Below are 144179 nucleotides of genomic sequence, written 5' to 3'. Positions count from 1 at the left end.
TAGAAACACTGTTCAAGAGTTGAACCATAATGCCAGAAATCTGCACGCCTCGATGGCGTTTTGAATGAGTTCCTGTCTCGACGTCTCTATTTCACGCTCATGCCACATAAGCATACACGGAGGGACTGACCTTGTGGCGTCATGAATAGCTGAACTATTTCCTCTCCCATTTCGACTTTCCCACGTCCACGTCTCCCCCCTATACTCGCCACCAACCCTCCGCCTCTTGGTCCTGTGCCATTACAAAAAGGTACGAAAGTAACAAAGCTGCGGAAAAATAATCCGTCCTAGATTCGCACCTGAATTAGAGAGGCGGTCCAGACGTGTGTATCACGTTCTATTGTTTTCCGAAGTAATGGGAGTCTAATACTGGGCAATACAGTTTGTAGTGTAAATCTGTTTTTAGGGGTTCTAATATGTCCAACAATCACAACGTCTGTACAATATCTATGTGCGCCGGTGTAAAATAGTATCTGCACTTTGGGCAGTTATCTTTTTTCGTAAATGTTCAAAAGCATCTTACAAATTTCAGGAATGCAAATAAACTAGTTGTAACAGTGATTTTAGTCTGATGAGTCACCTTGGTCACGAACTAATGAAACAGAAGTCATAAAATGTGCATCACATAGAGAGATCTATGTAATAGATAAAAAAATTGTATTTTTTGTGTTAATGTGTATGTAATAAAAAAAATGGTTCAAACGGCTCTGAGCACTATGGGACTTAACTTCTGAGGTCATCAGTCCCCTAGAACTTGGAACTACCTAAACCTAACTAACCTAAGGACATCACACACATCCATGTCCGAGGCAGGATTCAAACCTGCGACCGTAGCGGTCGCGCGGTTCCAGACTGTAGCGCCTAGAACCGCTTGGCCACCACAATTTGTATGTTATACTCCACATAAATTTAGTATGTTGGAACCATTTTACGTTCTTCAATAGGGTGTTGTAGTGTAATGTATCATACATATGAGCGTAATCTTGACGAGTGACCAACAGTTTCGCAGTCGCGTAGTCTCTCGCTGGTTATAAAAGTTACACTGCAGTCTGGATCACGAACGTTGGTGGTTTACGAAGGCGACGCACGGATGAAGACTGTAGTGATGCTGGTTCCAAGAGACAAGTGCGCATACATGTACTTTCCGTTTCAAGAAAGCGTGTATCCTGCAAATTATATCTCTCGACCGCTTGTGTAGAATTTGTCGCTTACCACCACGGTTAACGATAACAACTCGCAACAAATCGAATAAAGATTCACTGCCCGCGAAAGGCAAAGGTCCCGAGTTCGAGTCTCGGTCGGGCACACAGTTTTAATCTGCCAGGAAGTTTCATTCACTAAATAGTTCGCTACGCTCACGTTTAATGCTCGCATTAGCTACGACATTCGCAACAGAGCCTCAGGAAACTACTGAACGCTCATTGGCTGTCTGAGAGTGCGTCACTTGGGCGCTCAGAGAAAACCCAAACTTGACTACCATCATTCGTGACTAGAGTCTGACGGTACCGCTTGGCTGCATACCTAGTAAGGGGTTAGTGTTACCGTCAAGTGGAACTCTCCAATGCGTTCCTCGAACCACTCCATCATACTCCTGGCCTTGTGATATGGCGCATTATCGTGTGGAAAAACGCCACTGCCATCGGGTAACACAGTCGCCATGAAGGGTTGTACGTGGTCTCAAACACATGGACCACGGATGCCCAGTGAATGTTCCCGCTGGCCGCTGTGGCCGAGCTGTTCTAGGCGCTTTAGTCGGGAACGGTGCCACCGCTACGGTCGCAGGTTCGAATCCTGCCTCGGGCGTGCATGTGTGTGATGTCCTTAGGTTAGTTAGGTTTAAGTAGTTCTAAGTTCTAGGGGACTGATGACCTCAGATGTTAAGTCCCATAGTGCTCAGAGCCAAGTTTCAAGGAGCTGTCCCCTGAAAGACGACGGATTAGCGCCCTCCCATCGGCATGTTGAAGAATGTATCGGGATTCATCAGACCTTACAACACTCAGTTACTGCGCCAACGCCCAGTGCCGATGGCGACGTGCCCATTTCAGTCGTCGCTGCCGATTGCGTGGTGTAAACATTGCCACATGCGTGGGTCATCGGCTGCGGAGGTCCATTGTTAGGAGTGTTCGGCGCACTGGTATTCAAAGACACTTGTACTCTTCGCAGCCTTGAAGTCTCATGTTAGTTCCGCCACGGTTCGCGTCTGTCTTGTTTTACCAGTCTGCCCAGTCTACGACGTCCGACATTTATAGTGAGGGATGGTCGCCCAACCCCACAACCTCTGGACGTGGTTCCATATTAGTTTCGCCACGTGCTAAAGACACTCACCACAGCACTCCCCGAGTACCAGACAAGTCGTGCAGTTTCCGAAATGCTCGTGCCGAGCCTCTGGGCCATCACAATCTGCTCTCGGCCAAATTCAGATAAATTGCGCGGTTCTCCCGTTCTACACACTCACTGGTACTACATTCAACTTGCGTGTGTCTGACTAGCGGTCATTCCTCGCCACGTGACGCTGCTATCTCCTGGACAGGATTATATCGATAGTAGGCCGGTCGTCATAATGTTCTGGCTGATCAATGTATACGCATATATGCAAAAAGCCCAGTGGTAGGTCTGAGGTGGTAATATGCTAAATAAATGAGAATTAAATATCAGGGAAATGTTCATAATTCGTATGAATAGATTGCAGAGAAATTCCGCGTTGCAAAAGACACCGTTTTATTGTTTTTGTTTACTCAAATACGTTCAGCTCTTTCTGTGGTATCTTCAGAATGTTTTTATTTCCTTTTTCACGTGACGCATTTTTCAGAGGGAGTGATTTTGGTTTCACGTGTTACAAATGAGGGAAGCAAGACCACTACATGAAGAAAACCTCGACAAGCTGAAGAATGCTTGATAGATATAAACTACTATCGTATTACATCATTGCTAGACTTACAAGAGGAACAAGATGAATAAAAGTCCGCTGAAAATGACACAATAACAAAATTAATCAGACTGTGTCCTCTTCAATTTTTCTTAGCAAGTACAGGAAATAACAAACGTTGCAGGCTCCAAAAAAGGTGATTATTTATGTAGATATTAATAGAAAAAATGATTGTTGTCAGTAATCTATTTCACAACTATTTTAGCTGTTACGAAATTAGCTGTAGATGGAACGCGTAGGTAGACAGACAGAGGAAGTGAGGCAGCAGGGAGCTGTGGACGTACAACTCCACGCGCTCGCTTCGCCCATTGCGCTCTGCTAGCGGCGGCTGGCCGCTAGCAACGCGGCGGCAGCAAACGTTATTAGTCGGCAGTGGCGCCGCGTGACAGGCGGGCCGCAGTGCACGGGCCAGAGCACATTTTTAAAATGCAGTTATAATTCTGAAAACACACGTACACGCACCCACACGAGCGCGGCGACACGAGGGGCATCGCGCGAGTGCAAACTTCATTTCGCGGTGATTTATAGCGGCCAGAGAGCGCAGGACGCGGTCGGATTCCGGGCGCCATAACTCACGCGGCCGGCTGACTGACGCCCCGATAGCAATATTTACGTTCGGCATCAGTTTTACGTCCTCAGCCGACAGCGCGAACGGCAGGCCAGTCTTGGCGCGGCAGGCGCCAGCTGGGGGGCCGCAGCCCTCAAACAGCCGGACCTTCGTGCGCTGCCGCCCAGTCGAGATCTAGCTGCCCTTGTTGGAAATGGGCTCGGGAAACGTAAACACAGCGTTAGTTAAGTGGAATGTGCTGGCCCTCAAACATTGTGACAGCAGATTCCGCTGATGGAGACTGAAGAGCTGACACACGATGTGGTTGCAGCTTATTGCGTCCCCAGTATTAAAAAAAGAAGGTTCCACTAGCAGTGCTACTTTCTGGTAGATTAAAACCGTTTGCTGTATCGGCACTCGACCTGGAACCTTTCATCTACATCTGCATCTACATACATACTCCGCAATCCACCATACGGTGCGTGGCGGAGGGTACCTCATACCACAACTAGCATCTTCTCTCTCTGTTCCACTCCCACTGACTGCCTATATGCCTCTGTACGAGCCCTAATCTCTCTTATCTTATCTTATCTTTGTGGTCTTTCCGCGAAATGTAAGTTGGCGGCAGTAAAATTGTACTGCAGTCAGCCTCAAATGCTGTTTCTCTAAATTTCCTCAGTAGCGATTCACGAAAAGAACGCCTCCTTTCCTCTAGAGACTGGTTCAAATGGCTCTGAGCACTATGGGACTTAACTTCTGAGGTCATCAGTCCCATAGAACTTAGAACTACTTAAACCTAACTAACATAAGGACAGCACTCACATCTATGCCCGAGGCAGGATTCGAACCTGCGACCGTAGCGGTCGCGCGGTTCCAGATTGAATCGCCTAGAATAGCTCGGCCACTCCGGCCGGCCTCTAGAGACTCCCACCCGAGTTCCTGAAGCATTTCCGTAACACTCGCGTGATGATCAAACCTACCAGTGACAAATCTAGCAGCCCGCCTCTGAATTGCTTCTATGTCCTCCCTCAATCCGACCGCAAGCCTTGCGAAGTGAGATGTCCGTCAGCGGCGATGCCATGCATCAGTGTCCAAGAAGTGTCCGCTCAGGCCCCGTGACTGACAGACCGGATGTCACGCTAATCCCTGATCAAAAGCACCCGAGAAGTTTCTGGCGAAACATGTGCTCTTCTCTCTCTCGTCCCATAGCATCCCAGTGCAGGGCCTGCACGCACCGTCGCTCACGGTCGAATCGAACTGCAAACAAAGCAGCGTTTATCCTGTAAACCTCTGCAGAATACAGAGGCATGCGAAAGCTCCTTCCAAGGCAAATACCTGTCTGAGAATGGATTCTGCGTGGGCTCTAAGCTGCCGTCTGCGCTGGAGAGCAAGGGTCTCATGCCAGGAAATTCTATTATGTATCATAAGTATACTGTTTATTTATAAAACGCAACTCGCAGGGGCTGGATCTCACTTTTATTTTTGTTGGAAAAACTCACAACCAGCAACTACATTTCCTAATTGTGTAATTACACTGCTGCAGATTGAAGGTGTCGTCTTACTGGAAAATTTTCATGTGTACACTCAACTTGATATGCAGGGATCGACTGAGTTAGTGCACAGTCCCACCACCAGAGGCTCTCCTATCCCCTCAACCCTTTCCTCTTCCTTTCCCATCCACCTCAGAAAAAATTGGTAGGAAAAACACTCACTCTGTGCTGTAGAGGAAGGATCTCAAAACACGAAATTCAAATCAAAGTCATTAATATATATACTCATATTCTTTATTTAATCAGCTTGCGGGTGACAGGGTTCTTCCAGTGGGGTTGACATCATGACTGCACCCCCCTCCTCCCCAACTTCGCTCCCCATGACGTAACAACTGTAGTCACAAGGGAGTGGAATGAAGTGCCGTATAGTAGCCACTGTTTGGCGTGTCCCACGTGTGTCTATCGACAGGGCGCTGCCATGAAACTCAAAACAGCACAGTGTCATAACTACATATCACGTTCCTAAATACCACCGACTACAGACCGGATGTCGGCCGCATTTGATGTCGGGCCCCAAACAAGCATCAAGTGGCGGCATTCTGTTGATCGACAAATTCCAGACTCGCTTCCTATCCCTCTCGCTCTAAAGAGGCCACTCCCTGCTTGTTTGTGTGAACCAACGTCTCCAGACACGAAGATGGAGGTTTTAATACCTCCTCAGAATACTGTATTCCTATTGGCTAACGCTGGAGACAAAGAGAAAGCGGACGCAATTTCGATATCAAAAATAGAGTGAAATAACCCATTTGCACTAACTTGTCAAATTAATTGTTTAACAATTTACGAGAATCAAATAGACCACTTAAAACGTTCACTTGCACCTTACAATGATCCATCTTCACAATCAAATATATTTTCGACGTTTGATTATCACGCACAAACATTATGCAAATCGTAATGAAATTTCCATCACAAATAGATTGTAGCGCTAAATATATCCGAGATCTTGTACATTCCAACTTCTGAGGTCATAAACACCCTTCTCCACTACAAAGTTCACTAAACATATCTGGTTAAAAAAAGTCCTGCGGATCACACAAACTCGCGATCACGAAGTACGCTGTCCGACTACTGCAGGGTAGCCCCATCTGCACTGGCTGGGAGAGAGAGACCCACACTGATGCCAGTCGTGCCTGCCCATACCGAACGGATGTGTGCATGCAATACAACTATCGGAAACAATAAATCGATCAACCTGGAGGAGGAGGAAAGTTCCATTGTGTGATAGGATAGAGACAATAGAAAGTACTACTGCAAGACAGAGCCCACTGCGATCTACTGAGAAGCACTAAACACGACACCCTCAAACCTCTATCCAGTCCATGGTAGTAGTGGTTGTCGTAGCTGGATGTCAGAGATAGCTCTCAGCCGGGAATTTGGCCTTGCAACTAGGTTTTTAAAGCGCTATAGAATTCCCAAATTAGTTCTCTGCACTACATTCGGAAGGAGGGAGAAAGGTGCGTGATACAATAGAGACAACAGCAAATACTACTGCAAGACGGAGCCCACTGCGATGTATTGAGAAGCAATAAACATGACACACTTAAAGCGCGATTCAGTCCGTAGCAGTAGTTGCTGGGTTAGATGTCGGAGAAAGCTGAAAACACCCGCACACACTGCGCGCTCACGTCCCAGAGCGCCCGTCCCTCTCGTACACCGCCAGCGCTGACGTAAAGAGGTCAGTGAAAATTACTGTCGCAGCGACAGTCGTGGACGCACGTGTATGCCAGAGTGCACCACCCCCAGCCGCGTAGGGCATGCGAGGACAATTGGAGTGGCAAGAATTCGGATTTTATCAATACGTCCAGCACAGACGTCCATCATTTTGGACCTTCTTTCATGCAACACACACACGTCTGCTCCTCCCGCGCTCACCCAGCGCGCTGGTCACTGCACCAGCTCTCGCTGCTGCGGGCAAGTCCAAACAGGCAGTCGCGTTCTTTGTACACGTCAAGGGCTGAACTAATCCGCTACTTCCGGTTGCCGACTCCTCGTGACCTTCTTGCAGGGAGCCGCAGTGCACTGTGAAAGAAGCAGATGCATCTTGAACAAATACAGTTGTTCTAAATAATTCCACACCGACATAGACTCACCGATTTAAAAAAAAATCTAGTTTACCCAATCCGAGGCAGCAATGTTGTTGACGATACATCTCGAATGTCTCACGCGAAATGTAGATTTCCTCCTTCTATATTTTCGAAGATAGAAGAAATCGGACAATAGAGGCCTTTTTACGTCACTAAAGTATCGTTACTTGTTGTGAAAATCCTGTGCAGCATATGGCATAGCCTATATTCCCTCTAAGTAATGTTTCATCAGGCAGGAAATTATCTTTTCTTACCTGTCATTCCCTGCATCACAGGACTAGAATATTAAACTCATTTATTACTCATGATGGAGTGCTAAGATCTACCACTGTCATAGGGTGCCTCCTCACTTTCGAACTCTCTTATAAGATAACCAAATGTCACGCCACATACAAATACTCTTAAGGTAACAGCACAGAGAAATTGTAAATATAAGTTTTATACTATGTATCACTTTATAAATTCGGTAATAGGCCTACATCTGATTTTATTACGATGGTTGTCTCTTCCAGTATAGGTACACGATTGAAATATCGTTAAAAGAAAAAAAAGTCAAGTGAAGAATATTATCTGTGGTGCCCCAGCCATCACCTACACCCGCTAGGCGGCATGTCACTGATATCAAATTGATAGGCTAATTAATTAAATTGATCATATTAGTGACTTTGCATGACGAGTAATTTTTCTTTTTCAGTAGTCGGATTATACTCACCAGTAGGAAATCGCTGGAGGGAAGACGATTTTTTTTTTTTTTTTTTTTTTTAGGGAACTCGACTGCTACGGTCGCAGGTTCGAATCCTGCCTCGGGTATACTCGACTGCTACGGTCGCAGGTTCGAATCCTGCCTCGGGCATGGATGTGTGTGATGTCCTCAGATTTAAGTAGTTCTAAGTTCTAGGGGACTGATGACCACAGCTGTTAAGTCCCATAGTGCTCAGAGCCATTTGAACCATTGTTTTCATTGCTTTGGTGCTAGCCATCCCCAGAAGATGTTGCGCTCCACAAAGACTCTTTCTTCATCTCAAAGAAGCGACATCAGTCAGTCATTATGTGGTAATCGACAGCATACCAGTGGATGGATGGGATGGAAAAGACAATGTCGATTTTCTGTAATAAGCATCACAGTTGACAGTGCGATCAATTTTAGCACTTTTAACATTTTTTTTTTACAACGCCGGCCAGTGACATGACAGCATGCTTCCCAATTTCTGTATCATTGCTAAACCGCCCCTCCTCTACTTTTCAAGTGCCGTTGCGAACGCAGATAGATGATTGCGCAGTATGTCCATTCATCATTGGTTCTCACACATTCAGTGAAGGGCCAAAGAAACTGGTATATGAGCCTAACTGGTGTAGGAGCCGTGCAAGCTCGCAGGAGTGCCGCAACACGACATGGCATGGACTCGACTAATGTCTGACGCAGCGCTGGAGGGTTCAAATGGTTCAACTGGCTCTGAGCACTATGCGACTTATCATCTGAAGTCATCAGTCCCCTAGATTTAAAGCTACTTAAACCTGACTTACCTAAGGACATCACACACACCCATGCCGAGGCAGGATTCGAACCTGCTACCGTAGCAGCAGTGCGGTTCCGGATTGAAGCGCCTAGAACCGCTCGGCCACAATGGCCGGCAGTGCTGGAATGTTCATGTCTTGGGAGTTTGGTGGCCAGCGGAAGTGCTTAAACTCAGCAGAGTGTTCCTGGAGCCGCTCTGTAGCAATTCTGGATGTGTGGGGTGTCACGTTGTTCTTCTGGAATTGCTGAAGTCCGTCGGAATGCACAACGGACGTCAGTGGATGCAGGCAATCAGACAGGACGCGTACATACGTATCTCCTGTCAGAGTCGCATCTAGATGTATGAAGGGTGCCATATCACTCCAACTGCACACACCCCACACCATTACAGAGCCTCTACCACTTGAATCGTCCCCTGCTGACATGTGGGGTCCATGCATTCATAAGGTTGTTTCCATACCCGTACTGATCTATCCGCTCAATACAATTTGAAACGATACTCGTCTGACCAGTCAACATGTTTCTAGTCATCAACAGCCTATTGTCAGTGTTGACGGGCCCAGGTGAGTCATGAAGCTTTGTGTCATACAGTCATCAAGGATACACGAGTGGGCCTTTGGCTCCGAAAGCCCATATCGATGAAGTTCGATAAGGTTTCGCGATTGCAGCTGTATCATGTTGACTTCTTGCCACGATATTTCGGCTGGCAATCGTTCAGCCATCTTCAGGTGAGTGTCCATCACTGTAGACTGCAATTTCCCGGCGTTGGCTTTACAGCAAAAATTGGCGCGGAATTGCTGAGCATTTTTCTGTCACGAAAATCTTGGCCATAGCGAGAACTTTTATGGAATCAGTAAATAAAGAATCTAGGAAAATGCGCCTAGCACAAAATCTTATAAATCGTGACGGCAATTTTCAACTGCGCAAGGCTTGGGACCCGGTGATATCTCTAATTTCTTCTGAGGGAAGACAGTTTGTTCCTAATGACACGTCTGGCGACATCTGACTTCTGATTTTTAGCGACGCAAGCGCACATTCCGACTGAGGGTGGACATGTGGTTTTCACCTTTACGCATGCGCCTGCACGCCACAGATAGAACTGTATATCCAGAGGGCGCGGATTTCGATAGAGGACGCTCGTGTGACGGCCGCCAATTCGCATGCGTTTCCGCGCCAATTTTTACTATAAAGACGACCCCAGGAACTTACAGTCTCCAGTGACAGATTCTCACCTAAAGATGGCCGAAATATCGTAGCAAGAAGTCGACATGATCCGGCTGCAATCCCGAAACCTCATCGAACATTCAGTACGCCGGGAAAACTTCAAGAATCATATCGATGATGTTCCGTTGAACGGTTAGCACACTGACACTTGTTGATGGCCCAGCATTGAAATCTGTAGCAATTAGCGGAAGGGTTGTTGTACTTCTGTCACGTTGAACGATTCTCTTCAGTCATCGTTTGTGCCATTCTTGCAGAATCTTTTTCCGACCGCAGCGATGTCAGAGGTCTGATGTTTTACCGGATTCCTGATATTCATGGTACACTCGTCAAATGGTGGTACGGGAAAATCCCCACTTCACCACTACTTTAGAGATGCTGTGCCCCAGTGTCTCATCGTTCGTGCGCCGATTATAGCAGCAGTAACCGATCTAATAACTGCGCCAGACACTTGTTGTCTTATATAGGCGTTGCCGATCAAATGGTCAAATGTGTGTGCAATCTTATGGCACTTAATTACTAAGGTCATCAGTCCCTAAGCTTACACACTACTTAACCTAAATTAGCCTAAGGACAAACACACCCACCCATGCCAGAGGGAGGACTCGAACCTCCGCCGGGAACAGCCGCACAGTCCACGACTGCAGCGCCTGAGACCGTTCGGCTAATCCCGCGCGGCGCGTTGCCGATCGGAGCGCCGTATTCTGCCTTTTTACATGTCTCTGTATTTGAATATTCGTGCCTATACCAGTTTTTCTGGGGCTTCAGTGTATGTATACCATAGTATATCAGACAATGTACTGCGTATTTTTAGCACTTCGATCATAATTCGTAATTTACGATTACGATTACCCATCTTTCCCTATGCAGATGAGAGTCACAGAGCATTTTCGCATTCTTGGGATACAGTTAGAGACTGGAAAATCTTCTCGCATTGTCTTTGACTGACGCTCCTTGTAATATTGTCACCGATTTCATCAGCAGCTGACCAGAAGTAGACTGCTACATTCTACGTTTCGCGAAGAAACAGAGTGAACCGAGTCCATAACTGCTGCCCTGCACCCATCTAGGAGCACAAGATTTCTCCAGATGCACGGATGTCGAGCAGGTTAGCACCGCTTATCGGTATATAGTAGATGATGATGATGATGTTTGGTTTGCGGGGCACTCACATCCGCAGTTATCAGTGCCCGTACAAATTTCCAACCTTTGCTCAGTGCACACTCGCCACTTTCATGAATGAGGATGAAATGATGAGGACAACACAAACACCCAGTCATTTCGAGGCAGGTGAAAATCCCTGACCCCACTGGGAATCGAACCCGAGACCCCATGCTCGTGGTGTATTGCAGATATGCAAGTGTTGTGATGATATAATAGACGGTTAAGAACAAGAAACGGGTGGTTTTTATGCATGATGGAGCTCCAGACGGGGAGTTTGAAGCATTTTACATAAATCAACTGCGCTATCAACTCCTGAGGCTGCATGGCTCTGCACTTAAAACACACTATAATGTTAGACCATTGCTGTTTCCAACCTACTAGTCATGTGGAATGCAACGCTCTTACTATCCCAAAGCAAGAAATATGTTTCCAGCGCATTACATACATTCTCTACGATAAACTATGGTGACAAACTGTAAAATGAAAAAAACTACTTCCTTAAAACATCGATTCTTTGTGATACATGCACAATATCATGGTTCAGGAGTTATACTATGCTGGCAACAGTCCTATATAAAATGATCGTTAATAACTGAGAATGCCTCTTACAAAAAAAGAGACAAATGCATAGCAGCGGTGTTTCACATGTGAAATTACATGTTATGCTGCCACTAACTCCATAAACAGGACATCTGTCAATCAGATGTATTCATGGCGATTGCATTACCTCAAAAACACCTGTCGCTGACTTGGAATCACCATATTTATGAAACCGAAGACTTGATTTTATGCCCAAGATGCGTCAGGGGAATTGAGTGCGTTGCATAAATCTTCGTTTGTCTAGAGGAATGTGTTGAAACAGGATTTACGTGTTTCATCACACATGAGATGGAAGTCTTCTGATGACAGAGGGTTGCTCTTAGTGATTGCAAGTCACACACAGAACATGCAGCTGTATACGAGTCGAACGCAGGTTATGTCATACAACAGTTGTATCCTGACATAGCAATGGAAAAAATAGTCAAATGACCTGCAGCAACATCTCCCTCTCTCTCTAGAATGCATCACCAATTTGCCATGAAATCATACCTCAATACAACTTCATCTTGACCAATCACTCCATCCACTCTCTGTCATCCTACTACGCAGATGCAAGTAAGTTTAGAGGCAGAGGGTTCTTTTTTCCCCATCAAAGTGTCAAAAACAGCAGTCAACTCGTTTGTATCGCTATTACCTCAATAGACATACAGTAGGTAGGAGGGGGGTTTAGGGATGGGGGAAAAATAGTTCAAGGACCTGTCAGTCAAAAAGGGAGGATTATTCCCAGAGGGTCTTCATCCACTTAGCAGAACAACAGGTTAATGATCTCTCAATCAAAAGAGAACAATATGTTTTCCACTGAATGTATACTTACCCCAGAATGTAGGCAACCTGCACTAGCAAAATGCACTTCCCTCAGTCTTGTCCCACTACGTACACAAACTCCTATTCTCTTCCGGTCTGAACTGCTTCTCATCCACATTCCATTACCTTACGAGGCTACACTCCAAAGAAATGTCTTCAGAAAAGATTTCCTAGCCGTTAAATTTACTTTTGATGTAACAAATTTATCTTCTTCAAAAATACTTTTTTTGCCGTTACCATTCTACATTTTATGTCCTCTCTACATCAGCCATCACAAGTTATTTTACTGACCAAATAACAAAACGCTTCTACTACTTTTATTGCGCCTTTCCCCCCTAATCTATATCTTTGAGTATCACATGATTTAATTCGACTTCATTCCATTTCCCATGTTTCGATTTTGTTAGCTTTCACCTTACATCCTCCTTTCAAGATACTGTAGAGTGCGTTCAACTTCTCTTCCCATGCCTTTACTATCTCTAACAGAATTACAAAGTCATCTGGAAACCTCAAAAGTTTTATTTCTTCTCTATGAACTTCAATTTCATGCCCAGATTTCTCCTTGCTTTCCTTCACAGCTTGCACACTGTACTGATTGATTGATATTAGGGATAGGCTACAAGTCTGTCTCTGTGATACCGAAGATTTGTACTAAACCTTGTATTTTTACCTATTTGATCCTCTGTTCCCTTCACTATTTCATCTCTCAAAGCTACCTATTCGCTAACATTGCACATCTTTCCCGTGTTGTAGCCAGTCGTTGCCTAATGCTCCCTTTGAAATTCTCAATCACATCTGGTTCTTTCAACTTATCCAGGCCCCATCCACCTTTTTGCAGTTTTTTTTCATTTTTAACCTACAATTGGTAAGTTATAAATTGTGGTCAGAGTCCACATATGTCCTTGATAATGTCTTACAGTTTAAAATCTGTTTCCGTAATCTCTGTCTTACCATTATGTTATCAATCTGAAACCTTACAGAGTCACCAGATCTCTTCCAAGTAGACAATCTTTCTTCATTATTCTTAAACGAAGTGTTAGTGGTGATTAAACATTGCTCTGATCATACATTCTTTCAATTTCTTCATCAACTATGGAGCTAGTTAGCATACAGTTTTGTACAACTACGTTTGGTGTTGGCTTTGTGTCCATCTCGGCTACGATAATGCGTTCATTATGCAGCCCATAGTAGCTTACCAGCATTCCTGCTTGCTTCCTCGTTATTAGATATGCTGCGGCATTACCTGTATTTAATTATGTATTTATAGTGCTGTCTCATGTGACGCCCTGTTTATCCCGCCACCGAACTCTACTAATTCCCACTATGTCTGATTTCAACCTGAGTAGTCACCTCCTGGAGATCCTAATAGAGGATTATTTTACCTGCGGAATATTTTATCCACGAGGACGCCGTCATCCTTTAACCGTATAGTAGAGCAGTAAGTCCTCGAGAAAAGTAACGGCCGTAATTTCACCATGCTTTCAGCTGTTCACAGTATCACTAGACATAGTTGGCTGATGTTTCAAGTCCGGATCAGTCAATCATCCAGACTATTGGCTCTGTAACTACCGAAAGTACTGCTGCTCCTCTTCAGGAAACAAATGTTTGGCGTCTACACAGATACTTCTCCGTTATGGTTGCACCTATCTATATCGTTGAGGCACACAAGCCACCCCACCTCTGCAATATCTTTGGTGGTACACAATTTCCTAACGGCAGAGTTCCTGATTCAAGACTCTTTACTCCTGTTCCCGTTAAACTGCTTGGAACTAGTGCAGTGTGCAGCAGTCATATTTCATCTGAAAGTGGAAATAAAGAGTGTGTATGGAGTAGAAGACATTATTCGGCTGGCAGAACATATTGCTTCACTGGACAGAAGCAGAATTTCTAGAAGTATCGGTGTGCCACAAACGAGAGTACGATGGACATTTAGTATTCACTGCCTGTATCCGTGTCATTTACAGCGGATTCAGCACCTTCTAGATGCAGGTAAAGGTAGAATAATGGAATTTTGGCGTTCGGTAATTGAAAATCGCTGACCAATCCCATTAATACGGTTTACTGATGAAGCCACTTTCGCGGTAGGAATAAGACTCGTAACTCACATTGATTGTCCGGCGAAAACGTAAATGTCCTTGTAGAGACACATTTTCAAGAAAGCTTCTTTGTAAATGTGAGGTATATACAAGATAGAAATTGATCGTTCTGTTATGAACAGTGCTCTCCCGTAAAAGAAAGCAAAGACGAGCTCAGAAGAGTTGCTCGTGACGCTGTCAAGAGAATTCGAAAGTGCAACTGTATGTCTTTAATGAACAACAATTGGACATGTGTTATATGGAATCTTTGGATAGAATTAAACTACATTACAACCTCGTACTATGTGTACTATTCCTCCTGAAACAACATGTGTGTACAGAACATAGAATAGTGACATTAACACTTCGCGTCAAGAGGTACGTACTTGTAGTAACCTGGACTTGGCAAGCGAATCATTTGTTTCTGTGTTCCGGGAACGCAGTTACACGCCGTACTGGCAGTGAGATCGTTCGATAACAGGAGCTGTAAATTAGCAATGAAATCTGACGATAATACGTTTCAGATCAATTTGTTCGCAAACACCGGTGATCAGTCACGAACACGACCGGTAATCAGATGACTGAATGCAGTTAGCCTATAAATTAACACTGCCTGGAAACGCTCTGATTGCCTTTTGTCGACACCCGGTGCAGGGCGCCAAATGAATGATGCTCAAATAATGAGGTCAATTTGCTCCTTCTGTTTGTGTCGTGTTGTACTGTCAAGTCAACACATTAATGGACCAATTGATGCTTGCTGTGGAAGGATGTACAATATCGCGTTACACATCAACAGTCGTAAATAAATTTGTTTAACCATCTGGATCCTCAAGTGAGTGGGGACGTTATTATGGAGAGACATTGCTTCTTATGTGAGTAATAGGGATTTTAATGATCTATCCGTGAAGTGCAAAAGGACATTATTGAGAAGAGAGCCACGGTGTTATACAAGATGTATGGAAATGATATGGTTTATGTCGAGCGTAATTAATTTTATTGACCCACCAAAGACCTCGGTAACAAAAGTAATTACTGGAACGCAGCGTTATTTGAGCGGAGAGAAACTCAGTGAACCTTGGAGGCGCATTCCTCCGTAATACGAACAACATGCAGACTTATGAGAGGGTGCATACTATAGCCACCTGAGGCAAGCTGTACATTCCATGAACTTGCCGTCTGAATGGTGTTGCAGTAGATATATCTGACTTTTAGGAAACTGTGGGTTAATAAGCCAGGGCATACGTGATGAGAACATGAGGAGCTACACAGAATAACTAGAGGACAGGAAAGTCGATTGATGGTCGGGCTTGTGCGAACGCAACCAACTATGCCGCTGTCCTTCATCCAACCAGTCTCCTCGCAGACTAGAGCTAGAATTCAGCAAGTAACATTGTTAGGATGACAGTATATCGTCCCCTTTTAAGAATCGAGATATGTGTATGTGTGGTCTCCGTTCTTTCGGAAATGTCCGAAAGAACAGACATCACATGTATATAATTAAGGCGATGACGTCCAGTGATCCTTTCAGTGTAGATGGACACCAAGCTCGAACCCTCATGGGTATTAGCGAGATGCTGTGCGTAATGAGGCTAATGAGCAGAGGCACTACATCAGTAGCGTGTGGTATAAGTTGAGAACTTGGGTCCGACGAGAGTATGGATGGAGTAGTTGTCAGCGCATCTGCATAGTCAGCAGGAGACGCGCTTTCGAATCCTGGTCTGGCACAAATTTTCAATTTGACCCACTGACATGAATCAATACAGTCAGGCAGCAGAAACTGGCCGAGACAGAAGCAACAATAGGGAAGAAATCGATTTTGTGACTTTTACGAGTTCCTAACCAGGAGCGAATTATGTAATTTCATCTCTGTCTGCATCTTAATTTAATATCTAATAGACACAGTTTTCGCGTTTTTGTTTGCGACGGAAAGTAAACCGATTTTATGATATATTACGGGTTACTAATCAGGAGAGAATTATTTAGTCTCCCGTGAGTGCTTTGGTAGTTAAGTTTTTGAATCTCTGCGTATTAATCTAACTTATTAGACATAGTTCTTGTGTTTTTTCCAGTTTCTGCAGTAGAGTCCCGAAGCACATGTCGATAGTCCGTTTGTCTGTGTAGTGTAGTTTTCACGGTCTTCAGATAGGGACTATGATGCCTGTGTGTGGATGCGAGGCGAGTTGCTGACACTTCCCTCTCAGCTCCAGCCTGCGATGGCTCCGGTTACACAGCTTGACGCTGCAGTGGATGGGCATCACTGTTGTGGACCGACCGTGGGGATACAACAGACGTCCAGCACGTCTGAGTCCGCTGATCGGTCCGCAGCAGTGGCCATCCCAGTGACTGCTCGCACTGAGGTTGGCCCTTCACAGCCGCCCGCTGTGGCCGAGCGGTTCTAGGCGCTACAGTCTGGAACCGCGCTACCGCCGCGGTCGCAGGTTCGAATCCTGCCTCGGGCATGGATGTGTGTGATGTTCTTAGGTTAGTTAGGTTTAAGTAGTTCTAAGTTCTAGGTGACTGATGACCTCAGATGTTAAGTCCCATAGTGCTCAGAGCCATTTGAACCATTTTGACCCTTCACCTGTGGTCTCTTCAGGGCGTGGCAGGGGGCCGCACGTGAGGCCTACCTTCCTAGTCTGACAAACAGGTTCCAAATGCTGTCTGTGGCTGACAATGTCCCTCAGCCAGATACAGTCGCTTATCCTGTTTCACAGGAAACCTCTCAGCCTGCAAGATCCGGGCAATAGGACGCGCTATGCGGCCTCTTAGGGACATAGCTACCAAGGAGGGGAAGAAAGCCAATGAGCACTCCGTGTGCATACCGGATGGAGTCGTTCCAGACTTGGAGAGGGTCCTTCCGGATGCCATGAAGAGTACAGCGTACACCAGCTGCAGGTGGTGGCTCACGACGGTACCAATGGTATCTGTCGCTTGGAATCGGAAGAGATGCTCTCTGGTTTCGAGCGCTAACACAAGTGCTAAAGGCTGCCAGTCTCACCCGCCAGAGGAAAGCAGAGCTCATCATTTGCAGCATAGTCGACAAGATCGATTGCGGACATCTGGTACAAAGCCGAGTGGAGGGACTGAATCAGATTCTCAGACGGTTCTGCGACCGTGTAAGCTGCAGGTTCCTCGACTTGCGCCATAGGGTAGTTGGGTATCGGGTTCCGCTGAATATATCAAGAGTCCATTACACGCAGGAGGCGGCTACACGGGCAGTAGGGGCTGTGTGGCGAGAACTGGGCGGCTTTTTAAGTTAGAGGGTCTCGGAGAAACACAAAAGGCTTCAGTCTCGAGGTGAGCAGGCCGAACACAGAAAGAACATAAATACAGGAACGATTGGTATAGCAGTTGTAAATTGTCGTAGCTGTGTTGGGAAAGTACCAGAGCTCCAAGCGCTAATAGAAAGCACTGATGCTCAAATCATTCAGCCAACATTTTTTCGAAGAATCTAGCGGTGTTCCGAAAGGCTACGCTTAGCAGAGTTGGCAGTGGCGTGTCTGTTGCTGTTAGAAGTAGTTTATCTTGTAGCGAAACTGAAGTAGACAGTTCCTGTGAGTTAGTATGGGCAGAGGTTATACTTGGCAACCAGAATAAAATAATAATTGGATCCTTTTACCGACCTCCCAACTCAGAAGATACGGTTGCTGAAATCTTCAAAGATAACTTGAGTTTAATTTCAAACACGTATCCAATTATAGTTCGTGGTGACTTAAATTTTACCCTAGATGTGTTGGCAACAATATATGTTTAAACCTAGAGGTATCCATAAAACATCATCCGAAATTGTACTAAATGCATTCTCAGAAAATTATTTCGAACACTTAGTTCATGAGCCCACACGGATAGTAAACGGTGACCTCTTAGCAACCAATAATCCTGAACTAATAATGAGCAGCAGAATGGATACAGGAGTTAGTGAAAACATGGTTGTCGTAGCGACAGTGAATATTGTAGCCCCCAAGCCCATCAAAAATAAACGAAAAATATACCTATTCAAAAAATCAGATAAAAATTCACATGACGTCTTCCTCATAGACAATCACCACTCCTCCCAAATTAACAATGTAAGCGTTGACCAGATGTGGATTCAATTTAAAGAGGTAGTATCGACAATAACTGAGCGATTTATACCAAATAAATTAAGAACGATGGAGCTGATCGCCCTTGGAACACAAAACGGGTCTGAATACTGTTGCAGAAACAACGAAAAAAGCATGCTAATTTTAAACGAACACAAAATCTCCAAGACCGAAGCTGCCCTTCATTGAACTTTTTCGATATCCTCCGCCAGTCCTGTGTGATGCGGATCCCGCACCGCTCAGCAGTGCTGCAGAAGAGGACGGACAAGCGTAGTGCAGGCAGTCTCTTTAGTAGACGTGTTACATTTTGTAAGCGTTCTGCCAATAAATCAGAGTCTTTTGTTTTGCTTTCCCCACAACTTTATCTGTGTGGTCGATTCAATTTAAGTTATTCGCAACTGTAATCCATAAGTATTTACTTGAATTCGCAGCCATTAGATTTGTGTGATTTATCGTGTAACCGAAATTTAGCGTTTACCTTTTAGCACTTTTCATTTTTTATTATTGCCATCTTTCGTACCATATAGATCTCCTCTGTGAATCATTTTGCAATTAGTTTTGCTCATTTGATGACAAAACGAGAAGGTAAATGACAACCATAGCAAACAGTTAGAAATCTGATCCGATGGTCTCCTAAATGGATACGGATGAGGAAGACCAGTGTGTCTGTAACAATTCCTTGCCGCGCGGGCTTAGCCGAGCGGTGTAAGGCGCTGCAGTCATGGACTGTGCGGCTGATCCCGGCGGAGGTTCGAGTCCTCCCTCGGGCAAGGGTGTGTGTGTTTGGCCTTAGGATAATTTAGGTTAAGTAGTGTGTAAGCTTAGGGACTGATGACCTTAGCAGTTAAGTCCATAAGATTTCACACACATTTGAACATTTTTTAACAATTTCTTGTGAAACGCCAGATCTCACCTGTGTCTTTCCGCCAGTTACTATGAACTGTGAACTTTCTGAAAGGAATTCATGAATTCAGTGGCACAAATGAAACAGTATCTGTAGGCACAGAATTTGATTAGAAACAGCTTGTGAGGAGCTGTGCCAAAAGACTTCTGTAAATCTAAAAATGTGGAATCAATTTGAGATCCTCGGTCGATAGCTCTCATTACTTTGTAAGAATAAAGAGTTAGTTGTGTTTCACAAGATGGATGTTTTCTGAATCCATTTTGGCTATTTGTCAATAAATAACTTTCAGCGAGGTAATTCATATTGTTTGAACACAGTTTATGTTCCAAAATCCTACCGAAAATCGACGGTAGAGATATGGGTCCATAATTCAGCTAATCATTCCTGCTTTCTTTCTTGGATGTTGGTGTGGCCTGCGCAACTTTCCAGTCTTTAGGTACGGATCTTCCGTCGAGCGAGCGTTGCATATGATCGCTGAGTATGGAGCTGTTGTTTCGGCATTTCGTGGAAGGAACCTAATTCATATTCCCTGAATTTATTCAACAGGTTTTCACGCCAACTACGTCATCTTTCTTTGAAGGACTCCCACTGAAGTTTCTTGAGCATTTCTCTTACTCTTTCGTGCAGAGTATATCGAACTGTTGCGATTTTAGCAGCGGCTCTTTGAATTTTTTCGATGCCCGCTGTCATACCAACTTCCAGATCTGCCTGCATTAGCGTTTTGTATGCGATATCCCTTACACAGGCAACGTACAGGCACGCACCACGAAGGAGTTACGTAAATTATTCACAAACTTACATTCATACAGGTATTGACAGAAAATGCAAAATGGTAAAGTTTGGCGGCAAATGGATGAATGTGTGACGCCTAAGCGAAATTTTAGCGCGCAACTGGCAAGGATAGTAAACAGGGGACATTTCGATACTAGGGCATAAATCTTCGCAAATTCCGTTCCGTGTAGCTTAGTTGGACAGAAAGGTGCGTTAACACTGTACGCAGATGACAGCATTTGAGAGAAGACATGTATTGGGGCTCAAAGAAGCCGGTTGGAGTAATCGTCAAATCGGCAGACATTTGAATAGGAGCGATGCCACTATTCGACGATACTGGCAGAAATGGGTGAGCAATGGTCGAACATAGCGTCAAGAAAGAAGTGGGCGACCTAGAGAGACGACCGAACATGAGAGCCCAGTAGTCGTCAGAGGCACTGAGAGACCCGGATTCATCATTATCATCGATCCGACGTGCAACAGGTGCTTCAGTGACCACAAAGACCATTAATAGACGGCTCACAGAAGGGGGACTGAGCTCATGCCGCCACTTGCGTCGACTGCCATTGACCTCTGTACACCAACAACCAACAACCGTTTGCAGCGGCGACGGGCACATTCGGCCTGGATTCTGGAGTAGAATTGTCTTCGGTGATGAGTCTCGCTTCGAACTGAGCACCGTTACACGAAGACGTGTCTGGAGACGCCTGGGATTGTCGCCTGCTATACGGCCCTACAACCAAGGGTGATAGTCTGGGGCGCCGTTTCATTTCATATCAGGACCTCTTTATTTGTCATCCGCCGCATACTTATAGCACAGTGGTTTATCGATGGTGCTCTACACCGCGTGTTGTTGCTCTTCGTGACAGCGGGTCGCGGCTCTCTCCCTAATTGAGAACGTTTGGAGCATTATGGGAAGCTCCCTTCAACCAGTTCGGGATTTTGACAACTGAATACGCCGATTGGACAGAATTTAGCACGTTATACCTCACGAGGGCATCCAACAAGTCTATCGATGAATGCCATGCCGAATAACTCTTTCGTAAGGGCCAGAGGTGAACCAACTTGTTATTGATTTGATCATTTTGTGAAGCTCTTTCGCCCGAATAAATCCTCCAATTCATTTGACACTGTAATCATTTGTTTATCTGTGTATTTAAATCATGTCTACCGATTTCCATTCCATTCGGATTATTTCTTCGTTGTGCGTATTCTTTCTCTTTGTCTTAGAGTGAATATACAGTTTGACGTGCTCAAGGTGTTTACCATTAATCCTGTTATCAGATGCTATTGGGTTCTTTATCTTCGTTATAGATATTATATTACATTAATCCACATGGATTGGAAATTTCACCCAGGTCTCTCCGCAATTCTTTATGATCATTCAACTTCGAAGATACCCTGTAGACAATAGCGTAGTCAGCGAACAACTTTATAGTGGTTTTGATACCGGTATACCACATGCGTTGAAAACACCAGAGGTCCTTTGATGCCTCCTTGGGGTGCAGCCGATGTTGTTTTCGCAGTGTCTTGTACTGACGTTTATTTCTCAAAAATATATCCTCGAGACAGTGAAATACCTGCGTAGTTAACTCCATATGTTCGTATCTTGATTAGTGGTCGGCAATGTGATACATTATCTCACGCCTTTCCGAAATCTGGGAAATCGGATCTATCCGTTCACTTGCATCTATTACTTGCAAGATGTCGTGTATGAATATAGCAAATTAAATTTAACACGCGTGGTTTTTCGTGAATCCTTGCTTAAATTCAGAGGGAACCTTGCTTTCCTCCATTCACTGCATACTATTTCCCCTTTCTCTCTTTCTTTTCGTGCTACTGTGGGTGTTTGTACCGGACGCATAGAGGCCAAACTGATCGCGTGGAGAGGGTCGCGTACTGTCTGGTCTACAGCGGAGTGCTGAAATATTGGTTAGGACTCGCCTACTGAAAGGCGGAGTTGGGGGCGAACCCACAGTGGCTGGACACCTTGGCTCTGCTCGTTCGCGTGGTCGTCCGATGTCGGCCGTTGTCAGGACACCCGGCGTGCCAGTAATCGAGCGTCAGCGGCCTTCGTCGTCGTCTCACCGCACCTCGCCGCGCTGCATGTTCGATCACACTTTCCACTCGCTTGCACGCTTGCAAGAGAACATTTATACTTCCTGCTGATCAGTAGTAGGTCGCTGACGCGGTCTGGGTTTGATTCGCTGCGGCAATGTGTTAATGACATTCCAGTTTTACTGAAGCACAGTTCACTGAATGCCGTTGTTGCTGGGACACGTATAATACGTCTTACCTCTACAGTCAGCGTATGTAGATCCTTTTCATGCCTGCTTCATCACTTTAAGAGAACATCATCTCCGGAGTGCATTAAAATGTAGAGATCTACTTCGTCTGCTGCGGAGGACCTGTTATTTTTCCAGTCTTTGAAACGATCTCTCTGAGTGACTATGACACTGCATTTGAATGTTCTGTGTAAATGAAGAAAGAGAGAAGTAATACAGAGGTGATGTGGACATCATAAAAATTACGCTGATAATCTGTGTTTTACTTTGAAGAAATATTATACGATAGAAAAACTCTTACGCTAACGATTGGATGTTATATATGCATAACTTGCACAAATTTGTCACACACAGCGAAGAATTTCCTGCTTTTCATTTATGCCAAGCATACAGGGAACACATAAATACGAACAAAAGAAAGTAGCAGTTTTACCTTTTTTACAACCCTCTCACATAGAAATGTCAGAGCCCGATTAAAATACTAATGTTTAAAAGTCTTGAATGTTTGGTGCTCCACAGCTTGTAAATATCTGTTAAATGACATCTTGTAAACGTCTAGAGTTCCTTGTAGAATGTTTAATAGTTAAATCGGTATTCCTGTATAGAACCCGTCGCTAGCCGTTTCTGATATAGAGGACAGCAAAAAACTGTAAGCATGTCGATATCTAGAAATAATAACTGTAAATGTGACAGTAGATACCTGCAAATTACGACTATATATGTAATAGTAGAAACACAAAGTATCTCTGTATGAGTGACATTTGTGTTAATTATATATTCTTTGTGAGGTTCAAATCTATGTTCTTCTAGAAAGCGTTCAACTATGTGGATATTTGAAATCCAATTATAACTATGACTATGTTAATATGATTGGATATGAAATCTGCTCCACCTCGGAGTACACCGGTTATTAAGTATACTGCTGCTGTCAGATCTTAAATGGTGTAATTTCTTGGTCACACTGTCATTTGGCGTAAACATGGAACTGACATATCGGCTAAAGAGTTTGTATTACGCGTCCCATTTCATACCTGAGATCATATTTATGTAAACCTGAGACATGCAGGCCTATAAGGGTGTAATATATAAAGTATTTAGTGATCGGGAATTGTTTTGATATCTTGCATAAATTGACATGCAGATTACTAATTATATTTCCCCACGCTGCGTGTCAGAAATGTAGTCAATCCTTCCAAACTCTTGTGAAGACAGTGATAACCAATATCGTGTTGCTTTGCATGCCCAAGACTGAGGACAAGGAAGACTTAATAGACTAAATACCAGATAAAAATAGCCTAGATTAGGTTAGATTTACTTTCATTCGAATTGATCCGTAGTGAGGAGGTCCTCCAGGATGTAGAACATGTCACAAAAACAACAATACATGACAGATATTTACAACTCAAACAAATAAGCTAATGTACCATTCCACAGATCCCAAGTGGAATGATCGTCATTTTTTTAATGAACACTATATGAAAGAATCATTTTACAAATACTGATGCACTGTATTTAAAATAAAAAAGTTTATTTATTTATTTATAAGGTAATAAACGTGTAATACAAGTACCATAATACTTATTTACAATGAACACGTTACTGCACTGAAATGGTGCAGAAGTTAGATTGTACTTACACACACACACACACACACACACACACACACACACACACACACACTTATTTACAATGAACACATAACTGCACTGAAATTGTGCAGAAGTTATATTGTACTTATATATATATATATATATATATATATATATATATATATATATATATATATATATACACACACACACAAAGCAGTTGGTTCTACTGAGAAATTCATCAATGGAGTAGAAGGAGTTGGCCACCAATAAATCCTTTAGGCTTCTCTTAAACTGAATTTCATTGATTTTTAAGCTTTTTATAGCCGCTGGCAAGTTATTGAAAATGTGTGTTCTTGAATAATGCACACCTTTTTGTACAAGACTAAGTGACTTTAAATCCTTGTGAAGATTATTCTTATTTCTAGTATTGATTCCATGAATTGAGCTGTTGGTTTGAAAAAATGATATATTTTTAATGACAAATTTCATTAAAGAATAAATATATTGGGAAGCAGTAGTTAGTATCCTAGTTCCCTAAACAGGCTTCTGCAGGATGTTCTTGAGTTCACACCACATATAACTCTTACTGCATGTTTCTGTGCCCGGAAAACTTTAGCTTGGCTTGATGAATTACCCCAAAAAATAATCCCATATGACATTATGGAATGAAAGTAAGCTTTATCATTTTTATATCACCTATATCTGACACAATTCGCATTGCAAATAGAGATTTGTTAAGACGCTTCAGCAGTTCTGTGGTGTGCTTTTCCCAGTTGAATTTATTATCAAGCTGTAATCCCAAGAATTTAACACTGCCCACTTCTTCTATCTGCTTGTCATCATATGTTAGGCATATACTCATGGGACACCCCTTACAAGTTCTGAACTGCATGTAGTGTGTTTTTTCAAAGTTTAGTGACAAGGAAACGGCTAGGAACCAGTGATTAATGTCCACAAATATTTTATTAGCTGATCTTTCTAAGACTACACTTGATTTGCTATTTATTGCAATGTTTGTATCATCGGCAAACAAAACGAACTTGGCATCTGGTAATGTTACTGATGAAAGGTCATTGATATACACAAGAAAAAGTAAGGGCCCTAAAATGGAACCTTGTACGACCCCACATGTAATTAGTTCCCAGTTGGATGATGCCTGATAGCTTGATACATGTCTCTTTCCTAATAACACCCTTTGTTTCCTGCCAGAGATATAAAATTTGAACCATTTTGCAGCATTTACTGTTACACTATAATATTCTAATTTACTTAAAAGGATATTGTGATTTACACAGTCAAATGTCAAATGTTCTTGACAGATCACAAAATATGACATTTGCCTGCAGTTTTTTATCTAATGAGTTAAGCACATTTTCACTGTAAGTATAGATAGCCTTCTCAATATGAGAATCCTTTATAAATCCGAACTGTGACTTTGACAGTATGTTATTTGAGATAAGAATGTTATAAAGCCTAGTGGCCACGAACGGTGCGCCGAGATATGTATTTACACTTAGCAAGCCAATGCAAGCTATTGGAAATTTAACAGTAATTCTCTCCATGATTCACAACGCCTCTCTTGAGTTGGATGAGCATTTCCGTGAATCTCTTACACGAACTACATAAACCCGTGCCGGGAATATGAGTATTAGTCTTCCTTGAATCTTATCTGTCTCCGTGTTAATACCGCCTCGTAAGGGTTCGAGCAGTATTAAGCTACCGCTTTTTTTGTAGCATTACTTTCCCTTAGAACTTTTCTAGTGAATCTCTGTTTGATACCTACATGTGTTACAAATAGTCTTTTGTGATCTTTACACCTCAAATTATTCCGTAAGCAGTTTACTATTGCGACCGTTTGGGTGATGATTGTCAACGGTGTAATCAATCGATAATGCAAGGGGGAAATTGCCACCCACTGCACCAAGCTCCAGTCTTTAGCGGGTCTTCACGAATTTCGTTACGATTGTTCAGTTTTCGACTTCCTTATACAGGGTGCCTCTGTGACGATGTAAAAAACCTTCAGGGATGGTGGAGAAGGGTAAAATGTATCAATATGAAGTAAGAAACAATGGTCCGGAAACAACCAAGGTGAAAGTTATACGCGGCAACCGCTCTAATACCACTGACAGTGGAATGCTTACACCGGTACTGTTGTTGCTAAGATTGTAGGGTAGGCAGTTTTCAGATATGATAGTATGGACCAAGACAAAAATAGCTTTCTAGTAAAAATGGGTTCTAAAGTGCATACCTAAGACACTGTAAAACATCTCTTTTACTGATCGGATATCCATAGCTCTTAACCCCCTGCTTACCAGAAAATCTGTAAAACGTTACTTTACCAGTTGGGCATCTCAGGCCTGTATTCCTTAAATTGATACTATTTTGACTACTTATGACGTGAACCACTTTTGAGGTATAAATACCTTTTTTCAATTTACTGGCTTTCAGTTTGTGCTGAAGCGTAACGCCTTGCATCGCCATGTGTAACGAAGAAAAAGAAACGAGCAAATACAGGGTGACCATTATTGAGCTATATGAAAAAAACTTCATTAGTTACAAACTACAGCGTGCACACACTTTATTCAACATGTAAACATCACTACAGAGATTCGTCTGGTCAAAAGTAAATGACGCAGGATTGCGCTGTCTAATACTAATATTGGATTGGTTACGATGTATATCGGCCACTCAGAAAACAGTACGTTCGAGAGTATTTTGTGGCTAAAAGTATTGTTTTGTGCAACCTGAGCTCTGATCATGCTCAGACGTGGACATAAAGAGCTCTGAATAGAGGTGAAAAGTTTATTGACTAACGGTTGAAATTTGATGGCGAAGTACCATAAAGTGGATGCGAACGTGTGAAGACGGAACAGATTAAATTTCGATTTTAATATGTAATGTTATTCGTTTGTAACAAAAAATGCGTGTGGACCGGAGTGTAGAAGGCTAAATCACCGCAAAATAAGTGGACATTATTTCTGTGGGACAAACCACAAATCACCGCGACGTTGCAGTGCCCGTCGAGTCATCTCAGTAAAGGAAAGACGATACATCAGTGCAATGGAGACGATTTTCTTGTAAGTTACTACGATACGAACGTAAGGAAAATACAATTATATGCTCGGGCGGAGAAAATCTCCTCTCCGAACGGGAATCGATCCCGTGCCCGTCCGGTTAGCAATCTGCCGCGCTGACACCGCAGTTACCGAGTCGGACCATAAATATTTTTGAAATAATTTTATTTATTTAAAGTTAACATTCTTGAAACACACTGAGGTGGCATAAGTCATCGGATTACTATATGTACAGTCGTGTTCAAAAGTATCCGAATGACCTGAATTGCATTTCGCCTAATTGGACTGTCATCGAAACACAATCAACTGTGACATATCGGATTTTCTCGGCAGTAGCTAGCTGTTTTAACTGACGTGACGAGACGAAACATTAATTTTTTCTTTCCCAGGACTCCAACCTGGCACCTATCGCTGTTATATTCTAGAGAAAACGAATATGGGCTTGAGAATGGGTTTGTTACACCAGCAGCGACATGTGAGCAAGTTTGAACTAAAAATAATATGACGAAGACTTCAGTGTTGACTGGGAATCGAGCCCCACACATATCGTTGTTGACTGCACACAAAGAGACGTCAGCTACCGAATTTTTCTCCACCAGCAGCTCGGAATAACATCCTTGAATTTACAATGATTTCGCAAACAGTTCTGTGTCTCACTGGGACTCAAAAACGTCAGATACCGTTAGTGTTGACAACGAATGAAAATACATTAAAAATCAAAATTGTTACCCACCAACAGATAGGTGTTCTCATGCTAGAGCTTGATAATACATAATGAAAGCTTTAGTATCGGGCCAGGATTCGAACCCTTTCACGCGCAATATGTGGAGATGTTGAGGAATCTGCAGTTTTGAACAAACAACAAATTGCAGTCGAGCTGCATTGTCACGAAGGGATCAAATTCAGCGTTAAGGGCGGTCTGAGTTGCATTCACAGATCAGAACCAATTTATCGACATACAGAAGCTCAAATAAAAGGTGGAATAAGTGTCCTGTGACCCTACATAGCGTTTGTTTCGTCACTAGAAATAAATAACTTGTATAAGAAAGGTTACTGTTGATAGAGTTTCTACGTGTCGCGACTCCTGACTTTATTATGGTTCAACCTACCGTCTACTTGGTAGAGAAGGAATATCATCTTTAATGTGAATTTTCAGACCACACTGCCATTATATCTTCTTCACTTGGCGTAGCCCGAAGAGAACCGAATCTGTCTCTCCTTAACAAAAATCATCAGCAGAAGTTGGAATCGACCCCAGACCACAAGTATATGAACCTAGCACTAATCCAAGAGCCCAACAAATTCTCTCCTCTATCACTAATTTTTCTATCATAGTAATGTTGCGCCACACTGGATGAGAATTCTGACACACAGGCTCCCTGTAGTGGTTTGCAGCATGTTCAGTACATTCATTTACTTGGTTGACCGAATCGCCATGAACTACCAGCCTCGGCTACCCAGTGCATACATTCGACTCTATTTTGTAATCACAGAAATAAAATCACGTAACTGACACCTACACAGAACTGCCAACAACGTAGGATGCAGAAATTTAAACAGGAAGTGTTCATTTCGACTTGAGCTACTCCATTGCGCTATCTGTTTGTTAAAAACGTCGTGCAGTGCAAAAGAAAATCTGTAACTGTCTGTCTCTCAAAAGTCTAGATCCGGCAATATGCATTATCTCACAGCACTGTGCAATGCGCAAGTTCTGGAGGAACTGTTGTTGAGTTCTGGAGGTGTTGTAGCTATGTGTCAGCTAGTAGCGTAACGGTAAGCGTCGCGCACTGTTGATAAGACGTCCCGAGTATGGGTGCATTCACTGCTACATTTTTTAAAACGCCATACTGCTGTCTGCTGAAGTTATCGATCTAATGGAACTTTGAACATAATTCCCTTCACTTCTCAACCCAAAATAGTCGTATATGGAAAAAGGGCTAACTTCTGCGACATTTTGTTCTTTTCAGGTTTAATAGATGGCCAGGCTGCAGATGCATCTCGAAACTTTTGTATTATGTATGGGGAGAGGGCATCGTGCCAAAATACGTCAGAAAAGTATTTTCTACACTAGCTGTCGTGTGGCAGTGGCATTTTATTCTCACAAAACCTTGTTTGAAGGCTTTAACTCAGAACAAGTTTTCTACATGCATGTAATCAATAAACTGCATGTGCATTGTCAGACTGTTATAGATAACATTAGAGAATTCGCATATATCGTTGATGATTAATTTCTCTTTCATGTTAACTAATGTTTTAACAACACTAAAAGAAACCGTATGAAAATTGTGCACTGTATTATAAGAAATGAAATAAAACTACCCACGATAACCTTACGACGAAAGTCTGTTTCAATAAAACTGAGTTTCTGTACACAAGCGTGCCTCTATCGGCACGAATTAGTAAAATACTAATCACTTAATTTCGATTGGGTCTGTGTTTGATTGCTATGCTGTGTCATACTCAAGTGCTATGCAAATGTGGCACTTCATAAATAAAGTTATGTGTTCCTAGAAACCCAAAACTTGTTTGTCAGCAGCGGAAAGAGGCGTTACCTGTTGTACAGCAGTGTAAGTTTTTCACCATTGCACTATGAGCCGAAAGTATTTTCTTGCGATTTCTTTATCGATGTGTGATCTGACTGCTTGTAGCTCTTTCACAGAAGGGATAAAAACGTTACAGTCAGCAAGACTGGAACCGAAAACCATAACAGACGTTTTCTCTCAGGTTAGTACATTTCCACAGAGCTAGGGAAGAGGCATGCGTCTAGGTCTCCTCTTACGAGACTAGTAGTGACTAGAACTCGTAAACCGCTATTTAAAGGACGAGATTAGATGCGATTTTCACGTGCAACGACTTTCCTGGGCTGAAAACCGTAAGTTTACAATCTTTTGTTACAGCTCAAGCGTTAATAATAACTCAGATTATTCAATGGAAATGACAGGAAAAATCAAGTGAACTTTGAGGCTTAATTCCGTGCATACCAGGAAGAAACTCGTCAATCACAGAGTTGCCAAATATACCTTGCCTTGTTGCCAAATCTCAGTTACATTACCAGCAGGAAGAAAACGAACCGATGTGATCCTACAGTGGGCTGGGAAGTGACCATAGCTGACGTCTCAAAGACGCGGCTGCTACGGCCTGGAATACGTAATCCGTCTGATTCACATTTCTGTAACTGGGTTTAGGGACTGGAGCGTAGTTACTAATAATACTCAGAACTGACTGGAAACTAAGCTTCATAAATCAGTAACTATCATAGTTGTTTTTATATATCTTTCGTAAGTGTACTCAAAACTAAGGAAATCATTGACGAACGTTTTCGTGCCTCGCCGATAGTCGAGCACAACAAACAAATAAAAATAAAAAAAGACTGTATGCGTGCGTGTGTGTGTGTGTGAGAGAGAGAGAGGGAGAGGGAGAGAGAGAGAGAGAGAGAGAGAGAGAGAGAGAGAGAGAGTGAGGGAGAGAGATAAAAATAAAAAAGAATGAGAGAGAGAGAGAGAGAGAGAGAGAGAGAGAGAGAGAGAGAGAGTAAAAAATTGTTGTAAAGAAACTGAATCATGATATGTAAAGAAATCTTTCATTAAAATGACACGTTCTACATCATTACGAAATGTCGTATTCATGATCTATGGAACAAGTATTAATCTAATCTAATCATATCATATTGCTGACTAGTAATGAAGAGGCACGAATTACAGAAATTTGCGCCAATATCAGTAACCAAATCTAAACTTGACAAAAAAGACGACAGTTTTTGTAATACACCGGGACTCCTTTAAAGACCCTTTCGTCCCTGTTAACTAACCACGAAAGATGTGTGATATACCTCCATTCAGGAGGAACAAAGTGTTCATGCATTTAAAGATGAAGCGCATGATGCGAAGATATGTGACGGAGATACGAACCCAGCACGCAATCGGATTGATAACTAGGTAAAAGTAAATGCCTGAACCCAGGCATTGCACCTGTGATAGTTCGTTTCACCAAACCATTGTGGCCACATTTCCCAGCCCCAGGAGTGTGCTGTAGCAGATGATGTGCTCAGCTTACAAAATTAGTCACGGTGGAAAACATGCGAGTCTATTAAATGGTTGAGTAAAAGCAATCTTCTGACATGGAGATTATGCTATTCTCATGTCAGCAGGTTGTAAAAACTCTTCTAGGCATCATAGCAGCCTCGATGTAAAGCCATTTTGAAATATTCACTAATTCAGTACATTTCTTAGTTCGAGAAAATCCATTGTGAAGTGTGAAGTTACCGGATAATTCGATTATTACCGTCATTGTTACTATCATTTTCTTCGTACCGTTGCTGGAACACATGTGCTTGAACATCATTTAATGCCTTTTGGTCATTATAGAAGTAGTTGCCCAAGAAGAGATCATTTCCTTGTCTGCGGAGTCCTTTTCATGTTAATATCAAACATCAGCAATTAGTCGCAGATTATATTAAAACTAAAGTAATTGATGAAGACGTTACTTGATAACAAAAACGTGCTGCCTTTCTTAATTTTTACTTGCGCCTAGAAATGGCTGTCGAATACTGCCAAACCAAAAGCCAAGGGATCTTATTGCCTTCCGTTATACGTCGCTGTCAGTTCTTCCACAAGATTTGGTCAACGTGACCTGTTTCAAGTTTTGTATGGCAGAGAATGTTTTAGAAAATCAATTGTTTTCCTTTGCAATAAACAGAAAGATTTTCATTGTAAGCTACCCAAGTTCACAATTTTCGCATTATTAGTTCCGATTTAATATTCACTTCTATAATGTAGGAAAGTGTTTCACATTTGCAAAATCCGCATCCCACTCATTGACCTTATACTTTGTCGCTGAGCATAAATTCTAGCTCAGAGTGACACCAGTTTAAGTAACCTAATGTAGCGAAGACTGTTTCCCAGTGCTCTTTTTCATCGGAAAATATGCAGTTCACTCATTGGGCTCCAATAGTACACTGTAACAGTAATTTCTGTGTGTATGCAATGCATGCGGATTGTGGAATTTACTTGTTAGTGGTGCTCTCTCTTCCACTTCTGTATACAATATGCCTGACCTAAATGGGCCCTTTATCATTACAGGCCCTGGGCAGTGAACCATTCTGACAACAGTAATGTTCTTATACTGACAGCCTCACTGTTCGTTTTAACAGATTTTGTAATCATTTAAATAGAACAACATGACCTTCCAGTGGGAGACATTTCGTCCCCCTTTTCCTTGTGTGAAATTTGTCAGTAAGCTTTTTGCCTTCCAACCAGCGAAATGCGGCAGAGTACAGCCAGTAAACGATTCACAAACCACGATTTAGTGCCGTTAAGACGATTTCTTTAAACATTGTAGTAGCTGAAAGAATTTAGTCTCTTCTTAAATCGTCTTATGCAGCAACGTTCACAGATATCTCAAATAGGAAAAGCTCTTTATCCAGGTACGAAAGTTGTAAAACAAACTTCCCACACTTTGAGTCAGGTCGATCTTTCGTCTCATAGCACTGCATAAGTATTTTGTCTAAGAGGTATCACAAGTAGTGTTCCTGTAGCTGTAGGAATCATTGGTTGAAAACGAGTTTAACGCCAATGGGTACAGTACTGCTAAATATTCAAAATGGTATCAACCTGTCTGAGTTCATCCACAAACTGAGGCGTATAATACGGTAGCTTGACTGTGTATCCTTGTCTTCCTTGAGTGGGCATTGTAAGACATTTACACACACGTATACAATACTATGAATACTTCGAACGCTGTAGTTATCGTTGCTCTCAAATCTAATTTTAGTAGATGGGAGGATACAAAGAAATAATCTGACTCATGGGTGTGGACACAAACTAACAGGCAGATGCGGGCATTGTGCAGATCTGCGCTTTTTCTTCTTCCGATCTATACAAATAATGTATACAAATCAGCGTATGCATTGCTTTCATAATGTTTCCCTCTTGTTTAGTCTTCTGATGATGGATCCACACCCATGTATCTGATTGTTTCTTTGTATTCTTCCATCTACTATCTTTGTGTGTCACTGCTCGGTGTTCAAAAAGCAATAAATTATGCCTGCTCCCACGAGGTATTAGAACGAGGTCGCAAGAAGGCTAATGAACTATAATCAAAATACACTGAGACGCCAATTTGTCCGTCGTCATGGTGTAAGTCGGTAGAAATAGTTGGGTATTATTGCCTGCATTACCGGCATCCCATTGCCGCCTTCTCTTTCGTTTGTGTGTTGCGCATGGTGCAAGAAATATTTGTGTTTTGCTTGCTTCTGTGACGGGTTTCAGCCCACTGAATGCGAGCAAGCTCGCGAATGGACTGTCAATAACTGGAATTACGCAATAATACACTTAAAATGTGTATTTTTGTATAATGTATCCCGGTGAAAATAACTGTAAATAGATTATATGCCTACTTCATTATTACTCGCGCTTCTCGATGCTTTCCTCAGAAAATAAAAAGAAAAATAAAGAGAGGAAGAGAGACAGAGAGAGAAAACAGAAATGTATTTCAAATATCAGCTCGGTGACGCCATGTTCGTCTCGTGATGTAAAGCAAGGATAGTTGATAGGTAGTATCTCGTTGTACTAGCGACATGTATGGCTACAGGGGTCTTTCTTTTCTCTCTGCAAACAGCCAGAACAGAATTCAGTAACAAAGAGGTAAGAAGACCTATGCAGTGCGACAGTTAAACACTCAGTCTTTCTTGGTTATTTTGTTAATCCTTAACAATCGTCTGTAATGCAGGAAACATCTTTGATTACTGATTTTTTATTACTACCATTGTCATTGTTATTCGTCACCTCACAACAGATTTCCTATCACTCTCTGCTGCCGATGCACGTTACGAATGGATCAGGATGAATGGAATGTGGGATGTTTCGTCACGGAGAATATACACATTTCTCTCGGCGTCTTATGTTTAGGGTAATATGAAAATCTCAGTAAGAGCAGACGACAACTGGATGCCGCTGATACAGGCAATAATATCCAACTATTTCTGTCGACTTAACACCATGACGACAGACAAATTGGCGTCTCAGTGTATTTTGATTATAATTCGTTAGCCTTCTTGCGACCTCGTTCTAATACCTCGTGGGAGCAGGCATAATTTATTGCTTTTTGAACACCGAGCAGTAACACACAAAGATAGTAGATGGAAGGATACAAAGAAACAATCAGACTCAGGGGTGTGGATCCAGTTCATCATTAGAAGACTAAACAAGAGGGAAACATTACGAAAGCAATACGCTGATTAGTATACGTTATTTGTATAGATCGGAAGATGAAAAAGCGCAGATCTGCACTTTACTTTCTGTCTTAATGGGCATGATTTTTAGTTTCTTCTCTTCTGAATTTTCAAATGAATTGATTATTACATGGCACAGAATAATTAGTTAACTGTTTTTCTTACAGCTTCCATTCGCACCAACATTTTTCTACATTCTCGTTCAATTCATGAAATTCTACCTGTATGATCACAAGACATACATAGATGCAATCGATTTTGAGGTGCATAGTGTTTGTTATCTTACTTTTGTGACAGGTGGGCAAAGTTTATTTCCAAAAACTTTCTATTGTACTGAAATAATCTTTTGTCACAAAGTAACAAGGTAAGTGTTTTATTTGTATATATTTTGTGGGAAACCGTAATCGTTATGGAAGATTATACGCCTGAATGTTTGTCAGAACTGGTAGAAGAAAACGCTGCGTATTAACCAAACCACACACCTCCTCTCCGTATCCTGCTATGACATGAGCATGGGATTCTCCTCACATACCGCTACAGAGCTGTTCCTAGCACATCTGAGAATTGGCAACACCGTCACAAACATTTGGCAACACTGTGACAGTGCAATCACTTCCACGTATAGTACTGAATTGACTCGCAAAATTCGTTGAATATTCCCTTTCCATTTGAATGACTCGTGCTATATAATCCTCATGTAAACTAAGACACTGAGACTGAAAATTCAATTTTTTGGCTAAAGAAATGCTGTTCTTCACATAAGTGACAACTTTTATTATCTTTCACGATGTGTTATGAGGCTGAGTGACCAACACCAAGATGAGAGTGGAGTGCTCGCAGCAACGTGTCCGTAGCCCTGTGGTACAGCCCGTGTCTCGTGTCGCAAAGGCTCAATGAATCGTCAGTTCTAGCCGTGGTAGAAGCCAGCGTGTGCGAGTTCTTTTTTCTGATTTATTTTATGGAGCGACGAATTTCCAGAAAAAATTCTGTAACCTAATCGGAAGAAAAACCTTTACACTTCAAGTCCTCTTTGTAGCTCGACCCAGTAAGTTGTGTTAATGGTCATAGATCTTCGCTTTCTGACTGTCAAGCTGCTTCACAATACAAGCGTCTCTGAAGAAATTCGAATCGACCGTCAACGATACATGTTTCAATCTTGTTCTTCACATAAGACTCGCATGCCAGGGTGATAAGTATGAAGGGAATGAACCTCTTGATTACTGTAGGGCCTCTATGCCAAATTTCCCCAGTAGCAGTTAGGAATTCTCCGCCGACATTTACTAACAGCGGCTCTAGCGACTTACTTTTTCTCTGGGTAGCTTCAAATATGGGCAACTTTGTCGCCTTAAATCCAATTGAATATTTTAAATATCACTTCTGAACAGCGTTCACTTCTCCATTAATTAATGTATACCTCAAAACAAGCAATATGCCTGAGTAGCTATGTAGCAGATTCTGAAAGGTATTGACACTATGTTTTGCATCCATTTACCAGAGGGAATCAAAGAAAGGAACCAAACACATTACACTGCATTTAATCTCTGTGCCTTGACTAACACATATGAATCCATGAAAAAAAAAATTATTTGAAGAATCTCTTGTGAAAGGAAAGAGAACAGGATATGACACTTTAATTATAGCGCACTGGATCACAATGAAATTAAATCTGTACCACATTGATGTATTGCATACTAGCGTAATAAAATACCAAATAAAAACAGTTTTGTGCCTCCGTTGCAATAGAGTGTGAAACACAAATTGTAGACAGATTTTATGGGTCACCACTCAGCAACAGCGCAGTAAGACCCCGCCGGTAGGCAGCAAACGGGTCCTAAAGAACTCAGACGCATGCGGTGTTCAGAGGCAGATGGTCGGCCAAGAAATCTCTCGCTAAAATATTGTTGAACCAAACTGTTATTACCAATGTGACAGAAAGCGAAATATTTTGTAGATTCGCTTGAAATACACTCACAGCTTCAGCACCGAGAGGAAAGGGGTGATAAAAATTATGTCGACGTGTGCTCTCGGCTGCCAGATGTCGTAGTAACTAGTCCTGCGTTTTACCTCAAGACTACAGTCGCAGTGCAAAATGATGCACTCAGACTGCACTCAAGATTTCCTCCAGGAAGTGACGCAGTCTACAATGTAGCCAGATCGAGCATATTGCCGGACATAGAATTATGATGGCAGCACGATTGTATTGTCCATCTTACGGACAATTTTTTTGTTTTAGACTGTATTTACAACACATATTTCACGCTGAAAACCCAGAAAAATTAACAAAACAAAATTATTTTACGAGAGCAACGTTAGCTACAGCGTTCGAAGTATCCATAGTATTGTATACATGTGTGTAATGCCCACTCAAGGAAGACAAGGATACACAGTCTAGCTACCGTATTATAAATACGCCTCAGTTTGTGGATGAACTCAGACTTAGGTTGATAATCATTCTGAATATTTAGCAGTATTGTACCCATTGGCGTTAAAATCGTTTTCAACCAATGATTCCTATCCGCATGGATTCTGGGTTCGAATCCCTGTCCAACACAAAGCTTTACCTCACGGCATTTCAAGCCAGTTACTTGTGAAGAAGCAATATTTAACATCTCTCGTAGTTCGTTAACAAGGACAATAGATGCTGGGTAGGAATTCGCGTCCGTTAACAATGTTTACGTTATGTATTTTGAAGTTGATATTTGCTAACTGATACTGTCTAAAATCGAGGTATATGACTCTCTGTACGCCTAGTCAAGAGTGACTGTTAGTTTCCGTCAGTCAGGAAGTCTTTGCTTAGTCTGCATGACCTGGGTTTGAATCCATATGCAGAACGATACGGTTCGTCGTGTCATTTGAAGTTCATACATATTCTCAACTAGCTGCTCGTGAGTAACTTAAATTTTTAATGTCATGTTGTGTTAAATAATAAGTACGGTATGTTATTTTGAAGAGGAAATCATGAATCCGACGAACTTACTACATGAATTACCTATCTAACGTAATAATGAGAGTGGTAACATTTCATGTATGTCATTTATTGTAGTAAATGTGAACTTAGAAGCCTGAATAATCGTCTTATCTGTGCTAAGACGTTCCCTGATATTTGTAGTATCTTAGTATTACTTTACATCTTGAGTTATTGCGATACAGAGCAGTTTTTTCTAGTGGTGACTTGTTGGAACCATTTTCAATAGTCAAACGACTGTACCGAGGGGCGATTAGAGGACCTGCTAGACAGCTGCGCTATGTGGGTTGTATTCGAATAAGGCGAAATGCAATTCAGGTCGTTCGGATACTTTTGAGCACGACTGTACATATACAGATGACGATAGTATCGCTTACACAACCAACACTACTGGCCAATAAAATCCCTACACCACCAACAAGAAATGCAGATTCATGTTGTCAATTCCCTCCAGCACTACTTCAGACATTAGTCGACTTTCGGCAATTATCAGAGTTTAATGGATATAAGTGCAGATATTTTTATACACTATTGGCCATTAAAATTGATACACCAAGAAGGAACGTAGGTGATAAACGGGTATTCATTGGACAAACATATTATACTAGAATTGACATGTCATTACATTTTCTCGCAATTTGGGTGCATAGATCCTGAGAAATCAGTACCCAGAACAACCACCTCTGGCCATAATAACGGCTTTGATACGCCTGGGCATTGAGTCAAACAGAGCTTGGATGGCGTGTACAGGTACAGCTGCCCATGCAGCTTCAACACGATACTACAGTCCATCAAGAGTAGTGACTGGCGTATTGTGACGAGCCAGTTGCTCGGCCACCATTGACCAGACGTTTTCAATTGGTGAGAGATCTGAAGAATGTGCTCGCCAGGGCAGCAGTCGAACATTTTCTGTATCCAGAAATTCAGAAAGGCCAGTACAGGACCTGCAACATGCGGTCGTGCATTTTCCTGCTGAAATGTAGGGTTTCGCAGGGATCGAATGAAGGGTAGAGCCACGGGTCGTAACACATCTGAAAAGTAACGTCCACTATTCAAAGTGCCGTCAATGCGAACAAGAGGTGACCGAGACGTGTAACCAATGGCACCCCATACCATCACGCCGTGTGATACGCCAGTATGGCGATGACGAATACACGTTTTCAAAGTGCGTTCACCGTGATGTTGCCAAACACGGATGCGACCATCATGATGCTGTAAACAGAGACTGGATTCATCCGAAAAATGACGTTTTGCCATTCGTGCACCCAGGTTCGTCGTTGAGTACATCATCGTAGGCGCTCCTGTCTGTGATGCAGCGTCTAGGGTAACTGCAGCCATGGTCTTCGAGCTGATAGTCCATGCTGCTGCAAACGTCGTCGAACTGTTCGTGCAGATGGTTGTGGTCTTGCAAACGTTCCCATCTGTTGATTCAGGGATCGAGACGTGGCTGCACGATCCGTTACAGCCATGCGGATAAGATGCCTGTCATCTCGACTGCTAGTGATACGAGGCCATTGGGATCAAGCACGGCGTTCCGTATTACCGTCCTGAACCCACCGATTCCATATTCTGCGAACAGTCATTGGACCTCGACCAACGCGAGCAGCAATGTCGCGATACGATAAACTGCAATCGCGATAGGCTACAATCCGACCTTTATCAAAGTCGGAAACGTGATGGTACGCATTTCTCCTCCATACACGAGGCATCACAACAACGTTTCACCAGGCAACGCCGGTCAACTGCTGGTTGTGTATGAGAAATCGGTTGGAAACTTTCCTCGTGTCAACACGTTGTAGGTGTCGCCAGCGGCGCCTGCGTTGTGTGAAGGCGCAGGCGGCCGAATTTTACGACGAAGGAATTTCCAAGCTCGTCCATCGCTACTATAAGTGCCTTAATTTAAATGGCAACTATGTAGAAAAGTAGTATTTAAGTGCGGCTTTCATCTGTATATAATAAAAAAAATTTCCAATACTATATTTATTTTTAATTCCAAAACGTAATGTACTTTGTGGATAGCTCTCGTATCATGGGACCACTTCTCAGATATTTCAGATGTCTCTCCTTGAATAAACATTTTTCACCATAACTCTCTGCTGTCTCCATCAAGTGCAGACGTTAGAAAAGAACTCTTTTTATTAAAATATATGTTTATCTTTTATTTCATATCAATCCGAGGTAAAGACGCAACTGATTTTCTCGTATGGACTGCTGTATGGAAGAGCAGCGACACTCAACAGTAAGTGTTAGGTACCGTCGCAATGTATGTACATATAACACCAAAGTACTTGATATACAAATAAAATTATGTATATTTAAGACCTTTTCATTCATTACACATAGCGGAGTGTATTTAGGTTTTTAAGAGGTTAGTAATACTTCGCTTATTGTTCAACTTTGTTGTCGTAACTCACGTTACTGTGCTATCACTTGGTTGGCAAACATGTCAACTGTTTTTTGCGGATCCTATTATTTCTTCATGGGGCAATATATTCTACGGATGTGCACTTTTTCCCACTCTTGTGGATAATGTTTATCATGTGTATTGTGTTTATTAAGCCTGACTGTGCTCTTATTGACTAAAGCCGTTCACTTTTCTGTACCACTTAGTTCCTAGTAATTTGCTTTATTTAGGAATGGTTTAGTGCCATTTAGCCTCTTCCAGCTTTTTTTTATTATTGCCCTCTTGCATTGCAACTTACGTGCACTTTGTACTGTAGCGAAGTTCATGTATACACTGTAGTCTGAGAGACTGATTTGTATAAAATTCACTTACGTATTCAATACTCAGTTGGTGTGGAATAAAGATACCTCTTCTTGTCTCAGATTTTCCTATCTATTGCCCTGTTATTTGTGGTCGTAAACTGCCAGTTGGATGAATCATTTCTTCTTATGTTTCGTTTTTTTATAAATATTGTATTATAAGTTGTCTGTAATTTTATCATATTTTTGTTCCTTCACTTCTTTCTCTTCCCTGTATCCTTTTTTTCTCTCCTTACGGGCCCTAATTGTACCTTCTACGGTTTGTCTACTATCGGTACGCTCTTGTTTTTATTGTGTATATTTGGGTTCAGAGTTAGGTCTCCGTTCATCAAATTTTTTACTTTGTAATGTGTGTACCAACTCAGTCTCTCCGTCTGGCGGAAATTTCTGTCAGCTAAATTCTGTCGGCTGCTAACGGAATCGTGTATGTTTGTGCACTCTTGTGTTGCTCTTGTTTTATGACGTTTTTAGGTTCATATTTAGGTCTTTATTCCTAACACGCACTTTTTGGTTTCAATATAAGGTTGTTCAGTTATTCCTGTGGGATACAATACAGAGCCACTATTCTTATACATTTGCGCCACCCATGGGAGGGCGCCAATACAGGTACTATAGTTTATTGGGGGGTGGGAGGAGTTAGACCTGGGGGTATGGAGAATATTTAGTATTTTGACAGACGAACGGCGACTTGTTAGAAACCATGCTGTTCCAGTTCGAGCGTGTTAAAGGCCTACCTAATGGCGACTTGTGAATCATTTTCTTGAAAGAAAAACACCTGAAAACACCATATTATTTCGTTTCCCTAAGAAGTGAGGAGGGGAGGGGATGCGCTGCCCGCCCTTCCTCAAACGTACGGGCATCTTTGACCTGGTGGCAAGTTCCGTTTGCTGAACTTTATGCCGGCCAGCGTAGGTTTGCGGTTATGGTGCTGAATTATGATGCTGACAGTTGATACACGTGGCACCATACTCTGCATCAAGACATTTCTTTCTGTTATGCCTTACTTTGCCGGCCGTCGTGGCCGAGCGGTTCTAGGCGCTTCAGTCCGGAACCGCGTTGCTGCTACGGTCGCAGGTTCGAATCCACCTCGGGCATGGATGTGTGTGATGTCCTTAGTTTAGTTAGGTTTATGTTGTTCTAAGTCTAGGGGACTGATGACCTCAGGTATTAAGTTCAAAATGGCTCTGAGCACTATGGGACTTAACATCTATGGTCATCAGTCCCCTAGAACTTAGAACTACTTAAACCTAACTAACCTATTGACATCACACACATCCATGCCCGAGGCAGGATTCGAATCTGCGACCGTAGCAGTCGCGCGGTTCCGGACTGCGCGCCTAGAACCGCTAGACCACCGCGGCCGGCAGGTATTAAGTCCCACAGTGCTTAGAGCCATTTGAACCATTTTTTGCCTTACTTCTGAGATTTCCTTGTAACTCCTTCCGTAAACTTACTCTAAGTAACCTTCGTCATTTGCACTTGTGTTTATAGCTTTGTATTTTTCCGTGGCAGATGTTCTGATTGTGGGTTGTGCCCAAAAATCGTTAATAAGTAAGAATGTTTTGAGCAGCAAGTGACTAGTTAGTCTAGCGACCTATTCAGCACAGACATAAGTTTCCTTATGTTTACGTTATGGTCACTGGCCTCCTGTGCGACTGTATGTCTCACCTTAAGTCACACACTGTTTCAGTATATTTTAAAAAAAGGGCAGTTTGGATCCAGAAAAAACTGTTGCAATGTACAGGGTGCCCGCGAAATGTTGCAACAAGCTTGGAGGGGTTACAGGCGATGTCTTGAGGAATAAATCAAGGGTAGATCCCGTGTTCGGAAACGTCATCCATCGACGCTTCAGAGCGTCAAAGTTATGGGCTCCGGCGCCTGCCGCTAGGCTGCCCCCTCGGCAGCAAGACTATGTACGCTTATGGACCTTAGGCGCAACGTCTCGGGATGTTGTTTGTTATTCAGTGATCGTCACCGATTGCCACGCTCGCCAGTGGAGAAGATGGAGCTAGCTGCTGCGCATACGGGCCTTGTCTACTATGAGTGTGGTGCTGTGTTGTTTCGGATATGGGTTTCCATCTGTAGTTTACTTTTCTCCCGTGTACAGAAAAACAATGAGATCTTTGAGGGTTCTGGGAGAAAAATAGACTGATGATGGAAACCCGTGTGGGAAACCGTCATCGTCAGAGGCTACAGAGCAGCGCATTTAAGGAGACAAGGCCTGTGTACGCAGCAGCTAGCTCCATCTTCTCCAGTGGCGATCGTGACAAACAGTAGCGATCACGGAATGACAAACAACGTTGCGAAATGTTCTGCCTGTGGTCCGTCAGCGTTCAGAGTCACGTCTGCTGCCGATGGTATGGCTTACTGGCAGGCGCCAGTGCCTGTAGCATTTACGCACTGTAGCGTCGTTGGATGACGATTCCAGACACGGGTTCCTATCCTCGAGTTGTCCCTTAAGAGACTCTCTGCAACCTCTCGAATTCTGTTGCAGCATCTCTGAGATACACTGTTTATTTATTCACAGACAACTGGTTTTGTCAGACGACCGTCTTTAAGTCAAGGACTAACGCGTGTCAAGTTTAGCGCAGGTTACTTGGCGTCAAACACATAATTTTTTTAGTTGAAGCAATTGTTACACGCTTTCTGTACACTATCTTAAACATATTCTTGTAAACGACCAAGTGCTAAAAGCGACAGTCTATTGAAGTGTAAGCCAACGGCCTTTCCGCAGTGGTAACACTGGTTCCCGTCAGATCACAGAAGTTAAGCGCTGTCGGGCTGGGCTAGCACTTGACTTGGATGGTTGACCATGCAGTCCGCCGAGCGCTGCTGGCAAGTCCTGCACTCGGCCCTTGTGAGGCAAACTGAGGAGCTAGTTGATTGAGAAGTAGCGGCTCTGGTCTCGTAACTGACATAAGGTCGGGAGAGCGGTGTGTTGACCTTATGGCCCTCCATATCCGCATCCAGTGACGTCTGTAGTCTGAGGATGACACGGCGGTCGGTCAATGCCGTTGGGCCCTCCTGGCTTGTTCGGACGGAATTAAGTATTACAGTGTAAGCCATACTGTCAGGCTGAAGCTAGTTTATGGCACGATTTTGAGCAGACTGTATGGCTTACACTACAATTTTTTCTATTTGCCACAAATGGCCCATCGAGACCATCCGACCGCCGTGTCATCCTCAGTTGAGGATGCGGATAGGAGGGGTGTGTGGACTGCACACCGCTCTCCCGGTCGTTATGATGGTTTTCTTTGACCAGAGCCACTACTATTCGGTCGAGTGCACCCCGAAAAATGGCAACAGCGAATGGCGGCCTGGATGGTCACCCATGAACGTGCCGTCCACGCCCGACAGTGCTGAACTTCGGTGATATCACGGGAACCGGTGTATCCACTACGGCAAGGCCGTTGCCCCTTACACTATAATGAATAAAAGATCATAGGCAAACGTGTGTGTAGCAGGTGGTGCAACTACAACCGTTATGAATTTGACGAGAAGGAATCTTCCTTAGACTTGATGTAGTGAATATTGTAGGTTTACAACTATCTATAGTTATAAAAGAATAAACATTGATTACAACAGATTTTGGTAGTTCTACACATAACTCGTAATTTTGGCAGTAACGGCTGTATTAAGTAAACAATATGCTGAATGTAGCATCAGTAACGCGAGATCGCTTTGCGAATTCTGCAGATTGCCACAGCAGGGGTCATGCCGCCGCAGACGCTGTCCCTACGCAGGTTATATGGTGGTATGCGGTCTGGCATATCACTGAATCCAGAGGCTAGTAGAGTTAATGCAGGAGGAAACTTGATTCCCCAGAAGAGACCTGCTTTATATGGAACTTGTTAGAATCATGTGACCAGTAGATAAGAGAGACGTGGAAAAGAGAGTGAAAGAGAGGGAGAGATTATGCAGCAGACAATCGCACTGATGTTTCTGACGGATTAAAGTCGTACGCCATTCTATGACTGGTGTCTGGCTCTTACCGCTTAGGTGGCTCGGTTCTGCTGACACACCTCACGGCTGCAATCTCTCAGATCTTCTGTCTTAAACTTTCTCGGGTCTCTAGCACTTCTTTCTTAGGCTGATTTCATTGTTGACTGAACGTTACGGGTAGTCTTGTGTCAAGCATGAAACAATGTAACACCTGGGATGTTTACTTACACGACACAACTTACACAAGACCCCTCGAAAGCTCAAAAGTATTTAGAGCGGTCGCGTGTACTAACGTAAATTCGTCAGTGCGTGGTTGTTCCTTTTCTCTTAATGTCAGTTAGTCTGTGTTCTCCTTCACGCAGCATACACAACCTACTACATTTGTATTGTACATGTTGGTCAAATACTCGTAAAAGCGGCCTGAAAAACTTTTATCAATCTGACGTGATATAATTTAACAAACAGGAGAACCGACCTTTACAGAACATGGCTGGAAATGGTCTCCTTCGATGTCGATACATTTTTCGAACCTGTTTTATTTTTGCATTCTGTGTGAAGACTGTTTAGAGTTTCACACATGGGAAATAACACGTGGCGAAGTGGCAATGTGGTTTCCTAAACTGCGACTCGTGGGACTTGTGTCGGATCTTCTGGTACTTCTTAAACCCTCACTTGGTGCACAAGCATTGCTCTGCCATCGCTGTACTGCGGTCTCACCCGATGTTGCTGAGAGAACTCAGCCAGTCTGTGCTGGGCATCAGTGCAGCGAGTTCCCACCAGCAGCGGGAAGCGCGGCACCAGGACGAGGGCGACAGTTGAGCATCTGAACAGGAAGCAACCGTTTGAAATACTTAAACTTGTGAGTTAATTCCGCTCGGTAAATACTTTTCCGGTGGTCATGCATCAGGCTTTTCTTAGGCAATGTCGTCATCTAGTCACGGATTGCAAAAGCGATTGCGGAGAACCTTTCACTGAGCATGAGGAAGTTAGAACAATATAATAAGCCTTTGTTCTTGAAGTTCTCTGCACAGTTGTTGCTCTGTTTGTGACATACACACTACTTATCTTTAGATCATTGTACCGTATTCCCGCCTTCATAAGCAATGACCGACAGCAGGAATACTGTTTTTATGAATAGTTTACAATATCTTTGTATGTGTGGGACAGGACTCTTGGTCTGAGTGCTTTTCGTAGTAATCTTTTTTGTACAAACTTGTAAACATTGGCTTGTTTGTTAAATTATTCAAGTTATTTATTTAAAAGCTTTTATTGTAAGTTCATAAATTTTCAGGATCAATAAACCACATTCATTTTTCTTGTAAATAATCACGACTGTGTTAACTCTGAAATTGGAGATATTAATAAATTACTAGCTGTGGTCTACATTTTATGTGTTTATCGCACCCAGCTATTGGCTTTCTCTTTACAAGAGACGACATGGATAACTGAGACTTACGGATCTGACTCTCTTTTCGTTTCCTTATTCTCACGGATTACTGGTTTGCATACAGATGTGTCGTTTCTCCAAATAATTTGTGGCGTGAGTTGAATGTTGTCAATTGATGACTGCTGAAGTGTTACCTTGGAATTATCGCTTATTTTTTAAATTTCTCCTTTGCGTCAGATGTGCCACAGGGTATAGGTGTAATATTCGAGTACCCATAAGACAGGCTGTAATGTGTTACCGTTTTATAAATGACCGACCCAGTCTGCTTTGTAGGAGGATTCAGAGTATAGAATTCAGTGCCCCATCGAAATAGAGACAAACTGAGACGTAGTAACAGTTCCTTTGTACAAAGAAAAATAACGTTCGGAAGAGATGTTTTTAAATGGACTATAGAGAATTTAGCCTCAGGTGTTTTCAGAGAAGCTACGAAAACAAATCTAGAAGAACTGACGGGGATCCGACCTCCTCTCCACCCGATCACTATATAGCGATATCGCCACAAACAAATGCTGCAACAAAATACATGCTTCATTATGTCGGGCTGATGGCAGACTACTTGGCGTCATAACGTAACATTCTTCATAAAAGGGTGTAATGTGAAACGTACCTTTCTTACATGTTATATGTACAATATATACCACATCAAGACCTTTAGTTCTTTATTTACTTTTGGCTTTGAGCAGTAAAGACCATACAGCCAATAGTAGTTACAAAAGTGCCACAGTAACATAATTCCATTTTCCTCAATAGAACAATAAGAAGTGTTCGGATGTAGAAACGTAAGTACTTAATATAAAACAAAAACACTAAAAGCCGAACACCAGACAGCCAGTAATAGTTACAACAGTGCTAAGTTAACATCACTGCAATTTTCCCAACAGAACAGTGATAAAAATGTGAAGTACAAAGATAAATCAAAAAGCACAAAATTATGACCCACGATGTGAACCGTACCAGTTCCAGAGGAAAATGACATCAACGGCAAATTATAAATGAGTCACCACGACGTCGTTTACAAAAATAAGTTCTTAATACAAGCGGAAAAAAAACAAACAGGCGTGCCAGTTTTCGGACCGGGCTGGTTCCATGGGAGGACGAGATCCACAGAACTTTTTGGCCAAAGCTGGATACTAGCACCTTTTAAATAGTTCGCGAGCAAATTATACCTTTGTATATAGTCGATCCGGTGAAGTAAGAGGGTTAGATTTGTAGGTGGGGGGGGGGGGGAGGTAGCACTCACAACAAATTATTTGTACAAGACCGCCTGTGCGGCCGAGTACTTGATACATGCCAATATGACGTGGTTCAGACCTGCCACCACCGTTGCGTCTTGATCATAGTGTCCAGAAGCGATGATTTTCAACCGGTATAATGGGGTATAATGGTATAAAGGGTACCTCCCGTGCCCTTGCCTCATGCGTGTGAGAGAGGTTACATGACGTCTACTAAGCTCCACCGAGATGAGCCATGGCCGAGAAGACGTGTTCGGTTCTATGGCCGCCAGGCGGCCTCCCTTATAGTGCTGCGATACGTGCGATTCAAAATTCCAGTCGTTATAAGCAGCTTTCTTTAAAGTTGAGTTGAAACCCGTATAGAGGATTAGTATTGGGCGGAACAGTCCGTCCGTAATGCTCCTCTTAGCGAGGCAGTCAATAGTCTCGTTATGGAGAATAGCTTGATTACCTTTTATCCATAGTGGGCGGACATCAATGCTCAACGTCCGCGCGTCAGATATGGCGCCCAAGACATCCAAGACGTGTCTGATAGTCTGTTTACCAAACGCCGGGTTGGTACTTCCTGCAACACAATTCTGGAATCCGTGAGGATAGAGCCGAAAAGTCGGCATGCCATAACAAATGGCCTCCCTGATGGTCAGTGACTCCGCAGTGTAGTTAGAAGATTCAGGCAGCAGTGTAAACATTAGGTACGGGTCGCTAGAGCGGCACATCCGCCTCATTTTTAGAGTCATCCTTACAGATGCAAGCATACTGTGGCCAGTGTAGGGTAAGGACTTGCCCCAGTTGTGATTAATGTTCGTCACCGCTCCAAAATCGGACGACAAATAAGGCACCGGGGCTGGGGTGAAGGAAGTTCCAGACGGAGAGCGAAAAAAAGGGACTTTCTAGTCTTGTAGGACTAGAGGTAAAAGATGTCGCCATTTTTTATGGCTGCGAATTACACTGAAGCGCCAAAGAAACTGGTATAGGCAGATGTAATCAAATACAGAGATATGTAAACAGGCAGAACACGGCGCTGTTGTCGGCAACGCCAATATAAGACAACAAATGCCTGGCGGTTACTGCTGCTATAGTGGCAGGTTATCAAGATTTAAGTGAGTTTGAACGTGGTGTTATAGTCGGCGCACGAGCCATTCGACACAGCATCTCCGATGTAGCAATGAAGTGGGGATTTTTCCGTACGACCATTTCACGTGTGTACCGTGAATATCAGGAATACGGTAAAACATCAAATCTCCTACATCGCTGAGGCCGGAAAATGATTCTGAAAGAACGGGACCAACGACGATTGAAGGGAATCTTTCAACGTGACAGTAGTGCAGCGCTTCCGCAAATATGGGCCTTCGGAGACGAAGGTCCACTCGTGTACCCTTGATGACTGCACGACACAAAGCTTTACGCCGACATTGGACTGTTGCTGACTGCAAACGTGTTGTCTGGTCGGACGAGTCTCGTTTCAAATTATATCGAGTGGATGGATATGTACGTGTATGAGACAACCTCATGAATCCTTGGTCGCTGCATGTCAGCAGTCGACTGTTGAAGCTGATGGAGACCCAGAAGGGTGTGAGGGGTGCGCAGTTGGAGTGAAATGGGACCCCTGATAGTTCTATATACGGCTGTGACATGTGACAAGTACCTGAACATCCTGTGTGAGCACCTGCATCCATTCATGTCCAATATGGATTCCGACGGAACTGGGGAATTCCAGGAGGACAACGCGACACCCCACACGTCCAGAATTGCTGCAGAGTGGCTCCAGGAACACTCTTCTGAGATTAAACACTTCCGCTAAATAATTGTCGTGTGACTGGGGCCTCCCATCGGGTAGAACGTTCGCCGGGTGCAAGTCTTTCGATTTGACACCACTGCGGTGACTTGCGCGTCGATGGGGACGAAATGATGATGATTAGGACAACACAACGCCCAGTCCCTGAGCGGAGAAAATCTCCGACCCAGGCGGGAATCGAATCCGGGCCCTTAGGATTGACACTGTGTCGCGCTGACCACTCAGTTACCGGGGGCGGACAACACTTCCGCTGGCCACCGAACTCCCAGACATGAACATTATTGAGCATATCTGCGATGACTTGCACCGCACGGTTCAGAAGATATTTCCTCCCCCTCGTACTCTGACGGATTTATGGACAGCGCTGCAGGATTCATGGTGTCAGTTCCCTCCAGCACTACTTGTGACGTTATTCGGGTCTATGTTACGTCGTTTCCGGCACTTCTGCGTTCTCGCTGGGGCCCTATACGATATTAGGCAGATGTATCAGTTTCTTTGGCTCTTCAGTGTAGTAAAGATATTCGGTTCGTCTTTCGTTTGCGACGATGACTGCGTGAGCCCCCAGAACTGTAGTACCGCCTTGACATCAGGACTTCATACTAGATTGGTGCCTTTCACGGGTGACATTTTGTATTTTCAAACACACGAGGGTGAGAAAAATATGACAGAAATACTGACAGATTGACTTCTTCAGGGATGTTTGCCCGAATAGGTGCCTGGGTAGAAACTTTCCCGCAAAAGGCAAAGATTCGTCACGAATTGCGGTGTGGTTCGTAGTTTCGAGTTAGCGTCGGTTGTAAGAAGTTTGCTTAACGCACGGCGCACTTCTCGCAACAGCAGCGGCAGCGGCAGTGTTGTAACTGTACGGCCGGAGCCTCCGGGCCGCGCGTGCGCCGCGCCGCTGCCAGCGCCGAGCCAGCGTGCCGACGTCGGCGTCGGCGTCTGCGTCCGCGGTGTGTGTGTGTGTGTGTCGCGTGCCGTGCGCGAGGCGGGCCTCAGTGCGCTAGTAGCCGGAGCGCCGGCCGCCGCCATGGGGCTGCCGCTGCCGCTGCCGCTGCTGCCGCGCCGCCGCTAGGCGACGCCGCGCCACTCAGCGCCCGCCACGCCGGCTGCGCCCTCCTCAGCCGTCTCGATGGCGGCCCGGCGGCCGCGCTCGCTGCCACCGCCGCCGCCGCCGCCGCTGCTGCTGGCCGTGCTGCTGCTGGCTACAGCGCCCGCGCCCGCTGCCTCTCAAGGTGAGCTCTCACCACGTGGTCGCACAGCGTCGCACCATCCTGTATCCGATAGAAATCTTTCGACAGAATAAATCGAACCCGGCCTCTTAATCACTCAAGGGACTACGAACGAAGTCTCGGGCGGGACTGTAAAAGATTCGTGCATCAAATTGATTTTTCAACGTACTCGCTACTTTGATCAAAATTCTTTGTCCAATGTTTTTACAGTGTGTACATTCCATCCCTGAAATTAATGCTGGGAGATCTGCTGAGTCCCATATAAGGTGGCAGTTACATCCTCACATGGGTCAACACGTTTCGCAAATTTCTTTGTGTGTCGCAACAGTAGGTAGTCAGCGAGGTGCCAAATGTGGCGAAGAAACTTTTTCAACCATTCGTACTTAAAGAAAATAAAGTAAAAGAAAATGAAAAAGTAACAAAAGTTTTCGTACTGCCAGTGCATCTATTCAGCTGCAGCGTATTTGTCATTTTACTTTGCAATCCAGACCTCTTCTCAAGTGTTTGTCACCTACTTACGCCAGGAGATTTATACATTATTCTATTGGTATCAGTGCGTCGGGACGAGGAATTTGCTCCTATTTTCGTAAAAAAGCTCCCAGTTAGCCCACGAGGTGACTAGCTAAATACGTATGACTCTTTTAAATAGACAATGCAATACTATAGTATTCCAAGCTAGCTAAATACGAATGACTTTTTTAAATAGACAATGCATACTATGGTATTCCATTGTCTATTTAAAAAAGTCATACGTCTTTAGCTAGTCACCTCGTGGGCTAACTGGGAGCTTTTTCTACGAAAATAGGGGCAAATACAGCGAAATACGAGTTTCAAGCCTTTGAGTATCAAATACGTATTTTATATCGCGTAATTCAGTGACCTTATGGTGCAACGCATTTTATTATTCAGAAGATTCCAAATGCCACATTTGTGTTACTTCAGCTACATATTTCGTTGTAAATAAGAAAGCAACATTCAGTCATTTTAATAAGTACACTGCCAAACATATCTGTCACTGATGTAATCCAGTATACAAAGCATCCATCATCTAATTAGATGTTGTGCACAGAGTAATTGAAGAAAATTAAAATTTAGCGAACGCAGGCTTAGCCTGTCTGGGACACAACGACAGTTGTAATTAGTGTAGAGATGAACCACCATGGCTCGTGTTTTATCTCATTTATTTCTTTCATCAGGGAACCTCGAATAGTTTTCCGGCTGGATGTCATCACTAATAAATATACACTTTGGTCACTTTACTTAAAACATCAAAAGATGCCTTACGTGGTGAATATGAAACCTATAAGCTTTGTTAAAAAAATTCTGATTCGACTGTATTTTGAAACAAGATACCTCTAAGCGTTTGGATAAATTGTTACTTTTTGACTGCAGGTTTCTTAGCGTCACTGCTTTGGAAGTTCCGATGCGATTTAAGAAAATAAGATATACATATTACAATAACAATTGACCTCACCGTAGAGGCGATAACGTATCTTTTACGTATTTTCCACCTGCTTCGAACGACTTTGTTGTAATATCATACCTTTTATTGTACATCCCGGACTAAGAACTTTCCACTTGTGATGGTAACGGTTTAATGCAGAAATATCCGAATAATTTCTAGATACTGAAACACAAGCGTCGTTGTTCTGAAATGTATGTCCAATCTTCTCACCGATTTCTAAACTACTTATCACGGTCGCTGACTTTACTTTCCAAGTAAACATTTTCGTGCTTTTATCTACAACCTGAACGCCACACCAGTCGTGCACACGACCAGGACACTAACTCTAAACCAGCCTTTCGTAAGCAGTACCCTAGCAATTAGCTAGTCCGAGCACACCTACGGGACTCACTCAAAGCTTCAAACCGAGCGACGTGGCGACCTGCTGAAGAATCTCTGCTTCACGTTGGGAAGAGCGGGGTTCACATTCCCGCCCAACCATCAAACTTCGGATTTTCCGTCTTTTACATAAGTCACTTCGTGTGGAATCCCAGATGGCTTTGAATAAACCAGGGTTGAATCACTTCCGCTTCTTTGTCCAACTGAGTACTCCAATGTTCTCGTTGTCTGCGAGACATTAAACCCTATCACTTGACTAACTCCAATGTTCTCGTTGTCTGCGAGACATTAAACCCTATCACTTGGCTCTTAAAGTTTTTTTTGCTCCGTAGACGCCATACGAAGATGCTACAGGACTTCCACCACCGGGAGGACGGACATAGCAGAGAATTCAGTTTCACTGTAGCTTCAGTATCAGCTCGACCTGTACTCCACCAAGAGCGAAGAACTCTCATCTTTCGTAATCCACTATGATTAACTACTCTTTCAGCACCTTTTATTTAATGGACAATATATTTCCAGCGTTCATGAAACAAACCTCTGTTTGAATCTTTCCGACACTTTTTTTTCCTGTTAATGCTTCTCGTCGCCCCGTGCACTAAGCACAATTAAGTGCCGATGGCGAATATCCCCAACAAATCAACACCGTTTGCGTTGAGCTCGCAGAAAATGAAAAACGCACCACAGTCCTGGAAGGTGTCACGAACGGTCCTTGGTTTTCAGGCGAGTAAAAATACCAGACCACTTCCGAAGTGATTAATAATGCAGTTAATCATAATATAATTTTTAAATAAAATCATTCACTTTATGACTTACACAGACCAGAAAACTTTATATTTTAGCTTCCTTAGGTTCGACGACAGCCGCGTTTCAACCAAAAATTCTTCTGGCTGGAGGCTAAAACTGCAATCTGATATTACAGAAGCAGGTTTATCGAATGACAGACAAAATATAAACCGTTTCGACAAAGAAAAACATGTATTTTCTGAATACTCACATTTTATAATTCACGGCATGGGATGAATACGCTCAGATGGTAGTAAGTGATTTTATAAATAACGTTCATAGTAAGTGAAAGTTTACTTTCACCACTTCCAGCTCAGTCGTGATGTTCCCCGTTTGTAGCCTTGTTGTTATGGATGGCACGCAAGGTACTTCGAAATGATGGTAAGTTATCCTTTGGGGAAGATACAAAGAATGGTGGTGTCCTCTGATATTATGGCGCTCTAAAGCCTTACTAGGCTGCTAGACAACTGTAAAGGATTTCGTTTCACCAACGTCACGTATGTTAATGTTGTGTTAAGTGTAAAATTCTTATGTCAGTTTTGATTATTAGTGTTTAGGTCATTGCGAAGTGACTGATAGCTTGTCGTTAATTATATTTAGTGAGTAACATCACTCAGAAGAGCTAAAACGGCCCCACTGAATTTTCACATGAGATATTTTTACAAAATTCGGCACAGTTGCTATCTGTACTGTGTCGTAAAATATGTATGTCATTCTGTATGTGTACTGCATACTGAATAATTCAAACCATACAAAGTTCATCACTATAAATGAGTTACGCATCCTTTAACGGATTGCTAAGGTTCTAAACGCTTAAGGTGAAGTACAGTTAAGTTGACGAAGTATTTTAGTCGCAACAATTTCGTTTTATTGTTATGAACCAGGTTTATGACGCTTGGCTGTGATGGTTCACCACTAGATACGAGTGTTTTGTGAAACATTTTTTTTCTTGTTATTACAGTGGCAAAGAAATTAAAAAATGGTTCAAATGGCTCTGAGCACTATGGGACTCAACTGCTGTGGTCATCAGTCCCCTAGATCTTAGAACTACTTAAACCTAACCAACCTAAGGACATAACACACATCCACGCCCGAGGCAGGATTCGAACCTGCGACCGGAGCGGTCACGCGGTTCCAGACTGAAGCGCCTAGACCGCACGGCCACACCGGCCGGCAAAGAAATTAAAAGTTGAAACTTTTAATGTATAATATTTACAAGTAATTTCTTGTATAAAAATTATTTATTATTGACACCTACAAAATGTTTGATTTGGTATATATCGTAAGCATATAATTATGTGAATTATTCCTGAAAGAAAAGCGGAGAAAGGTTATATCTACGGGGAATGAAGAAAGGAACAAAAAGAATGTTTGTTTCTGTTTTCCGATCAAGTTCCTCCCTCCCAAGATATCTGTCTAGTTTCAGTTGCAGATGATCTGCAACTCCTCACTGCTGAAATAAGGAATGTCCCGTGAGTCCTGTCAATGATTTCGGCTATGGATCAATTACATTTTGAGAGTGCATTCGCAGAAACTCCATTTCTTCAACTGATATTTCGGCCACACGCATTTCAGCCGTCATCGGACTGAGCCGACAAAAACAGCCGAAAGGTACATGGCTGAAATATCGGTTAAAGAAATGGAGTTTCTGCGATTAAACGCTCAAAATCTACTACATCAACCAATCCGTCGCGAAGCCAGGAGGATGAACATTTTACACTATTGTGCATACTTTCCTGTACTGGTATTTACAAGTGTTTGATCTACAAGAGCGTTTTCTAAACTGTGTCCCGTGAAATCCCGCGGTTTCGTACAAATCATTCAAGGGTTCAACGAAACTGACGTGCCTTTTTTCATAACATTCAAGAAAGTAACTTTATAAAAAGCAATAACAATTAACGCCTCTACGAAATTATAAAAAAATAGAGTTACAGTTAACTCTCGTTTCTGCTTACTAATTTGGATGCGATTTAGACAGTGGATAAGTCTGCACGTAGACAGTAACTTTACGGACGGTAAACTCCACAGTGATCAAATGACTGCACAAACCATGTTTGCAGCGACGTTCTAATCCATACCGTCGTTCTTCTCACAATATATATATTTGTTTGGTATAGAACTCTACAATTTTATTTCTAGCTTGATAAAATTCTGTGCACTAGACCCTCAACAAAAAAGAGGAAGGTCAGTCTCTACGTATCATTTCGACTCCACTCCACTTTTCTCACCGCTTTACGCAGATTATATATTATTATATAGAATAGAATGTTGGTTTGAATCAAGGAGATAGATTTATATTAATCCATTAGCCGGATTCTGGTACATTTCAGAAGATGAATATCCTCAAGTATCGCAAAAGATCATGTTGGTACTTTTACGATTTGCAAAGACATGTATATGCCAGAGTTCTCATATCATGCGTCGGCAAAAAATAAGTCCGGCAAGCAGACATGATGTCGAACCTGCCATGAAAACTCAAATTTGAGGCCACACTTCACTAAAATTTAGGAGGCCTGTTTGCATATGTTGTTTTAAATTTTAAGTTCAAGAACTTTTGGGTTAATTTTTTAATTCACTTTTAGAAGTTAACAGCTATTATACGAAATAACTGTCAACTTTGTTGCGAATGATCTATCTACAGATTGTTGCATTAAAAACATACTACAAAAGGAAACTACAAGATTAAAATTGCTTCTCTACAGCACTGATTCGCTTGTCAAAAGGAAATATGTTTGTGGGTTTATCATAAATTTCTCAGTGTTTGACGGTGTTTAAAAGTCATTTTATTAATGAGGAGTACTGTCCAATATATACCTGATTTCGGAACGTTTTTCCGATACTATCGTCTTGTGACGATCAGCACCGAATGAGTTGCTGTTGTTGTTAGGAAAGTGCGCCCATATTCCACGGAGCCAGAAGTACAATCTCTATCTGCCTTTTTTGATTAAGGCTATCCGTCGTTCTTCTAATTTCCTTCGGGAGAATTTTTACGCCTGTTCCTTCTACAAAGATGTTGCCTATGTCTTCTCGATTCCTTCCGTAATCCGAGCTTTCGATCAGTACTAGATGCTAAACTGTAACATCGATTAGAGATATAGCTAGAGTGACTTTAATGTCGAAGTTCCCTGTGACGCACTTATTAACTGATTTTGCGTACTAATACTCCCAGAGGACTTCATTAACTCCCGATGTCAGCTTCGTTCGTGAAAAATATTCCTCGAACGCGGCAGCTAACCGAAAAATAAACAGAAACGAGTGTTATTCGAATGAACTAACGTCATGCTACCTGACTTCACAATCAAAGTGTAATTTGCGGCGTCCATACTAACTCAATTTCATGACGTAATCGTATTCAGAAAACATGGAAGCTACGAGAGCTTTTTGATTTTGATGGGGAATTTGCTAGTCCCTACGTATAGACGAATGAAAACAATTATTATTATTGTGTGAATGTTTCCACAATTTTCAATATACTAGGTGACTATGCAGCGAAGCGACTACAACATCGTAACAAATTTGTGCTGTCAGTAGAGGAAATATGGCTCTCGCTATTTCTTTTCCAATCAGTCAGTGTTCCAATTAAGCTGATGAAAATCCATGAATGTTACAAGCGACGATTGTCTCCAGTTTTTAGAGCCACTTATAACCATCAGCATCGTTATGGCCTTGCCCAGTCAGATAACCTGTGTGTCATGCCATAAGTTTTACCTTCTGCTGTTTTTTTATTACCAGATCAATTAGCGTCGAATGATTAAGAAAACTGTCACTTTTTGTAGAAAGATTTATTATTTCCATTACTCCTCTTTCCTATATCGTACTTTTAGCAAACTTCGTATTTCATTGCAACAAATAATCCTTAGCTACTAAGTTTCGTAAGTGTCTCCGTAAAAACCTTGTTGAGCTTTATACGTTAGTCACATTTTTCATACAAGTCGGTGCAAAAAGTAAAAAACAAAACAAAAAAAGAAAATTCTCTTCCTGTTCTAAATATTGAAAATGTATATTTGGCCAGGAATAAAAGTTTTTGTTGTGAAACTTCCTCTCTTCTTAATTCCTCCAAACATCTTTGCGAATTATTCCATCCTTTTGAGCTGCGAAATTCGAAACACTGGAGCTGTTCAGGCATCTCGCTGTTCACCCACACCCTCCCACAGCTTTTATTTAATTAGTTGCTACCCTTAATTCTAGAGAAAGCATCCTTTTATTTAGATGTTCAGCATAGTTTATCTCACACTGGAAAAATATCGTTTCTTTAAAAGAAGTGATAAATAGTTGTTAGATTCTCTGAAGGGGACAGCCTCAGCTAATATACCGGTAGCACTTAACGTTAGGTTTGATTCTTATGATTTCTTATTTGACGACTTCAGTATTTCAGTTATACTAACGCAGTTAGCTATTTTTACTTTATCTATGATTTGCATTATTCCATCAAAACGAATTTCATTCACATTGCCTATGTTTTAACGTAATAGATTTCATGTCTTCTAAGTTTACTTTCATCTTTCATTCGTGCCTAATGATTACCCAGTTACTGCTATTCCTTTAATGCTCGTAGTTTTTTAATTGCGGTACATTTCCCACTAATTTCACTTCTCAGCCACTGCTATTGAAATCTCCAGTGGGGGGTAATGAGAGCTTTACAGCTTTTTCATCAATGAGCCAGGGTTTTGCATTGCATTGGATTTTGAATTTGCTGTAGACAACTTTGATCCTTTCAGTGTCTGTTGATAATAAGGTTAACTGTGCTTTTATTGTTTTCTGTCTCTTTAATTCAACTAAGTCTATTTTAGTGTTGCTGTATTCCAGTCACTCTTCACTAACATAATCAGATTTTTATAATACTAATCAGTTCTCCAGTTACACCATATACTTCCGATTTTTAACTATTTAGTTCATATGAAATGAAATATCTCACGCCTACTGCACCATTCACTGCTTTAGAAATATCTAGGAGTTGTAGCTCAACACAGAACAAGACGTCAAATATTTATGCAATTCTTTATAGGTCAGCGCTATTCCAAATAAATTCTACGAGTATTCCTCATGGCCACACTGAAAGCTCAACTTGCAATTAGTTACCACAGCACAATGATAAATCGTCTGTGTGAAGTGCAGAGCAAGTTCTTTGCAGCTTACGTACAAAGATGGGCACCACGAATGATCACAGGTTCCTTTGACTCACGAGAGAGCGTGTGAGAAACGCTGACAAACCATCACTGGTAGTCGCTTGAGGACAGACGTCAAACATTCCGCGTCAGTCTACTTACAAAAATGTCGAGATCCGGTATTAAGTGAGGACGCTACGAATAAAATACAGCCCCTGCTGTATGGCTCACCACCGGCCCCATTGCATCAGTCACAGAGGGATCGCGAAGGTAAGATTAGACAAATTCCAGGGCGTATAAATATATTTAAACAACCAGTTTGGCAGAGCTCTACACGCGAGTAGAACGGAAAGAAACACTCGTACGTAGTAAAACGGGAAGTACCCTCTACTAATCACTTCACTGTGCTTTACAGAAGTAACATGTATGCGTCAACCTGTCAGTTCACAGATTACTTTGACCCTGATAATAACGCCATGAAATGCTCCTCCTTAAATGAAATATGACCTATGAGTGATCTGACTGACTTTTACCTTACATGCTGAAGTGATCAGGAACTTTCTCAAAGCGCAACGGAATAGTTATAGAGGAATTTAACATAAGCTAAACGAAAATGATTTGGAAATATAAAAAATGGTTGAAATGGCTCTAAGCACTATGGGACTTGACATCTGAGGACATCAGTCCCCTAGACTTAGAACTACTTAAACCTAGCTAACCTAGCTAACATCCATGCCCGAGGCAGGATTCGAACCTGGGACTGTAGCAGCAGTGCGGTTTCGGACTGAAGCGCGAAGAACCGCTCGGCCACAGCGGCCGGCTTGGAAATATAACCTTCCCAACAAATCTCATGTAGTTTCTCCCTACCTGTGTTAATGTATCACTTCTTGTGGTAGTAAATCATACAACTCAAATGGACTGGCATGCGTTATCCTACAACACCTAATAAATTGAAATCAGCTTGTATGGTAACTAAATACCGACGTCTTCGACGCTCCAAACAAGTCCCTTGAAGTTATACTGCGACATGCACTTATCTTGTTAGTTGAAAATTTCATTTTGAAATAAAGTACTCCGTGTTCTCATATCTCGAAATGTAACGAAACTGAATGTAATTCTCTTGTGAACAGGCATGTGAGGATTTAAACAAAGATCAGAGGAGTGGAAAACGACTTTGTAAGAGTTGTAAATTGTATGAATACAAAATAAGCATGTATATATTGCACGGAAACGGAATATACAGCCTCATACCGTACGAGTGCCTTTCAACGGACCAATTGGCTATACATGTCCACACATTTAAAAAAAACGCAGGCAAGTAATTATATATTAATATTGGCGTCCACAATATTATTTAAAGAGTGGAACAGCAAATGGATAGACAACTTGGACAGTCAACCGAATGAGTAGAAAGTGGTCGTGTCGAGTTCAGAAACCAAACAAAGAAACTAGCATTGATTACGTGAAAAACAGTTGCAAAGTTTCTCGCGTTAGTAAATCTGAAAAACCATGTAACGTATAATCATGGAAAGGTCGTTGAAGCAAGCAACCATCTCTCCATAAACCTGGACGATGTCGTATCTATGTGCCGCTTCAGTTTCTCAATACACATTCCTACATTAAATACACTGAGGTAACAAAAGCGATATGGAAATACACAGATGGAAATAGCACCGCGTACATAAGGTATAAAAGAGCAGTGCATTGGCGCAGCTGTCATGTGCACACAGGTGATCCATTGAAAAGGTTTTCGATGCGATTATGACCGCAAGACGAGAATTAACAGACATACGGGATATTGCATTTCGTAAATCGTTAGGGAATTCAACGCCGTGGCCAAAGGCATTCACTTAACGACCGAGAGTAGAGGCGTCTGCGTAGAGTTTTCAGTGCTAACATACGAACGGCATTGTGTGAAACTACCGCAGAAATGAATGAGGAACGCGCGACGAACGTTAGGACAGTGCGGTGAAATATGTCAAATGAAAATCGACGCGAATGCCTGTGCTAACAGCACGATATCGCCTGCAGCGCCTCTCCTGGGCTCGTGGCCACGTTGGTTGGACCATAGACGACTGGAAAACCGTGGTCTGGTCAGATGAGTACCGACTGCAGTTGGTGAGAACTGACGGTAGGGTTCGAGTGTGGCGCAGAAACGCGAAGCCATGGACCCAAGTTGACAACAAGACACCGTGCAAGCTCCATCGTAGTGTGGGCTTGGTCCTCTGATCCATCTCAACTGACGGGGTCACGCAGATTGCCCGATATTAATCCCCTAGAACATTTATGGGTCGTAATCGCGAGGTTTGTTCATGCACAGAATCCAGCACCAGCAGTACTTTCGCAGTTATGGACGGCTATAGAGGCAGTAGGGCTGAATATTTCTACAGGAGGCTTCCAACGACTAGTTGAGTCCACGCCAGGTCGAGCTGCTGGGCTACGCCAGGCAAAAGGAGGTCCGACGCGATATTAGGAAGTATCCTACGACTTTTGTCGCATAAGCGTAGTTCGGCACATGCAAGCACGAAATCAGAGTAGGAGGTGAAGTGGAGGGTGACCCCCGTGTCCACAAGTCATGTGGGGGTTCACTAACTTATTCTCCGCGGCAAGCAGTACTGTTAGCTGGCTAATCTTAAAGTTCAAGTGATTTTCTTAAGATATGCCTTTGCGCTTTTCAGCAGCAGATAAAGCTACTGTAGGACGCGAAATAGTGACTATATGTTCTATGAGATTTGCAAACACAAATTGATACTCTTATGAATTCATACTACGAAAGGTGTCTAGAGCAGACGGCTTCCATGCGCAAAAATTGTTTGGAAATTTGTGCTAAGTTCCGATGGTACCAAACTGCTGAGGACATCGGTCCCTAGGCCTTCAGACTACGTAATCTGACGTAAACTAACTTATTTATTTATTTATTTCGAGTCAAAAACATTACAACAATATTTACAATATATACAATATAACAAATCAGGTCAAATCATAAAAGAACAAACTAAACGGTATTAGCCCAAAACTGTGCAACGGCAGCAGCATTGTCTGAAACATCAACAAGCTCTTGTGTGGAACATGATACAGGACATCTAGGACAGTTAATTAAATGTTTGGTTGTCTGTTCTTCTCCGCAGTCACACAAGGTGGAAGATTCCTTCATGAAGCCCCATTTAAACAGATTGTCCTTAGTTCGTCCGACGCCACTCCTGAGCCGATTTAGAGACTTCCACACTGTCCAGACTTGATTTCCACCAGGAGGAAGGGTCTCAGAAGGAGTCATCCAATCGTTACTGTCAGATTTTGCTGTCCACTGAGATAGTCTGGCTGCTCCAGTCCGACCGGTGAGGGGTGTAGTAGTTCTCATGAAGCTCCTCCTAGATTTGAGTCTACTAATTGGTAGCTGGTATCCATGTAGCAGGTGATCGGTGTTATGATCTGCTTTATGTCTCTCAAGTTTGGCTGCGACTTCACGCCTTATGTCTGGAGGAGCAATACCTGCTAGTTTATGGTCCGGTTTCACTATGAATGGAAACCAAAGGTCTTTATCAAGACCTCACCTTGTGATTGTATCAATCAACATAGAAGGATTGTCTGTTGCCAAAGAAGAACTCCTGCAACATATTGCCAAGGAACCTAGGTGTGATATTTTATGTATACAAGAAACCCATCGAGATGACACCATGAGAAGACCAAAAATCCTTGGGATGAAACTGGCAGTTGAGCGACCCCATAGACAATATGGCAGTGCTATCTTTGTGAGGAACGATATAGCTGTAAACTAACTTACACTAATTCGTACACCCATGCCCGATGGAGGACTCGACGGGGGGAGCCGCGCGAACCGTGGTAAGGCGCCCCTAGACGGGGCGGCTACCCTGTGCGCCTTGCGTATAGATGAAGAGCGTAATCAGTGGGAAAGTCTAGAGGAGGACTTCATCCAGGAGTGGACGTGAAATGACTGATAATGACGGTCCGTTAAATATTAGTGTCTAGTGAAACACTGGCGATAAAAATTATTTGTTCCACTGTACCACACAAGCGGCTCGTAGTAAAATTGCGTGCTTATGGAATATCATCTCAGTTAGGTGACTGGATTTTCGATTTCCTGTCAGAGAGCTCACAGCTCGTAGTAATTAACGGAAAGTCATCGAGTAAAACAGAAGTAATTTCAGGCGTTCCCTAAGGTAGTGTTATAGGCCCTTTGCTGTTTGTTATCTATATAAACGATTTAGGAGACAATCTGAGCAGCCGTCTCCGGTTGTTTGCAGATGACGCTGTCATTTATCGACTAATAAAGTCATCGGAAGATCAAAACAAAGTGCAAAATGATTTAGAAAAAATATCTGAATGGTGCGAAAAGTGGCAGTTGACCCTAAATAACGAAAAGTGTGAGGTCATCCACATGAGTGAAAAAGGAATTCGTTAAACTTTGGTTACACTATAAATCAGTCTAATCTAAAAGCCGTAAATTCAACTAAAAACCTAGGTGTTACAATTACGATCAACTTAAATTGGAAAGAACACATAGAAAATGTTGTGGGGAATGCTAACCAAAGGCTGCGCTTTAGTGGCAGGGCACTTAGAAAATGTAACAGACCTACTAAGGAGACTGCCTACACTACGCTTGTCCGTCCACTTTTAGAATACTGCTGCGCGGTGTGGGATTCTTAGCAGGAAGGGCTGACGGAGTACATCTAAAAAGTTAAAAGAAAGGCAGCACGTTTGTAAGTAGGCTGTTTAGGTTTTTTTATTGGTAACGCCACGTAGCGTTCTGTATGAAAATCACTGGTTGTGCTGTGTGCAGTCTGAGGCTGGTCGGCATTATTGCAATAGTCGCTATGGTAGCGTTGGGCAATTGGCTGTTAACAGCGCGTAGCGTTGCGCAGTTGGAGGTGAGCCGCCAGCAGTGGTGGATGTGGGGAGAGAAATGGCGGAGTTCTGAGTGCGGATGATCTGGACGTGTGTCCATCAGAGACAGTAAATTTGTAAGACTGGATGTCATGAAATGCTATATATTATGACTTTTGAACACTATTAAGGTAAATACATTGTTTTTTCTCTACAAAAATCTTTCATTTGCTAACTATGGCTATCAGTAGTTAATGCCTTCAGTAATTTGAATCTTTTATTTAGCTGGCAGTAGTGGCGCTCGCTATATTGCAGTAGTTCGAGTAACGAAGATTTTTGTGAGGTAAGTGATTTGTGAAAGGTATAGTTTAATGTTAGTCAGGGTCATTCTTTTGTAGGGATTATTGAAAGTCAGATTGCGTTGTGCTAAAAAATATTGTGTGTCAGTTTAAGCACAGTCATTTATAATTTTTCTAAGGGGACGTTTCACGTTTTGTATTATCGCGAAATATGGGAGAGAGTGTCACAGAAATGATACAGGATTTGGGCTGGAAATCGTTAAAAGAAAAGCGACGGAATCTTCTCAAGATATTCCAATCACTACCTTTCTCCTCCAAATGCGAAAATATTTTGTTGACACCGACCTACATAGGGCGGAACGATCACCACGATAAAATAAGGGAAATCAGAGCTCGTACGGAAAGATATAGGTGTTCAATCTTTTCGCGAGCTGTAGGAGATTGAAATAATAGAGAATTGTGAAGGCGGTTCAATTAAACCTCTGCCAGGCACTTAAATGTGATTTGCAGAATATCCATGTAGATGTAGATGTCTTACAGTTCATAGAACAGAGAATTTTATACGGTATTGTTTTGAGTGAAAGTTAAGATGTAGTGATGGGATTCTTGAATAGCTTTGGGTCACAATCATTTTATGTTTTAAGACCCTCATCTAATCGTGTTTCTGCCTGCTGCGGTAGTAGCACCACAGCCCAAGTTCACAGCGTCCCTCCACAGTGACTTGTGGTCACCCGTCACAATACTCAGTGGAAAGAGGATTTCCCAGCTGAGTCTTTGCCGGGCCTGGCTCGTAAGACTATTCCGGAAGACTTTAACCTGGAGTGTCACAGCAGCGCCGGGGGCCGAGAATTCTCGCGGGGAGCTGGCAGCCCCGGGCCGCCGTTATCTGGCGGCACCCACACAGCGCCGCCGCACGCCTCGGTTTCGCGGTTGAGCGCTCGCGCCCGGCGCTGCAAGTGCGACTGCTATTCTACGGCGGCGCCTGCCGTGCTAAATTGAGCGAAAAATAGCCGCCGCCTCCTCTTTTATACCCTCGCGCATAGCGTCGGGAAAACCAAATCAAGCATGCTGATTGAGCGGAAACGATCCCCCGGTTCTATTCCGACAACGGAGCGGCGTAGCTGGCGCACTTCCAGCACTAGGCTCGGCAACTGTCGCTCTGTATGTAGCATGCGGCTGCATACGTTGTCGGCGTCGTCATACGTTACGTCACAGGCTCGCCGGGAGGAGGAAAGTGGTTCATGTTCCGACGTCATCGATAGGAGTTACTGGCATGACATCAGGGATCGTTATGAAACTGGAAACACTTCATAAATATTTTACTATAAAACGTTTGCGAGATATTTTAAGCAATCAGGAAGGCATCGCAGGTGATACCAAAGAAACGGTTCGTTACAAACAAAGACGTATTGAGAATAAGCGTAGTCTTTGGCATAGTGTTAGTTGTGGGAATGAAGAGAAAACTTCTTTAAAAATGAACCGAAGGAGCCGCGCGGGATTAGCCGAGTGGTCTCCGGCGCTGCAGTCCTGGACTGTGCGGCTGATCCCGGCGGAGGTTCGAGTCATCCCTCGGGCATGGCTGTGTGTGTTTGTCCATAGGATAATTTAGGTTAAGTAGTGTGTAAGCTTAGGGACTAATGACCTTAGCAGTTAAGTCCCATAAGATTTCACACACATTTGAACATTTGAAACGAAGGACGTGAACTTATGACACAGCCTTGTATGTATACAGAGGTGAAAAGAGTCACGTAAATCATCTGACCAGGCCTCGGTTTTCCAGTCGTCTACGGTCCAACTGATACGGTCACGAGCCCAGGAGAGTCGCTGCAGGCGACGTCGCGCTTTTAGCAGAGACACTTGCGTCCGTCGTCTCCTGCCGTACTCATTAACGCCAAATTTCGCTGCTCTGTATACGTCCATCGTACGGATGTCACACACTTTTCTTTGTCTGTTAGCACTTACTTCTATACACGAATGCCGCTGCTCTCGTTCGTTAAGTGAAGGCCGTCGATCACTGCGTTGTACTTGGTGAGAGGTAATGCCTGAAATTTGTTATTCCTTGATACTGTGGGTCGCTGAATATTGAATTCCACCGATTTTCCGAATGCAATTTCCCATTGGTCTACCTCCAGCTACCAATCGGCATTCATAGTCTGTTAATTACCGTCGTACTCCATAATCTCGATGTAAACCTTTTTACAGGAATCACCTGAGTACGTATGACAGCTCCGCCATTGCACTGTCATTTTATACATTGTGTACGCGTTACTACCGCCATCTGCTTTGAGCATATCGCTATTTCATGGCTTGTGTCACCTCAGTATATGTTTCTATGTGTCCAAAAATTTGTTTTGTATTCGGAATGTTCATCCTGGCTTGTCGACGGGCAGAGATCAGGAACTGTGAGTACAGCACATAACCTGTAACTTTAGCTCGACAAATATTTTCACTTACAGCAAGCACGTTAGTCCGTAGTAGCAAAAGGTAAATCACGATTCAGCGCGACAATAATAAATATGTTTGTCGCTTCGGAAAGATTATTCATTTAGGAAAGTCAGCTTTTGCGACGGGCACAGGTAATGGACTACCGCTGTGGTCGGGTTATTATCTACGACAGTGCTGTGTACAAAGTATCCAATAAATAAGTACTTTAAAACAAATAAAATGGTGATCGTAATAAGATGATACGAAAAGGGAGTCTCTTATTCATGGTTAGTAACGAAGCTTCATAAGATATAGCTACGAAGCTGGGCGTCCATGATGCCCTTTTTCTTACGACAGTTAAAAGTCGATTTTACGTAAAAATTTTCCATCAATGGCAAGTTTTAGCCCAAAAATAGGTGAGAAGTCTGTTGAAAAGCCTTACTAACGATACTTGATTTATCCCTGTACGATTAGTGTGTGTTGAGAATAAGAGATGTTGACATGAGATATAATATTCGCATACATGATTGCCTTTATGACAAACATCACTTACATCTTCTATTTTCTTGCTTGAACATGATACTCACTCTAGACTGGTGTGCGTAACTTAAGGACGAAAGTAACTTTCGCTTGACATGTCACTGCCAACCAACATAGCTCGATGAAACTTGGTCCATACATAGAAGGAACTGCTACAATACAGTACGATATAGTACAGAAGGTAACTGAAAGAAATACGCAATAAGTGAAACAGAAACGACATTTTTATTCAAAGACAATAATAACACTTGGAAATGGAAATGAGTGTTTGGCGTCATTGGCCGGGAGACCCCTTGCAGGGCAGGTCCGGCCGCCTTGGTGCAGGTCTTATTACATTCGACGCCACATTGGGCGACCTGCGCGACGGATGCGGATGAAATGATGATGAAGACAACACAACACCCAGTTTCTGAGCGGAGAAAATCCCTGACCCAGCCAGGAATCCAACCCGGGCCCGTAGGATGGCAATCCGTCACCCTGACCACTTTTTTTTCAATAATCTTTATTGAACAAACTAACAGTACATATATATACATAATGCAACAGTTCTTCAAGGTACCATTTAAACATACACAAATGATTGTTAGTAAAACAAAAATATTATAAAAACATGAAATACTACAAAATGTAACATATTATGTCTTTCTTTTTGTCAATGCATGAGAACGTGGATAAGGGTGTTGCATCATGTGACGGGTAGGTATTGCACAACCCAACTTTGACGGGGGTCAAGGAAGGCACTGCGGGGATAACCGGCCAAAGTTTGTTGGTAAGATGGTTTTCGGGTGAGGGTGCTATGCGCGGTCACAACTTTGTACCAGAAGTCAAGTACTGTATGCAGACCACTCTGAAAGAGGTGTGCTAAAGCCTTTCCTCGAAACCAGATGCGTGTATGGTCCTTAGCAAGAGAGTAGTGAAATGTCTGGGGCAACAACAAGAAATCTGGGGTTACCGTCGTTGGCGGGGCACGGAGGTAAAAGCCCACGATTCGTTGGATGAGGAGCCATACGTTTCGTTTGAGGGGCACGTAAGACGGTGCTCGTCGGGCAGAGTGGGGAGGTGGCCAGTCCTATGCGATAAAGTCGACTATTAGTCAGGTATTTGCCATAGACTAAAACATACCAGAGTGCAGACACAGACGACGGAAAAAAGGGTGCATGCACACCCCCCCAAACCGTTCGCAGGTTAATGTCGGGGTGCTGTAGCACCATGGGGTCGCAAGGGTTGGACAGCATAAGCAAACGATAATAATCTTTTGTACGGGGAGGACGGGTGACTGGAAGAGTAGCTGAGTTCTATGAAACAATTGGCGACGTGGTACAATAATGGAGAAATAGGTGCCACATTGAACCACTCAGCTATCGGGGCGAACATAATAATACCTAAATCACCGCGAGTCATGATTACCCGCTGCACATTACAAATGCGGGGTACGGCTCTTAATAGAGTGTGCGATCACCAAGGACAGCAGTGCACACTCTGCAACGTGCTCCAATGCTGGCTGCAAGGTTGGTGAAAAGTTACTGAGGTACGGTTTCCCATACCGCCACCACTGCGGTTGACAACCGTTAGATGGTCGTTGGTGCATGTGGGCATACAGCAAAAAGTCTCCCCGACGCATCCCACGCGTTGTCGATCTGATTTACGATGCTGGAACGGATAGGCCAGTCTATTCGTCGGATATCCTCTCATTCGAAGAGCTCCTCCGCTGCGCTGTTGGTGCGGTCGCGCCTTGTCATAAAAAAAAAGAAAAAAAGCCAGGGCGTAATTCACCCCCGAAAAGACGAGCATAGGGAAGAGCATCCATAGCCATATGAGAGTATGTAATGCACCCAAGAATATTGTAGAACACTATCATGTTGGTAGAACAGGTGTTATACTGTATTGTGGGGAGATGTAATGTTGCGTGAGCGTACTGACCTGCAATCTGTGAATGCGGCAAACTCACCAGCCAGCGTTATTGTGACACTGTACTCCTTCTCGGTGTGCGCCTTTTGAACAGTGCATTGGGCACAAAACTTCGTTTTTATGGATGACAAAGCGCGACCGCATCGAGCATTGGAGGTGCAGGAGCTGTCGAAACGATAGAACGTTAGGCGAATTGTCTGGCTTGCCATTCCAGGCGTTAAATCTCATCGAATACGTGTGGGATGTGTTGGAGGGATGTATTGCAGCACGCCCACATGCATCAACGACCATTCACCATAAGAAGTCCTTCTCAATCGCCCGCATCTCGTAGTCGTGCGGTAGCGTTCTTGCTTCCCACGCCCGGGTTCCCGGGTTCGATTCCCGGCGGGGTCAGGGATTTTCTCTGCCTCGTGATGGCTGGGTGTTGTGTGCTGTCCTTAGGTTAGTTAGGTTTAAGTGGTTCTAAGTTCTAGGGGACTGATGACCTTAGATGTTAAGTCCCATAGTGCTCAGAGCCACTTGAGCCTTCTCAATCTCCTGGTCAACATCGGAGATCACTTGCTCTGTTGTCTGTGGTGATCACACGCCCTGTTATGAATCATGTCCCAACTTTTGTAATGTCAAGGGAATTACCAGAAGTCGCGTTGACTTCAGTGTTATTACTGTTTATGAATAAAAGTGTCGTTTCTGTTCGTCTCATTACTTATTTCGTTCAGTTACTTTCTGTACTATACTGTAGCAGTTCTTTCTATGTATTGTTCAAGTTTCGTCGAGCTATGTTACCTCACAGTGACATATCATGGGAAAATTGCTTTCATCCTTTAGTTTTGCACACCAGTGCATTTTGCATCACGTCTAGACCTATCTTGTGTGTGTGTGGTTGAATTTTCAAAAACAGTGCAACTCTTTTTTTCATTTCTAACTGAGAAAAAAAATTTAAAATTTCAAAGATTTAGCTTTAAAAATGCTTTCCTAATAAAATATTTTCAAAAAAAATATCATCCTCTATTTCTCCTTCTTAGGGGTTCAATTTCTAAAAACATTGAAACATGTATTTTTTAATTTGTAACCGAGAAGTCAAATACCAATGTTCATAAATGTAGCTATAAAAATACAAGGTGTACAATTGTGCTTCCGCCGTTTTTTCCCCAACGTTTGAGGCTTTAATGAAACAAATTGGTTACACATGTATCATTCAAAGAATTTTCCATCGCTGGCCACTACGTTCTCCTATCTTTCGGGTAGTGTACGAATCACGCACCGAAAAAATTGTTCATCTTTTGAAGCGATCCACGAATTGATCCAATTTGTGACTTCTTCACTAGATCGGAAAAGCTGGTCAGCCAGGTCATGCGCCATTGATCTAAACAGGTGATAGTCAGAGGGAGCAATGTCTGGAGAATACGGCGGGTGGGGTAGGACTTCCCATTTTAACGTCTCCAAGTGCGTTTTGACTCTTTTGCAACGTGGGGTCGAGCGTTGCCGTGCTGCAAAACCACTGTTTTGCAGCCATTTCTCTTTTAATGCTCTGCTCAAACGCATTAATTGCGTTCGATAACGAGCACCTGTGATTGTTTCACTTGGTTTTAAACACTCATAGTACACGAAGCCGAGCTGGTCCCACCAAATGCAGAGCATGATCTTGGAGCCGTGAATATTCGGTTTGGCCGTCGACGTGGAAGCATGGCCGGGATATCCCCATGATTTTTTGCGTGTAGGGTTACCATAATGAACCCATTTTTCCTCCCTGGTCACAATGCGGTGCAGAAATCCCTTCCGTTTTTGCCTCTGAAGCAACTGTTCACAAACAGACAAACGCAGTTCTCTTGGGGACCCAAGTTCCTTTTTTCTGAATCATGTCCATAGCCTTGAGTCGTTTTGAAATGGCTTGCTGTGTCAATCCCACTAATAGTGCCAAATCTTCTTGAGTCTGACGCGAGTCTTCACTCTGCAATGTCTCCAATTCCGCATCTTCGAAAAAATTCTCTCTTCCACAACTATACCGGTCTACGATGTTAAAATCACCGTTCTTGAAGCGTTGAAACCAGTCACGACACGTTCTTTCATTAATAGCGTCCTCACCATACGTACTTGAGAGCATTCGATGAGACTCAGCCGCTATTTTCTTCATATATAAACAAAACAGTAACACCTCCCGCAAATGACGAGAATTAGGCTGGTAAACTGACATTTTCAATCACGAAAAACTTTATGATGCAGACACAAATCGACTACTGTTTGAATGAGGTCATATTGACCGAGGTCCAAGCTAACTGCCTGACGTCTGCGATCAGTTGCTTTCGACCGCTACTTACCGTTGTCGCTACCTATCGGCAAACGGCGGAAGCAAAGTTGTACACCTTGTATTTTAGTTGTTCTTTAATAATAATATATTTTGAAAAAAGCTTTTACTCACTAATTCATCCCCATAGCGTTAAATTTCCCAAAATGCTGAAACGCGTATTTCTTTACTTCTGATCCAGAAACCAGATACCTATTTTCGTAGGTCTAGCTTCAAAACTGCCGTAATAGCGACATTTTTCAGAAAACCCTTCGTCTCCTATTTCACTCACTTATGGCTAGAATTTCGAAAAATCCATTCTTAAACGACGCCTACAGTATAATATTCAGAACTTCTTCAAATTTCAAGTTTCTGTCCTTAGCGATTTGGGCTGGGCGATGATCAGACAGTCAGTCTGTCAGGACATTGGATTTTATGTAAAGAGTCCAGCTGACAAACCCGGCATTGCTCAGGTATTCATTTTGCCATTTTTTTGTTGCTAACAGAAACAAACAAAAATTAACTGTATTTGTAATGTAATGTCGAAAATATTTCATTTCCATCTATTCGTGAACGTACCTTTGACATTAAGAAATAGTGGTATAAAGAAGTATGCACAACATGCAAATGTGTAAGTACAGCTGCTTCGCGTGTCTACAACACGATTTTGTAAACGTCTGAGGCAACCCCACAGCTCAGCAGTTGGCTACTGTTTTCCCCTTCATCCGTTTGCGCTCCGCAGCTGGAAGTTTTTGAATACCCTCCTCAAAGAAGTCTGCCGCCTGACTTGTTAACCACTGCATCACCACTGTTTTGACTTCGTCATCATCTTGAACACGCTGACCGCCCAAGTGTTTCTTCAAGTGCAGGAGCAAATGGTAGTCACTGGCCGCAAGATCGGGGCTGTACAGAGGATGATCTAGAGTTTCCCATCGAAAAGATGTGAGCAGATCTTTGGTCTGATTCGCCACTTGCGGACGGGCATTGTATTGCAGCAAAACGGTGCCCTTGTTCAACTTGCCACGTCTTTTGTTCTGAACTGAACGGCGCAGATTGTGCGATGTCGTACAGTAAGATGCTGCATTGATTGTCTCCTTACGAGGCAGAAACTCCACAAGCAATACTCCTTTTCTGTCCCAAGAAACTGTATGCATGATTTTCCGGGAGTAATTGTTTGCTTAAACTTCACTTTTCTGGGTGTCACGTATCTTAGTGTTTCTGATGTCATATCTCCTGAACTGTGTGTGGTACCATCATATAATTTTGTAGGTGCATTTAGTGGCATAAGTAGATACTGTATGCGAAATTTATAGCGAATAGTTTTAGTCGCACAAAAGTAATACATTTAAATGTCATGCATGAACCGGCAGTTCTCTACGCGTTTAAATATTTATGGCGTCGTACCTCTTGACCCGTGATAGGTAGTTGGTTCTTATCGCGACAGAGGTTGTTAATTGACAGTGAGAAATACGTCTACGAAGCCTGGTTGATATCGGTCCAGTGTTTTAGGAGGAGATGTGGAACGTGAACACATACTTACACACATACACCCACACACACACACACACACACACACACAAATGAATACATCAATTTTTATAATATGTATGGATTATCAATTTAATTATTAGGTGGGCTGCTTACCATCCGACCCATTATAGAACTTGATTTTTACCCCAGTCAAGTCCCAGCGAGTTGAATGATATGTCCAAGGCACAAATATTAATTTCTATGTTAGTACATGTATTTGTTAATGTGTGTGAGCCAGAGTAAGATCGATGAAATTCTATTACTGTAATTTTCAGCCTTGGATCACACAAATGGTTTCATAACTGGTCAAATTTCTTAGCAAATCATCGTCAAATAGTAATAAGTTCTTGATTTATAAATTTTTAATTCTGTTGCGCAGTGTAGAAGGTACACCGTACAGTTATGTGTGAAGCACAACTGATCATGAAATGAGATGACCGTGTAATCTGATATGTAAGTTTGAAGCATTGTAGGTTTGAATCACTCACAGAAAACTGTGAAGTAGGAAAAGTAGCTTTCTGTAAAAGAATCGTGGTTTATCTGCGAGTTGTGTCTCGTTCATATCGCTTTATTGTATTGAAGGCCGCTACTGAAATTTAGAGGGAGTTGTTAATTTTGTTTTAATTTTAAAATTATTTAATGGAAGTAGGGCGTTGGTAGACAGACTCTCGTATTACGTATGACACGCAAACTTTAGAACGATGGAAGGCAATAACTAAGCTGTGAGCCGACTTTTTGTCGACGTGACTTGATTATAGCTTCATTAAGCCGAATTACGGCCTGTAGCTGAATTAATATTGCGCAACTTTCTCAAGTATGAATTTGATCTATAGCCTCGTGTGTGTTCTCTCAGGAGCCGATAAACTTTAGCATTAATCTAAAATGAATAAAACAAGAACCGTAGGTATTTTTCGTGCCGTTCGTTGTGTTTTAACAATTAACGAAGTGTATGTATACACTACTGGCCATTAAAATTGCTACACCAAGAAGAAATGCAGATGATAAACGGGTATTCATTAGACAAATATATTATACTAGAACTGACATATGATTACATTTTCACGCAATTTGGTTGCATAGATCCTGAGAAATCAGTACCTAGAACAACCACCTCTGGCCGTAATAACGGACTTGATATGCTTGGGCATTGAGTCAAACAGAGCTTGGATGGCATGTACAGCTACAGCTGCCTATGCAGCTTCAACACCATACCGCAGCTCATCAAGAGTAGTGACTGGCGTATTGTGACGAGCCAGTTGCTCGGCCACCATTGACCAGACGTTTTCAGATGGTGAGAGATCTGGAGAATGTGCTGGCCAGGGCAGCAGTCAAACATTTTCTGCATTCAGAAAGCCCGTACAGGACCTGCAACATGCGGTCGTGCATTATCCAGCTGAAATGTAGACATCGAATGAAGGGTAGAGCCACGGGTCGTAACACATCTAAAATGTAACGTACACTGTTTAAAGTGCCGTCAATGCGAACAGGAGGTGACCGAGAGGTGTAACCAATGGCACCCCATACCATCACGCCGGGTGACACGCCAGTATGGCGATGACGAATACACGCTTCCAATGTGCGTTCACCGCGATGTTGCCAAACACGGATGAGACCATCATGATGCTGTAAACAGAACCTGGATTAATCCGAAAAAATGACGTTTTGCCATTCGTGCACCCAGGTTCGTCGCTGAGTACACCATCGCAGGTGCTCCTGTCTGTGATGCAGCCTCAAGGGTAACCGCAGCCATGGTCTCCGAGCTGATTGTCCATGCTGCTGCAAACGTCGTCGAACTGTTCGTGCAGATGGTTGTTGTCATGCAAACGTCCCCATCTGTTGACTCAGGAATCGAGACGTGGATGCACGATCCGTTACAGCCATGCGGATAAGATGCCTGTCATCTCGACTGCTAGTGATACGAGGCCGTTGGCATCCAGCACGGCGTTCCGTATTACCCTCCTGAACCCACCGATTTCATATTCTGCGAACAGTCATTGGATCTCGAGGAGCATGTCGTGATACGATAAACCGCAATCGCGATAGGCTTTAATCCGACCTTTATTGCCGGCCGGGGTAGCCGAGCGGTTCTAGGCGCCACGGTCGGGAACCGCGCGACCGCTACGGTCGCATATATATATATATATATATATATATATATATATATGTGTGTGTGTGTGTGTGTGTGTGTGTGTGTGTGTGTGTGTGCGTGTGTGTGTGCACGTTGCAAGAACGTTTCTATGTGCCTGCTAAGGACATGTGTTTAGCATCACAACCAAGCAATGATTCTGCAGTCTTTCAATTAAAACTTTTGAACTGCGAACTCAGAGCATTGTAACTGGGGGTTGTGGGGTTGTATTCTTCCAATAGTAACTAAAGTTTGCTGTAACGAGATAATATAAAATATAGTAGGACTGTTTCCACATAGGAGTAGTAGAATGGATTAGCATCAGTAATAGAAAGCACATACTATGGATTACTTTCATGACGTACCCACCTGTGAGTCACGTTACCAATGCACCACATCAGGGGAAGCTTCTTGACTGCATTTCCACAAAATATATTTACACCGAAGATTGTGAATATTGCAATTCCCAGTAAGAATCAGTCAGGTTAAAACAACCTTCGATAATGTGTAGCAGTAATAAGAGAGAAAGATTGTAAACAGATGGCAGACGCGTAGCTTCAGCAGCGCCCCTTCTCTCATGACTGAAAAGTTCCGTTCACAACGAACTCAGACAATGAAGAGTTGGGAACGAAAAGCGACAACAACAGGCACAATGTTACCGTATGAGTACGTTCGAATGTGGTGGAATGATCTGTCTCTGGGGGTAGACTTTTTTTCGTATACTGACATTTCATCTGGAACAGAAAACACGGCAAGAACATTGGCGGAGCTGTGGAATCATTGGACAGAAGATGCCAGTACACATCGGAAAGCTTGCAGGGACCGCATTACCTGGTCAACAGTGTAGGTTCGATGTTGGTGCACTGTCATGAATGTGGACGTGGAAGCGTCAACGACTTGACGGCGTCTCTTATGAGCTGGGCTGTAGGCTCGTATTTGCAAAAATCACAAAAGCCTCGGACGGAATTGGGCAAGTGAAAGCTGTCGCAGGCGCACTGAGTGCCAACATACTTTTTCAGTGGTGTGTCGCTTCCACTTGTGCTACAGCGATAGTTGGGCAAGTTTGCGGCTCACATGCTTGGCACCTTATTGTCGCGATCTCAGTCTACCAGGCTGAATACTTCGGCGACGTAGCGAGCAAACGATAAGTGTGGCTCACCTTCGGATTCAGTATGCGATCTCTATTCTCACGTATTGAAGAGCGATGACGTTTCATTTTTCATTGACCAGGAGCCTAGTTATCACTGTCTTGCAGCAAACGCTGGTGTTACTTTGTGGACTCATGTAGAAATCGGCTGGAGAGAGGATCCCCAAATAGTATCAAGGCTCTCTCTGATTCCATGCCGCGATGGTTAAGTGACAGGTGGCTTCACGTCTGAATTTCACACGATACTGAATTCTCAGACAGATATGATGTGCAATTGTGTAGTCTAATAATTTAAGTACTAGTGTCTACCTAATCTGTGGTCTAAAGTTGGTTTCGGTTACGTTTGTACTATCTGTTGTTACGAATTTTCCAAACGTTCATATTTTAGGCGTGTTATAAAATATTAAACGTGCACCATAGCTACTGCACAACTCAAAATGGTTCAAATGGCTCTGAGCACTATGGGACTTAACATCTGTGGTCATCAGACCCTAGAACTTAGAACTACTTAAACCTAACTAACCTAAGGACATCACACACATCCATGCCCGAAGCAGGATTCGAACCTGCGACCGTAGCGGTCGTGCGGTTCCAGACTGAAGCGCCTAGAACCGCACGGCTACACCGGCCGGCTACTGCACAACTATTTGTACTATAGAGGTTGTGAGCTTTTGCACTTTTTGTACTGCCACCGATAACACAATTTGACTTTCTATATTTTCAACTTTTGTGACCACACCGCCGTTACTGTAGTTAGAATTTCGTGCGGTCCAAAACCAGTCTGATTATTTTCTTTATGAACGTAGTGACTATGTACTTCAGATATCGCCCAAAACCCATTGTAGCTTGAAACGCCACCGTTATCTGGGAAACTGTTCCAGATTCTCTGTGTGTTTGCTATGGAATGCGAATTACGTTCAGCGTTATCACTAAATCATTATGTTTTCGAGTAGTTTCCTTAATGTGACACTATTGCTTCAGTAACCTGCTTTATGTGAAGCCTGTTTCGGTCAGCACAAAAGAAGAGCAAAATTTTAAGAGAGATAGTAATTTGACGCATGTACAAATCTAGGCGTTGCAGGCAGTCAGCGACCGAGAGAAGGAATAGCTGGAAACATTGCTGACTCCCGAGCAGCATCATGCAATTAAAGGCGTTGGGCAAAACTGTGGAAACACTGCGAGAAATTCAAGGTTTAACGTTAATGTAGATGACAGCCAAACCCACAGGTGGTGCTGTAGTATCTGACCACTAACGGCACCTGTCAACTGTCCGCAATACGTTGCAAGAGTCAGCCGCGGTCAAATCAGTGTTCTCGATAGTTTCAGTGCATTATGGCGGTGCTGAGCGAATTCGGAAATGGGCATTTTGTTGGAGCTCGTATGATGGGTGCTCCCGTAACCAAGATAGCCGAAGTGTTCGGTGTTTCAAGAGGCGCTATACTGAAGATTTACACCGCATTGAAGGAAACCGAAAACCTTCATCCGCTAAGTCACGGTGTGTGTTGAGTGATCGTCACAGACTGCCATTGAAGATGATTGTGACGAAAAATACGAGGACGACAGCTCCCAAAGTCACTGCATAATTGAACGTCACATTCACGAACTTTATCAGCACGAAAACAAAAGAGGGGAGCTCCATAAACTGAGAATTGCAGGACGAGAGGACGAGCTGGAATTTCAAAACCATACATCAGTGACATACAACCAGGACTATGGAGTAATATAAGAAGGTTATTTGGTCGGAAGAGTATTCTTTCACACTATTTCCAATTTCTGGTCGAGGTTACATCCAGAGATTGAAACATGGCGGGTTTCGGTGAAAATCTGGGCAGCCATATCGTGGTATTCCATGGCCCCCACGGCTACTCTGCTAGGTCGCATTACTGTCAAGGGTTCTTTGACCATTTTGGTATATCAGATCCATCTCGTGGTACAATGCTGTGTTCCAAGACGCAAGTGCCCCTGTTCACAGAGTTCGCATCATCCAGGACTGATTTTGTGAGAACGAGGGATTTTCGCATCTCCCATGGCCACCACACCCAGTAAATCTCGACAGTGCTGAGCCTTTGTGGTCTACTTTGGAGAGAAAGGGGCGTGACCGCTATCTATCTCTATCATCGTTAACCTCACTTACCACCATTTTGCGGGAAGAATGGTATAGGATTCCCTCCAAAACCGTACAGGACCTGTATTTATCCATTCCGAGACGACTGAAAGCTGTTTTGTATACTTAGGGTTTTTCTACACCGTATTAGGCATAGTAATGTGCTGTGTTTTTACTCCGTCCGAACAGGCCTTAGAAGGCCCAACGGTACTGACCGGCCACCGTGTCATCCTCAGCCCACAGGCGCCACTGCATGGGGATATGGAGGGGCATGTGGTCAGCACACCGCTCTACCGGCCGTATGTCAGTTTACGACACCGGACCCGCTACTTCTCATTCAAGTAGCTCCTCAGTTGGCTTCAAAAGGACTGAGTGCACCCCGCTTACCAACAGCGCTTGGAGAGACGGGATGGTCACCCTTCCAAGTGCTAGCCCAGCCCGACAGCGCTTGACGTCGGTGATCCGACGGGAACCGGTGTTACCACTGCGGCAGGACCGTTGGCAATGTGCTGTGTGTTTGGTCTTTCCATATTTTTGTTAACTCCTTGTACATGAATGGCGAAGGTCTGTGTACGTGGCGGCGATTTCATAACGTTCAACACAGAATGGCAAATGCCGAAAACGACAGACTAGCTTTAGAATGAAACTGTTTCAGATCTATTGTTATGATGTGGTTTACGACGGTTTGTAAGTCTTCTGCGGCAAATTAATTATTCTGTTAGTAAAATATTATTATTATCATTATTACTATTGTATTATCATTAATTATTACAGAACAAATGTGAAGCATAAAGACTGAAAACAGAAGAACCTTGAGATTTTTAAGATTAGCGGTTTTCCAGCGATATTGTTGATTTCATTTTTGCGCCTAATGTCTCAAAGAGTAACCTAATCGTTCTACGCAGTTGTTCTGAGCCGAGGAATTCCATATGCTTGTTGGCTGGACTCTCAAATAGACTTTTTTTCGCTTGTTTCGTTGCCTTTCCATGAGGGAAGGGGAACCTGAGTGAAATGAAAAGTTGTAAATTGGAAGTATTTGGAGTGTTTTTACAGCTTCAAATTGTCGTTATTTGAATGCCTTTTTGTCAACAACTGTAATTAATTTGTTCTACAGTGAATAACAATGGAAGTGCCTGTAAATGATCTTCAGAACACGAATAGCGGTTAAGTTGCCTGCGGATGCACATGAATTTTGGACATTGCGTGCATCTCCCTGACACCTGCCACGTACCGCTCACCGAAAAGTGTACATTGAGTGGAAGTCAGCTGACACTACACGGCTTGAAGATTTTCGTCTGATTAATAGCGCCAATCAAGTAAAAGCGACTTTACCTAATAATTTTACACAGACTGCGGACGTCAGTTGAAAGAAAAACTTCAGTTTCTATGGCGACGGAGAGCAAGTAGAACCCCAAGTAATAGTCTTCACGGGCTTTAGGACGTTAGATGGTGTAACGCGTTTACGATTGTCTCAGCAATGTAGCTGCAGAGTTACCGCAGGGATGACCTAGCGGCAGGCTTTTGCCCCTACAACGTCGAGGCTCTGAAGAGGCGTTGGATGAAGTTTCCAGACCTGGTTTAGTGTCGTCAGTTTGATCCTCAATACATCAGCTAAACAAATAGACACACACACACACACACACACACACACACACACACACAGACTGACAAAAACGGTGAAGCATCCAAAAATTGAGGAACAATCGAAATAAAAATTCGCGGTTTGAGGGGGTACGTGATGAGTGATTAGAAAAACAGTAAGATTTTCAAAGAACGTGGTAGATGAGCCCCGTTATGAGTATGAGTCAGGTCCGGACACATGCATTGATTCTGTTGGGAAGGGTATCATAAAGGCACTATATACTAGCCTGAGGCAAGCCGCCCCACACCTGTTGTAACTGGTCCTCGATGTCCTGAATACTGGCACTGGAGAGGATTTGACGTCTGAGATGTCCCACACGTGTTCTATCAGGGGCAGACCTGGGTCTCCTTCTGGCCATAGAAGTATCTCAACCTCATGCAGACTGTTCATACTGACACGTACCGCGTGTGGACGAGCGTTTTGCCATGTTACAAAATTACGTCACGATACCGTCGTATGACAGGTAACACATGAGCGAGCAGCGTGTCCGTGATGTACCGTTGCGTCGTCAGGGTTTCTTCAGTCACTAACGTTCCTAGTATGGAGTCATTCTTGATGACTCCCCGTACCTTGACGCCAGAAGTAACATCGCTTTGCCATTCCAGACATTGGAAGAATATAACCTCTCCCCCGGTCGCCGCCATACTTGCCGACGATGCTCAACCAGGGTGGTGCAGAACCGCGATTCATCACTCAACGCACTGCGAAGATATTCACCAACAGTCCATGCTCACGGAACCACTCCAAGCACAGTGGTTTATGCCGCGATGTTAACTGCAGCCTCCGCAATCCCCAGTCTGGCTGTTGCTGGTTGCCGGCCGGAGTGGCCGAGCGGTTAAAGGCGCTACAGTCTGGAACCGCACGACCGCTACGGTCGCAGGTTCGAATCCTACCTCGGGCATGGATGTGTGTGATGTCCTTAGGTTAGTTAGGTTTAAGTAGTTCTAAGTTCTATGGGACTTATGACCACAGCAGTTGAGTCCCATAGTGCTCAGAGCCATTTGAACCATTTTTTTGTTGCTAGTTTCCGACTAATGGTGTGGGATAACACAGAATGTTGGAGGGAGTCCATTAGTCCCTCTCGGAGGGTAGGCGCACAGACGAAGGGTTTGTGACGTGCTTGGTACACAATATGGTGGTCGTACGTGTGGTGGTCAGAAGTGGTCGGCCGGAAACTTGTCGGCGAATATTCTCGCTCTCACGTTTCCAAGTTGTCCAACGTCGGACCACTGTCACACCCTAATGCCTCGCAAATCTGGGTACTGCACTAGTTGTCCAGTCGGCCAAACGGAGACCTACAAGGAGGCTTCTTCGAACTGTGCCAGGTGCTGATAACGCTATCTCGTACGAGTGCTCTGTATCACAGAGGTCATTCAACGTTTGACGCTTTTCACACCCCTTATTTAACCTAGCAGGCCTGGTAACAACACTAAACACGAACAACTCTAATGCACTCTCGTGGCCGTTGTATCTCTCACAGACAACTGCATCTCTAATCATTTACATACCCACAGATGGTGGGTATGTGTTGTTGTCGTTGTTGTTGTGGACTTCAGTCATGAGACTGGTTTGATGCAGCTCTCCATGCTACTCTATTCTGTGCGAGCTTCTTCTTCTCCCAGTACTCCCTGCAACCTACATCCTTCTGAATCTGCTTAGTGTATTCATCTCTTGGTCTCCCTCTACGATTTTTACCCTCCACGCTGCCCTCCAATGATAAATTTGTGATCCCTTGATGCCTCAGAACATGTCCTACCAACCGGTCCCTTCTTCTTGTCAAGTTGTGCCACAAACTCCTCTTCTCCTCAATTCTATTCAATACCTCCTCATTAGTTATGTGATCTACCTACCTAATCTTCAGCTATCTTGTGTAGCACCACATTTCGAAAGCTTCTATTCTCTTCTTGTCCGAACTATTTATCGTCCACGTTTCACTTCCATACATGGCTACACTCCATACAAATACTTTCAGAAACGACTTTCTGACACTTAAATCTATACTCGATGTTAACAAATTTCTCTTCCTCAGTAACGCTTTCCTTGCCGTTGCCAGTCTACACTATATATCCTCCCTACTTCGACCATCATCAGTTATTTTGCTCCCCAAATAGCAAAACTCCTTTACTACTTTAAGTGTCTCATTTCCTAATCTAATTCCCTCAGCATCACCCGACTTAATTCGACTACATTCCATTATCCTCGTTTTGCTTGTTGATGTGGGTATGTGTACAGAGTCATCGGAATCATATTGACTATGTATTGTATTGTATGTTATCCGGGTACCTAGAAACGATGGAGAGGCTCCGTCCTCGTCGCAGCCGCATTGGCCCAAAACCCCACGACGACTACGGCAGTCCATTTCACCCCTCCGCCGCCCCACACAGGTTCGGCCCCCGGTGGACCCCCCAGGGAACGTCTCACACCAGATGAGTGTAACCCCTATGTTTGCGTGGTGGAGTAATGGTGGTGTACGCGTACGTGGAGAACTTGTTTGCGCAGCAGTCGCTGACATAGTGTAGCTGAGGCGGAATAAGGGGAGCCAGCCCGCATTCGCCGAGGCAGATGGAAAACCGCCTAAAAACCATCCTGGCCGGTTCACCGGACCTCGACACAAATCCGCCGGGCGGATTCGTGCCGGGAACCAGGCGCACCTTCCCGCCCGGTAAGCCGTGCGTTAGACCGCACGGCCAACCGGGCGGGCTCCATATTCACATTGGTCATGTCAACTGCGAGCTTCACTTTTTTGTGGGGTACTGCACATGAGCGTATGTCGGAGTAATGGTTGGGGGGTATTGTCGGCTCCATGACCTTGCTGACTGCTGATTACACTTACCTGAGCTTACTCCGCTCTTTGATGCGAGTTTGTTTTCCTGCCATTCTGCCTTTATTCGGTGAAACTGAGACACGTTTAGTAAGACAGTGATAAAGTGATTCCAGATCCTAAGCCTTGCGTAGATTGAAAGGTTCGTCCTTATTTATAAGGTGTTCAGACAATCTTGTCCTGATTAACTCATTGGTTTTCTTGCTTTAAGAACTTGGAGCCTGAACCAAGATAAGGTTATTATTATGTATCATTTCATTATTAAGCTCCAGCATAAACAGCTTGTTTCCTCAGCTTTTTCAGTGGAATAATTCGCTGATTTTTCTTGTAACTTCGTCGACTGAATGGACCTTCTATGACTTACGACATTGGCATGGAATGTAGATATATATACGTGTTTTAGTGGCCTTCATCGTCTTTAACGTTACGAAGCAAATATTTCATCTTCGCTTATCTTCCTTCTGTTGATTCAGTCTTCGGAAAAATCGAGAAATTACTTGTAGTACCGGAACATGACATCAAAGGGATTTCACTCATACCAACACTGCTGGTCACTTTGTGTCTCTTGCAGATAATGCGTTTTGTACCGACACCTGAAAAATGTTGTTTCCGCTACGAGATAAGGCCATTTCTGCCTGCAAAATGTAAGCTGGGCATGAATAATTGACCTTAGAACCTACGGATACGTAGCAGATCTCTTTGCAGAGATCTTCTGAACAATTTCAGCAATATTACACCTTGCTACAAAAAGCTGCAGCTGCCTACCAAATCAGTAATTAGATGTAATTGACATAATCTGTTCGTAAATATGTAGTATCAAAATTAACACGTCATGACGGAGTCAGTAGAATCATTTGTTGTTCAATTCAACAACATTCATCTTTGAACATAATGGAAATATTTTTGGAAATTTGTGATAAGGTTCTATGGAACCAAACTGCTGAGGTCATCGGTCCCTAGGCTAACTCAAACTAACTTACGCTAAGGACAACACTCACACCCATGCTCGAGGGAGGAGTCGAACCTCCGACGGGGGGAGCCGCGCGAACCGTGACAAGGCGCCCCAGACCGCGAGCGTACCACGCGCGGCGAGCATAATGGCAACGAGTACATATTTTGTACCAAATTTTTATTCTCTCTGTGATGTAGACCGGGCCTTATTTAGTTTTGCCTCACATTTCCATCATAGTGCGTGTAAAGGAAAGGCAGGTGAAATTGTATGACAGATACGGTGATGTAACGAGTAGCTCGTATTTCGATTTTGCGTTTAAAGATATGTCGCTCCAAGCAGCGATGCGAGCAGTGCTCGTCATCAACCTAATGTGCTATTGATATCCACCACGCGTGCTCCTCTTCTCCGTGTTCTTGTTCAGAGTTAATGCATTATCGATACGATCATTAGGGACAGTTATCCGTGCTTATAACCAATCGACAGACTACCCCGTGCTGGTGACATGTACAATACTCCCATCTCAGAGCTTTTGACGTTTCCACAAATGAGTTAGAAGGTAATTTCATACTAAACATGAATCGATAAACCTATGATATATGGGTTACCACGATAAGTTTTTTATCTTTTCTTCGATGAGGATGCGAATTCCGCCGACTGCGGCGTTCACTGGGTAGGTACCGTAGATGCAAAAATGTGTTTGAATGTGAGGGCTGCTAGACCGAAATAATAATCCAAGAGTCATAATTAAAGTGTTCTGTTTTCTCAAAAATCTCTCCAGATGTTTACCGATACCATCTTTTCAGTAACATTACGACAGAAATTTTCCATTTTCCACCACATTTGCAAAAACTAAACTCGTGCTCTGCCTCTGATACATTTGTAGATGCTACGCATAAACGAAGGGGAATGAAAGACAACAAAGAATTTTATTGGTGAAAATTTCTCGCTATAATGCAGCTAAAAAATGGTACTTGAGCACCTAGAATAGAAATCTCCGTTTAAAACGGATGTCAAATTTCAGTACAGTTTTAATTCTGAAGGACTGCTCTCTCCGGTTGCTTACCGCATAATTTGTTCCTGTGGTTGTGTGTGGAATATGAATTACTGTTGACGTCCAGCGCGACTGGAAATAACAGAGCGCGAAGCTGCCAAAGTACATAAATTACAACCCACTACTACTGACAGTGCTAGTCTGCATCAAAATTTCATTCCAAGTTTCATTTTCCACGTTCACCTTGATTAAAAATATATGCACGTATTTCTCCGTATTCCTTTCTTGGCAGTATTTGTAGTTTGTTTGAATTCTTTTGCGTCTCTTTATTAGGGTAGCAAGGAGCGCCCAGTTCATCGGCAATATTTGATTATTTTTTTTACCGTGTAAATTTCACTTTTGTTGTCGTACTTACGATGTAATAGCTACAGCAAAGGGAAATAAATGTGCCCGTCATTTCATTTAGCTGACGTATTACTTCTTAATTACCTTCTGCTGGAGTCATGCTGAAAATTTAGGCCGTAACTTACCGCTGGCGCGCTACGAATGATGCTACTTATGCAGTGCTCTATGTTGTAATTGTCCTGTCACGTCCATGTGTACTTGTTTGGAAGCAGAACACCACTGACCTATGGATACTTATCTCGGAAGAGAATAACTTCTGTCTCTGAAGTAATTCTATGATGATGTTTTAAGCGATTCTTGGATAGTACCCTTTCAAGCAAGCAGCTGAATTGCTTTGCTCCATATATAGTTCTGAATTTTATGTGTGTCATTCACTGAAGTTTCGATATACGAATAATGTCTGTTCGGCCGGTAGATTTCGCACGCCGTTTTAACAGTGTTCTGCATCGTCTTATTTAGGTTTTCTTAAATGCCAAAGTGCTGTCTTGTGTAGAATCCCTTTCACTTCTCTCTGCGTCTGCTATCACCAAGAAGCAAGCAAGATAATGGTTTTATGCTTTGACGACGAGAAGATGAGTACAAGCTCTATTTGGGTCGGTGTGGGGAAATACGTTGACCATGACGTTCCCAAAGGAACCACTCCGGAGTTAGACTAAACTTACTTCAGACACTGCGCCATTTTCCTCGACACTGTAAAATTATTGGTTTCAGTGACGTGTTGAAATCAAAAGGGGGACATGTCACTGTAACACCGTAAAATGGACACTCCCGTCTCCCAGCATGACGGCAGTCGTATTCGCTGGGCCTCACGCATAAGTTCTTGATTTGGCGAACACTCAGACACCCTATCGGCCTTCTATTAGTCCGCCAAATCACCCGACCTCAATCCCATTGAAAGTATCTGGAACGGCGGGTGAAAACTAGCACTGTGGCAACTATACTGGAAGTAATCATCAACGAGTGGCTTCAATTGGATACAAATTTCTTGAGGAAGCTGAGGACTAATTTTCTTGCCGAATTGAGGCCACTATAAAGACAAAGGATGTGCTACGTGATATCAATGTAATGTCCACTGGGGGCAACAGATATTTTGTGTGGCGTGGCGTGCTTTTTGCTACTCTCAGTCCTTCTTTTCCGCCTCTTCCGGTGTTTACTCGCTGCGGCACCGACTGTCGATTCGGTATGCGACAGAGCCTGCAGAGCTATTTGTGTGGTGATAGTTACCAAACGGTGATTATAAGTGTAGTTAAAAGAAGGTAAAATTCCACCATCTAACCGCCGTGTCATGCTCTGCCAATGGCGTCATGAGATCCACTGCGGAGGGGTATGTGGTCGGCACACCGCTCTCCTGGTGGTTGTCGTGTTTTTCGACCTTGGGGCCGTTACTAATCGGTCGAGTAGGTCCTCAGTTAGCATCACGAGGCTGAGTGCATCCCGTACCAGTCCTCCCACCGAGGAAAAACGCCTGACAGAACTGGAATCCGAACCCGGGTCCCCCACATGGCAATCAGCCGCGCTGACCACTCGCGTCAGCTACGGAGACAGACTACGAAAATTATAGACTTACCGAAAACTAGTCAACATACCATGAAAAGTGCGTATACATGTTTCTGAAGCTGAAAATACATTGCGCAACGAATTTAAAGGATAATTTTTCGAAAGCCCTTAACTGTCTCCCTCTACGACGCAAACGTTTGAAATCTAGCTCAAAAGTTCCTACAACCTTACTCTGGAATGTCGCGAAAGCATGACGCCCTGTGACATCACCCTCGGTCTCGTCGGTGCTTCAGATACCCAGGTGCCGCGAAGACAAGGCGAGAGCTGGGGGCTTCATGTGACGTGCAAGGTGGGTTAATGATGTCACATTAGCAAAAAGTTTCACCACAATTCTCCCCAACGCTACCATGGTTCTTTGCCTGTCGATCGCCATCACAGAGGCGTCAAAAGCAGATGTGAAATGTGGATAAGGCTGTGACGATCATACCCAACGCTTGACACGACCACAGTGCCACAGTGGTGTTGGGCAGAATTCTGGTAAATCTGGTGCCAATGTAACTTCATCTTCCCCTTCTACACGTCACATGAAACAGTGAGCTCTGTTCTTTTAAGGCATGTGTCGCTTTTGCACCATTACAGAGGAATGCTGTAAGCAACTTTGAATCAAATTTCAGTCTTCTGCGATGCAATGGGAGATATTTAAGGGGTTTCGAAAAAAAAGATCATTTAACTGTGTTGCGCAGTGTAGATCAAATCGAAAAACCCTTACTGTTACCGAGATTATCCTAGAAGATTTTGTTTAAGGGGGGTAGGACGTCAAACTTACTACACTTTTACGAATAAACTTCGTCAGCATGACCAGGAAGGATTCAGGATTCACAATCATAGCAGTGGAAGTTCAAAAAAATAACAAAATAAATTTTTTTTACATGTGAAAGTTTATCATTTTTTTCACTTCTATTGGCTGCGTTTGTTGCTATAGGTACACGTTTCTTCATAAGTAAGAGAGATTCTTCGATGAATTTTGCACAGCATACAAACCATACTTAAAGGTGTAGAAATTATTTAATATAGGAAAAAATGAATGTGCTGTTACATTTTAAACTTCATGTTAAGAAAAAACTCAAATTTTATAGTTAATTACCTCAATTTTTACCACAGTTTGTAATAGATTTGGAAAATTCTAGAGTTTTATACACCTGTAAGTATGTTTTGTATGCTGTGCAAAATTCATCGAAGAGTCTCCCTTACTTATGAAGAAAAGTGTACCTATAGCTACGGTCGCAGGCTCGAATCCTGCCTCGGGCATGGATGTGTGTGATGTCATTAAGTTAGTTAGGTTTAAGTAGTTCTAAGTTCTAGGGGACTGATGACCTCAGATGTTAAGTCCCATAGTGCTCAGAGCCATTTGAACCATTTTATTATTGTACCTATAGCAACAAAGTGAAAAAAAGGTGAAATACAAATGTAAAAAAATAAAGTATTTTCTTATATTTTTGATCTTCCACCACTATAAGCGTAAATCCTGAATCCTTTCTGGTCATTCTGACAAAGTTTTATGAATTTATTTTTAAAATTATGGACAGTGGAAATTAAAAATTCCTGTGATGTCTCTCCTGCTCCAAGTCGTCCCCTTTGACGTCCTACCCCCCTTAAGCAAAATATTGCTGAATGCAGTCGTGAGTTTACCGGGTTTAAGGGATGTTTGTGGAATTATCATTTCAAGAATGGTTCAGCCATTTATAAAAGAGATGTCCTTAATGTCGTAGACCAGAATGCATTCTGCGACATGAGCCACATACATTCGTCAGTACTTAATATTTCATACATATGAGCTCCTTCGGCTTTAAGCATTGATATCTGAAATGCCGTACAGAAATTTGCAGAGAGAAATTTGATAATCACATCTCCTATCCTGTAATCGAGGTGCCCGCAGAAGGTCCACGATATTCCGAAAAGTTTCAGTGTGAGGCTTTTTTCGCTGTTATTCCTAACTCACGGTAACTAGTCTTCGAACCTCGGAGGATTAGCTTCAAGGCGACTTGGCTACAAATCATGGACTCCTGTGTTGATAGCGAGGCACATGATGTGTAAAATCATCACTAAACATTAAAACTGATACATCTAAACACGAAATTGTTTTTCGTTTTCGAGAGATCACATTGTTTTAGGTTGCTATCTTTCCCTAAATCGCATCATCCGGATTCTGGAATATTTCTTTTAACCAGTTCACGTATTATCGCACTGCACAACTGAGATGTTGAGCAATATATTACGATTTCGACTTCGACAATGCATTAAAAAACTAAACTTCTACATTGGTCCACCTGCGAATCATAAGGGAAAGCGTGTGAAAGAAATATTCTTTCTAGACTTGGAAGCATTAGCAGATCGGTGTGCTCAAGCGAACGTTGCGGTGGATAGCTCAGCTGCGGACAGTTGGCAGGCTCAATGTGACTCGCTATAGCGTCGTTTCAGTTTGCTGTGCATTTTCGCTTTAGCTATTTTGCTCCAGCATGTAACAATTATGTAGCTGTCAATTATAGTTACATAAAAACAAGACTCAGCAAAACGAAAGTAATCGTAATATAGACGTTGCAAATGCTCCGTGTGTGATCAGAATAACGAAACTACCTACTTCATTACATCCGTAAACGGCTCATAGTTTGAAACAGCAAGCACCGTAAATTTGTTTTTATGATGAAATAACTTCAGAAACTGAAGAGTCAGCAGCCATTGCTAATATGCGTTTCAGGGCAAGATAATTCTGGAAACGAGAACATCAATCAACACGACGACTACGGAAGCTTTTGCTAAATCTATTATCTGGACTGTGTTGCTCTGTCAAAGCGAGAGTTGGATAATTAAGAACACAGGTAAACAGCAGCTAAAACAGATGGAAATGAACGCACGTGGAAGAGAGTCATCCCAGCCAGGTGGATCCAGGTACAAACACGTGAGGAGGTCTTGGAGGTTATAAATGAAGATCTACGATGATATAAAGGAGAACTGCTCCATGTATTGAGGTGAAAAGAAATAATGATTAAAATTTTTATTTCAGAATATTCGGTAAAAGGGCATATGTAGAGCCAATAAACAACTCTTCGCGCATACCACAACAGGCTACTGGGAAACCAAAATTGTAACTACAGTGACAGAAAGTGAAGCGGGAGACAGAACAAAGTTATTGCAGCAAGAAGGATGACGATGATGAAAACGGGACGATCTGATAAAAGGATGCTATAAATAGTCATGAAATTACTGCACGCCGCAATCAGCTTGTAAAGTATACCGTTATTATTTGCCAAATGACGCTTTACATCTGTGTTCTGACATGGATTCTAAGCCTGTCTCATCTGAAAGTTTGGTCAAAGTACACGTAGAGGACAAAGCCGAGGTAACTTCTCCGAAGCGTCGTCCTATGCCTTTCCCCGAGTGAAGTGAAATAAAAGCCGTGGTAGCTAATTTAATCTCTAAATGAGACTGTTCCCAAACAATGGCGAACTCGGAACAATGGCAGCCATTCAAAAACACAGTCACAATTCGTAGATACTGCACGATATGTGCGTAAACCGAAATTTCAGGAGAAAAACTGTTACACATGTCGTCCCACGCCAAGACTATTGCGCAAGAGGAGTGGTACATTTCCAGAAGAGAGTAGGGGTTTTCCTCTAGACCAGGGGCTCCCAAAAGTCTCCTCTGACGGAACACTTTGACAATCCTGGTACGTTGATGGATCACTTACTTTATTTTAGTAGTTAATCAAATTTTAAGAAATGTGAAATATTCGTTTTATCCAGTGATTAATTCAATTTTAAGTCATAACTAATAACACAGAAATCATAATAAAATTTAAAAGAAATAATTAGTATCGTCAAAATGTCGAAAAAAGCCATGATCTTAATAGTTTCTCTTATGCACTTATGCACTTCCCGCGGACACACAGTTTGGGAAACCCTGCGCTAGACATAGTTCCGTTGCGGTACGGATAACAGGTGCATCTGAGAGTGGGACTGAGATGGTGTGGCAGCTGGGAACGCACTCCAAAGTTGAAGTACGCGGCACAGTATTATTCTCGGGGCAAGACGCTAAATCGCACGTAGATTCACGGTGAAATTCTGGCGGTAAATGGTGAAAATGCAGTGTCGCGTCCAGCCATAGTAAATAGGTACCAACCATTTGACCGACGCAGCAAAGAGGTCAGTGAGACTGAGCGGAAAGGAAGGCCATCGACATGGAATACATATTACAATGTCAGAGCAATCGAGGAACTGATTCGCAGCAATCGTAGATTGATAGATTGATAGAGTAAGTCGACAGAGTTTTGTGTTGGTGGCATTCGGGGAAAAATGAAGCCCACTGTTTCACTGTCGCTGTAACTTCTCAGCTGGTGCTTCAGTGTCACGGACGAGTGAGGTCAAATTCCCTGGAAAAAATTCAAGACCATCCTATGTGGTCGGTGGACTTCTTATACGACGAGCGAATATATCTGTCGAATGATTAGAGGCACGGAATTGTGTCTTGGTGGGTGCTGCGTTTGTGCTTTAGTACGACTGTGTCGCGTCTGTAATTCTTTAATTTAATCAGTTTCCATTGTACCGTGTCAGCCGAAGGTGCTTGATCATGGAACGATACACTACATGAACATACTTGAACAAATGGACAATGTTCTTCCTAGCTGGTGTAAGGACCCCATTCCTTCTCATGAGTTCAACAGTGAGGCTTCTTGAATAAACAAGCAGGTCACCAAAGTGGTTCCAAGGTTGCTTTAGGTTGTAAACTACAAGACGTCATCATATTGTGGCACGTTCTTTGTATTGCTTTAGTAAAAAACTAAAAACTTAACTCCTCCCGAACAGGCCATGAAGGCCCAACGGTACCGACCGACCGCCGTGTCATCCTCAGCCCACAGGCGTTACTGGATGCGGATATGGAGGGGAATGTGATCAGCACACTGCTCTCCCAGCCGTATGTCACTTTCCGACACCGGAGCCGCTACTTCTCAAGCAATTAGCCCTCAGTTTGCCTCACAAAGGCTGAGTGCGTCCTGCTTGTCAACAGCGCTCGGCAGACCGGATGGTTACCCATCCAAGTGCTAGCCGAACCCGACAGGGTTTAACTTCGGTGATCTGACGGAAACCGGTATTACCACTGCGGCAAGGCCGTTGGCTGTATTGATTTAGTGCAAGATCAAAATTCCTTAGTGTCTGCTTGGGGTACCTGCTGAACTGAACCTCAGTACACGAGACATTTCTACTGCAAAACAGCCGATGGACGTACCAGTCAAGAGAGCTTATAAAATGTTTTTCCAACAATTTAAGCGATGTGAGGCAGGATAAGATCCTGGTGGACTCTCCCATCGTTACAGTACTGACAAAGAAATAATATCTCTGGCTTATGAGAAGTCTTTGTTTGGAACATGCGACTTCTTAGAGGCACTTAGTCATAACAACCAGTAATGAGGAGGTGCAGCACCTCTGAATGACATCCTAGGCAAACAGGTGGAAGAGTAAGAGAAGATAGGAAAGCTGCTACAACGTTACGACAAATGTCTCAATCACAGTGATGATTATATTGATAAGTAGTCGATACATGTATGTATCCTGCACGCAAACTCTTTATGATTCCCACTCTTGTTTCAATTTCAAACCTTATAGAAAGCTGACCGAAAGTGGCTTTTAAGGCTAGGGTCAGTGAGCATATAGGATTTGAAGATTAAATAGGTAAATTGTCAGTATCTGAGATTCCTACTACCACAAAACAACCAGTGTGACGGATTATATACGTCGCTATACCAGCTACAGAGGTTGAAAATTTGGATCTTCAGGTTTGCATCCAGCAAGTCATTAATATCAACTTTGATTCTATAAGCAACCGTTCTGGACAGGACTATAGATTATAAGTAAGGACAGGACGACTGCACTCAGTCGCCATCCCATGGTTTTTTAATTATTCTTGTATATCCAGACTTCAGCTATTTATATCCATCTTCAGTGCATTTGAGCGAATTACAGTCCAACAAACACGTAGCAGTACCTGTCACCATGTGAATCAATTGGTGTAGAGGCAGAAGGAAACTGAGGTAGTTGGCCTTGTGAAAAGGACAGTTATCCTGTTGGAAGGTACCATAGCCATCGGGGAAGACAATAATGTGCACGTGGTCCACAGCCGTCACGGTATCTTCGACCACTACCACAGGTGTGCCCCCCCCCCCCCCCCCAGCCAAATACTGCTTCCAGAAGCCAGCAGCCGTGGCCGGTGCATGTTTTGAGCAGCCTTTCAGCAGGATGCCGGCCTATCCTGACGCCACCGTCGACGTGGTGTAGTAGAAAGTGTGATTCAACCGACCAGGCGGCTCGTTACCACAGGACCACGGTTCAGCCTCAGTGATCCCGTGCTCACTGCAATCCTAATAGACCACTGGTCATTAAAATTGCTACACCACGAAGATGACGTGTTACAGACGCGAAATTAAACCGACAAGAAGAAGATGCTGTGATATGCGAATGATTAGCTTTTCAGAGCATTCACACAAGGTTCGCGCCGGTGGCGTCACATACAACGTGCTGACATGAGGAAAGTTTCCAACCGATTTCTCATACACAAACAGCAGTTGACTGCCGTTGCCTGGTGAAACGTTGTTGTGATGCCTCGTGTAAGGGGAAGAAATGCGTACCATCACGATTCCGACTTTTATAAAGGTCGCATTGTAGCCTATCGCGATTGCGGTTTATCGTATCGCGACATTGCTGCTCACGTTGGTGGAGATCCAATGACTGTTAGCACAATATGGAATCGGTGGGTTCTTCAGGGTAATACGGAACGCCGTGCTGGATCCCACTAGCAGTCGAGACGACAGGCATCCTACCCGCAAGGCTTTAACGGATCGTGAGTCAACAGACACAGACAACAACCATCTGCACGAAAAGTTCGACGACGTTTGCAGCAGCATGGACTATCAGCTCGGAGACCCTGGCTGCGGTTACCCTTGACGCTGAATGACAGACAGGAGCGCCTGCGATGGTGTACTCAACGACGAACCAGGGTGCACGAATGGCAAAACGTCATTTTTTCGGATGAATGGAGGTTCAGTTTACGGCATCATGATGGTCGCATCAGTGTTTGGCGACATCGCGGTGGACGCACATTGGAAGCGTGTATTCGTCATCGCCATACTGGCGTATCACCCGGCGTGATGGTATGGGGTGCCATTGGTTACATGTCTCGATCATCTCTTGTTCGCATTGACGGCACTTTGAACAGTGGACGTTACATTTCAGATGTGTTACAATCCGTGGTTCTACCCTTCATTCGATCCCTGCGAAACCCTACATTTCAGCAGGATAATGCACGACCACAATTTGCAGGTCCTGTATTGGCCTTTCTGGATACAGAAAATGTTCGACTGCTGCCCTGGCCAGCACATTCTCGAGATCTCTCACCAACTGAAAACGTCTGGTCAATGGTGGCCGAGCAACTGGCTCAACACAATACGTCAGTCACTACTCTTGACGAACTGTTGTATCTTGTTGAAGTTGCATGGGCAGCTGTACCTGTACACGCCATCCAAGCTCTGTTTGACACAATGCCCAGGCCTATCAAGGCAGTTATTACGGCCAGAAATGGTTGTTCTGGGTACTGATTTCTCGGGATCTATGCACCCAAATTTCGTGAAAATGTAATCACATGTCAGTTCTAGTATAATATATTTGTCCAATGAATACCTGTTTATCATCTTCATTTCTTCTTGGTGTAGCAATTTCAATGGCCAGTAGTGTAGAAGATGTCTTTTGGTCGACGCTGAAAGACGTAGGAGTCGTCTTCTACGGAGCCCCATTTTCAGCAATCTACTCTGAAAGTTGTGCTTCAAAACACTCGTGCCTACACGGGAACTGTTATACGTGTCACAGACCGCCGCCTAGTCTGCGCTACAGAGAGGACACACCTCCGACCTTCACGTTTCGTGATGAGAAGAGGACGGTCGAACACCCTATAGCCTACTCGCTGCAACCACTTCTCACTTCTCGTAGATGCTCAGGACGGTAACACGCAAACAGCCGAGCAGCTTCGTTGTTTCCGAGATGCTGGTTCCCGGTCGCAGGGCCGTGACAGTCTGCTCTTTCTCAGTCATGCCACTAGATGTTTGCGGCCCGTATCGTCACTATACTGATTTCCCATTCGTCTCAGTTCCGCTTCTACGCTTTCCTTACCGCATCACATGCCAGCAACGTCAGCAACCTCATCAGGAAGCGTTCAGTATCGCGGTGGGCAGTGGTCACAACGATTTGGCTCATCAGTGAATTACAGCCAACGGATGTTCGACTATACTGACACCGTCCTTCATTTGATTTTGTCCCAAGCTAACTTTTCTATATCTGCGTACCCAATACACACAACGTTGTCGCTAATCTGTTTCTCTTATTTAATCTTTGTCGGTCGTTTCATTTTTCTGCTTTACTGCCTTGTCCGTCGCTGCTTACACTAGTATCTCTGCATTCCAATCAACATGTATTTTATTTTTACGATTTTTCTTAGCACTATATTTAGAATTTTGTTGCTTCTCACTTCTAAACAATACTATGCTCTATACCTACAGATTCACGAGTTCCTTCATCAGTTCCATGTCCTGAAGAAAATTCCTACTCAGAAAAACTTTCTTCACCTGTTCCATGTTGCGTCTGATATCTTCCACACTTCGGTAACACTGTGAGAGCCTGTGTCTTATACAGTAAAATTGTTTTCGGTTCTCCTACTACCCTTCCACCCCCATCCCCCCGATTCTGAGCCAAAGAAACCTGACAATCCTTCCAATGCGTACGTAACTGCAGTGGACACTTTTCGTAACAGATAAATCGTTGTAAGTTGATACGTTATAGGACAAGTTGTATGAGAAATTAGATGAAAAGTTCTCGTTTAAATTGCTGCGTCAAAGTCAAATGAAACCCTAGGCTTTCAGCGACAACCTGCATCGTCATCGTCTGGGGCTGCCCCGCAGTCAGGCTTAACCTCTTGCTACGGTAACGAACGCCATCGGCGGACGAGCGAGTTGGCGCATTGCTTAGCTCACTCTTCTTCTACTCGAGAGGACCACGGTTCAAATCCTCGGCTGACCATCCAGTTTTAGGCTTCCTGTGATTTCCCTAAATCGGATAAGGTGCATGCTCTCACGGTTCTATTGAAAGGGCAAGCCTGCCTCGTTTTCCCATTATTCCCCAATCTCCGCTTTTGCTCTGTCTCTAATGATATAGGCGTCGACAGCACAAGAAACACGAAATCTTCCTTTGTTATCGTGAAAGCCTGGTATTTTATCGAATTTGACGCTGCAAGCTAAACGAGCTCTTCTTTCTGCAAGGACTTCATAGAGAAAAATTTTGTAGCTATCAGAGACACTGTTCACTGAAAGACGACTTTTTTAAGGAAGTTTATAAAGAGTTAATACTGCTCAGAGCGCGTCATTGATTCTTCAGAGGAATTCCCGAAATCTGAGACCTTTAGAAAATAGTTTTTCACGAATAGGTTCCCTTCCTATTCCTGGACGATGAATTCGCAAAAGAGATCTGTTCTCTGGAATATGTGACCGGGTGAATTCCTAAAAGACGTCGCGCAAAAAATTCAGTGTAACTATATAACTGATTACTTTTGTTGCTTCAACCAAGTGATACATAGCATCTATCCACAAGGCTATACTGTAAGTAAATAACAAATAATGAAGGTACGTAATATTGATAGAAGCGATCCTATACACAAGAGAGAGTACGTGTTTATTTTCAATGGTCAGTAATGGAGTAACTACGAAAAAGCAATCAATCCTAATGCAAATTATCAGAATGAGAAAATCTTATCATGTACAATACGTTTTAGGTTTGACTGATTTCTACTAATTAAACACTTTTACGAACTGCGCCACTTTCATGAGCCCCTTCCACACGCCACACTTCTACCAATGAGTATGCACAATTCTTACGTCACTCGTCGCACATCATCCTCCGAGAACAGTCGTGTTTCTAAGAAATATACGTGGGAATGATGGATTTCTCTCTGACTTAATCTGCGATCTGCAGTATATATAATGTCTCGGCGACATACACTTACATTTAAGCCAACTTACTGTTTCTCGGATACAGGTTAGCGCGTTTCTGTACTTTGATGTCTGAAAGTAGTCCAATTATTTTTTCAATAGTTCAGTTGTCGAGATATGAAGCAGGGTACTTGAGTAACAGACTATTTGTGAACTTCCAGACTGATGAAAAATACCTTTTGCCTTATACTAATTCTGTGCTACTGTCATGTTCCGTATTGAAATATATATATATATATATATATATATATATATATATATATATATATATATATGGTTCAAATGGCTCTGAGTACTATGGGACTTAACTTCTGAGGTCATCCGTCCCCTAGAACTTAGAACTACTTGAACCTAACTAACCTAAGGACATCACACACATCCATGCCCGAGGCAGGATTCGAACCTGCGACAGTAGCGGTCGCGCGGTTCCAGACTGTAGCGCCTAGAACCGCTCGGCCACTGCGGCCGGCTTATTGAAATAAAACCACATGACTGTCTCAAGTAGTACATCCGTCAACGGAGCAAGCGCAATCGCAAGCCCACCATCAGTGGCTCCGTAGGCCACCCCTGCTGAACACTCTGGTTGAAATTTGTGAAAGCTTTCTCCGAGCGCAGCTGTTCACTCACACAGGTCTAACTGTACTGAGTTGGTTTCAGTACTGATTCCAGAAAGGACGACTTGTCGCAGGTGTAGGGAACACGGCGCTAAAGCTCCACAGGAGATCCTGGTAGGTTCCGACAACCTGTGGTCGGTCTCAAACGTTACCAGAGATTTGAACAGTCGTACCATAACTTAATTTTTTAACTTGCATTTTTCCGCTGTTGAATCATGTGATGCAGAGCCAAAGACTCGTCTGAATATTATATTATTCGTTATTTGTTCCCAAATTACACTTATCATCTTAGAATGAGCTCTTTTTCTGTCCTGAGACCTAGTTGTTCCGAATTTTTACGAACTTCCAGCCTGGATAACCATTCAGTCGTGAATTTTCATGTTGTGTTATTCTCGCTTCTTTCTGGGCTTTACTACTGCCGCAATCCATTTTATTGTCTCAGTTTTAGCTTTCCTGGAAGTTTCGTAGAAGTCCACAACTTGTGTGGTTAATCTGTTTGCTTGCTTTCTTTTATAGGCCCAAAGATTCTGAGCCCGCATTTCTTTCATATGTAAATAAATGTAGGTACTTTCGCATTTCCTTCTTTGTCCATGGTCTATATTATATGCATTGTTTCAGCAGTGTATTTCGGATATAAAATCTTCATAATTACTTTTTCGTTCTATCTTTCGGATTTCTTCAGTGTCTATTTTTGTTTAAAACAAGCTTTTCAATGCCATTTTCACGAACTCAGCCCAAGTGTAATGACGTATCTTCAAATTTTAGTATAATGTTTGATACAGACATTCTGCTGTACTAACTAGATACACAGATGCACTTCTTACCGGCAGAAAGAAGTCCTGTGTTATTAAAATTGCGCAATTAAGTCTGCAGTTTGCATCTTTTGTGAGTAACGTGCCTTTCCCAACGCACTCCCACTTTCCCCTACTTTACATTAACTTGGGTCCTGAACGGTAGTTTCAGTATTTAAAATAGCTGTTTTGAGAACAAGGGCTACAATGTATAGAAAATGGATTAAAAGGAGTATACAAGTGAAAAAAAGCTTTGCAAACGCGGCGCAGAGAAACCGGTGTGGCACTCTCGCGTAACAAAGGGTACGGAAAGGATATTTGCTGCAGAGCAAGGCCTGCGTGAGTCTGGAAAAGGGTAGAGAAAAACCGAAACAGAAGCGGCGGCCAGTGGAGGGGGATGGGTGGGGTGGGGACCGGTGTGAGGTGAGAAAGAGAGCCGAGTAATAAGAAGAGGCGCTGCACTGCGGACAAACGCCCTGTTGCGGTGGCTGCACTGCGCCCCCCCCCCCCCCCTCCGCCAAATTTGTGTACGCAGCCGCGTTCACCTCCCCTCGCCGCCTTCATTTCTCCCTCCCCTCCCAGAGGCTGCGGCGGGCCAATGGCTCGCATCTGCCGTTGCTGTTAAGCCTCGTCCTTTATTGTTACTCTTGAGGTTGATCAGAAGTCCACAGAACAGACCTATCGACCTGTTAACGAAGCGGGTGAGCTCCTGTGTACAACACTATACGCTCAAATCCCAGCTCACAGACGGATTTCATATCTAAAGCCCGGTCCACACGCAACGATCTGTCTGCGCAGGCATCGGCGCAGATGTCTGTACATGCAAAAGATCGCTGCAAATGTGGTGTGTTCACACGACACAAACCCCAGTCTACTACTCGCCGCCATCTGTCAGTGTAGAAAAGAAATATCAGTGGCAAGCGACTACGCTCCCCATAAACGTCAAAAATTTAATTCAGTTATTTTAAAATATAGCAATGGAGGAAGTTCTGTTGTGGTCTGTGTTCGCAACTTGTGTTGCAAAAGACATTCAGACCAACCGCAGGAAACAGAGAAAGCGGTCAAAATGGTGTAGACAGTGGCTGCTAAAGCGAAAGCAGTTTTCTCACGTACATTTACTGCGAGAATTGCAGGGCGAACCTACTTTGTTTTACATTACCTCGTGTTCCATTTCCTGGCACATTGACACTCCAATTTCATCTTCAATTGTACTCCTGCTTGGTCTTGCCGTTTCTTGATCACTAAGAAAGCCAAGCAGATCAAAATACCATAACGTTGGCTGGTATACTTGATCTACTCTTACACCAGATCTTCTAGATTTCTGATCTTCGGATAACTCTTTTCGGTAAACAGTTCGCTGACAGACTTAATTTACTTGACTTGCCTTCATGAACTCATCCTTCAGGACAGCGAAAATAGCTTCACATGTGTTGGGTATTATTTTACTCAACGCTTGTTTCGATATTGCAGTTGAAAATTCCAAATCCTTGTAGCTCCTTCCTGTTGCTAGGAATCTTAATGTTACCGCCAGCCGTTCATGAGGAGAAATTGCCCTTCTCATACAAGTATTTTTTTCTCGTAATATGAGGGGTTACAAGCTTTAAGAGGTAATTATAAGTTTCGACAGCCATCCGCAAATAATTTCGCCAGTTCGCAACGAATTTTTTTATTTTTTTATTTTTATTACCGTTTCTATGTTTGCCGAGGCCTCAACTGCCCGCAATTTTTCAATTAGAACCTTGTATGCTGCTGTCTTTTTGTCTCGGTCACTATATTCTTTACTTTTAATCTTCCACAAACATGGGTGGTTTCTATATATTTCAATGAATTCACTTACAAACTCTCGAGAACACTGACGAGTGCCAGCCAATTTAATGCCCTGTGCGCACAAATACAAACACTAGACTGAGCAAACAGCTGTTTCGCGCCAGATTTGCGGCGATCTCCTGTCCACACGCTCCAACTTGTCTGTGCAGATGTGGTTTGAACCCACAGATTTGAGAGGTTTCGTTCAAACCTCCAACGCCAACTTCCAGGTTTGCACACACCTCAGGTTGGTGCAAATCTTCTGTCCACACGCAACGATCTGTCTGCGCAGATGTGAAGTGCGCAGACATTTGCGCAGACAGATCGTTGCGTGTGGACGGGCCTTTACAGTGATCCACCGTGTGGGTAATTCGAAGTATTTCGCTACCCTGGAAGAAGCTATTGCCGGCCCAATGGCACCTCACAACGTGGTGTAGTAGTTGACAGTCACTCAGGGAATTATACACCAATCTTAAAACATCTCATATTAGTAGGCTTCTATTTTATTATTACTTATAGCATTACTTGAGAAGCGAGTGAGGCAGCGTTGTACCCTTCCTCCGATGTTATCCAGTCTGTACACCGAGCAAGCTCTGATGGAAACTAAAGACTAAAGTGGGCAGGAATTAAAATACTGCGAGAGTAAATTAAAATTTTTAGTTTGGTCGATGACATTGTAATTCTGTCAGAGATGTCAAAGAACTCTGAAGAGCATTTGAACGAATTAGGAAACGTCTTGAAAAATAAACTGTGAGATAAACATTAAGAAAACTAAGAAAAGGATATGGAGTTTGGTAAAATTAAGTTAGGTGACTCTGAGGGAATTACGTTAAGAAATGAAACGCTAAAAGTAGTAGATGAGTTTTACTATAAGGGCAGCAAAATAAGTGACAATGGCCGAGGTATCAAGTAGGCAAAACGCAGATTGGCGACATTACTCCTCCATTTTGTTCCTGCCGGCCTCGGTGGCCGAGCTGTTCTAGGCGCTTCAGTCCGGAACCGCGCGACTGCTACGGTCGCAGGTTCGAATCCTGCCTCGGCCATGAATGTGTGTGATGTCCTTAGGTTAATTAGGTTTAAGTACTTCTAAGTTCTAGGGGACTGATGGCCTCAGATGTTAAGTCCCATAGTGCTCAGAGGCATTTGAACCATTTTTTATTTTGTTCCTGTCTTTGAATGTAGCTGCTAAACTATCCAGCTTGTTATCAAAACTGAAGCGGTGCCTATTCCAACTAGCCTGCACAGAGTAATGTATAAGGCTGTCAGTAACGCCGTTGTCGCCAACTATACAGATTTTCTACCAAAAAGCTGGATTCACTGTCAGAGGTAAGCGTAACTGACACTTACACGCATGACATACTCTATATCTCAATGTTACTATAGACGCTATTCTATGATATTAAAACATGCCACAGCTTCAAAGCAGCAGACAGATGAAGAATCGCGATGGAATAGGCGCTATTGTATGAGATATTAAAACATGCCACAGCTTCAAAGTAACAGACAGATGAAGAATCGCGATGGAAGCTACAACGCAACTAAAATGTACTTGTGACGCACCCTTGTATAAGGACTCGTGATAGCAGACAACTGCGAGAAGTAATTATTTCTGTATAATATCCAATATTTGGCACTTAATAGGTTGACAGTTATTGAACTATCAGGAAAAAATGTAAATTAGTTACAAACTACGGCGTGCACACACTTTATTGAAAATGTAAACGTCACTACAGATATTCGGATTTAGGTTATGACATGTTGGATATGTCTGCCGTCATTGGCGATGATGTGGCGCAGACGTATAGCGAAATTCTGCATGACCCGGTGAAGTGTCGGAACGTCGATGCTGTCACTGCCCTCCTGAATAGCTGTGTTCAGCTCAGCAATGGTTTTGTGGTTGTTGCTGTATACAGTGTATTTAATAAAGCCCCCTAAAAAGGAGTCGCATGTGATCAGATCCGGAGAATACGGCGACCAATCGAGACCCATGCCAGTGGCCTCTGGGTACCCCAGAGACAGAATGCGGTCCCAAAATGCTCCTTCAGGACATAAAACACCAGTGCTTCGATGGGGTCGAGCTCCGTCTTACATGAACCACTTCTTGTCAAAATCAGGGTCACTTTGAATAATAGGGATGAAATCATCTTCAAAAACCTTCACGTACCGTTTGGTAGTCACCGTGCCATCAAGGAATATCGCACAGATCATTCCGCGACCGTACACTGCGCACCACACAGTCACCCGTTGAGAGTGAAGGGGCTTCTCGATCGCGAAATGCGGATTCTCAATCCCCCAAATGCGCCAGTCTTGCTTATTGACGAACCTAGCCTGATGAAAGTGGGCTTCGTTGCTAAACCATAATACTAATTCCAATCACGGCCCGCGGCCAACCGAGTAGTTTCAACGCCCTAATGCAAACCGTTCAGAAGCTATGACGATTTTATTTCCCATAGTTCAATAATTGTCAACCTGCAAAAACTGTTTAATAAACATTAACCATTTTCTGCTATCTTTCAGATATTTGTAAGTAATAATAAGTGATACTGCAATGTTGCTCAGTTCCAATGGTTTGTCGAATGCTGTTACCAAGTTGCCAATCAAATACTTTCACTCTTAAAAAGTTGATTATTTACATTACATAATCTCCTACGGAAGGTAAGTTATATATATTTTTATTTAACGACAAATGAGTTGTTTATCGAAAGTGATAATCTTTTTACTGTTTGACTAACTTAAATTCTGACTCTATTTCCGCATCTGAAAAGTCCATGCTCATAAACAGACAGTAGCACACGAAATTCTCAATAGCTGCACCGGCTTTTCTTCTCGACACTGAGTTCCCTCAAAGGCGAGACTGATGTCAGAGAAGACATACCGGTACCTTGGGATGACATATCCTGATGCTGCAATGAAATCTACAACGGCTGCTGCGTATCTCTAGTGTTTAATATCCAAAAACCGCAAATTAAAATTCAGTGTGATGGAGTTCTGTGCAGGAAGTCCACCTTTCGCGTCATTTCTCATGTACGATTGAAATTCTCAGCTTTGAGCCACGACGTCGTCTGTGACGTCATTAGTTTATGATGCGAAGGATGTAAGCGGCCTGCATGGAGGTATTCCTCCGTGGCAGCCTGTTGTAAATGTTATGTGAAGTTGTCTTCGGAAATGGTGTAGGGCTGTTTATTCTGAAGAATTATGTTGCTATTAGCGAGAGTATTGTTAGTCGGGAATCCGAGAGCACAGCTTACATTGCTGCGAGTGGTTCTCAAAAAAATTTGGCTTTTTTAATTTGGCAAGATTTCTTTTAGGATTTATTTTTGTGATTTCGTACTGTCTACTTAGCTGTATACACTCCTGGAAATGGAAAAAAGAACACATTGACACAGGTGTGTCAGACCCACCATACTTGCTCCGGACACTGCGAGAGGGCTGTACAAGCAATGATCACACGCACAGCACAGCGGACACACCAGGAACCGCGGTGTTGGCCGTCGAATGGTGCTAGCTGCGCAGCATTTGTGCACCGCCGCCGTCAGTGTCAGCCAGTTTGCCGTGGCATACGGAGCTCCATCGCAGTCTTTAACACTGGTAGCATGCCGCGACAGCGTGGACGTGAACCGTATGTGCAGTTGACGGACTTTGAGCGAGGGCGTATAGTGGGCATGCGGGAGGCCGGGTGGACGTACCGCCGAATTGCTCAACACGTGGGGCGTGAGGTCTCCACAGTACATCGATGTTGTCGCCAGTGGTTGGCGGAAGGTGCACGTGCCCGTCGACCTGCGACCGGACCGCAGCGACGCACGGATGCACGCCAAGACCGTAGGATCCTACGCAGTGCCGTAGGGGACCGCACCGCACCTTCCCAGCAAATTAGGGACACTGTTGCTCCTGGGGTATCGGCGAGGACCATTCGCAACCGTCTCCATGAAGCTGGGCTACGGTCCTGCACACCGTTAGGCCGTCTTCCGCTCACGCCCCAACATCGTGCAGCCCGCCTCCAGTGGTGTCGCGACAGGCGTGAATGGAGGGACGAATGGAGACGTGTCGTCTTCAGCGATGAGAGTCGCTTCTGCCTTGGTGCCAATGATGGTCGTATGCGTGTTTGGCGCCGTGCAGGTGAGCGCCACAATCAGGACAGCATACGACCGAGGCACAGAGGGCCAACACCCGGCATCATGGTGTGGGGAGCGATCTCCTACACTGGCCGTACACCACTGGTGATCGTCGAGGGGACACTGAATAGTGCACGGTACATCCAAACCGTCATCGAACCCATCGTTCTACCATTCCTAGACCGGCAAGGGAACTTGCTGTTCCAACAGGACAATGCACGTCCGCATGTATCCCGTGCCACCCAACGTGCTCTAGAAGGTGTAAGTCAACTACCCTGGCCAGCAAGATCTCCGGATCTGTCCCCCATTGAGCATGTTTGGGACTGGATGAAGCGTCGTCTCACGCGGTCTGCACGTCCAGCACGAACGCTGGTCCAACTGAGGCGCCAGGTGGAAATGGCATGGCAAGCCGTTCCACAGGACTACATCCAGCATCTCTACGATCGTCTCCATGGGAGAATAGCAGCCTGCATTGCTGCGAAAGGTGGATATACACTGTACTAGTGCCGACATTGTGCATGCTCTGTTGCCTGTGTCTATGTGCCTGTGGTTCTGTCAGTGTGATCATGTGATGTATCTGACCCCAGGAATGTGTCAATAAAGTTTCCCCTTCCTGGGACAATGAATTCACGGTGTTCTTATTTCAATTTCCAGGAGTGTAGTTGATTTCATGTTGTCGATACCACATTTCGTTATTTTTCGTGGTTTATTGTTAGGTATGTAGAGAGATTTCTTTTAGGATTTAACTTTTTACTATAGGACTGTCTGCTTTAGCTATAAGCTCAATTATAGTTCTAGATTTAAAATTTAGTTACTGTTCGTGATATTTAACTATTGTTGTTCCCGTCCGTTACGTTTCCCATATTTTAGTATCACTGTGATTCTGAAGTTTTCACAGTATATGTTGATCTGGTAGTCAGGGAGAGGCAGGATAAGGCAAAAATCATGGATGGGGCCATAATCATCTACCGTTGGCTACCGTAAACACATACACTTTATTTGAGGAAATAATTTTCAACAATCATTTTAAAATATTTTACTATAATGACTGCTGAAGACAGTACTACGAAAGAATTCAAAATTATTTGTCGGCTGACGACCACAAGCAACTTCCAGAATACTCAACGGCTGAAGGCCTGAACTACAAGTAAGGAAGGCAATTACACGTTAAAATACTAAAACCTTTTTTAAACAATCTTAACAAACTGTAACAGGCTATAGTGCAGGCTGAAGGCCTTATGAAGACAGAATTGAAAATTATGTGGCGACTGAAGGCCACAAGCAATGTTGCAAACAATTAACGGCTGAAGGCCTAAATTACAAGTGAGGAAGGCAATTGCACGTTAAAACATTAGGGCAAATTTTAAACAATTATGACAACTTGATCAAGTAAGACAGAGTGATCCACAGACAGTGCTCCCTGGATCGATCTGACTTAGGTGACTACAGCTGTGTAAGCAGTGAGACTGGCAGTAAGATACTGCTGGTTGCACTTCACCAATAATAACACTAAATTCAAACTAATACCAAGCAGTAGAAGGCGGCTAATAGCTTCCGCCAACCTGACATACTCCACTTGTTGCTGTTGGTTTCACCGACGCTGGGAGCAGCAACATGCAAACAACACTGGAGGTTTCACTACTGGATAAGGTTCACTCAGCTTCAAATGTCCTGGGTTCGGTCGTCGGCTACAGCCCCTCGATCCGACAGTGCCTGCACGTCGCCAGCGGTCCCAGCCTGCCCCGCGCAGCGGACCTCCTCGCTGCTCCGTCCGAAGCCGAACTGCCTGACACACACGACGACCCGGAAATACAAGCGGTCGCACCAGAGATAGTACCACATTACTAGCTATCGTCCGCCCCCGGTAGCTGAGTGGTCTCAGCGTGTTCGGTCAGAGGGCTGCGTTCTCTCTGGAATAAAAAAACTGAGTCAAGGAATCAACGATCAACTTGAACGGATGTCTTCTGACGTCCGCCTAGACCAAACGCAACGAACTACATCGAACAAAATGGAGAAGGAAAAAAAAAAAAAAAAAAAGTGGTCAGCGCGACGGACTGTCAATCCTAAGGGCCCGGGTTCGATTCCCGGCTGGGTCGGAGATTTTCTCTGCTCAGGGACTGGGTGTTGTGTTGTCCTAATCATCATCATTTCATCCTCATCGACGCGCAAGTCGCCGAAGTGGCGTCAACTCGAAAGACTTGCACAAAGCGAGCGGTCTACCCGACGGGAGGCCTTCGTCACACGCCATTATTATTGTTATACTGGTAATCGATAACCGCTGCTGCTTCCACTCGCGGACAAACAATACTAGCAAAGTCAGTGGCGCCATTAACACAAGAGGGAAACGAGACGCCACTACCGCTATTACAAGACGCCAAGTTGTGAACGACAAGAACGCGAGCCGCACACGGCTCACATGTTTGTTTCTCCTCATACAGAATCCCATTTTCCCAGTCTTTCCATTAATTCATACATTTATTACCAAGAATTTCCATTCGTCTATAATCAGATTTCATTTCGGTACCAAGGAAAGGTTCACGAGTATAGATGACCATCTTGAAATCTTGTGTGTGTTGCATCATTGGGTCCAGTATGACGTCACTGATCGAAGCTGACGGGTACAATCGTACACTAGAATTTATCCCACATTTCGTGCTGAAAGTCTGGTTGTTAGGTTTGAGAATTTGATGACCATTTGGCATAAAACGCGATTAATATAATCAACAATACATACCATTCCAAGTTCATTTTAACAGAGCATGCACATTTATTTTAGCCCACAAACACAACTCCTAAAATGGGCGAAGCCACAATTGTTAGCGCCTGTCTATTGAAACTTGACTTTGCTGTGCATACAAAGTCGATTACTTAAATTTTAGCCTCTCCTTAATACAGCACTGAAGAACAAATAACAGTTCGGTACGCGTCAGCGTTTAATTAACACAGTTCACAATTATTATCACGATTTATCTCTTATTAAACTTTCACCTTCCCTCACAGTTCAAATCCATGAGCGCAGTCTTTCAACAATTTTAATTAGCAATAATGCCCATTTGGTTACTACTGTGGCATACAAAAATGCTATTCCAGAGCCTTCACGTCGCCTTCACTTAGGCAAGTACAACCAGAAGGGTCTCGGCGGAACAGTTGTTGAAATTACTCTCAGTCTAAGTTCAGATACTTTACCAAAATGTCTCATAATCAAATTAAATCGTCCACATGGTGAGTCTGCGACATTTGCGTGCGTCTTACTCCTGACATCACCACTCACATTCTCTTGTTTCACAAACAAAATCGCGTCAATGTTAATAACATTTTACGCAGATAAAATACGAGTATACCCCTAATTGGACCATCACGTTACCTTACATTCAAGTTACATTTTCAGATCATACTATTGTTAAAATCTAGACAGCATTTTACACGTGTGAAAAACAGAATGCTGTTGTACAGCTTCTCAAAAGACAAAATGTTCAAATGTGGGTGAAATCTTATGGGACTTAACTGCTAAGGTCATCAATCCCTAAGCTTACACACTACTTAACCTAAATTATCCTAAGGACAAACACACACCCATGCCCAAGGGAGGACTCGAACCTCCGCCGGGACCAGCCGCGTAGTCCACGACTGAAGCGCCCTTACACCGCTCGGCTAATCCCGCGCGGCTCTCAAAAGACATACATTATCAACTTAAGCGACATTTTACACAATAAAATTGGAGAATGATTGCTCATACAGATCAAGGAATACGTTTTGTAAAACAAATATCAGTTTCAACGCTAGCAAGAAAGCATTTCTGAAAACGAAAAGTTTGTTAACATCGAATGTGAAGTAAAGTATTACGAAATTTCATTTGAAAATTGCGAATCTAAATTTACTTCACCTGTACTCTTTGTTGGTGGCACATGACAATTTGCGCCGAACGAGGACTCAAACACGGATTTCCCACCTTACGCGATCGGTCAGCTGAACTACGTCACTACGTGACGATCCACAGTTGCTCATAAAATATTACGAAATTTGATTCGGAAATTGCGAGTCTAAATCGGCTTCAGCTCCATTGTTAATTGATGACACGTGCCGGACCGGAATTCGCGCCCGAATTTCCCACATTGGGATCGGTCCTCGAGGCGTGCTTGATAGCCGAAGAGGTTAAGGCGACAGCTCGCGTAGTGCGGAAAATCCAGGTACAAATTTTCAAGTATCACCAATAAACAGTGTAGCTGGAGTCAATTTAGATTCGCAATTTCTGAATCAAATTTCGTAATAGTTAATTAGCAGCTGCGGATCGTCACGCACTGTTCGTTGCTTCAGACTGTTTCGTAGCCTTCTACTGAAGTGAAACGTGGATAACAACAGTTCAAATAAGAAGAGAGCAGAAGCTTTCGGTATACGATGCTACAAAAGATTAGATGGGTAAAATGGACAACTGACAATGAGGTACTGGATCACGTTGAGGGGAAACGAAATGTACGGCACAACATGACTAAAAGAAGAACTCTGTTGATAGGATACATCCAGAGGTATAAGGAATCGTCAGTTTGGTAACAGAAGTGTGAGGGGTAAAAACTGTGGATGGAGTCCACGGTTTGTCAAGAGCATGCAGTTTCCATGGGCACAGGTTGCAGAAACGACCCAGAACATGGGAAAGACTAGCTTGAAGAGCTGCATGAAACCAGTTTTCGAAATGAACACCACAACGACAATATTATTACTGTTATTACTATTACGGTAATTATTATTTCGTTTGGCCTTTTAAATAGCTAGAAAACATAAATTACCTTTAGTTTTCTTCTTCTTTATGTCTTCCGAAAACGTCTTTAACCTTTCATTATGGATATGTCGACTGTTTGTGTCCATTACCTTCTGAGGTTCAGACTTTTATTCTGTCAGTTGTTTGGACCTATGAGGATCTATCTTCCATCCGTGTGTTTCCGAATACATGCCTGCAGGTCAAGAGCGACTTCCGTGAGGCCGTTTCCGGCTTCGGCTGCCCACCGTACTTGAATCTCTCGGATCGCGTTCATGATGTATAATATTTTCTCGGTTGATCATGTTTCATTCAGCAGCGCTGTACGTTCGTAAAATTTCAAATATCTTTATCGTTGAATGAAACTAAATCGTTCCGCTAGGGAATTCAGTTCTTCTACACAATTATGTACCCAAACAACGTCTTGTATCTTAGATTGAGATTTTCACTCTGCAGCGGAGTGTGCGCTGATATAAAACTTCCTGGCAGAATAAAACTGTGTGCCAGACTCGAACTCGGGACCGTTGCCTTTCGCGGGCAACTGCTCTACCGTCTGAGCTACCCAAGCACGACTGACGGCCCCTCCTCACAACTTTATTTCTGCCAGTACCTCGTCTCCTACCTTCCAAACTTTACGGAAGCTCTCCTGCGAACGCCGGCCGGAGTGACTGTGCGGTTCTAGGCGCTACAGTCTGGAGCCGAACGACCGCTACGGTCGCAGGTTCGAATCCTGCCTCGGTCATGGACGTGTGTGATGTCCTTAGGTTAGTTAGGTTTAATTAGTTCTAAGTTCTAGGCGACTGATGACCTCAGAAGTTAAGTCGCATAGTGCTCAGAGCCATTTGAATTTTGAATCTCCTGCGAACCTTGCAGAAAGGCAAAGGTCCCGAATTCGAGTCTCAGCCCGGCACACAGTTTCAATGTGCCAGGAAGTTTCATATCAACGCACACTCCGCTGCAGACTGAAAATCTCATTCTGGAAACGTCCCCCAGGCTGTGGCTAAGCCATGTCTCCGCAATATCCTTTCCTTCAGGAGTGCTAGTTCTGCAAGGTTCGCAGGCGAGCTTCTGTAAACTTTGGAAGGTAGGAGACGAGGTACTGGCAGAAGTACAGCTGTGAGGATGGGACGTGAGTCGTGCTTGGGTAGCTCAGACGGTAGAGCAGTTGCCCGCGAAAGGCAAAAGTCCCGAGTTCGAGTCTCTGTCGAGAACACAGTTTTAATCTGCCGGGAAGTTTCATTTTCTTTAATGTCTGTCATTCCATTTTCTTGAGACCATTGACACTGATCGTTAATGATGATGTCTCAACGATGTAGGATGCTTCTGGGAGAATGGGAAATTTAATGATAAGGGAAAGTTTTATTTTTTTATTTTTCTGTACACATTGCAGATGATTGTGTAGACTACACAATTTCTGTGCCCAGCCCATTATGTTGTTGCCAGTGTTTACAATAATTCGACGTTTGTACTTTGACACGACGGATTTTACTTTATCTCGACACGAACATTCCCAGGTGTACTTGCTTCATAGCATCAGTGACTTTTTCTCGTAAGAGATTTAGAGACTAGTTTCAACAGCGTATCTTGGAGGCTTCTCCGGGACGCGAGTCTGCTTCATTCTTAATCCTGGTCATTACTGCTAGCTCATCAGCAAAGGCTGTTAATACGTTGAAGGTATATAAAGAGTGTTAGGGGTACAGGTACAGACATTTTGATAACTGGAACCTTAATATGTACCCATTTGAGTGCGTTAGTTTCTTTGCTCTGCATCTAACAGTTTCCCGCAAACACATCACACAATTTACTACCAGACGTTTTCTGCATGGTCGTAACTTCTCCACGAAGTGGGCTGCGTCTGTCAGTACAGGCGTTCCGTTTTGCTTCCATATTCCACACTTCAGTACCGGACTTGCTGCCCCGCGGGAAATAAACCCTTAATGGCTTCCTTCTGCCACTCATATTTGGAGGTACTAACCAACATAAACATATATTCCCATAATAGCTATAATAATTAGTCTGGGAACGAGGTAAACATTGAGGTAACATAGTTCAGCACACTGTCTTCAGTAACCAACAGAAATTTATGGACTTATGCCCCCAACAACCCGAATTAGAAAGTGCCTCTTAAAATTTTGATGAAATAAAATAAAGATAACGCGTATAAAACGAACATAATCGTCTTCAAAGTAATTTGCATGGTTTGCATCGTAATTTTGTCACATTTGTAAAGTTTTTGAAAGCTGTCACCAAAATCTTGTTTTGAAATAGACTGAAGACGCGAAATCAGACGACTTCCGATGTCCACAGTTCCAGATCGAAGACGAAGCACCAAGTAATATCCTTGGAGATGATGTTTGTCTCGGTGAAACATGTCAGTTAAATCTCCAGAAATTTCCATTCAAGCTGACTTTTGTTTTGCGGAACAGATGTCGAATTACTCCAATATTTATTAACTATGACGTCAACTCTGCCTACACAAATGTACAGTCCCTCTGTTGATCAATCTTAGAAGGAAACATAACCATCTTATTTTAAGGAGAAAAAAGCACACGTCCAAGATATCAGCTCCAGAAATTGATCCCGCGTGAAAATTTGGGTCATAATTCTGACAGGATGCATTCGTGACCATCTGAAAGCGTAGCTTTTAAACTTTTGCTCGCACCGGTTGTTTCTCACTAACTCCACTCCACTGCAGCCACCCAATACATGCGCGTGAAAGACAGTACAGTGGAGTGAGTAAGAGGTTTGTGAAATAATGTTTTGACACTGGTAAAATGCTTTGTGCGTTGTGTCAAAGTGCGCGGTTTCTAACCTGAAGCTGGAGCCAGAGATCTATTAGCTCTTAATATTTTTATGTTGCGATTAACAAATACAATGTGAATGAATGAAACGAAATAGTGTGTAAAATTAAAGCAATAACAGCCCTCGGTAGCAAAAATGAAGTCTTTTTGGCCTAGGTTTCGGCCACTTCTAAGAGTGCCTTCATCAGAGATAAAACATTTTGAAGTGGCCTATAACATAAGAACAAAGTTAATAATACTTACATGTCACGTATAAAAAAAGTCAAGCGATAAAGCTTTAGTCACAAAATTTTAAAATAGGAAACATAGAAGGTAAGTCACTATGGGTTGCTCACACATGTCGAGCTGCGGTAGCATCAGACTGACTGAGGCGCCCGCGTTAGCAATTGTGGGCAGGTGAAAATTACACCTAAAGTGCCATCTAATAGCCGCAAATACAAACAGGCTACTTAACATTCGAAACACAGAGAGACGAATATTGCGATGAACATTATTTAACATATGAAGTAAGAGGCAATATTTTATCTGACAGCAGTAGACATGGCAAGAATTTGTCTACATAAGAGCTTAGAAGTACAGTTTAAAGGCTGAAAACGCCATTACAGAATTACAAAGGGAGCTGAATAACTCAGCGAGTAGAAAAACGGTATAACATGCAATGTAGTTAATATAGTAACGTAAAATGTAGTTAATATAAAGCATTTAATGAATTTAATTACGAAGAAGGCGTTGAATCTGATAGGAAATGGACCCCAAGAAAGGAATAGAAAGGAACTTCTTCTTTAGGCTGGACTCAATGATAGAGGTGCCGAGTGTAGTACCTCTTTTAACAGTTTTCTTTTTAAGGATGTTATCCATTATGGCAGGGTCGTATTCGTTATTAACTGCTTTCGTTTTGATTAAATTAATTTCTTCCTCGAATTTTTCTTTCGAGAGTGGAATAGAGGTAGCTCTGTGAATAGCAGAGTGAAAGAAAGCGTTCTTATGAGATTGTGGATGCATAGACGACGCAGGTACGATCTGATCGGTATATGTTTCTTTACGAAAAACATTAAATGAGATTTTATTTCCTTCTATTGTAAGCGTCAAGTCAAGAAAATTCAATTGAAGGGCCTCGTTTTCGAGATTGCTGGTGGAGGATTTTTCTCGTGAAGTTCATTGAAGAGATTCAAAATACGGTCAATGTCATCAACAGGTCTTTTGTAGGTGACTAAAATGTCATCGACTTACCTGAAATAGGAGGGAATGCCTAGCGCTGTAGCTGAGAAACAGTTGAAGAACTTTTCTTCTAGAGAGTTAATGAAAATGTCAGCAAGGATACCAGCTAACGGATTTTCCATAGCGAAACCGTCGGATTGCTGATACAGTTGTTCATTAAATTCAAAACAGTTGTATTTGACTACGACTGTAATTAGATTCATAAAGTCAGTGATCTGTTCATCTGAAAGTTCTTTATTGAAATGATGTAAATTTTTTTCTACGATTGTAAGCGTTTCTTGTACGGGAACGTTGTATAAAGATTTTTGATGTCTAGTGAAAACAATTTGGTATCTGGTGTGCATTCTAAATCTTTTATTTTATGGACTAAGGCGTGACTATTGGGGATGGACTAATTGTTCTCGAAAACGAATGATTTTTTCAGAGTTTCATGAAGAAATTTGACTAAGTCATGGTACGCGCTTTTCATACTATTAGAAATCTGGCGTATTGAATGGTTAGGTTTATGAATTTTGAATTGAGAACGAAGTTTTGGGGGCTGAGGGTTAATGTTGATAAGCATTTTCTTACGGAAGGTTTGATTAAAAATTTTGCGTCACTGATAGCTGACCTGACTTCTTTTTTTATGCGTCACTGATAGCTGACCTGACTTCTTTTTTTAATTCCGGAGTCGGGTCCTCATGCAGTTCCGAAATATTATTCTCGTTAAAAAAATCTAAGATTTTAGAAATATTTTCAGAATTGTGTAAATAACCAAAGAGCAACTTCTGTCACACTTAGTTATTAACGCATCAGATTCTTTAAGTTAACTGTTGTTAGATTAAACCAATTTCCTACTCTATGCGTGACATTTTGAAAACAGGGCGTTTTTTTGCTGAGAATGTTAGCTACCTCAAAAGCAATCAAAGTTTGACATGAATTTTTTTTTTAGTTCGACGAGCATATTTTCTATTACATTTTTGTCTGCCTTTGGGCATGACATCTTACTTTAGGCCTTTTTCGATTTTTTCCTAAAACTTCATACTTATATTATAGGACAGTTTAAATGTTTTATTTTTGATGAAGGCACTCATAAAAGTGACCGAAACCTAGATCAAAAAGACTTCATTTTTGCGATCGAGGGCTGTTATTGCTTTAATTTTACGTTGTAACGGTCGCTGACAACGCAGACATGTTTAAAACTTTATGAAATACTGTGTCATTATAGAAATAGCGTAGCGGTATTTAATTTTTTTTAACATCAATGTAGAGCCTTATTTTCTTTCATATTAAGGCTGGCACTGTTAAAGAGAAATACATTTTCTGGAGATGTGCTGTTCTTCAATGAATCACACGATTAAAATGTACATCGAAAATCATTAACTTCATTTCATAATTGTTCCTCATTTCGTTAGGTTTACTCATTTCGATCTTGAGGCGTTTATATAACAGTAGAACATCAGAGCGAGGATACTGTTAAAATGATATTGAGCATATTTCTGCGTGACGTTGACTTATTACTTACTCGTATTACTTATTACTTTTCACGTAGAATAAAATGTGCTATGGAAGAAAATTTCAAAACACGTTGGCCAGACGTGTCCATCTCCCCTCCTCCCTGTTCCCTCGCCGTCTATATAACGCGAATAGGAGGGCTCTGTTTGGCATTCCGCTGTACAGTACTTCGCGCTCAGACATTAGGCATCTGCAGTGGAGCACAGTGAGAGACAAACGGCGAGAGCGGAGGTTCAATAGCTGTACTTTTAGAAGGTCACAACTGTAAGATTTATGGCCCACGCCTTCTCGCGTAATCGATTGCTGGGGCTCAAATCTTGCAAGTGTGTTTTTTGCTCATTGAAATCTGAGGTCAACTTGATGGCGTTTCCTTGTTAGGGTCAGCCGATTTTGTGTCAATATCTGTCCCTCCTTCTCAGCGTTATATGTTGTCCCGGATGTTGGTGGTCGTGCTGGAGGTGGTACATTATCAACAGTTTCCATCCCGTCGCGTAAGCGTTTGAACCATTCGCAGACATGTTTTCTACTCTTTGTTTCTGTTCAGCACACTTGAACCAACATAGTATGCGTCTCAGATAATTTTCGTAACGTCTAGCCAAAGCTGACGTTTACCCATACTACGTTGTTGTATTACACGAGTTCTCACATCACGCCACTCCAGCGATGTGAAGACTGACTCAGAGAGAGGCTGCGGTATTCTTTGTGCGGCTGCTGCAAGTCGCAGCAAACTGTCACGTGGGGATAGCCGTTACCTTTCCATCGGAAATACACTACTGGCCATTAAAAATGCTACACCAAGAAGAAATGCACATGATAAACGGGTATACATTGGACAAATATATTATACTAGAATTGACATGTGATTTCGTTTTCATGCAATTTGGGTGCATAGATTCTGAGAAATCAGTACCCAAAACAACCACCTGTACAGCTGCAAATGCAGATTCAACACGATACCACAGTTCATCAAGAGTAGTGACTAGCGTATTGTGACGAGCCAGTTGCTCGGCCACCATTGACCAGACGTTTTCAATTGGTGAGAGATCTGGAGAATGTGCTGCCCAAGGCAGCCTTCTGTATCCAGAAAGGCCCGTACAGGACCTGCAACATGCGGTCGTGCTTTATCCTGCTGAAATGTAGCATTTCGCAGGGATCGAATGAAGGGTAGAGCCACGGGTCGTAACACATCTGAAATGTAACGTCCACTGTTCAAAGTGCCGTCAATGCGAACAAGAGGTGACCGAGACGTGTAACCAATGGCACCCCATAACATCATGCCGGGTGATACCCCGAGTATAGCGATGACGAATACAGGCTTCCAATGTCTGTTCAACTCGATGTCACCAAACACGGATGCGATCATGATGATGCTGTAAACAGAACCTGGATTCATCCGAAAAAATGACGTTTTGCCATTCGTGCACCCAGGTTCGTCGTTGAGTACACCATCGCAGGCGCTCCTGTCTGTGATGCAGCGTCAAGGGTAACCGCGGCCATGGTCTCCGAGCTGATAGTCGCTGCTGCTGCAAACGACGTCGAACTGTTCGTGCAGATGGTTGTGGTCTTGCAAACGTCCCCATCTGTTGACTCAGGGATCGAGACGTGGCTGCACGATCCGTTACAGCCATGCGGATAAGATGCCTGTCAACTCTACTGCTAGTGATTCGAGGCCGTTGGGATCCAGCACGGCGTTCCGTATTACGCTCCTGACCCCACCGATTCCATATTGTGCTAACAGTCATTGGATCTCGACCAACGCAAGCAGCAATGTCGCGATACGATAAACTGCAATCGCGATAGGCTACAATCCGACCTTTATCAAAGTCGCAAACGTGATGGTTTGCATTTCTCTTCCTTACACGAGGCATCACAACAACATTTCACCAGGCAACGCCGGTCAACTGCTGTTTGTGTATGACAAATCGGTTGGAAACTTTCCTCATGGCAGCACGTTGTAGGTGTCGCCACCGGCGCCAACCTTGGGTGAATGCTCTGAAAAGCTAATCATTTGGATATGACAGCATCTTCTTCCTGTCGGTTAAATATCGCGTCTGTAGCACGTGATCTTCGTGGTGTAGCAATTTTAATGTCCAGTAGTGTAAATATCTGACATAGGCGGACAAATCCAGCGGCTCTTACTTCGTTACTGTAGTTATACTTTCGTCGAATCGTGAATACAGCTTTTATCTCGGTGGTTGGACCTTGACCCGCCAGGTTAGCCGAGGGCGCTAACGCACTGCTTCCTGGACTCGGGTAGGCGAGCTGGCCTCGGATCGAATCCGCTCGGCGAATTAACGATGAGGGCTGGTGTGCAGGCCAGCCTGAATGTGTTTTTAGGCAGTTCCCAAATCTCACTAGGTGAATACCGGGCTGGTTCCCATGTTCCGCCTCCGGTACACGACTCGCAGACATTTGAAACTGTTCGCACTCTGTCATGGCTCATACTTGACGCAGACGGCTGGGGTACACTAATTCCGTCCCAGGGGTACGAGGTGGCGGCGGAAAGGGCATCCGGCCACCCTCCGACACTAACATCGCCAAATCCGTAGTAACAAGCCCGACCCCGCGTTGAAATAGGACAAAGGCCCCAAGAATATGATGATGATCTCGCTTGCTGGACCTGCGCTCTGATTTAGGAACGCTATTGGAGTGTGTGTTGCCATTGTCTTAGACGGTTCTAGCTTTCGTTTAGCTCTATGCTTCAGGTTCACGTTTACTGCAGTCGTAGCATTGGCTCTCCGCCGCATTTTCAGCTATCGACTTAGCGGTGCCCTAGAGTTCCAGCTGGCATGTAGTTATCTTGCGAAAATAGCTCAGATACTGATGAGATTTATATTATCATGTATTACTATCTGTCGCAATTGTTGTGATGCATTAACACATCGACATTACTATGAATCGTTTCCAAGTACAGACAAAGCCTGCAGTCAGGCAGTACGGCGCAACTTCTTGCGCTGCAAGTGACTTAATACTACGCAGTGCGTAATTCACAGCTGTAGCTGCATCTTTCCAGAGCCAAAGTTTACAGGCATCTACAAATGAATTAAAACCTGGACCTAATATTTTCGTTTTCCCGAAACAGTAATTCCTTTGCCAGGTAGAAAGTAATACCAAAAAAGACAGAAGAAAGAGAAGAAGTCGAATGTAGTATATGACACTCCAATCAAAAAACATCTCGAATCGGAACTAAGAGAATAAGAAAGAAAGAAGCAAAAGAGTAAACTATTTGATTCTGATAAAATAAACAAGAAGAAAGTAAACCTATAAATGTTTCACTGTCCACCTGTAATGAAATTTACAGTAAATCAGCTAAAAAAGGGCAGATTTAATATCTAAAGTGCTAGGAGTGGAGGGATGAATTCCGCTCTTGTTATTTATGTTCTGGACACTTCATTTTGATCTCTGACGGGGAATTTCTATGTTTTACTCCCTCTTGATCATAACTCCCAGAACTGTTGATTCAATCAAATTGTGTGCTAGCAGTTAAGTATTACACACTGAGAAACAAGGTACAATACACAAATAAAACTCAAAATTAAATAAAGAAGAAGCAATTAAGTCACATCTGTTTTTCTCATTTTAATGATAATGCTCAACTTCATTACAGAAGAAACGCATTCTTAAAGCACAGTCGGACAAGGCTTTACATACGCACTTCTTTTTTCCCTGAGTACACATTATAGTTTAAATTTTACATATCCTGTTCAGACTCTGTTGTATAGGTTGTAACTGATATAACTGCAGGTATTTCTATTGGTGTCTGAGAACGGTGTACTGAACAACATTACGTCAGTATTTACATCATTTGCAGACTAATTATTCTAGCTATTATAAGTCGTGGGTTTTTAGGTTGGTTAGTACCTCCAAGTACATGCGGCAAGTGCATTTTTCTGTGAGCAGCAGGTAAGTGTGCACACGTGGACACAAAACGGCTAGTCTACACTGAAAAGCGTAGTCAATACTGACAAGCGTAGATCGTAAGGTTTGTGACCTGTTTGTGAGAAGATTGTACTGTGCAGACGAAAAACAACGAACACATTGGTGTGTGTAAATATTAAGGCACCACATATAAAAATATCTGCACTTATACCCATTAAAACATGATAATGGCCGAAAGTCTGAAGTAGTGCTGGAGGGAATTGACAACATGAATCCTGCAGGGCTGTCCGTATATCCGTAAGAGTACGAGGGAGTGGAAATCTCTTCTGAACAGCACATTGCAAGGCATCCAAGATATGCTGAATAATGTTCATGTATGGGGAGTCTGGTGTCCAGCGGAGGTGTTTAAACTCAGAAGAGTGCTCCTGTTGCCACTCTGAAGCAATTCTGGACGTGTGTGGTGTCGCATAGTCCTGCTGGAATTGCTTAAGTCCGCCGGAATGCACAATGGACATGAATATATGCAAGAGACCAGACAGGACATTTACGTATGTGTCACCTGTCAGAGTCGTATGTAAACGTACCAGGGGTCCCATATCATTCCAAATGCACACGCCACATACCATTACAGTGCCTCCACCAGCTCGAATAGTCCCCTGCCGACATCCAGGGTCCATGGATTCATGAAGTTGTTTCCGTACCCGTATATGTCCATCCCCTCGATACGATTTGAAACGAGACTCACCCGACCAGGCAAAATGTTTTCAGTCGTCAACAGTCCAATGTCGATGTTGACGGACCCAGGCGAGGCGTAAAGATTTGTGTCGTGCAGTCATCAAAGGTACACGAGTGGGTCTTCGGCTCCGAAAGCCCATATCGATGAGGTTTGCACGCTGGCACTTGTTGATGGCCCAGCATTGAAATCTGCAACAATTTACGGAAAGGTTGCACTTCTGACACGCTGAACGATTCTCTTCAGTCGTCGTTGGTTCCGTTCTTGCAGGGTCTTTCTCCGGCCGCAGCGATGACGTAGATTTGATATTTTATCGCATTCCTGATATTCACGGTACACTCGTGAAATGGTCGTACGGGAAAATCCCCATTTCATTGCTACCTCGGAGATGCTGTGTCCCATCGCTCTTGAGCCGACCATAACATCACGTTCAAACTCACTACTTCTTGATAACCTGCCATTATATCAGCAGTAACAGATCTAACAACTGCGCCAGACACTTGTTGTCCTATATAGGCGTTTCCGACCGCAGCGCCGTATTCTACCTGTTTACATATCTCTGTATTTGAATACGCATGCCTATACCAGTTTCTTTGGGGCTTCAGTGTATATGCGCAGGTAAGCAGTTTCATCACATATTGCAATAAGACATCGTTCCATTCACTTAGATGCGGCTTGTAGAACACCAGCTTAGTCTGGGTCTAGAACTTAACACAGGCTTGCCTTATGGTTACTACTATTCTTATTGTTGTTCTTCTGAGACAGCGCTCTTGCATTATTTGCTGCATGTTGCGTTCCACTCGCTGCCTCTTTCGCTTCCATTTCACTCGCCAACTCTTTTGATTCTTCCAATCACCCTTGTTAACTACCCTACCAGGGAATGAACGTATAGCTCATTATGCCCAGGATAACATAGGCGAAACTATTTTTCTCCTTTTATTTTACTTGTAGAGTCGCACGATGCAGCACTCTCTTAGACCGCAATTCATTCCACAGCCTCATTATATGTCCACTTAATAACTGTAGTTTCCTAATGACTTGTGATTGTTTCATAGCTTCTGTAACTGCTAATAACTAGATACCAGTGCCTACGAGCTTTAATTTGTACCCTAAAGCACTGAAGATGATCATTATGTGATCGAAAATCGATTTTGCTATTAATAAATCATCAAAATTACGGCCAGCGCTGACCTTCCTTCTAATTTTGTTTCAGCTTAGATGTTCTTAATGATCGTTGTACGAAGTTGTGTTTTGCTGCCTCGATCGCCTGTGTGACTTTCCTTACAAGTGGCAAGTACTCTGATTCTTATTTCAAAATTGCTTTCGCTGTAGCTCAACAGATTGTCACATTCTGTACTTAACTTTTTTGTTTCAAACCATATCGAGGAAAGCATGAATAGATTTTCATTCTGCCTCAAAAAGTAATTCACTATCCAGCACACTAATTTACGAAGCTTGTATCACTGTCGTAGCCGTACCGGTAAAATTTGCATGGCAAATGCTTTATCAGTCAGATAAATAAACCAACTCAACACCATCAGAATATCTTTGCAAGTACAGTGAAATCAACAAACTATTGACCACCGATAACTTCCTTTATAACAATGGCTTGTACTACATGTGTAGAAAGACACGTTCTATGGAACGTATGTGCAGTAATACACATTACGGACATAAGCGACAACCTTAGAATTCTGAAGAGATATATTGCACTTGGAAAAAATAACGAAATAGCACTCACTACTGTAAAACAAAAGCTTGCACCATGAATAAGAGAGATGAACAGTCAGATGTGGATAACGTGGTGGTCCCGACTCCTCCAATGTGCACCGCTCCACGTGTGGGAATTACATAAAGTGTGCGAGAGCAGTGTGTGTTAGGTTGAACGTATGAACGAAGACATGAAAGTTTGGGTCCGCCCGTGGGTTGTGCAAGGACCGATTAAGCGGTGAAGGCGACCGCTCGCGTGGAACTGAAAATCCGGATTCGAGTTCCGGTCTCGCATAAATTTTCGACCCGTTATACTGCGGTGGTTGTCTACATTCGTAGCTGCGAGTACATTTAATGTACAGTCGAATACGAGCAAGCAGTCTTGTGGAAGGAAAATCGAGTTGGCCGGCCGAAGTGGCCGTGCGGTTAAAGGCGCTGCAGTCTGGAACCGCAAGACCGCTACGGTCGCAGGTTCGAATTCTGCCTCGGGCGTGGATGTTTGTGATGTCCTTAGGTTAGTTAGGTTTAACTAGTTCTAAGTTCTAGGGGACTAATGACCTCAGCAGTTGAGTCCCATAGTGCTCAGAGCCATTTGAACCATTTTTTGAAAATCGAGTTACAGTTGAAACTTCATGGTCGATCCCTCACGGATCTGTGTTGGAATCCTGTTCTGGGTTTGCCACATGTAATCAGTCTATCGCTTGAGAACACATCCCTAGTGTTAACCCTACAAAGCATAGCTACATATGGTATTGTGAAATGTTTTTCAGCCACCTGAGTATGAGACGCTCAGTTGTTCGTGAAGGTACGAAAATCCATAGCAAATGTACATAGGGTTTTCACTTTCACGTTGTGGGCGACAATATAATTTTCTTTCGGAACGGGGCGACAACAACGTCCATACCACATCTCAAAGTATTTCAGAATAAAATGCAGTTTTCAGTTGCAAAACAGACTTCTGTTATAGTTCGAAATATATAGGCGTTATTGAACGATCAGCTCACACTGAAAAATGATGGAAACTAGCCCATTTCGATTAGATATTAATGCCAGCAATAGCTTTATAGGACTGTGGACCATGTTTTTCATATGTATTATACACTCCTGGAAATGGAAAAAAGAAGAACACATTGACACCGGTGTGTCAGACCCACCATACTTGCTCCGGACACTGCGAGAGGGCTGTACAAGCAATGATGACACGCACGGCACAGTGGACACACCAGGAACCGCGGTGTTGGCCGTCGAATGGCGTTAGCTGCGCAGCATTTGTGCACCGCCGCCGTCAGTGTCAGCCAGTTTCCCGTGGCATACGGAGCTCCATCGCAGTCTTTAACACTGGTAGCATGCCGCGACAGCGTGGACGTGAACCGTATGTGCAGTTGACGGACTTTGAGCGAGGGCGTATAGTGGGCATGCGGGAGGCCGGGTGGAGGTACCGCCGAATTGCTCAACACGTGGGGCGTGAGGTCTCCACAGTACATCGATGTTGTCGCCAGTGGTCGGCGGAAGGTGCACGTGCCCGTCGACCTGGGACCGGACCGCAGCGACGCACGGATGCACGCCAAGACCGTAGGATCCTACGCAGTGCCGTAGGGGACCGCACCGCCACTGCCCAGCAAATTAGGGACACTGTTGCTCCTGTGGTATCGGCGAGGACCATTCGCAACCGTCTCCATGAAGCTGGGCTACGGTCCCGCACACCGTTAGGCCGTCTTCCGCTCACGCCCCAACATCGTGCAGCCCGCCTCCAGTGGTGTCGCGACAGGCGTGAATGGAGGGACGAATGGAGACGTGTCGTCTTCAGCGATGAGAGTCGCTTCTGCCTTGGTGCCAATGATGGTCGTATGCGTGTTTGGCGCCGTGCAGGTGAGCGCCACAATCAGGACAGCAAACGACCGAGGCACACAGGACCAACACCCGGCATCATGGTGTGGGGAGCGATCTCCTACACTGGCCGTACACCACTGGTGATCGTCGAGGGGACACTGAATAGTGCACGGTACATCCAAACCGTCATCGAACCCATCGTTCTACCATTCCTAGACCGGCAAGGGAACTTGCTGTTCCAACAGGACAATGCACGTCCGCATGTATCCCGTGCCACCCAACGTGCTCTAGAAGGTGTAAGTCAACTACCCTGGCCAGCAAGATCTCCGGATCTGTCCCCCATTGAGCATGTTTGGGACTGGATGAAGCGTCGTCTCACGCGGTCTGCACGTCCAGCACGAACGCTGGTCCAACTGAGGCGCCAGGTGGAAATGGCATGGCAAGCCGTTCCACAGGACTACATCCAGCATCTCTACGATCGTCTCCATGGGAGAATAGCAGCCTGCATTGCTGCGAAAGGTGGATATACACTGTACTAGTACCGACATTGTGCATGCTCTGTTGCCTGTGTCTATGTGCCTGTGGTTCTGTCAGTGTGATCATGTGATGTATCTGACCCCAGGAATGTGTCAATAAAGTTTCCCCTTCCTGGGACAATGAATTCACGGTGTTCTTATTTCAATTTCCAGGAGTGTATATAACTTGCTCTCCATATTTCTTAGTTATACTGTTTTTATGATTTTATGTTTGTTTCTTGCTGCTAGCACAGCAACTCGAGAGTCTCTCTCTAGTGTTCAACTTTGAGGTTGGTTCGAAGCAGCACGGCATTCCCCTCTTCTGTCTGCCTTCCTCTACATTTCAGTATATGTAATGTATCCCACATACGGCGATTCTTTCCCCCAGTAGATCCTTCTGCTATAGTTCCAATGATGTTACTGTGTTTCAAAATGTGTCCTACGTGTTTGTCTCTTCTTATTTGTTTGGGTCTCCACAGAGATCTGGTTTCTTTTACTCTTCGTAGCACATCTTCATTGGTAACTCAGTCTTTCCAGGTGATCTTAATCATCCTTCTGTAGCACCGTATTTCCAGGGATTCTAGCTGGCTTCTCTCTTGTTTTCTTGCTGTCCAAGTTTCACACCCGCATAGGCCACACTTCAACAAAATGTTTTCATGGCCAGTTTCCTTATTTCGAAGCTGATGTTCTTACTGGTGAGACTTTTTCCTCAAATTAAAAGTAATTTTGGTTTGCTGTATTCTGCTTACAATTCTTTGTGATTCTCCTTCAAAAATAGATGAATCCCTCTATTATCTCTAGCTTCTCTCATCCAATTCTTATTCTTAAAGGTTAATATTCTTCTTCAGCACTGCATACCATTACTTTAATCTCTCGCTTGTTTATTCTCACACCACAATGACTGCAGACAATCCTTTACATCGTAGTAAGGACCTTCTCTAGATCTTCTTTCGTATCCGTGATGACAGCAACATCATCTGAGTAACGTAGCATGACTGTTTTCTGCCCATTAATTTTCATTCCCACATCAGCAGTTTCACGAACTTGGTGCATAGCCTCCTGGATGTGAGTATTGAAGATAAGAGGAGGAAGAGCACAACCATTTCTCACACCTTTTCCAATTTTTGATTCTTGTCCTTGATGACAATTCCTAATCACATCCGCTTCGTTCTTATATGAGCCGTATTTCATCCGCAACTCTTTGTATCTTAGACTTGCTTTTTTCAACATTCTAAACATCTCTCGCTAGATAACATTATCAGCTGTCCTTTCCAGGTCTACAAAGGCAATATAAGTTGGTTTATTTTTCTGTACTTGCCTACCGATAAGAACTCTCAGTGCCAGAATGGCTTCGCTTGTTCCTAGTCCCCTCCCGAACCCACATTGATGTCCACTCAGTATATCCTTCACCTTCTCTTAAGTTCTCTCTAGAATTATCTGTATAAGAACTTTTTATGCATATGATATTAGGCTTAAGGTTCACTACTGTCACAGATTTTGTAGATGCCGCTTCTGCTTCGGTATAGGAACCAGAATGCATTTCCAAAGATCGATTGGCATCTCTCCTGTGCCATAGATGGACCTAATCAGTTTCAGCAGCATCATTTTCATGCTGTCACCAACATTCTTGATTAGTTTTACAAAAATGTCAACAGTACCCGTTGCACTGATTTTCCGTAGACCTTTAAGAGCTTTCTAAATTCTTCTTGCAGAATATCATTTCCCATATCATTTTCGTTTACTTCGTCTTCTTTTCCTATAACATCCTTCGATAAGGGTGTTCCGCCATACAATTCCTCAATGTATTCATTCCATCTCTTCACCGAATCTTCACCAAACAGCATTTTCCCTCTTTGTCTTTGTTGCTTTGTGTTTGTTAAGAAATTTACTTGCTGTTCTGTAGACTACATACGTTCTTCCATTTCGGATACTTTCTTCCACTTCTCTGCACATTACCTCAAGAGAACATTCTTTAGCTTTCCTATCTTCTTTATCGACTAAAGCTGAGTTGACTATAAGCTGAATAACATCAAAATATTCCGGAGGCAAAATAGCAGTTCTGTTCGAATCTCCGGGCAGAGACTAATCAGGAGGATGTCGTCATCAGAAGAAACAAAATTGGCGAACTACTGATCGGAACGTGGAAAGTAAAATCTCTTAATCGGGTAGGTAGGGTAGAAAATTTGAAAAAAGGGAAATTTGCAGGTTGAAGTTAAAAAGGTGTAATTGGGATTTAGTCAAGTTCGATGGCAGGAGGAAGAAGACCTCTGTTCTGGTGAATACAGAGTTATAAATACAAAATAAAATATATGTAATACAGGAATAGGTTTAATAATGAATAAGAAAACAGGAATGCGGGTAAGCTACTATGAACAGCATAGTGAACGCATTATCGTACCCAAAATAGACACAAAGCCCACATCTACCACAGTAGTACAGCTTTGTACGCCAATTAGCTCCGCACATGACGAAGAGATTGAAGAAATGTATGATGAGACAAAGAAATTATTCGAATAGTTAAAAGATACGAAAAATTACTTGTGAGGAGGTACTGGAATTCATAGCAGGAAAAAGAAGAGAAGGAAAACAAGTAGATGAATATGAAATGCAGGAAAGGAATGAAAGAGGAAGCTACGTGGTAGAATTTTGCACAGAGCATAATTAAGTCATCGCCAACACTTGGTTTAAGAATCATGAAAGCAGGTTGTACACGTGGGAGAGACCTCCAGACATTGAGGTTTCCTATTGACTACGTAATGGTAAAATAGAGATTTCGGAACGAGATTTTAAATTGTAAAACATTCCCCGGGACAGATGTGGACTCTGACGACAGTTTATTGGTTATGAACTGTAGATAAAAACTGAAGAAATTGCAAAAATGTAGGAAGTTAAGGAGATGAGTCTTGGATAAGTTGAAAGAATCAGAGGTTGTTGAGAGATTCAGAGGGAGCATTAGTCAATGGGGAAGGAAATACAGTAGAAGACGAATTGGTGTCTTTAAGAGACGAAATAGTCAAGACAGTAGAGGATCAAATAGATGAAAAGACAATGCTTAATAGATATCCTTCGATAACAGGGGGGATATTGAATTTAATTGATGAAAGGAGAAAATGCAAAAATGCAGCAAATGAAATAGGTGACAGCGAATAGAAATGTCTAAAAATTGAGATTGACGGGAAGTGCAAAATGCCTAAACAGAGATGGCTACAGAAAAAATGTAAGGATCGAGAAGGGTATTTCATTAGAGGAAAGATAGATACAGCCTACAGAAAACTACAAAGAGAAGCAGCTGTATGAATCTCAAGAGATCAGATGGAAAACGAATTCTGAATAAAAAAGGGAAAGCTGAAAGGTGGAAGATGTATACAGGGTGTCCATTTTAACTGAAGACATTAGAATATCCAGAAAACTACACATCGGATGAAAACAAAGTTGCAATTCCAATTTGTTTGTCCTGGAGAAGAACATCCAACGATACCACACTCGACCCGCCAAAGGACCCTCTTTGTGTGTGGCGGTGGAAAACTTTAAAATCTTCAATCAGAACCCTCTTTTTTTTGTTGTAAATTACGATTCTACGCCAAAATCTGCATCTGTTTTGTCTGAAGTATTTTCTTCGTTTCGCCACAGATGAAGCTGTAATCAAATTTACGACGTGCTACACAATGGCGCTTGAATATCCAATGGCATTTGGCACCCCACTTCCAGGATATGAGGGTAGGACAGGCCAGTATTTCATAACTTCTAAACTTCTAATAGGAGATCACGTTTTCAACGTTGTATTCCTCCGACATATCGAATAGGGGACTACTCGACGCTCCACCGCGGCCTTGTAGCGAACTAGGACGTATCATAAAGGCAGTAAATTGCGACCAGAGCTCACGTACCGTGGAAGCGGAGAACAGATAGCAGCTCTAAACATTACAGTACTTACTCATTTGGAAAACAGTTGTGCAAGTGGACGAAGAGTGTTGAAACCACAGAAGATGGCGGTGTACAGAAAGGCAAAAGGAAACGAAGCAAACATTTTACGGGATAAGCTAATAAAATAGCTGTACTAGCAGCAGTGCACCACAACCCACGGGTAAGGCCCAAGTAATTACACCTAGATTTCGGTATGTCCGTAAGTAGTATTGTCACAATACTGCATAGTCATAAGTATCATCCATGCCACGTGTCACTGCATCAAGAACTGCATGGCGCCGACTTCCATAACCGGGTGGCGTTTTGTGAATAGCCACGTCAAACAAAGGCAAATCCCCACGTACTTTGCCGGTGTTCTACTTTCCGATGAGTCTACATTCACAAACCATGGTAGTGTCAACAGGCATAACATGCAATAATGGAGTGTAGACAACCCCACTGGTTACGGAAAGTTGACCATCAACGTCCTTGGTCGGTTAACGCATGGCGTGTTATCATGGAGAACAATCTCGTTGGTCCGTATTTTGTCGACGGCACGTTCAATGGACGCAAACACCGAATGTTTCTGGAACAGTAACTACCGTAACTACTGCAGGATTTTCCCTGTACGTTCGACAATACATGTGGCTTCAGCATGACGGTTGTCCAGCGCATTACGCAGTTGAAGAACGGGAGATATCAGACCGTGTTTGCACTGGTCGGTTGATCGGCAGAGGTGGCCCCATAAATTGCCCGATAGGTCGGCGGACTTGACGTCGCCCGATTTCTTTCTGTGGGGATATTTAAAAGATAAGTTGTACCAACAAGTGCTAACAGGCCGTGAAGATATGGTCGGCCGCGACAAAAACGACTACGCTGACATTCCTGCAGATATGCTTTTGTCCTGCGTACGGTCATATGAAAAGTGGATCACCAAGGGTATTGAAGTTGTTGGTACTACGTTTCAACGCTTACTCTAACTGGAAATGTCGAGTAGCATTCGCCTCGAACCACGGCCACAGAGGCGCTTCGAGTACTCCCCTGTTCGATATGTCGAAGGAATGCAACGTCGCGGATGGGTTTTCAATTACAAGTTATGAAATACTGGCCTGTTCTACCCTCGCATCGTGGATGTGGGGTCCCCTGTGCCGTTGGATATTCACGGGCCATTGAATGGCATGTCGCAAACTACGATTGTGTAGCCATTTATATTCCTCCGATTACAGCGACATCTGTGGTGAAAAGAAGAAAACTTTCAGACAAAACATAGGTAGATTTTGCCGTAGAATCGTAATATGCAATAAAAAATGGGGATTTCCATTGGAGATTTCAAAGTTGCCCCTTGGTACCCACGCACGGGGTGGGGAGGCGGGTCGAGTGTGGTATCATTGAATGTCCTCCTCCGAGACAAACAAATTCTAATTACAACTTTCTTTGATCCGATGTGCAGTTTTCAGGGAATTTCAATGTCTTCAGTTAAAACGACTACCATATATAGGGGGTCTATACAAGGGAAATGAATTTGAAGGCAGTAGTACAGAAACTGAAGAGCACTTAGATGAAGATGAGATGAGAGATACGATGCTGCGAGAAGAATTTGACAGAACACTGATAGACATAAGTCGAAACAAGTCCTCGGCAGAAGACGACATTCCGTCAGAACTACTGACAGCCTTGTGACAGCAAGCCATCATAAAACTTTTCCATCTTGTGTGTAAGATGTATGGCATAATACCTGAGATTTCAATAAGAATGTAATAATTCCAATTCGAAAGAAAACAGTTGCTGACAGGTGTGAAAATTACTGAACTATCAGTTTAGTATGTCATGGTTGTAAAATACTAATACGAATTCTTTACGTAAGAATAGGAAAAGTAATAGAAGCCGACGTCGGGGAAGATCAGGTTGGAATTCGGAGAAATACAGGAACACGCGAGACAATATTGACCGTACAGGATATCTTAATAAATACATTATGGAGAGTCAATTTTACTTTTAGCATTTCTAGACTTAGGGAAACCTTTAAGAATGTTGAATGGAATACTCTCTTTGAAATCCTGTAGTTAGCAGGTGCAATTTACAGTGAGAAACCAGACGGCGATAATAAGAGTCTGGGAGCATGAAAGGGAAGCACTGGTTGAGAAGGGAGTGTGACATGGTTGTAGCCTACCCCAAAGTTATTAAATCTGTACATTGACCAGACAGTAACGGAAACCAAAGAGCCGGCCGATGTGGCCGAGTGGTTCTAGGCGCTTCAGTCTTGAACCGTGCGACCGCTACGGCTGCAGGTTCGAATCCTGCCTCGGGCATGGATGTGTGTGATGTCCATAGGTTAGTTAGGTTTAAGTAGTTCAAAGTTCTATGGACTGATGACCTCATATGTTAAGTCCCATAGTGCTCAGAGCCATTTTTGGAAACCAAAGAAAAAATTTGGAGTAGGGATTAAGGTTCAGGGAGAAGAAATAAAAACTTTGAAGATTATCGATGACAAGGTAATTCTGTAAGAGTCAGTAAAGGACTTGAAAGAACAGATGAATGGAATGGGCAGTGTCTTGAAAGTATGGTATAAGATAAACATAAACATATGCAAAACTAAAATAATGGAATGTAACCGAATTAAATTAGGTGATGCTAAGGGAATCAGAATACGAAACGAGAAACTTAGGTAGTAGATGAGTTGTGCTACTTGGGCAACAAAATAACTGATCATAGCCGAAGTAGAGAGGATAATAAATGTAGACTGGCATTGGTATGAAAAGCATTTCTGAAGAAGATAAATTTGTTAACATCGAATATGGGTTTAAGAGTGAGAAAGTCTTTTCTGTGAGTATTTGTCTGGAGTGTAGCAATGAAAAGTAATGAAACATGGACGATAAACAGTTTTGACAAAAAGAGAATTGAAGTTTTCGAAATGTGGTGCTGCTGAAGAATGTTTTAGATTAGGTGGGTAGATCGCGTAGCTAATGAGGAGGTACTGTATAGAACTGGGGAGACAAGAAATTTGTGGCACATCTTGACCTGACGAACGGATCAGTTGATTGGACACATTGTGAGACGTCAAAGGACCACCTATTTACTTATTTAGTATTGGAGGGAAGTGTTAGGAGTAAGAATCCTCGAGGGAGGTCAAGAGATGAATACAGTTAGTAGATCCAGAAGGATGTAGGTTTCAGTAGTTAGATGGAGATGAAGAGGCTGCCATAGGATAGAGAAGCATCGAGAGCAGCGCTATCAGTAGATCTGACAGGATGTCGTCTGTTCCAGAGGACTTGTTTCGACTTAGGTCTTCCAGTGCTATGTCAAATTCTTTTTGCAGTATCGTATCTCTCATGTCATCCTCATGTACATTCTCTTTCATTACTATAATATTACCTTCTAGTTAATCTCCCTCATACAGATGCTTTATATACTCCTTTATATACTCCCTTCTTTGGTTAGGTCTGGTTTACCGCCTGAGCTCTTGATATGGACATTGCTGCTTCTATTTTCTCCAATCACCTCTTTAATTTTCCAGTGGGCCGTCTCTGTCATTCCTCTTGTGAAATACGCTTCTAAATTGTTACATTTGCCCTCTAGTCATTCCTCCTTAGCTACTTTGCATTTACCGTTAGCCTCATTTTTTTAAAAGTTTGTGCTCCTTTTCGCCTGCTTAATTTGCTGCATTTTTGTATTTTTTTCCTTTCATTAGTGAAATTCAGTATCCACTATGTTATCCAAGGATTTCTACTAGGCCTTGTCTGTTTACCTATTTGATTTTCTACTCCCTTCACTATTTCATTTCTTAAAGCTACCGATTCGTCTTCTACTGTGTTTCTTTCTCCTATTCTAATCAACCGTTGGCCATCACTCCCCTTGAAACTCTCAACAGCCTCTGATTCTTTAGGCTTGTCCAGGACTTATCTTCGTAATTTCTTACATTTTTGCAATTTCTTCGTTTTAATGTGCATCTCATAACGAATAAATTGCGGTCAGAGGCCAAAACTGCCCATGGAAACGTCTGGAAATGTAAAATCTCGCTCCGAAATCTCTGTCATATCAATATGTAATCAACTGAAATCTGATATTATCTGCAGGTGCCTTCCACGTATATGGCTTTGTTTCGTGATTCTAAAACCAAGTATAAGCAATGGTTGAATTACTCTCTGTGCTTAATTCTAGCAGGGGGCTTCCTCTTTCATTCCTCTCCCGCTTTCAGTATTCACGTACTAGTTTTCCTTCTCTTCCTTTTCCAACACTCGAATTCCAGCACCTCATCACAATTAAATTTTCGTTTCTTTTAACTATCTGAATAATTTCTTTTCTTCACCATACATTTATTCAATTTCCTCACCATGTGCGGAGCTAGTTGGCGTACAAAGTTGTACTACAGTGGTAGGTGTGCACTTCGTGTTTATCTTGGTTATGATACTGCGTTCACTATGCTGTTCATAGTAGCTTACCCGCATTCCTCTTTCCTTATTCAGCATTAAACCTACTCCGGCAGTACCACTATTTGACTTTGTAATTATAACCCAGTATTAATCTGAGCTGAAGTCCTGTTCCTCCTGCCACTAAACTTTACTAATTTCCGCTATATCTCACTTCAACCTATCCATTTCGGTTTTAAAATTTTCTAACCTTGCATGGGGGCTTAATTAAATAAAAGATTGAAAATGATTTAGGTAGCTGTAGCTGTATGTCCGATTACGCTGTGTCTCGTAATCGGTTGGCCCTGACTAGTACTATTACGCAATCTGACTGCAACAAACAATGTAAGAAAATTTTCGTGAACACAGTTAATTAATTAAGTCCCCAGCATCTATAAAACCTACAAAACCAATAAGCACAAGAGTAACTGTTCTGTATGTGGGAGTGTGACTCAACGTCCACATCTGGCACGGTTCTTTTCCAACAAGACAAGAATTTTTAAATACCAACTATGCTGACGTGACAAAAGAAATTTAGAAAAACTATAATTACGCAAGAAAACCAGAATTCACTCTAATACAAGAACACAAGCCAGATGCTTTGTTGACTGAACCTGTAGTGACGCATTATTTCAGATACACAATTAATAAAAGAACATTGTAGTTTTTACCTTCATATATATTGACGAAATGCACACAATAACATCTGCTATCTCTCCCATCAAATAACTGCATAAAACATGGAACAACACTCTTTACTACCACATCTCACTCCGACTTCACGACAAGCAGTGCCCACTAGCACATCTCGGTACGACTGACTACAACGAGCTCTCAACAAGCACTGACTTCAACGAGTTCTCTCCAAGCACTCACTGCTATGAACTCTCGACAACCACTGTGGAGGCGGCTTAATAGTACTCTTTGGCGCAATCTCTGGCGCAGTGGCACAGTGTACCCACCTTTCATATGCCCCTCCTCCACAGGCCAGAATTTGATGGTATTTTTGCCAGCATTGGTGGTGAAAATACCACCAAATTCGTCCAGAAAAATACAGACAAAAATAAAAGATAATATTAATACCTAAATATCACATAATTAGTTAAAAATTTTGGCTTTGCACTGACTTTTCACTAACCTAATATATGAAATACAGTAAGCAATACAACTTCTTTTCATACATGTGACTTTACATAATAGTTTACACAATATACAAAAAATCAGTTTATACAAATGTTCACATAAAATGCTTTCAATGATTAGTTTATACAAAAAAAAAGACACTAACAGGTGACATCTTTTTAGTAGAAGCAGTTCATCAGTTGCACCCAGTAGAGTTTAGCAGGTACACCCAGCAACAAGTCACATTAGTTCAGTAGAAGCAATCCATCAGAGGCACCCAGCAATGTTGAGTAGGTGCAGACACCAACAAGTGACATCATTTCAGTAGAAACAGTCCATCAGTTGTACCCAGCAATGTTGAGCAGGTGCAGACAGCAAGAAGTAACATCATTTCAGTAGAAACAGTTCTAACAGTGGCACCCAGCAATGTTGAGTAGGTGCAGACAGCAACAAGTGACTTCATTTCAGTAGAAGCAGTCCATCAGTTGCACCCAGCAATGTTGAGAGCAGGTGCAGACACCAACAAGTGACATCATTTCGGTAGAAGCAGTCCAACAGTTGCACCCAGCAATGTTGAGCAGGTGCACCCAGCAATATTGAGCAGGTGCAGACACCAACAAGTGACACCATTTCAGTAGAAGCAGTCCATCAGAGGCACCCAGCAATGTTAAGTAGGTGCAGACAGCAACAAGTGACTTCATTTCAGTAAAAACAGTTCATCAATTGCACCCAGCAATGTTGAGCAGGTGCAAACAGCAACAAGTGACTTCATTTCAGTAGAAACAGTCCATTAGTGGCATCAGCAATGTTGATCAGGTGCACACAGCAACAGGGGACATCTTTTCAGTAGAAGCAGTCCATCAGTGGCACCCAGCAATATTAGTAGGTGCAGACAGCAAAAGGTCACATCTCTCAGCAAAAGCAGTTCCATCAAACTCACTAGCACTGATCACACTGTTCATCAGAGTTTATGAGCAGAATTTAAACATGTCCTAGTGGTACCAATCATGTAGAAAAGATACAGGTAACAGTCCATGATTTTTTTTTACAATCACTGATCACACAGTTCATCAGCAGAAATTAAACACGACCAAATGTCACACATCATGTTGAAAAAGTGCAGGTAACAGTTCAGAATATTTATCTTCACTAATCAGACAGTTCAGGCATGAACAATAGTTTGAATGCACATACAAATGCTTTTACAGTAACATACAAATCATAGCAAACACACAAATGATGTCAGATAATTGTCCTATTAACTATTACAATACACAAATACCAGTAAACCTATAATATTCATGGGTGTCAGTGCAAGCCACTACAAACAATAAAATAATATTTAGGAGATAGGTGGGTAGGATTAGTAAAGGAAAACACACAGAACACACTCACTCATCTTTCATTCACATTAAATACTACTGTGTAATTGAATAGTGTTAATTGTGTAAATGAAATTCTGTCTAAATCTGATGTTCATCATGTGTATCAAGTAGTACTGGCAGCAATGTATAATAGTCAATAATAGTTAGTCAACGTCATAGTCATCATGTCAAGACCAATGTTTGCCAAGCCAGATCAAAATGTACTGTTGTTGAACAACTGTCAGTGAGCCAAGATATGCAATTACTTCCTCTCTCCAAAAAAAAGTATATACTGCTTAGTGATTTAACAAAGTGTGTGTATAGACTATCTTCCTTCTATTTTAGTGTTCTAGTCTGCTATTTTCATCCTCTTTGTTCCATAAGACCAACCAAAAAAAAATGCTCCTCACTTACTTTACCTCTTATACACCAAAACTCCAATAATCATCAGCATCACATAATCTCAATACGTCACTAATACTTCTTCAATACGTCGATACATATAACTCTTATCATCAATATCATTTACCTTACCTCTTGTCCACAAAAACTCCAATAATACTCTCAATACCTCAATAATACGTCGCTACATATAAACCTCAGCACCAATATCATTACACTTCCATAACAACTCTTTCCTCTAGTCAGTCTCCTTGAACAAGTACAGATAAAATCCTAATGCAACTTCAATTCAGCATCCCATACAATCCGAAGACACATTGTCAACACACAACCTCTGTGTAATCCATCTGACCCAAGTTTTCTACTCATTATAAATTATAAGATACATTTTGGTTCCTTGTCCATCATTAAATAAAAGAAATGCATACCTGACCTCTAACAGACTTAGTTCGAATAACTCTCAGTAATTAAGTACGATTACGGAGTGTGAATGATCATAATATTTCACAGTGTGTACACCACTTCAAGAATTATGGCAGACAGAAGCAAACATGTAGAGTATTTTTTGTGTCAAGTGTCACTTCCTATTTCAATTGCTCACGAAAAATGCAGTGTAATAACTTTTAATGGTCTAAACCTAGTTTTGGTCTGTCATGTCGTTAGCTTCCTTCCTATTAGCATAAATTTATACAGCTTCCATAAAACCTCAGCTCATGTGACTTCTATGACTTTCTTGTACTAATGTCGTTAGTCGAATTATAGCAGTTAATTTTCTTATCTTAAAAATATAAGGCACTGAGCGTAAGCAAAACTTGCAATAGCGAGTAAATATACCAGTAGAGAACAGAATGTCAACCAGTGGATGCAGTACAATTCTTACAACGAGGCTCTGCCAAGCGAACAATCTATAATTAATACCATAGTGTGACCTAAACTCTATGTTTGTACACCTTATATCAGCATTTCTATATACCAAATTAAAGAGCAGTTATGGCAACAAAACAGAAATGTGTAATTATGTAATCCATACGCATAGCAGTAAACATATATCTTACGTAATAAACAGGTCATTAGCATCATATCAGCATAAGCAAATAAATGTTCATATGTAATCTTAGCAAGTAAACATGGAGGCGCAAGCAGATAAATCACAAAGTATAACTTACATACATATCAGCACAACTAATCAGGTGACAATTATAATTTAAATAAATAAGCACAGCAGGCACATAATTAAAAAATATGACATCAGTGAAATAGCAGTGCAGCCAAGCGATGCATAATATATACAAGTCACAACCCAGTTCATTAATAATCATTGTCAAATTCAGTTAACGTACGCAAGCGCGTCGCTTCACACGTAAATTCATAGAACATGAAAGTAGCACAAAGTATGAATCACGTAATCGCGAGCAGCAAATTACGTCTAAAGTACGTACCTAAGTGGAAATATGTTACCTGAAAAATGAACTCAATTAACAGTTACCTTTTTTAGTTTATTAGTTTCTTCTTCGAGATTACATTCTTCCTGAAATTTTCTCGATAGCAGGTCGTCTTAACGTCGGACACGCACAGAATTTACCTGAAGGTCTTAAATACTTTATACACCGTATCCTGCAAAATACTGAATGTTAATAACACAATTCAACAAGTCCTTATAGCTTTATACAGAATTTAGTCGGAGAAATTAGACTGTGTATTTGTTTACGTCTGTCAGTGCATTCGCACTGAGCGCTCGATCAGCTGTAGGCGCGTGACGTAGGAAGCAATTGTTTGCGGTCAACGACTGCCTTGTTCGGCGGGCAGACTTGATTGTTGCTTTGAGTATGTGCCGCCGCCAAAACACAGCGCGGTATCCTTGTACTCTCTGCGTGTTTACATGTAGCCGTTAGTTTCTCACAAGTATGTCATTCCACAAAAATTTTAACGTTTGATATATGATGTATTCCCTTAGAGCGTCGTGATTTAAGAGTTTCTACTTCAACAGTGTTATCATGAATAATTTTGCGAATTCTGTATGGACCGTTATAAAGCAGAAAAAATTTGCGACACAAGCCTTTTCCTTTATGAGACAAACGGTGAGACTTAATTAATACCTTTTGACCAACTGACAAGATTTTTAAACGACCAGGACGTCTAGCTGATTTCTCTCTTCTAGCAGCCGCAGATGCAATATTTTGCAGAGCCAGGTTGACAACTTCAGAATGCCGCAGTTTCCGTGAAGGCGGAAAAGGAACGATTTCAGAAATGCGATTTGTCGGTGCTTTATTTTTTAATGTCAGTATAGGCGGTAAAGAAGTTGAATCATTAGGAAGTTCATTCAGAATGTTTTGAAAAATATGAAGATACTGATCCCAAGTTCTGTGATTCTGATGACAATAAAGACGGCACAATTTATTGATTTCCTTCATCCATCTCTCTGAAGCGTTAGATTGAGGGTGAAAAAGTGAAATGAAAATTGGTTTAATTTTACGACGCTGTAGAGTACGAAGCCAAATTTTAGAACGAAACTGTGATCCATTATCTGATATAACCTTATCAACGTGACCGACTTCTTTAAGAAAATGTTTGATAAAAGCGTTAGATACTGAACGAGCTGTTGCTTTGCGTAAAGGTGTAAAACACACATATTTTGACGTCAGTTCTACTGCTACGAAAATGTACGCAAAACCATTAGTAGAACGAACCACTGGACCAAACAAATCGACTGCAGCCATCTCCTTTAATTTCGCTGGAATGATGGGAAACAACGGTGCTCTGTGAGAAATCGTTGGAGGCTTAGCCATTTGACATAATTTGCATTTGGCAAGAACAGATCGAATACGTTTTTCCATATTACTGAAGTAACAATTTTCTCGTAATTTGTGAAAGCATTTTCGGGGACCAAAGTGTGCATAACTGAGATGCGTATACCAAATCAATTTATTGACCCACTCATCAGGAATACAAACTAACCAAACGGAGTTGTCGACCGATTTTCGTTTAAAAAGAATGTCATTGCGAACTAAATAATGCTGTCTAATCGCCACGCTTTCCTTTCTCCTCCACTTCTCCTTAATGTCCTTCCAGATTGGATCCTTATTTTGCTCCTTAGCGATGTCCTGGAGCGAAGACGAAATAAAGTTCTCAAACGCAACACCTTGAATATACATCAAACAATAATTGTTTTCCTTGCAGTCCTCTTCAGCACTTTGTTTCAAACCCATAGGTGCACGTGATAAAGCATCGGCAACAATATTAGAAGAACCCTGTATGTAAACAATACTAAAGTCAAATTCCTGTAGGTACAACGCCCATCGTGACAATCTGCCGTGAGTTAATTTTGTTGACATAAGAAATTCCAGAGCTCGATGATCGGTGTAAACCTTAGTATGTCTGCCAAACAAAAATGTGCGAAATTTTGTAAAAGCCCAAACAACAGCCAAAGCTTCAAGTTCCGTAATCGAATAATTCTTTTCGGATTTAGAGAGAACGCGACTTCCAAATGCAATAGTCTTCTGTACTACAACGCCGTTTTCTTCTATCTCTTGAAATAAATGTGCACCTAGGCCTTTGTATGATGAGTCCGTTGCCAAACAAAATTCTTTAGATAAATCCGGATGTGAAAGAAGTGGAGCAGCAACTAAAGCATCACGAAGCTGTTCAAATTCTGACTGAGCTTCCTCATCCCAGCACCAATTAGATTTCTTTCCAGATAGTTCACATAAACGAGGTGTGGCCAAATCGTCCAATTTAACAAAGCGTCTAAGAAAATTACAGACACCAAGGAAACTACGAACATCACGTTTTGTAGTAGGAACAGCATAATTACGAATAGCGTCTAATTTCTCTGGATCAGGAAGAATACCTTCTGTAGAAATAATGTGGCCGAGAAATTTCACCTGAGAACGACCAAATTCAGATTTTTCCAAGTTCACTGTCATGCCAACTCGTGCAAAAATACGTAATAATGAATCCAAAATTTTGTTGTGCTCACTCCAAGAACGTTTAGCAATAAGAATGTCGTCAACATAAGAAGTAATGTTGTCACGAAGATAAACAGGTAAAATTTCATTTAAACTACGAATGAATGCTGCTGAAGATACAGTAAGTCCAAACGGTAATTTCCGAAATTGGTAACAGTTACCAAAAGCTAAAAAGGCAGTATATTTTCTACAATCAGGGTGGAGTTCTATTTGCCAAAAACTTGCGCGCATATCAATCGTGGATAAAACTTTAATTCCATGAAAATGTTGAAGAAGTTCATCTAAATTTTGTGGGCGGTCAGTTTCAGGAATGATGATATTATTTATCTGTCTGGAATCCAGAACCAAACGAATTGACCCATCCTTTTTAAGAACAACGTGTAATGGGCTAGTATAAGGACTGACTGCAGGCTCAATAATGCCCTGATCTAACATGTATTGAAGTTCATTCTTAACCTTGTCTCTGTAAGCCAAAGGAATAGCGTACGTTTTTCCGCGAAATGGTGTGTGTTCTTTTACTTTAAATAAATATTGTAAGCCTTGTATATTTCCTGTGTGATGACTAAACACTGTAGCATGTGAAGTCAAAATGTGGTGCAGCTCTTCTCTTGCAACGTCATCTGGCACTTCAGCTTTCTTAACCTTTTCATTAATTAATTCTTCGCTATTAATTATATCATCCATCGCGTCGCGGTATCTATTGTCATTTTCATGAATAAACACACTGTCGTCATAATGCTCAACGAAAACATCAGAAGTAAGAAACCTTAAACATTTTGTATCTGACTCAGATCTTGTTAAACACTCGAAAAATTTTAAACATTTCGGCATTCCAGCAACAGTCAAATTTACACTTCCTTCTTTAAAGTTCAAAATTGCCTTATGTGCGTTAAGAAACTCCATACCTAATATAATTTGTGTACTGAGTAATGGAACAATAATAAAATTAGCAGAAAATTCGTATCCTTGACAAATGAAATTTAAGTTGGTCTGTTGTTTGACTTTCACACTTTTTCCCGAAATAGCACCTCGAATTGTAGTTTTAGAAATAGGTAACACAGGACAGGCAATAGTTCTTTCACATATACGAAAAACTGATTCACTAATGACATTCAATGGGCTCCCAGAATCTAAAACTGCAGTGAACTTATTCTTACCCACACATACTTCAATAACAGGATGTAAAAATGCGTCTACATTATTTTCCTTTTCATCTAACAAAATGTCTCTCATGTCTTCCAGGCGTACGTAGTGTAAAGTTGTAGTGTCATTACTTTCTGAACCGTCTATATTGCTGCCAGAAGCCGAAGCTGCAAGTCATTGTCGATTGTTTGCGTCACGTCTTTGAGTATTCGCGTCATTTCGCGGATCCATTTCTACGATTTGCACTTGTCTCTCTGAAATTCTGTCACGTGGAGGATGCCAATTAGGTCCCTCCTGTCTGTTAGATACAAATTCTTGGTTGTGTCTGTTATTAAAATTTCTGTTTTCCTGTCTGTCTGCATAACTACTTCTTGTGTAATTTCGACTGTCATTTCTGAAATTATTGTTGTATCTACTACCCTGACTATTTCTGTAGTAAGAATTTCTATTACTGTATGAATAATTTCTGTCCTGATGATACCGATTACTGTTTCCGTGTGATTGATCATTCCGGTACGAATTACCGCTATTGTCTGTGTAATTTCTGTTAGAACGTCTGTTATTGTCATAGGGCTGGTATCTATTGTCCTGTCTGCTACGTCTATCGTTCTCAAAGTTACTCACATAACGCCCGTTCCGATCACTATCTCTTTTCTCTGAAAATCTATTGTAAATACTGTTACTGAAAAAGTTACAAGAGGTCCCGTCGTCGTTGTCATACTCAAGTTCTTGCAACAAAGTCTTAAAAGTCTCAATGTCGTCTTTACATCTTCCGGCCAAAGCAATTTGTCTTATGGATTGTGGCAGCTTAGTTAAACAAATGCGAATTAATTCAGTCGGGCTATAAGGGTTGGACAGGAACTGATTCTTTCGAATCATGTCTTCAAAGTACTCTGCCGGCGTGCGGAACTCAGACTGTTTGAAATTACGCTGCATAATAAGACTGTGTTTGACTCTGTCTTGTGTGTTTTCGGACCAGTATGCCGATAGAAATGCATGATAAAAATCATTTAGATTATTACAATCTCTAATGAGTGCACGCATCCGCGTCGCCGGTTCGTTTTCTAAATATCCACACATAAATTCCAGTTTGTGACTTAGTGGCCAATTTGGTGGAAGTGCGTACATAAATTGATCTAACCATGCACATGGATGTATGTCATTCTTAGAATTGCGGAAGATCTTAAATTTCCGGACAGTCAAAAAGTGTTTATAGTCAAAGTTTTCGCCTCGTGGCGACAAAGACCTGCCGCGTCTGTCCCAGTCCGAATGTCGATTATTGTCAAGTTCACGCGCCTGGCGCTCTCTTGTTGCTTCTCGTAAATGAAATAAATTACTTTCTTCATACCCCTCTGCTATCTGTGATTCTAAGTTCCTTCTACTGTCCTTTCCTACTATTTCGCCTTCAATTTGTTTGACTTGCTTCCGTAATGCCTCAAATTCCCTTTTCACACGTTCATTAAATTTTCCCTGATTTTCAACATGCTTATTTATGTTCTGGTATTCTTCGGTTTCTGTAAATGGCAATGGAGCTGTATCATCTGAATCTCTGTCCCCATGTAAACTAAGATTTGTCAATTTATCTGAAATTTCCTCAACTCTTTCCGATAAGTCACCTATTTTTTCTTTCTGTTTGTTTACATCTTCCGTAAGTGACGCGACTCGGCTTTCAGTATTGACACATTTGGTAGTTAACTGTTCATATTGTCGTGTTAGATTATTTATTCTGTCATTTGGTACGGATTCCTCGATTCTTTCAAATATTTCTTTCTTATCGTTTGCACGTTGTAAATTTAACTCTGAAAATTTTTGTACTATCACGCGATCTCTTTCTTCCTGTTCTCTATCCTGTTCCCTTTGTCTGATTTCTACTGCAATTAATCTATTATTGTGAGAATTCAGAATCGGTTGTACTTCTTCCCTGATTTCTTTCTTTAATTCATCTTTCATATTTTTGAAACATGTCCCTATTCGTGAATCTATCCGTGTTTCCAAAGTTCCCATCTCTGTTTTAAATTCAGATCCTAGCCGAGTTTCCATTGTTCCCATCTCTGTTTTAATTGTTCCCATCTCAGTTTTAATTGTTCCTATCTCTGTTTTTAATTCAGATCCTAACCGTGTTTCCATTTTTAATATAGCACTCATCAACTGCCCCATAGTAACTGTTTCAAAATTATTTTCGCCCCTGACATTTCCCGCAAAACCAGTTTCCTTCGTCATAGCTGTAAAGCTATCTGTGTTCGATACTATTTCAGAATCTTCTATCGTTAATCTCGGATTCTGTGAATTTTCTGATTGAGAAAAATTTTGAAATGGTTCCGGACTATTTTCCCGACTTATTACATTGTTTTCAACTCCATTATTCATCATACTGTTGTCCTGTGTTGGCGAGTTCGCCATGTCCACAATTTCGTTCTCACTATTCATCATTTTTGCCTTTTTCATTGATCGCGTAATCATTTACAAAATATACGAAAGATTCGTCACTGTACGAAAATTACACACAATGACTCTTAATCTCCAACAATACTATTCACATGAGATGTTTCCTTCAAACACGATTAACGAACAATTGAAATAATTGCACAAAATTGTCAAACGCGTATACAAGGCAATAAAAATTAAATTTTGAAAAATACCATTAGAAGAATGCCAATTACCAAATCTACACATGCAAAATAGACTACAATTAATAAACTACAAATTACTACAACAATACTACGGTCTACTATTTTCACAATCAGAACAATTCCAAGGGACGATCCGAAGCAGCGGTCGCCACTTGCATGGGGGCTTAATTAAATAAAAGATTGAAAATGATTTAGGTAGCTGTAGCTGTATGTCCGATTACGCTGTGTCTCGTAATCGGTTGGCCCTGACTAGTACTATTACGCAATCTGACTGCAACAAACAATGTAAGAAAATTTTCGTGAACACAGTTAATTAATTAAGTCCCCAGCATCTATAAAACCTACAAAACCAATAAGCACAAGAGTAACTGTTCTGTATGTGGGAGTGTGACTCAACGTCCACATCTGGCACGGTTCTTTTCCAACAAGACAAGAATTTTTAAATACCAACTATGCTGACGTGACAAAAGAAATTTAGAAAAACTATAATTACGCAAGAAAACCAGAATTCACTCTAATACAAGAACACAAGCCAGATGCTTTGTTGACTGAACCTGTAGTGACGCATTATTTCAGATACACAATTAATAAAAGAACATTGTAGTTTTTACCTTCATATATATTGACGAAATGCACACAATAACATCTGCTATCTCTCCCATCAAATAACTGCATAAAACATGGAACAACACTCTTTACTACCACATCTCACTCCGACTTCACGACAAGCAGTGCCCACTAGCACATCTCGGTACGACTGACTACAACGAGCTCTCAACAAGCACTGACTTCAACGAGTTCTCTCCAAGCACTCACTGCTATGAACTCTCTACAACCACTGTGGAGGCGGCTTAATAGTACTCTTTGGCGCAATCTCTGGCGCAGTGGCACAGTGTACCCACCTTTCAACCTATCTGCGTGATTAAGAGATCCAACATTCCACGCTCCTATCCGCAGAACGAAAAATGGTTCAAATGGCTCTAAGCACTACGGGATTTAACATTTGAGGTCATCAGTCCCCTAGACTTAGAACAACTTAAACCTAACTACCCTAAGGACATCACACACATCCATGCCCGAGGCAGGATTCGAACCTGCGGTAGCAGCAGCAGCGTGGATCCGAACTGAAGCGCCTAGAACCGCTCGGTCACAGCGGCACTACGACAGTTTTGTTTGTCCTGACGACGACGTTCTCCTGAGTAGTCTCAGCCCGGAGATCAAAATGCGGGACTTTTTCACCTCTGGAATGTTTTATCCAGGAGGATTCCATCATCATTTAACCGTACAGTAGAGCTACATGCCCTCTGGAAAATTATGGTTGTTTTCCGTTGGTTTCAGCCTTTCGTAGTAGGAGCACGGCAGTACCATCTTGGTTGATGTTACAAGGCCAGATGAGTTAATCACGCAGAGTGTTGCCACTGCAACCACTAAAAAGGCTGCTGTGCGTCCTCAGGAACCACACGTTTATCTGGCTTTTCAACAGGTACCTCTTCATTGTGGTTGCACCGACGTTGCGGCTGTCTGTATCGCTGAGGAACGCAAGTCCACCACGAACAGCAAGGTCCATGGTTGATAGAGGGCCTGTTTGCATCAGCAGTCACACAGTGTAACGTTGCCCCCTCTCTACCACGGATAGCTGCAGATAGGTTGTTTCACTTCACCTGGTGTATGAACTTAAGGCTATTTCCTGCATCCCTCCAGTACTTTAGAGACTATGTACGTAAATGTGAGTCATTCATTGTAAGTTACCACTCTCTGTTTATTAAATGAAAAGCACTAGTTTTCTAGCTTTCTTTTGTTCTACAATACTGCTTTTATCGCGTTAACCAGTTTTCGGCTTACAAAGCCATCTTCAGACATTTCCTGAGTATTGTTTCCAAATACTGACAATAGTCAGTAAATGTCTGAATATGGCCGTATAAGACGAAAACCGGTTGACACAATAAAAGTAATACTGTAGAACAAAAGAAAACCAGTGCCTCTGATTTATTATAGTGTCGTTCTACCAAGAACCGACGGAAGATTCAATTAACAATCTGTGTTTAAAATTATCACAGTCAAAATGTACATTTTTCAAAATGTCATGGCATTATGCTTCTGTGAAGGAGATGTTCACATCTGCTAAACCAGTATAAAATAAGTTTTTGTAATACAGTTTTTATACTTTACATACATGTATGGCCAAATTCTAATGAGTTATAATATCCCAAATTTTCTAGGTTTCTGAAAACGCCTGTTTAGCCTGTTGAAATTGGTAAGGCGAAACAAATTTCGTAATTGTGCAATTGAAGGTTGAATTTTGTTCTGAAATATATAGCACAGTAGCTGAGGCAGTAAGAGCTGTGAATAAAATCGTATCCGGCAGTATTCTCATCCCATTTTACCACCCTTCCATTGTACGAGATTCTGAAAACAGATGACAATACTCGTAGTAAGGACCACAATGCCTCCAACGTATCCCAGGACAAAAAGCCACAGTTCAACTAATGGTTGGCTAAATGGTGCAAGAATGCATCAAAGCGTCGTTCTTTGTTGCTTGGGTTGCAATTGTCTGGCGAAGACTCGCGGTTAGAACGTCTTGCTTACGCATCTTTTCCTGAAAATCACTATGGTCGGCACTGGAAATGTAATTTTTACTGAACGTTGGGCCTAGTATATCGGACTCATCTACAAATACTCATTCTGCATCTGTTGTTTATTATAAATTTTTCATGCTATTTTTGCTTACAGATTGTTGTTCTGTTTAAAATTTTGCAAACTCTTGTTGCTGTAAACATCGCTGTAACCGTTTCTTAGTACGTTACTGTTACGCACATCCATGAAGTTTTGCGGCATGCTTGGAATGAGTGGTCACAAAGTGTTCCAACGCTTGGTGTTATCTTTCCACATGTGTATATACTGAGCTGTGCCACGAACTGTCGATAAATCGTATGACGTCTTTGAGGCAAAGTTTCTGGTGGACGGAACGAGTCAGCGATAGGCGCGCTTGTGCTGTGAAAGGGGGATCTGACAGCACGGAGCGAGGCAAGGCAGAGGGAACTGAGTGGCGGTTGCGGACTGAAGCGGTGCGATGTTAGCCCGCGGCCTTCCGGCTTCCAAGGCTACTCGGTACGATAGAACACGTCTTGGTCACACAAGACGTGGGGCGTGGATAGTATGACGCTGGTTGTGACGTCTGACTGGAACGGAGCAGGGCGGTCCGAAGGGTCTGGTCTATCTGCAGTAGGATCGGCTTTTCGAGGTGTGACCTGTTGGAATTCGTCCGCTGACCTTCCTGCCGCCACCATCCATATCAGCTGCCTTCAACAGCCGGTCGGAGTGGCCGAGCGGTTCTAGACGCTACAGTCTGGAGACGCGCGACCGCTACGGTAGCAGGTACGAATCCTGCCTCGAGCATGGATGTGTGCGTTGTCCTTAGGTTAGTTAGGTTTAAGTAGTTCTAAGTTCTAGGGGACTGATGTCCTCAGCGGTTAAGTCCCATAGTGCTCAGAGCCGTTTGAACCATTTTTTGTCTTCAACACCGACTAAGAATCCGGCCAGGACATACTTGGGTGCAATTATTCGAATTAAAGTTCCGTTTGTGTGCTCCATTTAAGTGGTGGTCGATGGAGTTAATTGTAAGGCTATTCCGTGGGTCTACAGTATTGGTACTCGCCAGAATCATAGCGGTGGCTTGTTGTACTGTCGACAGCTGATATTTGTCCAGATTCTATAGAGTGGTTCTGCTCAGCCTCCCTGTCTTGTAAATGTTTCCGGATTAGCGGTACTTGTGTCCACTCTGAGGTATTGCATGTATTATAGACCATAATGCCCGTGCCTGCCCGGTCTTTAACCTGCGGGTCCCGGTCGTTTTAACGTTCCTGATTATT

This window comes from Schistocerca americana, chromosome 1 (assembly GCF_021461395.2).
Source record: "Schistocerca americana isolate TAMUIC-IGC-003095 chromosome 1, iqSchAmer2.1, whole genome shotgun sequence".
In the NCBI taxonomy this organism is placed as follows: Eukaryota; Metazoa; Arthropoda; class Insecta; order Orthoptera; family Acrididae; genus Schistocerca; species Schistocerca americana.
This window is presented reverse-complemented; position numbering follows the sequence as displayed.